The following is a 144179-nucleotide window of genomic DNA, read 5'->3' on the forward strand; positions in this document are numbered from 1 at the left end:
TAATACATAGATGATAGATAAATCAATAGATCAATTGATAGATGCCAAATAGATATGTCTTAAGATAGCAAATCCATGTTTTTAAAAATCCTAAATGTTTTTAATTGCAAGAAACACTTTAAGTGAAACATGTAAGAGAAAAGAAATTTGGTGGAATGTACACGTGCTAAGGGGTCTGTTAAGAAGAAAGGGGCCCTTCTGAGTGAATACGTGTCTCTCAGCCTTGTCCTCCCTGGGCGGAGGTCAGGAGGCTTCATTGTGCCACGTTGCTAATTTTCTTTCGCCCTGTGGTTACGTCTCTGTCCCAGACAGGCTCCACTCTTTCCATACGAATGCCACTGGGAAAGAGTTGTTAGCAAAACGCGCAGTGGGAGCAAGCAGGTTACTATGAGAGCGTCCCAAACACAGACTTACTCAGAGGAGTCTCCCCTGGAAGAGCAGTCAGTTCTGTGAGCTGCTGATAATGAGTTATGGTGGCAGCCCAAGCATCAGGTGGACAGGGCTGTGTCCCGGACCAGAGAGTCAGTGCTACTGCAAAAACAACCCTTGTTATCATAACCCTCGCTAACATCTACTGGGGAACTGCTATGTATACATCCTATTCATGTTATCTCATTTACCACAACCCTATGATGTCAGTATGGTAAGTGCCATCTCCGTTTTACAGATAAAGAAACAGACTCAGAGATATTAACTAAGTTGCCCAAGGTCACACAGCTCAGAAGTGTTGGCTACAGGCTTGACCCAAGGCAGCCAGTTCCCCAAGGCACAGTAATTAATCACGTGGCTACGTGGCTCCCTGGCACTGCCCTTGTTCCAGCTCTGCCATTAACCCAATAACATTGGTCAAGTCACTGTTCTTCTATAACAGTGGAGGGATGGGGGAGACTAGGTCATTTTTGTGGTCCCTTATGGCTCTGACATTCCAGAGTGTGATGAGTCGCTTTAGCTGCAGGCTGGAACAAACCACGCTGGCATTGGAGGAGAACCCAGCTGTGGCGGTGGCTACGGCCATGACTACTCACAGGCAAACAGCTCCTCTCTGCCAATAGACTAAGACCTGGCAAACTAGTGCTCTGGACTGTCAAGTTGTGATGGAGATGGGGGGGAAGAGAACATGGAGAAAGAACAGGGAAGTTTTAAGTCCAGGACTCCATTCCTGAAGCAGCAAAGGAGACCATTCCCTCACACTCATGCGGCCCCTGACTTTGCTTCCACATCAGTCAGCACTAACTTTTCCTCAAGTGTTCCTGGAAGTTTGAGACATTTTGTGGTTATGGAAGGTCTGAGGCTTAGGGTCCCCATTTGGCCAAAGGGGAACCTCGTTAGTCAGACTAGAGGGCGGAAGGGAGTGATGAATGGCAGATGGCTGGGCTCCCCCTTCCTGCCGCTTCTTCAGCTCAAAGCCCCAACTTCCATGGGGCCAGAGCTCAGTGTATGCAACCAGGGATCTTTCTAAATTAAAACCAAGACTGTTCTTTGTAGTGAAAATAAACAGGAACAACCTTTCAACTTCCAATAAAAATATAAAAGAATATACATGAGGGGGGTGGCAATAGGGGAATAAGGACACATATGTAATACCTTAATCAATTAAAAAAAGAAGACTATACAATATAGAAAACTATGAAAGTAGGGGGGAAATCTTCTCAATATATACCGGTACTTGCTTTAAAAATCGCAGGTTAGAAATCTTATTTGGAAAAAATACAATGGTTTGTAAAATACTAGAAATAGAATCTCTTGGTAATAAGACTATGTATAATTTTTATCTTCTTAATCTTTTTTTTAAACATATTCTACAAAGGAAGACTTACTTTTTATGATAGATAATACAAAGTCAAACAAATTAAATGATTGATTAGTAACAGAATTTTTCCTTTTAACATCTGCAAACACATTTGCTTATAATTCTCATAAATCGTAAGTCTTAAATTTGTTTGTCATCAATGAAGTAAACATAAGACCTCTGCCCAGTGGTTGTAGGCTGCCTTCAGCCACAGCCTTAGCCAATGCTTCAAGAGCAAAGTCTGTCCCCCGCTCACTCAGGTCATCCTGCCGTCCTCCGCGCTGGGCTTCCCCAATCATCTCATGCCTTTGAGCCCACGCAGGGTGCTCAGCAGAGCCAACGCACAATCAAGGCAGACCCTCTGTCCTTCCCCACCAGAGGGCTCCCACAGTCTGTGGGGACCTCTCAGAGCTGATAACAGTCTTGTTTTAGTAAAGCCGTGTACTAAAGACCTAGGTTATTGGGAGAGGGTAGAGTGATCACATGCAGTGAAAACCACTCCAGTCCAAGGAAAGAAAGACTCAGTCCAGTTCTCGTGGGCCTCAACCATGGCTCCTCTCAGATGGGCCTCCTCTCCTTGTGGCTCTGGGCCTGTGGCCCTGGCTGGGAGTCAGGGGTTGACTTAGTGGGAATATCTGTGTCCTGGTCTGGCAGCTTTAGTGGTAGCAAGCCCAGAGACCCTCATCCCAGGGCAGTGCCTGGTGACAGGCTGAAAGGGCCAGGGCACGTGCTGACAGCCAGGACAGCTGAGGGGCAAACAGGAGGGACTTCCTCTTTGGTCACTCAGGTGTAAACTCTAAGATGGCTGGGTGCTCCCCACTGAATCCCCAGCATGTAGCTCAGCATCTACTCTGTGATAGGAAACCCACAAATAACTATTGATGAATGAATAAAAGAAACTAGGGGTTAAGGAAGGTGACCAATAAATATTAGTATAGATTTTTAGACTTGATTCCTTCCCACCCTCTCCCCCCAAAAAAATATATTGACTTTATATGTTTGTCATCAGAAAAAAAATCTTAATTTGTAAAAATGGAAAAGATGATTTCCATTTCCTATCTCTCTCCTCTGTTACGTTCTTAAAATGTCAACTCCTTAGGACTGTTTCTGCTTGAGCCGTGTGAAACTAGTAAACTTGTATTCAACATTTATACAGGTGATCGCCAAGCACTTCGGTTTATTTGCTATGTTTCCCTTTTCCTCCGAAAATATTTTCCCCAAGTTAAATATAAGAGATCAATCTTTGAGTGCTGAGAAACTCTTGGAATTAGAGAAAGGGAACCTCAGCCAGACTTGTATGAGCACTCCAAAGAGGCAGAAAAAGAGACTCAGAATAAGTAAGGAGTATATTCAATTTCAGCTGACAACTGTCACTGCTTCTGGGCCCAGTTTTTCTAGGTGTGTGTGTGTGTTGAGGAGGAGGAGAAGTAGTAGGAGGAGGAGGAATATAGCAGTCTAACAGGGGCATGCTAAGAGAAATTCTACCTTTTTAAAAATTTCATTTAGAAAACAGCCTGTTGGGTTGCTTACAGTTTCAGTTTCTAGAATAAAGTCACTGATGACTGGGGCTCCACCTCTCTGTATTTGAGGGAAGATCTCCAACATGGGCTCCTTAGTTACCAAAGGAACAGAGATCATCATTGTCCTTGGAACACAACTTACATCTGAATGCAAATGATGCAGTCTAAAAATGTTCACTCTCTTTAAAAAGAGAGAGAGAGATAGAGAGGAAAGCTGCTGGTTGGTGAATAACTGGTTGATGAATTTCCAGTCAGGATAACCAACTCCGCTGTGGACCATTTCTTTGAGAAGCCCACTTGGGGTAGAAACTGAACCAAGAAAACTAGGTCTGTGGCCAACATGAAGGATGAGGGAATTAAGGTGGCAAGTAACTAATTGAAAAAGAAAGAGCACTGCCCAGTGGTTGAGCGTTGACCCTTGAACCAGGAGCTTTATGTGGGCATGACCCGGCAGCTCAGCGATGCCACCAAAGACCCGATCTGAGTCATCCTAATCCTGGCCTCCCTCAGGGTCACATTAGGGCTGCCCGTAGCTTCCAAGCCTCATACTTGGCCGGTAGCTTCCAAGCCTCATACTTGGCCGTCACACCCACCGCAGGGACAGCCTCTCCAGGTACGTTGCACTTACTTGGGAGCTAAGCAATGTCTTTCCTAGAGCCTCCTACCAACCTCTCTCTCATCTCATTGGCTAAAATTAGGCCACGCCCATTCTCGCACCAATGCTGAGTCCTCCTTTGAAGTAGGGGTGGAGGGCGGAGAGGTTTTGCTTGCTCCCTGGAGCAGAGCTGCCCGAGGAGGGATGGATACCTGAGTAATGTCAGTGCTCTCAGTAAAAAGGAAGAGGGATGAGTGCTGAAGGAGGGGGGTCTGGGAGAAGAGAAGATTGGGGGAGGGGGGAGCAGGGGGGGCAGGGGCGGGGGAGCTGGCAGGATGCTGGGCGCTGCTCCTGACCCTCAACCCACGCAGCCTCTCCCCCACTGATCTCCAGGAAAGACCACAGAAAGTGTTCAGGGCTTGATGTGGTTGAATTTCTTATAGAAACTGGTGAAGAGACTGAGTTTTGCTTCTTGGGTCGATGCAAGTGAAACCAAGATAGCGCAGGAGAAGTCAGGGGCCAAGACCAGAGGGATTCAGAAGCTGCTAAGCGTGGGGGGGGGGGGGGGCGGGAGGCAGCTGTGCTGGGGGCTTCCTGGCTGCGTGGCATCCTGTAATAGAGGCCAGGAACTCTGGAGAGGAAGGCGGCTGGAACTGCTACTCTCCCAACGCGCTGGTTAAGATGAAATAGTTTGCATATTGAGAGGAGTGTGTGGAGGCCTGGGGTTACCTTAATCTGGCTGCGCAGTGTGTGTGTGTGTGTGCGTGTGCGTGTGCGTGTGCGTGTGTGTGTGTGTGTGTGTGTGTGTTGGGGGGGGGGGAGCCAGGAAGGGTATTGGTGGGAGGGTCAGTTCTGTCCTCTTGAATCATGTGAGGGCTGGAGGCAGGCCTTGGGGAATGGCCAGGTGAGAACTGAAGGAGCAGGTTTGGGGCCGAGGGGACACTATGGGGACTCAGGGACTGCCTGCTTTCAGCAGCCACATGGCAGCACCCTCTGGGAATGGGCACTTGACTGACCTTCCAGGAATCTCTACCATGAATGACCACTTTGGGCTAAGCACAAGGCCCAGAGAATTGGGGGGACTCTGTAGAGAGGAATGCCCGCCTCCCCCCAGTTTGTGGGAAGGAGTCCAGCCCAGATGTTAAGCTGTTTAAAAATTATTTTAAAAATTAAAATATTATATATATATATATATATATATATATATATATATAGGGAGAGAGAGAGAGAGAGAGAGAGAGAGAGAGAGAGAGAGAGAGAGAGAAAAGCCAGAGGAAAAGCCAAGTGACTGGAATGACCAGTCACTATGACGTGCACTGTGGCAGCCAACCGGTCCAATTCGGGCCCCGATCAGCACCCCCAAACCTGCCAGCCAACCTCCCAGGTTCCCTCCCCCTAGCCAGCCCAGTCCCAATCAGCCCCCATCAGAGCAGGCAGCTGGACCCCACCCATGCACAAATTCATGCACTGGGTCTCTGGTAGTGCTATAATAAAGAAGAGGGGATCTAAATGGCATCAACATAGGGTTGGGCAAAAGTAGGTTTACAGTTGTTCATATGGAAAATAATACAATAATTAACAAATAATACAAGAATAAACTGTGTTTCACGTACTCACAACTGTAAACCTACTTTTGCCCCACACTGTACATGATGAGAAACAAAAGGAAAAAGGGTTGATAAAGCAACAAAATTGTGAAAGCTGCAAAGCAGATGGACACAAGAGGGAACTGGCCTGGTGGACCCAAGCAATCTGACCCTTTCATCAAGTGGGAGGTCCCAAGAAGCACACGGTTCACACCATAAAGGGCACTGGGACCTTCAAAAGTCCAAGTGAGGGGGAGCCAAGAACAAGAAGGCCAGACCCTCTCACCCTGTGCTGTGGGTGTTGGCCCCTCAACCTGACCCAACGAAGCTTATTCTGTTCTCAGGGACACAGGCACCGCTGAGGGCAGAGGTGCTGAACAAGAGCAGCACTCGGAGAACATTCTCGCCCTGGACGGTGAGACCCACAGCACCACCCACACTGTCTGCAGCCAGGCTGACACCCCCAGGCAGCACGGGCGGATTCCTGACCTACACACACGGACAGACAGACGGGGTTCACGTGGGTCGGCCCAGCAAAACCCCCTTCAGTGGAGCTCAGCAGGGACGTGCCTGCCCACACACACTCACACCGGGAGGGCTTCGCTAACCTTGAGCCTTTGACATAAAAGACAGATCAAAGCCAACGAGAGGAAGAAAAGGGATCTGGTGAAAACAGGCAAGCCTCAGGGGAAAAAATAAATTTTAAAAATTACGATTAAGTCCTGGCCAGGTGGCTCAGTTGGTTAGAGCATCGTCCCACACACTAAAAAGGTTGTGGGTTCAATTCCCAGTTGGGGCACATACCTGGGTTGCGGATTCAATCCCTGGTTGGGGTGCATACAGGAGGCAACTGATCAATATTTTTCTCTCACATCAATGTCTCTCTCTCTCTCTCTCTCTCTCTCTCTCTCTCTCTCTTTCTCTCTCTCAATAAAAAGCATAATCTTCAGGAGAGGATTTTTTTAAATTATGATTAATATCCTGGAAGAAATAATATATCACATCAATAATATGAGAACTGACTGCTATTTTTTAAAAACAAGACATAAAAAGGACAAAAGAGAGTTCTTGGAATTAAAAATATGGGAGTAGAAATGGAAATGTTAATAGTAATATCAAAGGATAGTGTCAAGGAAACTCCCAAGATAATAGAGAAAAAAGTTAAAAGCAGGAAAACAGAAGACATTAGAGGATCGGTGTAGAAGAGGCATGGGCGGCCAGTGCCCCTTTAAGGGTTCCCAGAAGTGAGACACAGGACTCTCCTGGCCCCACTGCCGACACGTTAATCTCGGTCAGCCTTGGGTTGTATTTATTTATTTGTTTATTTATTTATTTAAATGTATTTTATTAACTTTTAACAGAGAGGAAGAGAGAGATAGCTAGAAATGTCGATGAGAGAAACATTGGCCAGCTGCCTCCTGCACATCCCCCATTGGGGATGCGCCCGCAACCAATGCACATGCCCCCGACCGGAATCGAACCCGGGACCCTTCAGTCCGCAGACCGACGCTCTACCACTGAGCCAAACCAGCTTCGGCAGCCTTGGGTTGTATTTAGATGTCTTGGTAAAACAAGGGTTTTGGAGCTTCCTAGTGCATTTTGCTGATGTGAATAATCTTAAGTAAATTTTGATTGCAGCCGTTTTTGCTCCTGTGCTTTAATAAGTATATTAGAAGCATCGAATAAGTTTCTTAAAGTTAATTTACACCTCCTGCTAAGAAACCACGCTGCTTGGGGAAAGCGTGCTAATGGGAATATTGTTGCTCTTTCCTTTAAAAAATCTTTAGTAGGAAAACACTCTGAAGACTTACAGATGGGTTTGGAGCTGACACGGGGACCAGGCCCACAGGTCCAAGGGCACCATCTCCTTACTCTCAGAGCTTCATCCCTCAGCAGCCCAGAGGCCACCTCATCATCGTAACTCATAAAACTACACCTTCTGCACCACGTTAATTCTCACTTCCAGATACTGAGCCTCCAACCACATTGCAAGGCCTAGGGCCTCTGCAACACGGGGCTTCCCAACCCGAGGGGCACGGGCGGATCCCACAATACGAGGGGCACTCGCACTGAGTCTGGGCCCCCAAGCAGTACCCTGGTCACCACACACATCATTACCCGTGAAGTTCTGGAGGAGTGAGGAGAGTCTCCTGGGCATAAAGGTGTGTTAAAACCTGAAGGCAGGCTACCCAGTGTGCTTAGTGGATGGAGTGTTAGCCCGATTCCAGATCAGGGCACATGTCCAGGTTTCGGGCTCATTCCCCAGTGGTGGGGAGAAGGGGTTGCAGGAGGCAGCCTATCAGTGATTCTCTCTCATCATTGGTGTTTCTGTCTCTCTCTCTCTCTCTCCCTCTCCCTTCCTCTCTGAAATCAATAAAAGTGTGGGGTTTTTTTTTTTAAACCTGAAGGCACTGAGTGGAGAGCCATCTGAGCCTCAGCTCCTCCACTGGAATCCAGTACATAACGGTGACAAAGGAGTGGGGAGAGGGGTAGGGGGGAAACAGTCTGCTCTGGTGGACCCCTTACCCACTGCGTGTTGACAGAGCAGCCTTGGACAAGTTACCTAGCCTCTGTCTGGGCTCCTCAGAGTAAACATAATGACAGTTAACACACAGAACGGCTATGAAGATTCTAGAGACCGAGTAGGATCTCTTCTGTGATTTTTGTGATATTATCAGAGAAACTTCCATCCCCATCTTCTCAGCTCAGTCCCCAAACACATCATCTCTCTCCCATCACTCATTATATCACATCATACCATATAAAGGGAAGGCTCCTCCATATTGTCCAACATCAGAAACTTATAAGTAGTTTAAAATGTAGAGTTGTCATCCTCCTTTATTGTGATTTATAAGATTAAGGTATAAGTTTAAGGTATACAGCATGTTGCTTTGATCCATTTATGAACTGCAAAATGATTACCACTGTAGGCTTAGCTAAGGCCTCTGTCACATCACATAATTGTCATTTCCTTTGTGTGTGTGTATGCACATGTGTGGTAAGTAGTCTCTTAGCAACTTTGAAGTCACCTTTCTAATAGGCCAAGATTCTTTCCATTTTTATTCTAAAGTGGCCTCAAGTTGTAAATCACCCAATTAACACTCATCCAGAGTTATGTATTCCAGACACTGTGCTAGGCACACAACACAGAGCAATTAAATGATGGGAAACATGAATGTCTCTGCTACAGGGAGGAGAGGGGAAATGCATGTGTTGAGAGGGTGGGTGTCTCCTGGGGCCGGGCTGACACACAAAAGCTTAAGCTGTATGTCCAGAAGGAGGGCCCCAAGGAGGGAGTCTTCTCCACAATCTCTTTCTACCTGAAACATATTGAGAAAACGTTATGAGTGTGCTCACAGTGCTGACGAGAATAACTTGCAGGCACTGGTTAGTGAACACAAACCTCAAATGTTCTCTCGTGTACACAGAAGGCGTTAGGCCCCAGCTGTTCCTGTGGCTCAGCTGGATCAAGGCTTCCTCAATTTACCAAACAACTTTCTTTTTAAGGACAGGATTTAATTCACTTTCCAAACAGCTACCTCGGAAGCCCCCAGTTACAGTAGGGAGACTCCCTCCCTGCAGTCAATTCCCCGTCCCATTTGTTCACTTGCCAGTTTTGCACACTATGTATTTTAGAGAGGGGGGAAAAATCATATCCCCAACATAGTGACTGTAGAGTAGGGGTGTCAAACTCAATCAGAGAAGGGGCCAAAATCTAAAATCCAGCCTAAATCGCGGGCCGAATGGTTTACTGAACAGTCATAAACTGACAATGGCATAAACTGACAGCGGAGTGCAGTGATGACAGCACGGTGCGGGCCACATTGCAAGGCCTGGCGGGCTGGATTTGGCCCACGGGCCTTGTGTTTGACACATGTGCTGTAGAGGGTGCACTGGGAAGGCATATGGGCATTCCTTAAATTATTGTCAGCTGAAACCAAGGCGACAGGCAAAGCCATATTCTGGGAATAGGCTTTGCCAAAAAGGCAAGGGTGTGATCAGCACTGACTCTTACCTTTGCCCAGGTGTCAGGGAGTGTGACTTTGATATGTAAATCCAGTCAAGCACCAGGAATGGTCAGGGCCTACTCAAGAATGCAAATAATCTCCTTTGATCCTAAGTTTTTGGTGAAACCCCCTGGTACTTGGAATATAAATAAACATGCTGCCTCCACTCTGGGTCCCTGTCCCTCCTTCAGAAAGGACAGCGGTCCCACCCGGCTCCCAGCTTTTTCCTTCTATCTTCATGTCTGGTCTTTCTTTCTTTTATTTCTCAATCCCCAGCTCCCCTACTCAGGAACTGGACCCACTCTTTTTCCATGCTGGACACGGAGATAAACACCTGCAAGTGACACAAGGATCTTACTCTGACAAAAAGAACCATCTGAAATTAGGCTTGGGGGTCAACAAAACCTGCCCTACTGCATCAGGACACAATGGCCCTGCCTACCAAGTTAGCATTGCTGGAGCCTGAGAAGCTCCAACATGACGGGTAATGGTGGGAGATGGCGCCAGCTATTAGCTTGTTTTCACACTGGCCTTGGCCACTACGAGAAAGGTACTGGTTCTGTGGAGATTACAGGGTGATGGACTGGATTCCTTTTCTCCAAGAACCAAAGGAGGAACTGGGGTTGTCTCACTTGCTTGCAAGGCTTCCCGTTACTAATTAGAGTATTCAAATCTTGTGAGGATAAGGTGACCAAAGTCAGAGTTTGAAACGCATCAGTGACTAAGCTCCCTTAGAAAGAAGTAGGCAAAGATTTCAACTGTGTGTGACAGGACACGGAGCGGCATTGCAGTTTTATCGTCCGAGTGAGGGGAGACTGCGTGGAGGTGGGGTTTTGTGAGTCCCAAATTACCATGAACATTTACTACACAGGTTCTTAAATGTTCACCTTGAATCCCCCCAATGTCGGCCCCTGTTTTTCTTTCCTGGACCTGCTCCCAGCTCGCCGTTGAACTCGGGTGCCACATTGTTGGACAAACCCACGGGGGATGCTCTGCTCAGAGTCCTGGTCCCACCGGTGATGACATGCGAGCCCTGCCTGGGAAAGAGAGGGGTCCTCCCGAGGGGAGAGGGAAGGCTCACCCTGGGAAGGAAAGTGCCTCGCAGACCAAGCCTAGGTGCCCAACAGGAAAGCAAGTTCTCCCATGAAGCCGGCTCCGCCCGCTTCCAGGAGCTTCCTGACAAAAGCTCAGACCGTGCAGCCAAGGCCTTCATCCAGGTGCTGCTGGGAACCCTGAGAGCGTCCTCTTTCAGGCACCAATGAATTGCACCTTCACTCATCAGGGTTTCCTTAGTGTCACGGGGTACACTTCATCTCCCCAAGAAAGACATGTTGAACTCCTTACCCCCGGGACCTCAGAGCATGACCTTCTTTGACATGGAGGTCATCAGAGGAAAGTGAGGCCATTAGGGTGGGCTCTACAACAACATGACTGGTGTCCTTACAAAAAGGAGAAATTCAGACAGAGACAGACGTGCATAGAGGGAAGACGATGTAAAGACACAAACCAAGGAGAGAGGCCTGGGACAGGTCCTCCCTCAGAGCCCTCGGAGGGAACCAGCACTGCTGACACCTGCGCCTCAGACATCCAGCCTCCAGAGCTGTGAGACAGTGCATTTCCGTCGTGTAGGCCACCCAGCTGGTTAGAGCAGCCCTAGGAAACCCATGCACACGGCTTTCTCTCTCCGAGACCAAGCAGGTCAAGGCCAGGGGAGCCAGTCTCCGTTCGAGCCTGTCTGATTCTGGGTGGGATTCCTCAGGGGAGTGAGGGACATGGGCTCACCAAGGGCCACGCAGTGTTATTAGGATTATAGGGGATAAGTCCATTGACCCCAAATCTAAATGGAATAATGGGATGGACACAGCCTGTGTGTGTGTGTGTGTGTGTGTGTGTGTGTGTCTGTGTGTGTGTGTGTATGTGTGTGTGTCATGGTTACCCAGAAGTGAGGGCCCCAGGAGGAGCCCGCGGCCTTGTTCGGGGAGGTGTACAGGTAGTATCAGGACTTCCCTGTTTCTGCCCCACAGGACAGTTCCTATTTAGCTTGGACTCCCGTCAGAAAGTAAACCTTCCTGCCAAAAAGTCAAAATCCATATTTGCCCATAAAAATAAACTAATATAAAAAGATTCCCTGCCTTGCCGAAACCGGTTTGGCTCAGTGGATAGAGCGTCGGCCTGCGGACTGAAAGGTCCCAGGTTTGATTCTGGTCAGGGGCATGTACGTTGGTTGTGGGCACATCCCCAGTAAGGGGTGTGCAAGAGGCAGCTGGTCGATGTTTCTCTCTCATTGACGTTTCTAGCTCTCTATCTCTCTCCCTTCCTCTCTGTAAAAAATCAATAAAATAAAATAAAAAGATACCAAAAAAAAAAAGATTCCCCGCCTTTACTTCAAATGGATAAAAGAAGTCGCAAAACTGTTATTCTCGAGAGCATTTAAGATCTCACTCCCTTGGCACATGTCATCAGTTTTGCTCAAATAACTCATAAAAATTCAAAATATATTTACTAAGCTCCACGAAAGGAAAGGCTCCCCAGGTGTAAAGGGCAGCCGCGTTAGCCGACGGCCATGATTGACATGATCCATTGCTTCTTTTAACTCTATTAAGAAAACTGATGGGCCCTACCTGGTTTGGCTCAGGGGATAGAGTTTCAGCTTTCAAACTGAAGGGTCCCAGGTTAGATTCCAGTCAAGGGCACATGCCTGGGTTGCAGGCTCAATCCCCAGCAGGGGATGTGCAGGAGACAGCTGATCAATGATTCTCTCTCATCATTGATGTTTCTATCTCTCTCTCCCTCTCCCTTCTCTAAAAATCAATAAAAAAATATTTTTTAAAAAGAAAGAAAACTGATGGCTTAGTTGTACATGAGTTTAACTAAAACAAAACAGAGAGACGTTGGATTTTTTTTTGTTAACAGCTGGGTATTTATAAACGGAATTTAAAATAGGTAGATAGGAAGCCATCCAAAAGGCCCAACAGAACTGACTCTCTTATAATGAGAGCTTCCTCCTCACTCCATAGAGTATATCCATTCCTGGCTAGAGTTGCCAGGAAAAAAATACAGGACTCTCAAGTCCAATTTGAATTACAGATAAACAAGGAATATATTGATTTCCCAAACTATATTTTCATATTTATATTTGATGTAAATATTGCATGGGGCGCACTCATACACTAAAATATAATTTGTTGTCTATCTGAAATTCACATTTCCCTCCGCATCCTTTTGTATGTGCTGCGTCTGGCAGCCCTGTTGTGCCTGGGATAGTGGCCGGAGGGGCTTGGGAGGCTGGGTCCCAGCCGATCCCTCGGAGGGATGAACCCATTGAAATGGCAGGGCCGCCCCGAGGGCCGGGAAGAAGGCGCCAGTACTGGGCGAGGGCCAAGGGGGCCTGGTCAGACTCGGGGTCGGTGAATCAGCGGGTGCCCGGGCCGCCCTGGCTCTAAGTGTCTGGGCCCGGCGAGTGGCAGAGGAGGGGGAAGGCGCCCCAGCCACACCCGCCAGGCAGCCGCCTGTCCTGTTCCCCGAGGCCTGGTCCAGGCCCCCTGCCGCCCCCTGGTGGCCACAACTGGAGACGCAACTGGCTCATTCAGTTCCCGGTTAGAATCCAGACACCGGGCCTGAGGGCCAGGACTTGGAGGGGAGGATGGGGGAGGGAGAGGGGTCCTGGGGCAACTAGTACTCACCTAAGACACCTCATTCACTATCTTCATGGACAAGGGAATCACAGGGATACATAGATGATGATGATGATGATGATGATGATGATGATGATGATGATGATAGACGATAGATGATAGATAATAGATAGATGATAGATAGATAGATAGATAGATAGATGATAGATAGATAGATGATAGGTAGATAGGTATAGGTAGATGATACCCTGTTTCCCCAAAAATAAGACAGTGTCTTATATTAATTTTTTCTCCCAAAGTTGCATTAGGTCTTATTTTCAGGGGTTGTCTTATTTTCGGGGAAACACGGTAGATGTAAAGGATAGACAGATATAAGCTTAATAATCGGTGTATAACTATAGATACAGCCCATTGGTTCTGTTTCTCTGCAGAAACCTGAGTAACTCAGTAACCCTGGGGCCTGGGGCCCAACTCAGCCCAGACCCATCCTCCTCACTTACTCCAGAATCTGGCTCCATCAATACAACCTCTTGTCTTATCAGTCTTTCTTATCCAACAGATGATTTCCTTCCACATAAGACACATTGCTGTTTCCTCCCATCTTAAAAAGAATTATAAAATCTTTATTTCAATGCTCATCCAGCTACCGCTGGGGTTTCTGGTCCTCTTTGCAGCAACATTCCTCTGAAGAGTTACCTATGCGATCTGTCCCCCAGTTCTCTCCTCCCATTCTTTGTTTGCCTTTTTCTTGTGAAATGTAACACATATACAAAAAAAAAAAAAAAAAAAAAAAAAAAATATGGGAGGAGCGTAAAAATAGAAGCAGGCAGCTTAATGATTTATCTCAAAAATACCTGTGCTACAACCATCCAGGTCGAGAAACAGCAGGTTAGCAAGAGCACAGAACCTTCTCCATGCCCCTCCCACTGCCTGCCCCTGTCTGCTCCAAAGGTAACCACCACCTTTTACAAAAATCACCCTCTGCCTTTATTGTTTTACCATCTAGGCATGCATTTCTAAAAAACAACAAGAAAACAAACAAAAAAACAAAACAAAAAGCAAAAAACAAACACTGTAGTTTAACTTGTGTGGTTGTTGTTGTGTTTTTTTTTTTCAACTTAACTGTAATAACAAAAAACATCTTCTGTGGTTGGTTTATTTCACTGAATATTGTGTTGGTAAAATTCAACCATGTTGACATACATTAACTGCATTTCATTTATTTTCATTACTTTATAGAATCGCATCCCAGCACTTGTTATCTAATTGCTGTGTAACAAATTATCCCAAAAGTTAGCAACTTAAAAATTACATTTATTTATTTTAATATATTGTATATTTTTATTGATTTCAGAAAGGAAGGGAGGAGAGATAGAAACATCAATGATAAGAGAGAATCATTGATTGACTGCACACCCCACACTGGAAATCAAGCCCACAACCCCGGGCATGTGCCCTGACTGGGAATCGAACCTATTACCTCCTGGTTTATAGGTATATACTCAACTACTGAACCATGCCAGCTGGGCAACACTGACATTTATTATATCACCTATACTCTGACAGTCAGGTGTCATTTGTGGCTTAGCTGCGTGTTCTGGCTTAGGATCTCTCATTGTAGTTGCAGTCAAGCTGTTGCCTGAGGTTGTCATCTCTGAAGACCTATCTAGGGCTGTAGGATCTACTTCCAAATTCACTCACACAGCTGTTCACAAGAAACTCGTTCTTCACCACATGGGCCACTCCATAGGGCTGCTCATGTCATAAAGTCCCCAGAGCCAGTAGTCCAAGAGACAAAAAGAGAGAGCCCTCTCTCTTGTGACAGCGCTCCCCAGATGGAAAAGCTGCAATGTCTTTTGTATTTTACACTGTCACTTAATCTCAGAAGTGACACGCCATCCCTGGCTATCTGCGATTGATCACACAGACCTTCCTGGTCCGGTGTGGAAGGGAACCAGCCAAGGATGAGAGCACCAGGAGAAAGGGTTCATTGGGGACCATCTTACACCCTTTGCATAAACACAGAAGAAGGTATTGATCCATTGTCTTATCAGTCCACATTAGGTTGCTTCTAGTTTGGGGCTGTTATGAATACAACATCTGTGAACAGTATTGTACGTGTCTATTGGTACACATGTGCATGCATTTCTGTTGGATAAATACCTAGACGTGTCATTGCTAGGTCACTGACTATGCATTATGTAAACTTTTGTACCTAATGGCAAACTGTGTAACAAGTTGATATACAAATTGATAGCCCTCCCCGGAGTAGATGAAATTTCCAGTGGCTATGAATCCTCAGTACCATTTGGTATAGTCCAGCGTTTTTCAACCGCTGTTCCGCGGCACACTAGTGTGCCGCGAGATGTTGCCTGGTGTGCCGTAGGTGCAGACAAGACAAGAATTTTATAATTTTTCACTATTTTGTTTACTTAATATTTCATAATAAAGTAATTATAAAATATTTTCTTTGTGTTTATTTGATTCCTATTCAAGAGAATTACTTTATATATAGTCAATATAGGCACAGAGTTAATTTTTTTAACATTTTCTAATGGTGGTGTGCCTCGTGATTTTTTTCATGAAACAAGTGTGCCTTTGCCCAAAAAAGGTTGAAAAACAACTATAGTCAATCTTTTCAACTTCTGCCACTCTGGTGAGCATGCAGTGATAACTCACTGTGATTTTAATTTGCATGTCCCTGATGAAGAACAAGCTTGAACAGCTTTTCATTTTTATTTTTATTTTATTTTATTTTTTGCAGTGGGGGGCGGCTTGAGGTATGTTTTGTGAAGTAGTAGACCTGGAAACACAGCAGTCAGATCCTCCTTCAAAGAGGTGGTCAGCGACAGCCTTAGGCAGCAGCTCCTTAGGGTCGGCCAGAGAACCACCTTGTCCAAGGTCACGCTGTTCCTAGGAGCCCCTGTCCCTTGCTCATGTCAGCCTGACACAGAGCACGTAAACAGCAGTATCACTCCTGAGCCACAGACTGGCCCAGACTTTGCTAGGCCTACATCGAAGTTCAACTCCTTCCTGGCCCAATCCTGCTTCCTCCCCTCTTTGTTCAGAATAAACACCGTGCACCACAAACTCCTTCTCAGGGTCTGCTTCTGAATGACCCAGCCTATTGTTCATTTTCCTATCCAGTTGTCTTTTTTTTTTTCTTTCTTACCAATTTGTAGGTTATACTTAATATGGATTCAAGTGCTTTGTCAATTACATGTGTGGCAAATAGCTCCTGCTCTTGGGCTTGCCTTGCTCATTGCTTTATTGTGTCTCTGAAAACCAGAAGCCCTTCATTTGGATGTAATTTAATTAATCACATAATTTTTTTTCCTTTTGAGACATGCCCTTTGTATCCTACTCTAAGGTCATGAAGAGATTGTCCTGTATTATATTCTAACGGCTTTTGTTGTTTTGTCTTTTAAGCTTAGACTTACAAGCCACCTGGAATTAACTGTTGTGTAAGGCATAAGATGGGGGCCATATGTCATTTCCCCCAGACGGATACCCCATTGTCCCAGCACATTCCTCCCCCCACTGTTCTGTGTGCCAACGTGTCACATATATCAATATGTGCGTCTGTCCCCACGTGTGCGTTGGTTTCTGGGTTCCCATTGACCCCTTTGTCTGCTCTTGTCCCAACATCAGTCATAATTCCCATTCTCTTTCAAGCCCACCCAGAGTGGGAGTGGGGCTTTGTCTCCAGTTGTTCCACTGAAATTGCTCTTAGCAACACCTCCTCCTGGCAAATCCACTGGTCGATTCTCAGTTCTCAGCTCGCTTGCCTTCTCAGCTGCAGGTAACACTTACACTCACTTCACGCTGTCACAGCGTCTTTTGGAACACCATTGGTTTTCCTCTGTGGGTGCAACTGGGAGTGCAATTCACTTCAAATCAGTTCTACACACACACACACATACACACACACACACACACTTAACTTCCCACAACAATTCTACCCCATGGCGATGTCTTACAGACTAAAACCCAGGAATTTTGTTACTATCCCTACATTCAAGCTCTGCTGATACTAGGCTGCGGAGCAGGGAGGGAGGCAGGCGCTTGGTTCAATGGGATTGAAAGTACCTACTAGCAAAAGATTTCGTTCTCACTCTAAAAACTATTCTTTTCTTTCTTTTTCTTTTTTTTAAGCACACTAACACATTCACCACCTCGGTTTTGGTATGAGCAAACCGAAACACCATCTGAAATGCACTGCGCTCGCAATGTCACTCCTGACATTTCGTGAGATACCTTGTCATTAAAAGTCAACGCCCTAGAAGGATGTGGGGGTTCTCGTGTGTAAAGAGATGATGATCTGAATCCTAACACGACTGTCTCACTTCCAAGTCTCAAAAGCACTTCGCTGAAAAATCACATCAATCCTTATAATTTCCATGACAATAGGCCTAGATTAGTGTGCTGTGAGGAGGGCTGAGGGAGATGGGGCAAGGTCCTCGGATCCTGAGACGAGGAGGAAGTGCAGCATCTGAACCAAGAGTTGGGGGAGCTGCATCTCCACGACGCCAAGAAGGGTGTCTTGCCTCCCTTCAGCTCGGGGCCGCTCCAGATGCTCCCCATCTCGCTCTCTCTAATGTGTCAAGAAGAGGAGTTGTAGGCTTTGGGAGAATTTTGCAAAGTGAGGCACATCATAGCCAGTGGCTGGAGTCCCAAGGATGTGGCACAAAATAAATGAAGTTGGAGAAATTTGGGTGTGACTAGTAAAGGAAGCAGGCTACTTTTGCAAAGACACAGATGCAGACTGATGTAGAAATGAGAGAGGCTATTGTATTCCAGAAATATTAGTGAATATTACCTTGAGGATCTGCAATATGAATTAGAGGTCGTGATTTTTATTTTTTTTAAATATATTTTATTGATTTTTTTTTACAGAGACGAAGAGAGAGGGATAGTTAGAAATATCGATGAGAGAGAATCATCGATCAGCTGCCTCTTGCACACCCGCTACCGGGGATGTGCCCGCAACCAAGGTACATGCCCTTGACTGGAATCAAACCTGGGACCTTCAGTCCACAGGCCGACGCTCTGTCCACTGAGCCAAACCAATTTCGGCTCGAGGTCATGATTTTTAAAATCTCATTGAATTTTAGTCACATGCCTAATTGTTTATCAAAATATCGGCAAATTTGATTGCCTTCTCTATTCACCTGCATCATATCTAAGTAAATAAATTTACACAGCTAGAAACAAATTTCCCCTCAAAGGATGGTCAGTTGCCAGCAAGACTGTTCAGAAAAAATATTTCAGAGGGTCCTCAATTATTTCAACCACTGGGGGTTCCAAACACTCCCTGGCTTGGCAGAGTCTCAGGAAGGACTGCGACTCTCCGACCAGGACTCAGACTGACTCACTGGAGGCAGACAATCGGTTTGTTGGGAAGAGGGTGGAGGGTTGTTGTTTGGGGGAAGGACAGGCTTTGGGATTGAGGTTTTGGGGAGAGATGCAGAGCAATAACAACAATCTTTTATGGTTACAATATACAACAGTATTGACTTTTTAGACACCCTTTTTCCATTGTCATACTGGACCAGTTTCAACTTGGAAAGTTCTGGGTATTTTTCAGTTGGTGAAATATCTTCATTTGTAATATAAAACTGTATTGACAACAAGGTAAAACATTCATATGAGGCATTAGCTGGTCCTCATTTTCGCTAAAAAGAACTCACACCCTTTGAGAATAATAGCTTTATATTTCTTTGTAAATAGAGGTTCTATTTATTTTGAACACCAACTTTTGAGAGACAATTTCCCCTGGATAGTTTATGTTTCTGCACACAGCTTTGCTTGCAGATCCTTTAAAAGATTAGGTTTTTCTGAGCTCAAAATTCCTCAGCTGTGACACACACACACACACTGCATGTGCAGCACCCACCTGGACTAATCCACACACAACCCCCAATGGAACCTGGGACTAGAGGAGCGAATGGGGAATGAAGCTCCTCAGCCTTTGGTGCCTCTGACCTGAGAGTCCCGTCTTCTGCCAGTGTCGATGGCCCTGAGGTAGGTTAACTCATTAGCTTGCAGAGTAAAAATCTCAAACCTCTCATAGCTCTTAAAAACATCCAAAAATGTAAATTTGTAGGGAAAAAAAAAAGAATTTCTTTGTCCTACCTGACTTCCTACCTCTCTCAAGAAAACAATCTACTACAGTTCTGAGACAATGAATGAATATGGATAGTCTCCTGTGGTTTGTGCAAAGGGACTTAATGTTTCCAGCCAGAAAACCGGGAAGTGAACTGAATGTATTAAAGGACACAAATAGGAAATGGTTAGATAGGAATAACAGAGTTTAAAGGAAAAGGAAATAATCCCAGAATTCAGAAATATAAATTCACTAGATAGTATGTCTTAATTGTGGTTCTTAGTCCCCAAAGTGGAAAGTGCAGGCATATCGCCCTCTACTGGAACCACACTTAGAACAACAGGTGACAATTTGCAATTGCTTTGTGGACTCTGTGATCCTACATGGCATCCATTGCTGCCATCAACCAGATTTAACCTCGTGTAGCCAGACCTCAGAACCTCGGGCATTCAGAGGTGAGAGGAACATGGCTCCCTTGCAGACCTAGCTTGACAGGTTTTGCTGAACCACCTAGTGCTGAAGAGAGCGGATAGCCCTCACCACACTGACCTTTAATTTGTAGCAATCACTGACTGTGGGACCACTAACAGAGCTGCAGCCTTCGCTGGAAATCAACCCACCAGCCTTCTGCCCTCACCTACCCCACTTCCATCCCATGGGCCCCTCCCCTCTTCCAGTAACCCCATCACCAAACCGACTCAGTGCCATCTCCAGAAGCATCACTTCGCTCCTGGGGCTATTGTAGGGCTAGACACAGTGAATGCCAAACCTTCGACTTCAGCACACCTGCGAACTCAAATGGTGATTTGCCAAAGGTCTAAACCTTAATTTTAGCTTAAATGTCACCCTGTCAGTACTTCAAACACAGTGTTTCCAAATGTTTTTACCATGCATTGACATCAGAAGGAATATATAATACACCAATAAAATTTATTATTTATTTATAAATTATATAAGTGTACAATTGAACAATATATTGTGTACATTATAAAACACACAAAAATAGAAACTTTAAAGCATGAGATTAAATACAAATAGCCACTTGAATATTTCCCCAGTGGACTGACCATCCCATGCCCTGCAATATGCACCCCCACCTGAGACCACCGCCCTCCAGCCTGCCAATGACCGCTGCATTTGGATTTTTAGCTCAGGTTACAAAAATGTACAAGATCACAGCTTTTATTTTATTTTTTAATTTTTGCAAAATAGCCCTAGCATCAAGTTTCAATATGTGAAGATGCTTAATGCAAACTTTGTAAAATATATTTGGATTAATCACAACACAGCTGGCAAAATGTCACATTATGGTTCACTGTTAGGCTGTTTCACTTTAAGGCAGACTATAATAGGGGATTTCAAGGAGTTGAGTACGAATATTTGGGAAGAAAAATGCTTTAAAGAAACACACACAAAAAAAGGTCAAGGATTTTCTTTCTTTTTTAAGCCAATAAATAGCTAGCACCTAAAAATATAATCCCTCTGCCTACAGTGGAAAGACTGGGGGGGGGGGGGGGGGGGGGGAGACATTCCAAACAACAGATATTAGCTAATGCTAAAGGATTAAAGTAGATTGCCACACATCTGCTCCGATACTAGTGAGTACTTAGGAACACAAATTCTTGCTCTGACTAGTTAGAGCATTGTCCTACACACCAAGGTCGAGGGTTTGATCCCTGGTTACGGGATATACTGGAATCAACCAATGAATACATCAGTGGAATAACAAATCAATGTTTCTCTCTCTTTCTCTCTAAAATCAATCAATAAATAATGTTTTTTTTTAAAAAAAGAAAATATAAATTATCTTTTCATAGCCCCAGTATCCAATCACAGAACAAGGAACACAGACACTCAGTAAATAGAAAATGAATGACGATCAACAATCCTCAAAAACTATTTGAAGTGCTGAATTACATCTGAAAGAAAAATGGTTGCTAAAGAACATTCCAGTATCTGGTTTTGGGTGGCTAAAGCAAATAATTGGGAAAAGATTGTGGTCAAAAATAATATGCTCAGCCCCGACTGGGTGGCCGTACACCAAAAAGGTTGTGGGTTTGATGCCTGATCAGGGCATATTCTGAGGTTACCAGTTAAAACCCTGAAAGGGGTTTGTAAGGGAGCCAGCTGATTGATGTTTCTCTCTCAAATCAATGCACATATCCTGGGGTGAGGAATACGAATAATAATATGCTCAGAGCCTCATTACATTCAACACCTCCTTCCCTTCCCCTCACTCTTCCCACTCTGCTTCCTCCCAAGGCCTGAGCTTCCCACCACACTGACAGGCTGATCCTTCACCCCTCAGTGCAAGCAGGAGAAATATAACAGAATATTCGTTCTATACAACCTCATTCAATGTGCCTCTTCACTTTTAAAAATTGATCCAAAAATTTAAAGGACATGAACATCTGACTTGAGATTGAGTTATACACATAGGAGACAGCGTGGGGCCTCGAGTTTTATAATCCAAACATTTACAACTGCTAGACTTTTGTGGTTTCCTCTTGGGAGAGTTTAATAGGTACTTCACCAATTACAAAGATAAGAATATTATGCAACTTAATTTTGTAATGTTTCACTTTGTATACACACACTGAGTGCTTTCATCTGTAAGTTTATGTATCCTGATGACAAAAGGTCACTTTGACGGGAACTACACTCAATAAGGGTTTTCATTAGATTAAATGCAAACGAGGGTAAGTTTAAGTTGGTTCTTAAATCTCAGTCAAGAGAAAGAAAAATGGGACGCAGTTTCCAGACTTGCTGGGAAGATGAGAACCATAACCCGAAGGCTCAAGCCTTTCATTACTGTAGTATGGACTCATTAGAGGAAAATGTACTTATTTTATTGGGAAGTACAAATACAGGGTGGGGCAAAGGCAGGTTTATAGCCGTGAGAACATGGAACAGAGTTATTGTTGTATTATTTATTAATTATTGCATTATTTTCCACATGAACAACTGTAAGCCTACTTTTGCCCCACCAGAAGGGCAAAGGAATACCGAGTGGTGGGTTGAGGTGATGATGCTGTTTTGGTAAGCACTGTGGGGAGTTACTGGGTTGTGAAATCATCCTTACTAGAGTCAAACAGAAAGAAGCCAGTTATTTCAATAAACTGATAAAGCCTCTTTAAGAGAAAATAGCCACTAGAATAGAAATCCCTTTCTTGGAAAGAATTTTTCAAGAGAACCATGACATACGCATGTTACAGTTTGGTGTGCTCGCTTTACCTTCATGCCACAGGCCTTCTCTGGCCTCCCCTTTCATTGCTCACTCCCTCCCACCGCCACCAGCTGCCTCCCCTGACACGGGAGCTTCCCAGGAAAACCTGACTCAAAAAGAAACAAATCCTCAATGGCACTCCTGCCTGCCAAGGAAGGGTCTCACACCTTTAATAAGGATCTCACACCTTTTTCTTTAAAAAGAAAAACAGGTGATGGAAGTTCCAATGGAAAAGCTACTTTCACTGTATCTCAGTTTAGAACCCAAAATAACATTCATGTTTCTGGTAATTTTCAAGTTTTATTTCCAATTACTCAAGTAACAAAATACCAGTACTAATTCTGCATGAAAGTGGCAAACTTTTAAATACACAAGGTTGCAAATTAGTATCCTGATAGTACTTTGGCCTATGAAGATTTTTGATAGGAGAGTATTATTACAATCAGTCCTGTAATATCAGGAACTTAAGCTGCCTCCATACCTAGTCATAAAAATATTCATCTTCCTTCAACGATTCATCACATATATATTCCTACTCTTTATAAGCACTCTCCTTCTAGGATGCAGTGTGAGAGGAAAATTCCTCCCATTCATGGTGTTTTCTATGGTCTATAGAAAGAGCAGTCACTTCAGCAGTAATGTACAATATTAAATTTTTAGTTAGAAAATAAAAGAATTATCCTATCATATCCTTTCTCTGGGAGTAAAAAGACACACACCATTACAAACGTAAAACGAGTCAAACTTCTATTTTATTGACAGGAGTCCAAAATGAATACAAAAAATGCCTCCTTTGCATTTATATATTTTTTTCCTTAAAAGGCTTGTGATAGAATCAGGTAGATTAAAAGCTAAGAATGTGTTTCAGCTTTTATAATGAACCTTTTAAAAAAAGGTTTATTAACGTAAGTCACCACATCAGAGAACATATGGTCCCACATCATTTTTAGATCTATAGCTTACAAAAAGAACTAGATCCTGCATTGATCTGCTCAGAGGCTTAAAAATGTTTTAAGCCATTAAAAGCCATTTTTATAATCTGTCTATTAACTCTGGGAAATTAAGAAAGGAAAATCCCAAAATGTAGCCCTCTATTTAATGTGGAATGTGAGCGAATGCCAACTTATGATGACAGCTAAAAATAAAAAGTTTAAAGCTATAAATGGAACTGTGATAAATAATCTTGTATCACTGCAAAATGTCAATAAATGAATGATAGTGCTTACCAAGATTAAAATTTGAGCAGATGTTACTTAAAACATAGTTGTGATGTTTATCATACTTTAATGTTTGCTAAAACTAAAACTGAACAAAGAAGTTGCTCATTTATAGACTGTTTTTCATGTACTTTTTCTTTTACTGGGACCATAAATTGATCAGATAATACATAGCCCACACTTCTGGACGTTATAACAAAGGGTTTATTATCGTTTGCAGATGAAGTAAATGCACCCTCCCATACTTGAAAGGCTTCACAAGCCTTACGCATTTTTCAGACTGTACCAAGGCACCAGCACTGCCTAAGTTATATTATGCACCCATTTCTAGGAAAGAATACCTCCCTCAACATCAGTTCTGCACTGTTTCTGGTTTATTATACACTTCCAAAACAGCAAAAATTTGCAAACATGTGCAAATATGGTCCATTTGTAGTCCTGCTTAGTCATCATCTTCCTCTTCTTCTTCCTCTTCCTCAAAGCTATCTTCAAAGCCCTCGCTGTCCTCCTGGTCTTCATCCCCCTCTATTGCTGTATCCCACTGTGGGTGATTTTCTGGCACAGGCTTAGCCTCATGAACTTCCAACTATAAAGAAGAATTAAATGTAGTCAACAGAAATGTTGATAGGCATAACTGGTAAAAAGAAATCTTTGACCAAAGCATTTATAAATAACTAGAAGCCCAATGCATGAATTCATGCACCACTGGGGTCCCTCGGCCTAGCCTGAGAGATAGGGCCAAACCAAGCTATTCAACATCCCCCAAGGGGTCTCGGATTGCAAGAGGGTATAGGCCTGGCCAAGGGACCCCACTGATGCATGATCAGGGCTGGAGAGGGACACAAGAAGTTGGCCAAACAGGGAGGGACCAAGAGAGGACTCCAGGGCATGTCCAGCCCATCTCGCTCAATCCCAATCGACTGGACGCCAGCAGCAAGCTATCCTACCAGTCAAGAGCATCTGCCTCCTGGTGGTCAGTGTACATCATACTGACTGGTTGACCAGTCAACTATCTGCCCTCTGGTGGTCATAGATCATAGCCAGAGGTTGAGCAGCCTCAGCATATTATTAGCATATCACACTAAGATTGGTTGAATGGACCAATATATTTAACATATTAGGCTTTTATTATATAGGACTAGATTTTATGGTCATAGCTCTAAATTTGAAGTATTCATTTAGAACATTCATTCATCCCAAAAATAAGAAGGTAAGTCCACTAACATGTAAGTGTAGTTAAATTTCTAACTGTTTGATAGTTTAATTTTATAAAAGCTATACTATTTATTCTGTGGCATGAAAGATTAATAATTGTGATTCCTGAGCAAGAACAATGAGTGATGTCTTCATGTTTTCTGCTGAGAGGAAAAAACTCAAATGTGACTTTCAAAGATGTATTTTGTAGCCACCAGACTCATGAAGTTAAAGTCTACAGCCAATGGAAAGATATATGGTACCCTGTGGGAAAAGAAGCGTGCTTTTACTGGCTCCCTGTACTCTGGGACTCCAGTCCATATGAAATGATATGCAGCACAATCTTCCTAAGCCAACAGAATGCTTTCAAAAAAACCTGCAGTGAAATAGTAAAGACTAAGGGGGGTGTGGTTCAAATGACACTTACACAGAGTATACTCTCTAAAATGCTAAAGAATAAATTACTTTCAAAATTAATAAACACCATTTTTATATAGCAATAATGAATCATCAGAAAGGGAAACTAAGGAAACAATTCCATTTACAATTGCATAAAAAAACAAAAACAAAAAAAAACACCTAGGAATAAATTTAACCAAGGATGTAAAAGACCTGACTCAGAAAATTAATAAGAAACTAAAGATACAAATTAAGTGGAAGCATATACTATGTTCATAAATAGGAAGAATTAACATCATTAAAATGTCCATACAAAAAAAAAATCTATAGAATCAATGCAATTCCTATCAAGATATCAATGGCATATTTCACAGAACTAGAATATTCAAAAAATGGATATGGAACAGCTGTCCATGAGGAAACTCCTAGTGATGGAGTCTTTAAAGGGTAGCTTTTACTGTTCTGTTTATTCCTCACAATTGCTGTCACTTAGAAGTTGCCACTATGAGCTCTAAGTCTCTGTGCTAAATGTTTTACATACTTTATTTTGACAATGTTGAACTTTATCTGAGCAACCCAGTTGAGAAATTTCCCTTCTTTTGTGTTCTGGGAGATGGCTAAGTGTAAAGGATCTGCTGCCCTCTCAGAGCCAAGGTAGGACTATCTCCACCTCTCCTCATCACCTCCATAAAACTCAAGGATGACACCCTTGTGTATTGAGATCCCCTTCCTTTTGATAAAATGAACATTTTCCCTATTACAGTAACCTAAATAACCTTTAAAACAAAGAAAATTAATAAACAGGCCAAGAGAATCTGCGGGAAAACACATACCCTTTTTCTAAAGAAAACAGAACCCCTATAAAGTTACAGCACATTAAAAGGTATCACTTAAGTAATTTATAGTCAAGATTCTAAATTATTACAGTAAATAATATCTAACTTCTAAATCATTAACATCCCTTTAACTCATCAAATTCGGTTTATTACTGAAAAAATAGTCCATCAAATGTATCATATATAAAGTATGAGATGAACTCTTTTTCCATTACTCTAAATTTTAAAACTAGAAATGCTTCCCTAGTATATTAAGCACTTCTTCAAATAAACAACCACATTTACTGAAGAGTCACTATTCTTACCTTCAAAGGTTTTATCTGATCCAAACCCATATAGGAGTCTGATCTCAAAAACACTGTATACTGATAATTTCCAGGCTTGCCTGGTGCGGGAAACTTCAGTTCCACCTGGAAGAAAAATTAGCACTTAAAATCTGTATCTTGAGGAATGGAAAAAACACCACGGCACTCCTAAAATTCCTTCACCAGAGTATTTAATAGCTAGGTGTGTACTCACATGACAGCCTAAAAAATGCTACAAAAGTTCTAATAGCAAATATATATATGATACTTATGTCATACATTATATATACACTATATAAAAGGAAATAAAATTAGACAGATAGGGTTAATTTGTATCGCCATAATTTAAGAAAGTATATTTAAAGCAACAAAGTTCTTTGTTGACCATCACACCCTGACAACTTGAAGAAATGAAGTAGGTAGGATATAAAAGTAAAATTAATGAAATGCTGAAATAAAGACTTCACCAGAAAGGTAATAATTCTTGCCAAATTTACTTATTTCTAAGATAAATGTTGTAAAATAATAGGATATATAAATATGTTGGTCCCTGCTGTTGGTTCCTAGCACAGAGCTCCTCAAATCCCTATAATTTACTAAGTGACAAGCATAGTAGGAACATCTTTTGTTCTAATATTTGCTCTCTGACCCTGGATCGTAAATCCCTTGGAATTTCCTGGGTGATCACAATGTTTTGTTCTAATGAGGTGACTTCTGGCGGACTCCTAGGTAAGAACTGGTCACCAGAAAGACAAGCCATGATTAGAGAAGCTTGAAACTTTCAGTCCTCCACCCCATTCTCCAGAGAAGGGCTGGAAATTGAGTTAATGATCAATCAAACATACATGATATGAAGCCTACATAAAAATTCCCAAACAAGAAGTTCAGAGACCTTCCGAGATTGTCAACACATGGAGGTGCTGGAAGAATGTATACTCAGAAAGAGCATGAAAGCTCCTTTCTTCCCACAAACCTTTCTTATGTAACTCTTGCATATGGACGTTCATTTATATTCTTTATCATATTTTTTTTATAACAAAATGGTCCACGTGTTTCCTTGAGTTCTGTGAGCCATTCTGGAAAATTACTGAACCTAGGGAGGGAGTAATGGGACCCTGATTTTTAGCCATTTGGTGAGAAGTACAGGTGACAACTTGGGACTTATGAGTGGCACCTGAAGTGGGAAAGTGGGGGGCAGCAGTCTTGTGGGACTGAGCTGAGCCTGTGAGATCTGACACTATCCAGCTAGATAGTGTCAGAATTTAGTTAAACTATAGGACACTTAGCAGCTATGACAAAGAATTGCTTGGTGTTGGGGGCAAACCAACACATCTGTGTCAGAAGTGTTGTGAGGTTGTTAGTAAAGTGAGTGAGTAAAGTAGAAACACAGAAGTTGTGTTTTTCCTTTACAAATGCTCAATGCCTTAAAAGGTCAAGAAGATATTTTATTTCCTATCAAATCATAAACTTCAAATACAGAGTTACAAAGTCTTAGAAGTTTCAATTCTATTTGGACAAAGGAAGTATATTTAAGATAACATTTGGAATTTCTGGCTATCTGCCTCCAATCTCCAAAATTCAGATTTTGTAGGCAAGATTATATATGAAATGTGCCATTAAGCCCCAACTGGGTAGCTCAGTTGGTTAGAACATCATGAGGATACATCAAGGTTGTGGGTTCGATCTCCTGTTAGTGCACATACAAGAATCGACCAATGAATGCTTAAATAAATGAAACAACAAACTGATGTCTATGTCTCCCTTTCCCTCTCTCTCTCTCTAAAAATCTACTTAAAAAATATTTTTAAAATCTTTAACAATATGCCATTAATACAAACTAGAAAAATATGATGGGAGAATCTTTTATTTTTATTTTTTTATTGACCTCACAGTTAGGTCTTCCTAGCAACTAAAATACAAAAACCTAAAAATCATAAAAAGAAAAATTATTCAATCCCATTAATTAAAAATTCCAAATAAAAAAATGGGTAAGCAAATATGTACAATTTTGCTTGGTAAAAACAATCGTAAAAGTAAAACAAACTGGGGAGAAACATTTGCAATACATATAAAAAGAGCTGTTTTCATAACATTAAAAAAAAAAATCTAAAACCAATTAAAAGTCTAATAACCTGACAAAAAAGAATAGTCACAAACAGATACAAAATGAAATACAATTCAAACACCCTGATTTTCAATCTTCAGATTCACTCGTTAAAACTACACTGATACAACCAGCATAGTAAAAATTGATGCATGCAAGAATCATCAATGTATGTTGAAGAACAGGATAGTAACATGGTACCCAAGTATCACGCCCCCAGGTTAAAGAAAGGAAAAAAAATAGCTTTCACAAGAGAGAAAAACCTTAACTAAATGATCAACCATAATATCAGCAATATGGGAAGAACTGATACATTTGTGCCCCTAATGTGATGCACTAAGATTACAGCATCTGAGTACTAGTATTTTGGCCAAAAATATTTAAAATGAATATAACCATGAGTAATTAATGAGACAAATTCAACGAAGGGATAGTATACAAAATGCCTTGTCTAAACTCTTCAAAAATATCAATGGCATAAAAAAATTGAAAAAGAAAAAGGCCAAGGAAGTGTTCTAAAGAAGAATGACAACCAAACATAATACATGATCCTTGACTATATCCTGAATTGAAAAACAAAACTAGCCCTAGCCCACGTGGTTCAGTGGTTAGAACTCCAGCCCCCATACCATAGGGCCTCAGGCTCAATTCCCAGTCAAGGGCATATACCCGAGTTGCAGGTTCCATTCCAGATCCCAGTTCAGGTGTGTGCAGGAGGCAACCAATCAATGTGTCTTTCTCACATCGATGTTACTCTTTACTCTCTCTATTCCCTCTACTCTCTAAAAAGCAATGGAAAAATATTCTCACTCCATGGGTGAGGAGTAGGGGAGAAAAATGAAGAATAAAAAAGAAAAGCGTTCCCAAGAGGTAAAATAGGTTCATCACAACAGTGGCCAATACCACATAATCAAAAATTCCACGCTAAAAATCTAATCACCCATTCTTACATTTGTTTTTAGGAAAGGTATATATCTTAGCACTAATCCAATGAGAATAAAAAAATCATACATTTTTGTACAATACAATGAAATCTAGAGAGAAGGAAAAGTATACATTCTTAGACACAGTGAAAACTTCCAAAAATAAGTTGAAAACAAGTTTTTTCAAAGACTGACCAAGTTGTCTACCTTAGCCATTCAAACTTTATAAATTTTAAATGACCTTCCCCCAGTAGACATCAGAGAATAGTTTAAAATATCTTAAAATGCAATAAGCCAAATATGATAAACTGTTTTCTAAAAACAAGTTTTATGAAGCAGCATGATGATGAGATGCTGTACATTTGTAAAAACTAAAATACTATTGTTGGATTGTTACCTCTTCTGTATCTTTTAGTGTACACACATGATATGGCATAGATATTAATGTCTGCTCCTTCCTATCTGCAATATAAAGCCACCACCATTCTTGTTTTTCCTGCAGAACAAAAAAAAAAAAAGAATATAAATAATCAGAAAGAACTAGAGTTTTGCCTTGTTTCAATTAAGAGGCATTATCCTTATTTTATTCATTGCTGTACTGTACAAAATAGATGTATAACAAATATTTACTGAACAAAAAATTTTTTTATTATTCATTTGTAGATCTACTCTCCAAAAGAATTATGTATCAAAGTTTGGGATTTCCAATGGCCCCTTACGCCCTATCAATGGGCCTCTGTATTAAAAACCCCTGATTAATCTTAAGAAAACTAAAAAAAGAAAATATTCTAAAAAAGGAAACAGTATAAACTATTACAAAAGCATCTAGCAAATAATCTTAGAAATCTCAGCTAATAATAAGCAAAAGTCAGAAAGTAGGAGTGAAAGAGACTTGGGCAACCAAATGAGAAATCAATAAATTGAAATACGTTACTCATAAGGGACCACCTTGAAATCTAAGAGTCTACTTATACCTTTCACTGCACATGACTTTCATATTAATAAGTTCAGCATTTTTAGGTGTACTTCATAAAAGATTAGGAACAGAAAAGGAACGGGGGGGAGGGTGGGGGGGGAACACGACCACACCTGGCACCAGAAAGCAGAGCAGGGACATCAGAGAGAACCAACAGAGACAGAAAAACTTAAAAAAAAAAAAAACACAAAAAAAAACGATGACAAAGTAGCCTGGAAGTACTGAACTCCAGTCTGCTCAGTTACCATCACTATATTACAGTACATCAGTGATAGTTTAGTCATCTGCTTAGGAAAGATATCTTTATAAAATAGCTTTAAACATTTTGGAGCCAACAATAAAATAAACTGTAGAATATTCTAAATATATAACCAAAACAACAACAGACTATTCTAAATTCTCAATCATCCAAAGGAAGGCTAAAAAAATAACTTTTGACTAGTACTGAAGTATCATAGGAAAAATGTTTGTGTTTAAGCCAAAATCACTTGCACTTTCCATTTTATTTTAACCATGAGGCATTAAAATTAAAAGCTCTTGTTTAAATGACTTTAACAACAAAGTAATTCAACATTAATAAGCAGAATAAATAAATCACAAGTACATGATTAACCCATCCTCAGCTTAACCTGAGGGTTAGGATGACCACAACAGGTAGATGTGTATGTATATCAGTTTGTCTGTGTGTTCTGCACACACAAAGTGGGTAAAAACATAATTGCCTGAAAGTGGAGTGTTAATTGCTGGGCTTTGTGGGCCATAGAGTCTGTTTTAACTACTCAACTCTTCCATTGTAGCAGGACAAGAACGAACGTGGCTGTGTTCCAGTAAAACATTTAAAATAAAATTTCATTCACAAGAGTGGGAGGGAAGTAGATCTGTCTGCACACTGCAGTTTGCCAATCATATTTTAAAGCCACACAGACTGAATTATTTCTTCTCTAACCATTGCCTTTCTCTTCTGTTAAATGAGTGCCTACCTCAGACTGTGTAGTCAAGATGAACTGAGATCATACAAGTAAAATATGTTAGAATGTCTAGCATTAAGACTGCAATAAATAAGTTATGACTATTAATGAAGTGAGGTAAAGGCCTCTGTTATTTAGGTAGTTGTGACATTTCACTGTCAGAACATGCATGTGACATAAGAAGCACAGAGATATGTTCAAGAACATGCATTTCTTCTTTACTTGGAGAATGCCTTCCACTTGGAGAATGCCTATCCAAGGCTACTTATTAAAACGAGACTCATTCCAGAATATTTATTAAGAAGTAAGGGAATGTCAATCTGTGGCATGGCACCTGTGCCTAAACTCTGATGCACAAGGTGAAAGTGGAAAAGATGCTCTACTCAGAGTTATTTGCATCTTAAACAAAATTGTTGTATGTGATTTCCAACCATTCTTAACATATTAAATATAGGAAATGAGTTTCAATAACATGTAAGTCAATTACTAATATAAATCTTTCAGTGGGTAGTGTGGTAGTTAGGGTAGTTGGGTAGATACTTGGGAAGTAGACAGGTAAACATTAGAAAAGTCCTAAATAAATTTTATTTGATAAATGGTACTTTGAGATGCTTAACATGCAGATGCAAATTAAATTGGGAAAAGGTATTTTTACTGCTAAAATGTTCTAAGAAAGTGAATGAATATTTTGCCTGTTAACTAAGCGTGGTCTAAAATGAAACTGTTACAAGGATAAAAATTATGCAGCTTATAGAATCCCAAGGCACTTTTAAAACTGAATCACTGAGTGAATTTATTCGCTTGATTTCAGGAGCTCTGTGGTTGGCAGACCAGTGCAATGGGAAAAATGCCCTAACAGATGGGCTACAGTTCAGGACATGCCATGGATCAGCGCGCCCATTAAAATGGAATCCTGGGCTGACGTCTCACCAAGCCATAATAAAAGTCTGTCCGAGCGACTCATTTATTACTTAGGAATTTGCTTTCAGCAGCCCCCAGCAACTCTGCATTGACATTCTAGAGCAGAAAGCAAAGTTAACATGCTTCTGCTGTTAATCACCTGCCAAACATGGTTGGTAAATCGAAGGCTCTGTGGCAAAGCTGTGAGGCAGTCTGTGGAACAACCTCCATGACTGAGGCAACTAGTTCTTGACCTCAAGCCACAGACAGAATCATCCACAGCAGTGAAATGTCAAGCACATTTGAAAGGCAAATATAGCCTATTAAGGAGATCAAAAGTTGAGCAAGCCTCAAGCACAAAGTAAACAAGAACAAGGGAACAAGCTGCACTGCAATGACCTGTCCAGAGCCAGGGGCTCAGCCACGCTCACAATTACTGACCTTTAGCTGGTCCCACAACTGCCAAAGACTGAGGCAATTACTGGGACCACAGCAAATCTAGTAGCTCCAGGCGGCCAGTATAGGACTGACAGAGAAAGCCCATGGGAAAACTTTAAGAACCTTCATCCTACTTAAAACTTGATAGAAGTGAAAGATTCACAATAGCCACATAGTTAGAGCCAAAATTTGAATTTGTATTAGTAGCTGCCTGAACTGTTAATGAGAAATCATCATAAAGCACAACCTTAGTAATCTGCACACATGCACAGTAAACCACAAAAATTCTTAAAAAGTTAAAAATCCTGTTTTTAAATACAGAATTCATATAGAGATATATCCTTCATAGTTCAATACCCTGTCAGGGCATATGCCTGGGGTCCAGGTTTGATCCCCAATAGGAGGTGTGCAGGAGGCGGCCGATCGATGATTCTCTCATCACTGATGTTTCTCTCTCTCTCTCCTTCTCCCTTCCTCTCTCTGTAATCAATAAAAACATACCTTAAAAAAAGAAATACATGCCTCAGAAATGAGGCCTATCAAGAATAGACTGCATTTAGCACATCTGACCATTACCCACCACAAAAGGATAAATGGCAACTGAGAAATATATGAAGAGTAAGTGAATGGAGTAAGGAGCATTAGACCATGTGTAACTCACCTCAGGAAAGTAAAGACTATAAACAGGATGTGTTATCTTTGATTTGGTTTCCAGTAGAGCTCTCTCCTTTCGCTGTATACTTTGTTGTAATTCTTGCCACTCCTAGTAAAATAAAAATTAAATAAAATCAAGTATGTTTTCAATCATTTTGAGGAGTTTCCATCTTATTCTAAACTAGAGGCCCGGTGCATAAATTCATGCACGAGTGGTGTCTGGACATCTGCCCCAATCAGGGCCAAGATCGGGCCGGGCTGGCCGAGGAAAGGGCCACAGGGGGTTGGCTAGCCAGCTTCACCCCCTGGTTGAACTCCTGGTTGAGGGGACAATTTGCATGTTAGCCTTTTATTATATAGGATTATTCCTGAAAACACTAACTACTGCTAAGTTCAATCAGACCAATCTGATCATTTCCTTGCTCAAAACTTACAACACTATTTTTCATGCAACAAATCTAACCCATTTAGCATGACCACAGTTCTGTTCACGATCTGACCTGGCCCATCTCTACAGTCTCCTATCACTGCCTTCCCCCTGGCACTCTTTATTACAGTCATTTCAAACTACCTAGACTTCTCTGAACTCACAAAGCTATTTCATGTCTCCTATACCGTTTCCATTTTTGTTTTCCCCTTTCTCTACCTGGCAAATCCCTACTCATTATTCTTTCAGGAGCATCTAAAGCCTGAAGTATGAGTGCCTGAATTTCACAAATTTCTCTCTGTTCTCTCCTTGCTGCTATAACTGCACCCTGCTCTAAATGTGCATAATCTCTTTTGCACTCTAATGTTTGTTTACCTACCTTGCCCACTACCCTACTCTCATTCAAGGGCAGAAACTTTCACATTTGACTTTGCCCTCCTGTCATCTAATGTAGTGCTTGGAATATGACAGATAATGAATAATTATTTATTTGTATCATTTTTGTCAAGTAAATGAATGTATTTTTGGTCATGTGAAGAGACTCGAATCCTAAGAATTAACTCTTCTAACCTTTATAGCACATGTGTCAAACACAAGGCCCGCGGGCCAAATCCAGCCCGCCAGGCCTTGCAATGTGGCCCGCACCGCGCTGTCATCACTGCACTCCGCTGTCAGTTTATGACATTGTCAGTTTATGACTGTTCAGTAAACCATTCGGCCCGTGATTTAGGCTGGATTTTAGATTTTGGCCCCTTCTCTGATTGAGTTCGACACCCCTACTTTATAGACTCAGAAAGGAATATAAACTCTTTCTCAAAGCAAAGCTAGGGATAATTTCTTTGCTAGGTTTTAATTTTCTGACCATCAGCTTAATTCCCTAAGTATGGCCCGTCCTGTGTTGTTCAGTGATTGAGTGTCGACCTGTGAACTAGGGGGTCACAGTTTGATTCCCTATCAGGGCACATGTTTGAGTTGCAGGCTCCGTCACCAGTGGGGGGCGTGCAGGAGGCAGCCCATCCTCTCTGATATCAATAAAAATATGTGTTTTTTAAAAAACAAAAAACAATCATCCTTATTTTTTTCCACCATTCCCAAGAGCAAATACATTATTTCCTTTACTTTTACCTTTGCCCTTTAGTTTTGCCTTCAGGGAATCTCTTTTTCTCTCCTAAACCACTTATTTTAAATAAATGGCCAGATAAAAAAGAACAACACAAAAATAAAAAAAAAAACAGCTGATCAGTTAGAGATCATTTAAAGGCAACTTGTAATGACCATTATGTGTCCACCAAATATTCTTTCCTATTGTCCTCCCATAAATTATGTGGAACTTAATGCCATGCCATGAGATTTTGTTTTCTGTTCTCTATAACTTCACAATCTTAATAAATTGCTTAGAAACTCCCCTTTCCTTAATGTCTAATATACCTCTTCAAATAAAGTGGCTTTCTATAAATGTTAGCATTTCCGTTAAACAACCTCTTGACTTTAGAGTTCACAGTAATGTTTCTTTACCCTAAACATTACATTGAACTTCTGAGAGACTCTTCCAAGTAAGCTGCTACCTATTTCATAACCCACTTTTCTTTACTCACACTTGCAGTCATCTCCAGCACTGAAAATTGCTTTAAGAGAAAGAACTAAAGTCACTTCAGACCCAATCCTAATCTACTTAGCAATCTAAGCTTTAAGAAAATTAGCCAGTTGGTATGGCTCAGCTGGTTGAGCATCATGCCACAGAAGGTCGCTGGTTCTATTCCTGGTAAGGGCACATGACTGGGTTGCAAACTCAATCCCCAGTAGGGGGTGTGCAGGAGGCAGCCGAGGTGTTTCTAACTATCCCTCTCCCTTTCTCTTTGATATCTTTATAATTCTGACCACTATTACTCAAATATATTCCAACAAGACAATACAGGATTACAAAATATACTGGAAGCAAACTGACAAGTAAAGAAGCAAGCAAATAAACAATAACAAAAACCAAAATTATCATCTGAATTATAATTCCAATTATTTAAACCCCTAAGTCTTACTGCTTCATCATCTTTGTTTTGTTTTTCATCTTGCTCTCTATCAGAGTCTCTGTCACTACCATCCTCTTTTTCACTCTGGGAGTCTCTATTTTCTTCTTCTTCAGAATCACTGCCTTTGTCAGAAATTTCTTCTTCATCTTCCTTTACTGCAGCTTCCTAAAAGGAAAAAGCAAACACAAAAATCCTGAGTGTCTCAATGTCACTTATTTAAATTAGCTCAAATCACAATTTCACTACTTATAAAATTTTAGAGAATTATAAACATTCTTATTTATAAGTATGTGGGAGTCAGACTGAAAGGCTTTAACATTTGGCTTATCTATTGTTAGACATTTTATTCATTCTTCATACTTAGTAAAATAAAAATATTTTATTCCTATTTGCAAAGCATACCACCACAATGGCTAAGATGGCTCATACTTCAAAAACATATATTATGCAATATATCTATTTGAAGAGGGGAAATAGGAAGTTTATAGAAAAATACTGTTTTAGTAGTTCAATATTATCTTCTATAACTGATAAAGTATCATGTGGTAAGAAAAGCTAATGTCCCAAACAAAATACTTACTAGTCTATTTCAAGAAGCAAAAGAAAGAACAGCAAAATTAAATGCAAAAAAGTAGAAATAAAACAGATTAGAAATCAATTAAAGAGGAAGCAGATATACAGAAGGGGAACCCAAACAAAACCAAGTTAGTTCTTTGAAAATATTAATAAAATTGATAGGTGGGAAGAGGGGGTGTGCTTAGAAGGGGGCAACAGGAAACTACGGGGGATATATGTAATACTTTCAATAATAAAAAATTTTTTTTAAAAAGAAAAGACTTACAAAAAAATTTTTCCTTGGATAATTCGTAACATGAATAAGTCAAATACAGATAAACAAGAGTTGGCAATATATCACAGTGATAATTTTTTATTTTTCAAAAAGAAAGGAAAGTTCTCTTAAAAATAATAGTAAATAAATAAAATTGATAGGTATTATTAGGCAAGACTGACCAGAGGGAAAAAAAGATAAAGAATACAAATTACCAATATTAGGAACAAGAGACATAACTACAGATCAAAAAGACATTAAAAATAAAGGATATTATTAGCTTTATGTCAATAAAGTTGATAACTCAAGAAGAAATGGACAAATTCCTTGAAAAAACAATATTTTTCCATAAAAACAGATTTAGGAATCCTAAACAAATATTATCAAATCCAGATAAATATTTTAAAAAGATACTATGTTTTGACAAATGAGATTTGTTCCAGTAATGCAATGATGGCTTAAATTTTTTTAATACATCAATATAATTCACCATATTAACAGGAAGGAGAAAAATCATAAAATTGCCTCATTAGATGGAGTTTAAAAAGCATTGAATAAAGTTCAGTATCTGTTTATAAAAATTCTCAGCATGGGAAGAGAGGGGAACACTCTCTTACACTGATAAAGAATTATCCACAAAAACCCAAGAGCTCACATCACACTTAATAGTGAAATAATGTTTGCTTCCTCCCCGAGATTGTGAGACATGGACGACCAGCCATCTTCACATCTAATGAACATCACACCGAAAGTGCTAGCCAGAATATTAAGAGAAAAAGGAAGAGCATACAGATTTAAAAAGAAAAAAGAAGCTAAACTATTTTTATTTCCAGGTGGCATAATTGTGTACATAGAAAATCTTTTTAAAAACATCTACAAATGGTGAGAATTGTCGTCAATTCATCAAGACTCCTTAATATAAGGTCAATATTTAGAAAGCAACTATATTTCTATACATCAACAATTAAACATTGCAGAATAACTTTTTTAATGTTATGTGAAGCAATAGAACTAGAAAGCCTCAGATGCATCGGAGTAAATCTAATGAAAAATGTGCTATATCTCTGACACTGGCAGTTACTAAAAAACTGCTGAGAAAAATTAAGGAAGATCCAAATTAATAAAGTTAAACTTAATAAAGTCTGATTATGAATAAAAAGACTCAATATTGTTAACAAGTGAATTCTCCACATATTAAATCATAGGTTCAACGCAGTCTAAATCCCAGCAGCTTTGTGTGTGTGTGTGTGTGTGTGTGTGTGTGTGAAAATTGTTTCAGCTTAAAATGCAAAGGATCTAATAGTCAAAAACATTTTGAAGAAGTGAAGAGTTTGAGGACTTACAATACCATATTTCAAGACTTAACATAAAGCCACCATAATTAATTAATTGATAGTGTGGCATTGGCACAAGAATAGACAAATAACTAATGAAATTATTTGAGAGTCCATAAATAGATCTGCACATAACTGTTACAACCCTTTGTTCTACAACAAATCACCATTGCAATTCAGACAAGAAAGGATGATCTTTTTAACAGATGGTGCTAGAATAACTGGTCCATAATCCCTATCTCACTCTACTCACAAAAAATTAAGATGTATCACAGTGCTAAATATAACAAGTAAAATAATAATACTTTTAAAAGAGAACAAAGATGTTTCCATATTCTTTAGATAGGCAGAAATGTCTTAAATAGGACACAGAAGAACTAACCCTAAAAGACTGATGAAAATAGACTTCATTAGTTCTTAAGCTACCATGAAGAGTAAAAAATGACTAATATCTATAGAAAGGAATTCTATAAATCCATAAGAAGACAAACAACCCACTAGAAAAAGGATATCCAAAATGACCAGTAAGCATATGAACAGGTGTTCATTATCATTAATCAAATAAATACAAATAAAAACCGCACACAGGGATACTACAACAGATCTACCACAGGTGGTTAAATTTTTTAAAAAGACTGGTAAAGCCAAATACTGATGAGGATGTGAAAGAACTGGACTCATGATTTGCTGGCAGTAGCATAAAATGGTACAGCTTTGGAAGACAGGTTCTTTCAACGAGTTAAAACACACACCAATTTTATGGTCCAATAATTCCACCACTAGGTACATATCTAAGAAAAATGAATGTCCACAAAATGAAATGTATAAGAATAAGCATACCACCTTTATTCATAATAAGCAAATACAGAAACAATCCATATGTCTACCAACTACAGAAGAGATAAATTGTAGTATATCCATGCAATGGAATAACACACAGATACATACATGAACGAACTACTGCTACACACAATACAAATGAGTATCACAAATATGATGTTAAATCAAAGCAACCAAACATAAGTCCACTTACATGAAGTTTAAGTATAGGCAAAACTGATCTATAGTAATAGAATAGGGGAGAGAGTACAGAGGTGGGGGGAAGGGTCATTGATTGAAAATGGGCACAGGGAGCTTTCTAGGATAGTCGTTAAGGTTTTATATCTTGATGTGGGTACCAGGAATACATACATATGTAAAATTTCAGGAGTTGCACATATAAGATTTGAACATTTTAGTGTATATTATACCTCAATAATTATATAATAACAATAATAAACTTACATTTCCAATGACTCCATTCGCTTGCTTTTGTTTCTGTTGCTTTGATTGTGATAAGGGAGGAATAGGTATAGGTTTTTTTTTTACAGTTTTCTTTTTTTTTGATTTAGTGGTTTTCTTGGGTCCTTTACTCTTCTGTTGCCATCCTCCTTTTGTCTTGTTCTTGTTAGGATCGCCTTGCTGTAAATCACATACACACTCAGAAATTATAGCAATAGCTTCATTTGGGAGTCATGATAATTTTTAAATGGGAATGGCTAAAGTTTTTGTAAACTGAATGATTCTTCCACAGAAATGTAAATCAGTCAGAAAACTAAATAAAACCATTTCTATCAACAGGATAAAAAAACCTCAAGTTTTTACCACATCTTCTGCTGGCTGTTCCTCTGCAGCACAGATGGACTGCTCCTTTTCAAATACTTCCTAGAGGTAGAGAGAAGAAAAATATAATATGTCAACCTGCATTCATCTTTCAGATAAGCAAAACAATCTTTCAAAATATATTACCAGTAAGTTTTTAAACTGGTGACACTGGAGCAGAGGGGAGAACAGGAAAATTAGCAATCACTAAATAATACTTCAGATATTACCTTCTGAAATATCTCACACATCAGACTCGAATATTTTTTTTAAAGTACACTGTACTGAAATTTATAAATGCAATGACTTAAGATATGTAAACTCATTATAAACTCAAAAATATTTTAGTTTAAATTTTCATTTTTATTCTAATAGTAATCAGACATGACTATTTTAATGTTATGAAAATTTTAATATATTACATTATTTTCCAACATGAAAACTTTATGAGACTACTAGTGATATTAGTTTATTCTTTATTGTCAGTGATACTGCTCATTGGGTCCATAACCAAGAAAATCCACATACCCTAAAGACATCCATCCACCATACAATCCATTTAAAATCAGTACATTTAACATTTAAATTCCAGTAAGAATCTACATGAGATGACAAGTGATGTGGGTTGTATTTAATAAAGTCCTTGAAATTATTAAAGCTAACAATTAAAAACAATGACAATTGTTAGGCTCAAACTGTTTGCCTTATTTAGGGGTCTGCTTTTTAAACAAAGTTTATTGGAACACAATCAATGCCCATTTGTGAGTTCAGTAGTTGCTACAGAGACTACATAGGCTAGATCGCCAAAAATATTTACCAACGGGACCTTTATAGAAAGATTTGCCAACTTCTTATCTAATTCTATCACCTCTGGTTAATTTCATTTCTTCACTTACTACTGGGTTCTAATAATTACTCTGAGGTACAGTTCACACAAAAACTGAACAATAAATACTTGAGACTCCTTCCAAGGCAGACTTGTTTTTTCTTCTACCAATTATTCCAGGTTATCAACAACCCAAGGCCAATATTTTGTTTATTCTCAAGCTTGGAATTCCAAAGTATGTAGATAGTATAAATTTGGATTCTAAAACCAATCCTGACCACTGGCTTAGTTTCCTGTTCTCCCAGAAGGCACCTCTTATCGAGAATATATAACACAAATACTTCCTTACCACTTGCTACTATAAAATCCACATATTTTGATTTGATATATCCTACTACAAAAGATGATTCTCCTACCGGAGGTTTTAAACAGAGTTTAAATGCAGCAAATGTTTTCTACAGATGCTCATAGACCCCAGAGCAAAACAGGCTAAAATCTACTACTAGTTGAATAAACTGAGTTGAAATACTATAGTCTATTAAAAACAAATTACAACTAAAGTTATAACTTGGGTAGTAACATAAATGTAATAGAAAATGAGAAAAACAAGATGCAGGAAACATAATATGATCAGATTTAATAAAAAAGAATGAGAAAAAATACCAGTGTATTTTTTGAAATACGCACGCTCGCACTGTAAAAGTCCAAATAGTAAATACAAATACAACCAATAAAGAAGCATATGAAAGGATAGGCACAAGACTGAATTCTGGTCACTGGAGACGAACAAGGGGTTTCCTGAGAAAAGTGAGTGAGAGAAGGGATCTGTGATAAAATGTCACTTAAGCCCTGGCCAGTGTTTCTCAAAGGTTAGAACATCAGCCTGCACACCAAGGGGTAGCAGGTTAAATTCCCAGGCAAAGGCATGTACCTGGGTTGCAGGTTTAATCTCTGGCCCCGATCAGGGTGCCTGTAGGAGGCAACCAATAGATGTGTCTCTCTCACATTGTTGTTTCTCTCTCTCTCTCTCTCTCTCTCTCTCTCTCTCTCTCTTTCTCTCTCTCTCTCTCTCAAAATCAATGGGAAAAATATCCTCGGGTGAGGATTATAAAAAGTACTTTAACTTTATGGATACTCATGCATTAGGATACCTAAAGGGGTGAGCTTCAAACCCGATACTATCAGATGGGTAGCATTTTAGGTAATATTCACTTCTTCCTATACTTTTTGCAGTGCCTGAACTTTTTCTCAGACAGCATGACTTTTTCACATGTAAAATCGAGTATTTTCATTATAATTTTTAAAAATTTTTATTTAAAAAAATTTAAAGGGAATAAATTCTCTAAAGCAGCAGTCACCAACTGGTGGTCCGTGGACTACTGGTGGTCTGTGAGTTCCAAAAGATTGGCGACTGCTGGTTTAAGAAAACCTTTGGAGCAGCGGTCGCCAACCAGTAGTTGGCGGACCAGTAGTGGTCCAAAAGGTTGGCGACCACTGCTCTAAAGAATGGGCTGAAAAAGAATAGGTGACTAAATTCTCAACAATAATCAATAGTAAACTCTGTATAGCACTGAAAAATTCAAGAATTATACCCATATTACCGTTATTATGTTTTATAAGGAATTAAACCATCACATGAATAATTAATTTATTTTCCAAAGTTTTCTTGTGTGAAAACTAATATGAAAAACCAAGAGTTAATTTAATATTTCAAAATAGCTAACATAATTTGCAAAGTTAGATTTTGCTACTCAATAGATTTGATTTGAGAATATATAACTTAAAGAGAGAAATTAAATGGAAAAACATTAACACATAACTTTTTTTTCTTTTTATTATATTTATTAGGGTGATATAACATAACTTAAAGCATAAAAATACAAATAGATTACTTACTGCCATTGTTTGTCTTGTCAATTTAACCAACACTGTAACTAGGGATCCTACTGTGATGTTGTTGCTGTCTTCATCATCCAATACTGTAAGATGAAAGGAAAAATTTGAGTAAAAAATGAAAATTAAGCTTTATGTCAATATAAACAACAGAACTTAAATACCTACCCAAATGAAGTTGATACTTTAGTATTTCAAATGTGTTATATTTTAAACTTACTCAAAAAGAAATTTGACTGTCTACTTTGTATAAGGCTCCCCAATAGATGCCTTCAACAATGTGCTCATTTAAATCCTTGAACTAGCTCTATGATGGATTATTGTTACTTCTACTTTAAAGAAACTGAGGTTCAGAAATAAAGTAAAATGCTTAAGGTCACATAATGCCTAAACTGGTACTGCTACATTTCAAAGCCAGGTTTTTAAAAACAAAGTATAACGAGAGGACTATCATACCATAGCTTTCTCTCACAGTAATATTAAAAATAGTTATGTTACTCTATTGAATTGTGCAAACCTTGTAGTCACAAGATTTTACCAGTATGATCAGTGCCTGCCTATCAGGATAAATTAAAACTAGTATTATAAACCACATAAAAAGGATTAATTTTTAAGGGAAGAACTTCAAGATATTTAAAAATACATTTTGCAATTAATTTCTTTTATTTTTTTATTTCAGAGAAGAAGGGAGAGGAAGGGAGGGAGGGACGGATAGAAACATCAATGATGAGAGAGAAACATCCATCAGCTCCCTCCTGCCCAACCCATACTAGGGATCGAGCCCACAACCCGGCATGTACCCTAACTGGAATCACAGCATAATGTTTTGCAGTGAGAGAGAATAATCGTACCTTACACATCTAATAAAGAGTCTCTCCCATTGGCCCATGAACAGAGAGCCACGGGTTTGATTCCTGGTTGAGGGCATGTACCTCAGCTGCAGGCTCGATCCCCAGCCTGGGTTAGGGTGGATGTGGGAGGCAACCAATCAATGTGTCTCTGTCACATCAATGTTTCTCTCTCTCCCATTCCTCCCTCCCTTTCACTCTCTCTAAAAATCAATGGAAAAATATCCTTGAGTGAAGATGAAAAAAAAATATCTCTCCAACATTCATTTTTTTTAAAGCAGCATGTACTTTTTATAACACTTGATTATTATCAAAGAGTATCTCTTCAGTCTCAAACTAGATTAATAGCTTCTGATTAAATTATTATGGTCCTGAATGAAGCTTTATATTTTTAATGTTTGAAAACTCATGGGCCCACAAGGAAATCTTAACACCCCCTCCCAATCAAAGCAGCACCAGTCTTCACTATATGTATCCTATACGCCAGCCAAATTGAAACCAAATTGCAATTTTGCTTCCTTTCTCAAACACCCAATCTTTGAGAGCCTTCTACCTCAATTCCAATTAGAATGTAAACTCAGTAAGGCAGAGGCTTTGTATTACCACTGCTTCCCCAGCACCCAGTAGTAGTGTTATTCAATATTTGTTGAGAGAATAAATATACTAAGTCTGTGCCATTCACTTAATACTTACCCCATGATTCCTTATATTAGCCCATGATTCCTTATTTTAATCCTATGTTTATGACGTATTTCCCCCAATCCTATATAATAAAAGCATAGTATGCAAACTATCCCCTTGACCAGGAGTTTGTCCCAGGACTGGCCAAGGGAAGGGAGGGAGGGGGTACCTGGCTGGCAGCCAGCAGCCGCTAGAGATTCTACCAATGCACCAATTTTGTGCACTTAGACTAAAAGCCCTTTAAAGGCAGAAACCATTCCTAATGCATGTTTGTATTCTTGGCCCCAAAAGAATGTTACCACAACAGTAGCTTATTAAATGTCAAAGCTCAGAACAATGCCATAATGAAGGAATGGAGCAGATAATCTCTAATTCGGTAATTCCACTATATTATTCAGCTATTGAAATGGGAACAAACAGGGCAATTAGGTAGGTGAAATAAACAATCTCTATTTTTTTCACTCCAAGCAAACACAGAGTTTAAGTCAGGAAAAACACGTGCAATGTGGCACAGAATATGGTAATTTTCAAGGCTTCATGAACATAAATAAGTTGGGGTTTTTAAATTAATTTTTGAACTAAGCAGCTATGTTTTTCACACTAATGGATACATTTTAAGTTTCTTTCATTACATCTGGAACTCTTTCATTTCCATTACAAGGATAAAACCAGGACTCTATTAGTGTTCTCAAAACTATTAAGTGTACATCATTTTCCATCATAGTAAATCTGACAGGTAAAAAGGAAATTAGACTCGCTTAGTCTAATTACAAGTTACATTATTAAATGAAGTATTTGCAGAATCCTGAGTCAAGCAAACAAGAGCCATTCTAACAAAAGGAAAGCAATATTCCACAAAGAAACCTCCCACTTACCCTGTGATTTTATATCCATAGTTATATGTGGAAAACTCCCAAGGACAGCCATAACCTCCTCATATTTTTCATCTTCTAGGAAGTGCAATAGATAGTGACGATCTGTTTCTTTTAAACTCACCAAATCCTGAATAGTCTTAATTTTGTACTGAATTTAAAAAAAAAGAAAATCCTAAAGTCATAAAACTTTTCATAAAAGAAAACTATTAGCATGTTAACTAAAACACAATCCAAGAACTTGTAGAAAAATGTTAAGATTATATATACTTCAAAGCAGCAAATAACAGCTTTATAGCATTTCATGGCCTTTTGCTCCAAGGAAATTTAAATTTAGGAGTTATTTATTACAGAGTTAATACAGGGTTATATTTTTTAATTAGAAAAAATAAAGTTATAGGGGAAAATTAGTATTCATATAGAATCTTGACCCACAAGAACTACTGTCATTTCATGTGCTGTTTTTTTTACCTTTATTCAATTTTAATGCTAAGAATATGACTTCATCTCCAAGCACAGCTGTATCCTATGGAATATTCTCATTTTTTGTTATTGCCTAAATATAGTTATCTGTTATTATAGCAATATCTATCTTATCTAAATGAATACATAGGAGAGTGTTCTTTAATTTTCAAGTATTTGGTGTTAGTTACTAATTTTTATTTTCACAGACATGGATTAGATCACGAGGTATGTGAAATGCCTGCTTTTGGATTCTGAAATCTTCAATTGAAACCTAAAATGTGATCGAGTTTATAAGCATAATAACACAATTACTTGAAAGGAGAACTCTAATGCAAATTTCTAATATATATTAGTTTTACCTTACTATACTATCAATCTAATATCCATCTTCTGCCTACTATGTCTAATGCAAAGTAATGTTTAAAATGTACAAAATTAAGATTTTGTTCAGTATTTTCTTGTGTTTCCTCAAGTTTTTCATTTATCTTAAGATTCATTATCATGTCTTTACTATAAACCATGTTTTCTAAATAAGAATTATCTTGCTCAGCTAGTGTGTCTCAATGATTTAGCATTGACTTATGAACCAGGAGTTCATGGTCAGGGCACATGCCCAGGTTTCGGGCTCAATCCCCAGTAGGGGGTGTGCAGTAGGCAGCCAATCAATGCCTCTCTCTCATCACTGATGTTTCTATCTCTCTCTCTCCCTATTTCTTACTCTCTGAAATCAATAAAGAAATATATTTAAAATACATACATATGTACATGTTTTTAAAGCATTATCTTCATTTGATCTACTTATTTTTTAATATTTACTCTGTTCATACTAAACTAATAAACCACTGTCAACATTTAACCCACAAATAAAATTATTGGGAAGTATACAGTGCACTTTTACTTAGTGCATTTATTTTTAGTAATGTAATATAAAGAACAATGTGTTAACTGCTAAAAATGCACCATCCCTTACTAAAATCACTTACAGTAGTAAGATATTAAACAGCTGGGGGAATAAGAACACATTTAACACCTTAATCAATAAAGAATTTTTTTTAAAAAGATATTAAACAGCTACCTAACAGAACCACTTGAGGGAGTTTTAGAATGTTTAAGATATTTTAAATCTAAGAAATTCATAGTAACAATTTCTAGAAAACTTTCATTCATGTTATCTTTAAGTGATATGACGAACTGCTTAAAACTGGTGTTTTAAAGTACCAAAGAATTACCTTTTTATGATTAGAAACCCTTCTAAGATTGTCCTCTTCAATGTGAGGGAGCTGCAGAAGGGGAGACTTAAACTGCTGAAGGCCTTGCACAGCCATCTGAGAAAGCTTCATGCAGTTTTCTAGGGATGCCAAAGTTGGAGCACGAAACTCCCTTTCTTAGAAAGAATAGGAGGAAAAGAAAAGACAGAGCTGGACTTTTTACATGTTCAGGAGTATACAATTTATGACAAACACAAGATTCTCATGACTATCTCTAACCCCTCAAATTTTAGAATCAGTATTGATTTTCCTTTAAAAGTTATTGGATAAAATACTACACACACACACACACACACACACAAGTCAAATGCATATTATCTAGCAACAACCATTGATTTAATAGAAAAATCCAAATAAAGCAAATTAATCAGTATCAAAAACATACTAACACCATGCCAATAACTGACATCCATAATAACAAATAATAACCACTACTTCCTTTTTTAAGGCTTCTCTCTCTCTCCCTTCCCATTTCTGACCACAAACTCCCTCATTCTTTTTCCCTTCATGCAAAAAAAGCAGTACATATCAGATAAATCATCATTACATCACTTAAAGAATTATTTTAAACTCATTGTTAAAATACCGAATAACCTAACTTTAACAAAATCAGAAGGATATTTTAAAACTTTGCAAACAATAAATAACAATAAAACATAAAAAAATTTCAAATTAAAACAAAGTTGTGATAAACACTTTACATAGTGGAAAATATAAGGGAAAAAAATAAGAAAAACCTAAATAAATGTGGGAAAGTTAATTTAATTTATAGACAGAATTACGGTAAGTACCCATAAAATCTTAAAACTATGAAGAGTAATCTGCATATGCTTGCAAGAAAAAGTACGGCATAATTAATTATATCTCCTCCTCACCTTCACGGCTCCGGGCCATTATTATTAGTTGGCAGATTACATTAACCATTTCTTGAAGTAGAGCAGGGCATTTTTTCAGCATAAATTGTTGATCTGCAAAACAATAAAAAACCTGAAAAATCATTCTATCTTTATAATTAAAACATCTTTATCACCTATAGTCCAAGACTAATACAAATTTAAGGTATTCTACGAATATTTCCCATAACTTCAGAATTTTACAGGTTGAACCCAATAGTACCTACTCAATATATTATCACCATCAGTCAGAAAACCCTAACTCAGATTAGAGGTTTCAAAGGCCAAATTTTAATATTATGGTATTAGTCTTTATCAATCAACTCCCTACCCAGTTAATCTTTAGCTTAATCTTACTATATTTAAGAACTTTAAGAATTTTGTTCTTGTGCATTAAAGTTTCTAGATATATGTAGTATTATGGATAAATCCAAAGGCTAAGATTGAGAATAAATGCAGAGAGAAAGAGGAGGAATGAGGGGGGGACACTTTCATTTATCCTATATAAACCTAATATGCAAACAGACTGAACAGTGGAATGACCAGTGGCTATGATATGCACTGACCATCAGGGAGCAGATGCTCAACACAGGAGCTACCCCCAGCCCAGAGGCCTCTACCTGCAACAGCTGCAGGGGGTGGGGCCAGTAAGTGGGTGGGGCCAGGCCAGCCAAGGCCGGTGCTAGCAGGGGCCCTCCCAATCACCCAGCCAGTCACCCTGCAGAAGATGATTGGCAGCATCAGTGGGGGGCGGAGCCAATGAGCTGGCAGCATCAGGGCAGCCAAGGTGTGTCCCCTCCCCCCATCATCCCACTGGTCACCCCACAGATTGGCCCTAATCACTGGCCAGGCCTAGGGATCCTATCCATGCATGACTATCGTGCACTAGACTTCTAGTACTGCATATAAGAGTTAACCATTAAGATCATCCATTGGATTAATACTCAACATAAAAAACTTTTGTTCCCTACTTCTTAGGTATTTTGTAAAAATGAAGATGGTTTCATATCTGTACAAAACATTAGAAACATAATTATTATTTAAATTGCAACTCTAATAACAATGCTTAAATAGTGCTCCATCATTCCATCATAAGCAAACTATCCTATCACCAATCACTGAACATCAACTGGCTTTGTTTTCAGAGGCATTTGATTGCATTACTGGCTTAAAAGAGTCATTCAGAAAGAACATATATTCCCTGAGAATAACTTTTTTTTAAAACTTCAACTGAAATGATACAAGTAAAAAAGAAATGACACTCTACACAAGGCCCGCGGGCCAAATCCAGCCCGCCAGGCCTTGCAATGTGGCCCGCACCGCGCTGTCATCACTGCACTCCCCTGTCAGTTTATGACATTGTCAGTTTATGACTGTTCAGTAAACCATTCGGCCCGCGATTTAGGCTGGATTTTAGATTTTGGCCCCTTCTCTGATTGAGTTCGACACCCCTACGTCTAGTCCATGACAGCCCTGGAAACACAAGTGTTTCAATCTATTGCTTTTCTTTTAAATAGAATAGATGGCTTCAAGTACTTATAAAGTTTTAACTAGAGATTAAACATTTTTTTGGTAACCATGCCTAAAGAGTGGTGGGTGGAGTATGGAGTTGAGATATTTGTTGTGAAATCGATGTTTTTCTCACCCCCTCCCTGCAAAACCTTACAAAATCTTTTTTTTTTTAAGTCATTAGGAATTATTACATAGTCTGCAACTGACTAAACATTTCTCATAAGAGTATTCTCTCACTTTCACATTTTAACATTTGCTATAACATCTGACTTACTTAAACCTTCAAAGTATTTATAGTTATTATGCAGCATATAGATTTCTTTTTAAAAAGCCCTTGAACAACTATTTGAGCAAAAAATTAACAGTGACTAAAACAGTGCACCATGAAGTCTAATTAAATCCACATATCACTAAAACCCTGCAGAGAGTAGAATCACAAATACCTTCTTCAAGGGTCTCAGGAATTTTCATTCTAGCAAGATGACATAGTAAAAGAACTCTCGCCTTCAGGCTATATGGACATGTAAGTGGAGGTTCATTCTTCTTTAAATTAATGCTGCCAATTTCTCTGATTAGCTAGAGTAAATAAAATAATTATTCAAAAATACACATCTAAAAAAATCATTAACTTTAATATTTAAATAATTGCCTATCGGGGGATGTTGGCGATAGGACTAACCTGAGGTATTAGAATATTATCTGTTGGTCTGCTTGTGGCATCTTTATTATACTGAGGATCAAATTCAGAGGCTCCAGCCAAAACCATGATAAGACCTAAGGGAACAAAAGAAATATGAAGGTAAGTACACATATTTGCTCACCTATTAATTTTCCTGCTATGATACCTCATTAATCCTAGGGTGAGGCAATTTTCCAACCACACACAATGCTTAAAAGCCATGTGAACTCCACTACTAACAAGTATTAATTTATTCCATAAAATAGCCTCACTTTTTAAAAAATGCACAATGTTACCTATAGCAAGTGAATAAAAATATAAATCAAGGGCCCCAAAGCAACTAGATGCATTAAAATCACTTCAAATAATACCTGTTTCTATACCTAAACATGTGTTCCACAGAAATTTTCTATAGAGCATTAAATATTTCATGTGATATTAATGAACATTATGTGAAAAAAGGGGGCTCTACGGTTAAATAAAATATGGCTGAGAAACAATGAGTTAAAAAAAGTTATAGGTTTCTTTGCTTTATAACTTCTCAGAGTTTTCAATAAACTAAAACATACTGTCATTTACAGAAACTTCTATTATAGAACTCTGGAGGGTTTGGGGTAATAGTGTTCCTTGAAATACACATGATTTGCAACCTCATACAGGGTGGGGCAAAAGTAGGTTTACTGTTGTGAGTAGGTGGAACACAGAGTTTATTTATTCTTTTATTATTATTAATTATTGTATTTTCCATGCAAACAACTATAAACCTACTTTTGCCCTATCCGTATATTAGCATTATTCTTGTTAGCATTATATACAAGCTCTTTCATGACTGGCACTAGAGTTATCAATCTCACCTTACAGCAGAAAACACATGCAACGTGTACATAAAAAGCAGTACAACACAGAGGTTAAGCATAAAACCCTAGAGTTTCCACTTCTTAGCTAAATGACCTAAATAATAGTCTTCACCTCTATGGACCCTAGCTTCTTTACATGAGGCTGACCCAAAAATAAACACAGTAATATGTGAACTATTAACCTTACTACCTCCAAATGTTTTCATGAAATTGTTCCTAAGATGGCCATATAAACGGTGCCAATGATAAAGTCACAAAAGATATATAACCAAACCCACCAGCTAAATAATGCTTTTTTTTTTTTTTAATATATTTTATTGATATTTCACGGAGAGGAGGAAGGGAGAGAGATAGAGAGTCAGAAACGTCAATGAGAGAGAAACATCGACCAGCGGCCTCTTGCACACCCCCTACCGGGGATGTGCCCGCAACCAATGTACATGCCCTTGACAGGAATCGAACCCGGGACCTTTCAGTCCGCAGACCAACGCTCTACCACTGAGCCAAACAGGCTTCGGCTAAATAATGCTTTTTAACAGAACTAATTGTATAAGTTTAAATACCACACTCAGAAATGAAACAGAAATAAGATCACTGATGCAAAAACAAATTAAAACAGATAAAACATGAAACATTGACATAAGGAAATAGTTCTATATTAATATTTCAAGCCAGCATAAGGAAGAGTGGCATGTGTGCATAACAGAGAGTAATGTTCACCTGCTCCTCAGAAATAAAAGATCTGCTCTGTGATTAGATTCAGGAATATAATCACACAGTCACATGAGGAGTCTCTTTCTGATTATCAAGAAAAGACAGTAAAATGGCAAACCCAAAATACAGAAAAGTCCACTTAGGTTTGAAACAAACTAACAAACAAAAAATGCATTTTCCAGTGAGGCACAATCTAAAACTTTTATCTCCTTTTTCCTTTTTAAGAAGGGGAAAGCAGGATGCCTATGACTTCTGCATAGCAGTGATTGTGAAAGACACCACTACATATTGCAGGGATAAAATTTACAATGTTAATTTTATGAGATCACAGAAAATATTTAGAATAGTATTTCTTTTCTTTTTTTTTAATATAAGAAACTAGAGGCCAGGTGCATGAAATTCATGCACTCAAGCGGGGGAGGGGTCCCCTCAGCCCGGCCTACGTCCTCTTGCAGTGCAGGAAATGTCCCATGGGAAGCAGGCTAAGCCATAAGTCGGACATCCTTAGTGCTGCTATGGAGGTGGAAGAAGTTCCCACCACTGCTGATGCTGCACTCACCAGCCATTAGCCCAGCTTCTGGCTGAGCAGAACTCCCCCTATGCACTGATGACCAAACGGCAGCTCCTGCATTGAGCATCTACCCCCCGGTGGACAGTGCACATCACGGCAACCGGTTGTTCTGCAGTTCAGTCAATTTGCATATTAGCCTTTTATTATATAGGATTATTATATAGGACTAGAGGCCCAGTGCACAAAATTCGTGCATTGGGGGGTGTCCCTCAGCCCAGCCTGCACCCTCTTCAACCTGGGACCCCTTAGGGGATGTCTAACTGCTGGTTTAGGCCCGATCCCTAAACCGGCAGTTGGGCATTCCTATCACAATCCGGGACTACTGGCTCCCAACCGCTCACCGGCCTGCCAGCCTGATCACCCCCTAACCACTCCCCTGCCAGGCTGATCGACGCCTAAATGCTCCCCTACCAATCTGATTGCCCCTGACTGCCTTCCCCTGCCGGCCAAGGAACCCCCAACTGCCCTTCCCTGCCAGCCAGGTCGCCCCCAACTGCTGTCCTCTGCTGACCCAGTCGCCTCCAACTGTCCTCCCCTGCCAGCCTGGTCACCCCTAACTGTCCTCCCCTACAGGCCCAGTTGCCCCCAATTGCCCTCCCCTGCTGATCTGGTTGCCCCTAACTGCCCTCTCCTGCTGGCCTCGTCACCCCCAAATGCCCTCCTCTGCCAACCTGGTCACTCCCAACTGCCCTTCCCTGCAGGCCTGGTTGCCCCCAACTGCCCTCCCTTGCTGGCCTGGTCACTCCTAACTGCCCTCCCCTGCCAACCATCTTGTGTGACCATCTTTAACCATGTGGGGGTGGCCGCGTAGGGGGTGGGGGTCAATTTGCATATTACCTCTTTTTTATATAGGATTTTAAAGTAAGACTCTGAGAATGAACTATCCTGACAGTTTTCTTTCAACACACCCAAGATCTCTACTTATTTTATTATAATTAATACAGGATAATGTACTGGTTTATGGCTCAGAAACAAGACTGCCTGGGTTCGATGCTGACTCTGTCACCTACTGTTCATCCTTGGGTTCAGTTTCCTCGTCTATAAAATGTGCTTAGAAACAGCACACACTTACAGAGGCACAGCAAATACTAAGAGTTAATACATGCCTGGCACTTAACAAATACTCAAAAAAATGTTAGCTGGTATTATTACAAAATTAGTCCACAAGAAGCTTTAACATAAAATTTCTGAGAAAAAAAAATACATATATAGCAGAATAGATGGAAATAATAGCAATAGATCAAGAAATGTGGTAAGATATTAACATTTCCTCCAGCTTTAGGTACACGAACTAAATATCTATGAACATAAAATAGAATTTCTCCAGTAGAATGTATATCAACTCCACATAAGTGACTCAGAAAATAATCTACTGTCATGGTTACTTAAATTTACTTACGTTTCATATCCATATTTCGGGTTTTATAAACAAAATATGTATAAATCTGTGTGGTGCGTATTAGAATCTGGTCTCCACTATAGCGTATTGAGCGATACCACCAAGATCCCTAAAACACACATAAAATTAAATAAGAAATAAAGCATAAAAATTATAATGAATGCTAGTTTAATAAGGAATATGTTTGTGGTCAAATTTCCTAAATGCTCATAAATCAATAAAAACTCCTCAGCTTTAGAATACCCTCAATACATATTTTAAATTAGTTATTTTGCAAATATTTATACTGCCTGATGACTACCTCACTACAATTATACCATTAAGACATTTAATTTTTAGCTCAGAATTGTTTGAAGACAAAATAGAAATAAACCAACCCACTACTATAAAATATAAGCTGGTTCCTGATACATAGCATGTCTTTAATAAATATTTAATAAATAAATGAAGAAGCAATTTTACTATTTTAATTCACATTATTCTACACTATTTGATCTCACACAAAAATCCTATGAAGAAGGCACACAGGATAATTATTAGCCTCACATAGGACTCAAGAACTATAAGAGCAAATAGAACACCAGTCATAAAAGTAATAAACAGTAAAATCATAAACTTTATGGTATCTACATATTGAAGTACCATATGTAGCCGTTTTAAAAATGAGATCGCTCTAAATCTCATGCCCCTAATATTTAAAGCAAAAATGTCATAGAACAATACATATAAGGTATTTTGTAATGTGTGTACAGAAAAATACAGGCTGGGGCAAAAGTAGATTTACAGATGTTTGTATGGAAAATAATACAATTAATAAATAATAAAACAAGAATAAATTATGTTTCATGTACTGTAAACCTACTTTTGCCTGACACTGTATTTAAAAGGGAAGTCACCAAACTTAAGTAGCGATTATCTCTAACAGAAATGGAGGGAGGTAGTGAAGGAAGACTCATTTTAAACTCTATACAACTGTAGTATTATCAGTTGTGTCTAACTTTTGAATTGGGAGAAAATATACTTTAGCATACTAAAGTGATGTCACCTTCAGAAGAACTTTAAAATATAGTTGAATATAAGATTCTTAGAATTCAAGGATCAATGGATTATATTCTAATACAAATTACAATCTAATAAGGAGACTCCAAAACATACCAACAATTCCCTTTCCAAAAATATGTTCATAAAAAAAGCTAGAACTTACCACAACAACTGGAAGGATGACCATGAATGCCAATCCATATACAAGTAAAACCTAGAATTAAAGAGAAAAAATTTATGGTCTTTATCAGGCAAATTATAACAATATCCATGAATACTTATTTTGAGGAGGCAAAATAAGTGCCTTACATGGAGGAGGCACTATTAAAAGCACTTCTCGTGAATTATTTTGTTTAATTCTTATTTTCAAGTCCTCTGAGGAAGGTACCATATTATTTTCCTTTTGCAGATAACCTGCAGCATATATATGTTTCATAGCTTGTCCTAGGTCACACAGCTAGTAAGTAGGTGGGAACCAGGATTGGCATTCCACCTACAGAAACTGTTCTTTGCCACTACAATAAATTACCTTTTCATTTGTCTATAGAAAACACCAGCAAAACAGAAATTATATTTCCCTTCCAGTCAAGTACTTATATATCCACAACTTGACAACAGATTAATGCCTTGGAAATAAATAATAATAGAACCCTGTTTGGTTCTTTTGTCTATATATTGAGGAGTAACTTCATAATGTTCTGTTTGAAGTCTATTGGCCTCAGATTTTTCTCCTACTGCTTGATCCCTAATCTCGTAGCTAACTATGTTTCTCTTCTTTAGTATTCCCAGAATAAGCCTAGGCATGATAAACATACTTACATACAGCAATTATATATCATTGAAAAAAACAAATGTTAATCTGCCATAAAATAACATTAAATAGCCATTTCAAAACAAATTACAGACTACATGGATTTTGGTTTTTATTACTTCAAAGATAGCTCCTAGATAATTATTTTCAAGAAAGCAGGGAATCATCTGTTTCTAAACAATAGTAGTTCCTGACATTTTAGAGTTCAGCATCTATGGGATTGAAGTCTGATATCCTACTACCTCCTGAAGTACCATATGGAATATATACCACTAATGTAGCATATATTATAATTAATTTAACCTGGGTAAATGTGAAATGAAGGGTAATTTAACATTGAGTACAACTTGGGATAAATACAGAGACCATAAAAAAAAAGAGTAGTTCCAGGACTTCAGTTAAGACAGCGGCATAGATAAAGGCAGTATTTGAATCCTCCAACTAAACTACAGAATAACCATCATTCAGAACCACCTAAACTCTAGCTGAATCGAAGTCCAAAAACTAGGGACTTAAAGAAGCTACATAGAGACTGGTTAGAGGGGCAGAAACTTGGAATGGGCTAGTCCCACACCCACGTGTGCTAGACAAAAATCGGGACTATCTCAGCTATGGTGGTCTCCCTAAGGAGCAAGGAATCTCAGCCCCATACCAGGTCCCCCAGCCCAGGTTTCCAGTGCCAGGAGGATAAGTCCCCCATAAGTTCTGTCTGTAAAAAATAGTGGGGATTGTGGTTGAGTGATAATGAGTCAACTGGAGTCCCATGCAGTTCCTCTTAAAGGGCCTGCACATGGATTTATGTGGACTCACTCCCTCAGAGCTCCAGCAGCCCAAAAGGCACCAGGGACATACAGGGAGGAACTGAATTACCTGGCATCAGAGCAAGAACTGGAGGAACAGAGAAATGTGCTGGCCAAAGCCACTGTTCTTTTTCTGAGACCCCCTCCAACCTCAAAGAGCCAGCAAGTGGGTGTCATATCTGAATCTCCATCACCTGGCTCACACTGTTCACCATACTCTGATAATTGCCTGAGACCCCATTCCACCCAACTTGAGGGCCCACCCAAGCCATTTCCAGTGGTTTTTTCCACACAAACTGTCTTTCTTGGCACCTGCTACAGACTTTCCTAAAATCTCTCAAACAAGCAGCATCTGGTCTTAGCATCTCCCTAGCACTAGTGGCAGCTGGCCTTGGTTTGCAGCATGGCCTCTCCTGGGCACCTCCAAACCCAGCACAAGTAGGACCATTTCTTCCTTCTTTTCAGTTGGGTCAAGTTTCTAAGCTTTCTCAATCTGTTTTCTGGCTAATGAAAAGAAAACAGGATTCCACTGAGTCTCCTACCTACCTACTCCAGGACTTCTGTGAGGATCAAATGAGATAAGGCCTGAAAAAATGCTTCACAGACATTTGGTTAAAGTACAAAATGTTTCCACCTGGCTATAAAGCAAGTCATGTTCCTAGGCTGAAAAAACTCCAAGGGGGCTAGTCACTAGGGAGAGGAAGCCAGATGTTGCTACGTGACATTATTACCCAGCGCCGATAGCCACCGATTCCGGGCCGGGCTGGGCTATGAGTCGCATTTTGCACCATGGGGTCTCAGAAGTGTCAACTGCAATTTGGTGGGGTGTAACTCCAGCGTGGTGGCAAGGCCCGTGTCACACTTGGTAGAAGCCAAGTGTTGCTTTGTGGGCACTAGGTCCAAGGTGTCAAATTTCTGTAAATGGCCAGTGCATATCACGACAGCTCCTGCATTGAGCAGCTGCCTCCTGGTAGTCAGTGCACATCATAGCGACTGGTCAGAGGGACATTTAGTATATTAGCCTTTTATATAAAGAGATATTAAAGGGTCTTCTTTAAGGAGGGATAAAAAAGATGAAAAATATGAACAATAAATTGGCAATTAATGCATACCTATCAACAACTGGATATAAAAAAAAAAATAAGCGAACAAGCAGAACAGAAATAGACTCACAGATGCAGAGAATATTTTGACGGCTGCCAGATAGGAAGGATTGACGGAATGGGTGAAAAAGGTGAAGGGATTAAGAAGTACAAATGGGTTGTTACAGAATAATCATGGGGATGTAAAGTACAGCATAGGGAATATAGTCAATAGTATCCTAATAACTCTAATGTCAGATGGGTATGAGATTTACCTGGATGAGATCTAAGTTATATGTCTAATCACTGGGTGTACACTTGAAACTAGTATAATATTGTATGTCAACTGAATTGGAATATAAAAAAATGATCAATGGTAAATAAAACTTAAAAAGCAGTAGTTCCTCAGACCAAAGGTACGACTTGATCTGAAACTACCTCCAAAAGAAAATCACAACTTTGTTTTAAGACTACATTTAGAACACACTACCCCAAACCAGCAACCTAACCATGGGAAAGAATTCTTTTCTAGATCACGTAAAAAGTTTCATAATACAGTTAAATTAAAAATAGCATACCAGTATTTTCATTGTAATAGCTCTCTTTCTGTCAAACATATTATAATGTGATTTAAATAGACTCACCAAAATTGAATTTTTCTGGTCAACTATCCAAGCTGGCAGGGCTATTCCGAAGCTTGTGGCTAAAATAGAAAGAACATTTCTGTATTTCCAGAATTTATATCCCAAAATTCTGACTCTCATCCCCATCCCCCCTTCCAAAAAAAAAAAAAAAAAAAAAAAATCATCTTATTACAATATATGTGTTCTCATAACACAAATTAATGGAAATAGTCTATATCTGAAACTAAATCTTTCCAGAAAGGAAAAAAAATTGCAAAGTACATGAATTTCTTCTTTAAAAAAATCTAAATCCTTTTATATTTCCTGAGTTTATGTAAACACTGTGAATATGTGAGAAAATAAAGTCAGAAAAGAAAATGTTTTTGTCATTCAATTTTTATAAACTACTAACTGGAAATATGAATAACAGTGACTACTCTTCTCATCAAATCAATCTAAGTTTTATCTTCCAAACTATTCTCTAGAAAGAAAAATAAAGTTAAAAATGAATTAAAGGGAACTCATTTTACCTATCTATTTAACTCCCTGTGGATGTGATTTTTCTACTAGTAAACTAAGATAATCAAAATATTTTTCTAATTAATATTTTACTAATATATACCATACCCCAGTATTTTTTAATAATTATTTACCCCACCTTGAGGTCCATCTGGATTTCCAAACTCTTCCCAATTTTTCCGGGACTCTTCATCAGTTAAACTAGCATCAAAAGAACAAAGTTTAATAGTTAGAAAGCCCCACCTGAAAAAAGTACTCATATATACTATAGAGAGCATCTGGGAAGGCACATGAGCATTTCTTTAATTATTGTCAGCTGAATCCAGTGGTGTTGGCAGAGCCACGTCCTGGAAACATGCTTTGCCAAAAGGCAGGAGTGTTGTCAGCTTGACCATCAGCCCAGGTGCCAGGGGGGTAGGTTTTGTTATTTAAATCCAGCCAAGCACCAGGAATGAATAAGACTCAGGCCCACCCAAGAATGCACATAATCTCCTTTGTCTTGACTTTTAGTAAAAGTTCCTGTTTCTTTGCTGTGTAAAATAAACACACTGTATAGACTCTGTCCCTTTCGCTGTCAAAGGACAGTGATCCCACCTGGCCCCAGCTTTTTCCTTCTATCTCTGTGTCGGTCTTTCTTTCATTTTCTCAATCCCCAGCAGACCCTCCTCAGGAACCAGACCACTCTCTAGCTGGTTGGAGGCGGAAAAGAGAAATATCCACATATACAAATTCCATTAACCAACCAATTAATTTTTTAAAGATATTAATTTCAGAGATTCAAGAAAGCCTCTTTAAATCAGAAAAACAGGAAAGCAGGAAATTCTGGATTAACAGAAAATGTCAACTATTGAGCCTTGATACTAATTCCTGGTTCCCCATGGGTCTTCAAGTTTAGCTACTTTAAGCCAGGAAGTGAAACTTTAAAAGGGAAAACATTTTCTGTGAGAAGGCAGGGAGGATTATAGGTGCCTTTTTTTTCTTATATGCTCATACACTTCCAAAATTTCTTCAATGACCATGCTCACACTTCAATAATAATATAACCTATTTTCTAAATATAAAATTAATTCATAATAATCCTCAAAACTGGTACCATATTCTCAACAACAACAAAAAAAAAAAAAAAAGAAAAGAAAAACACCTATAAAACTCCATTGCTGTGAAAAAGGTCATTTGCACTGTGCTGAGATCACAATTTTCTTCCTAAACCAGGCAATATGAAGTGACAGTGGATATATTTTTTAACACCTAAATATAAATATTACCTATGACCTGGGCAATAACTAAAGGCACAGAGTGAGAGTGGTTTTATTCCAGGTCCCAGCATAGATGGTAAGAAAACATTAAAATAAAAATTTATTTCCTTCAAACACTTCACAATGTTGTTAAGGGGAGAAGGCAGAAATGCACCAAAAAATAACAATTATTATTATTAATAATAAAATAAGAAAGGCTTTCTTGTAGATTAGTTGGCAAAAGATTGTTTATGTCCAAATCCAATTTTGGTCATATTTCTATTTCCCAGAATATATGTACTTAAGATACAATGTAAGTTCTATTCAACCACGTTCCAAGTTGAAAGAGAGAATGCAAAAGTACCTTTATAAAATGGCAAAAATTTCAACCATTTGAAAAATATTTTAAAACTTATCAATTTGATAATTTATAAAAATAAGTATCTTGACTTCTCTAATCCTTATTTAACTGTATCTCTACTTTACACTATTTGAACTAAGGTCACAGTAAAATACAGGAGCCAATGGAAAGCATAATTAGCGAGATTTCAAGTTAACGAGAAAATGTATGCTAAGATTCTTTTCTGTTGAGGGATGTTTCTCAGGAGTTTGCACTATTTTCCTTGTACAACTGTACACCTCACCCAAAGCTTCAACTATTATTTCTCTCAATATTCTGACTTCTAACTAGATTCTTTTCCACAAAATAATTCTCTCTGTCCCTTCTGCCTTTCTGTTGATGGCAGCACAATAAACTGCTCTGTTCTCTATACGATGCCCTCAGATTTTGCAAAATAAAGCACAACTCACAACATAGAAGCACTTGATTTTTAACCTGCAACCATACCTGATTGTAATTCTATTAACTCATTCACTAAATCAACTTGTACAACCACTGTGTGACAGGCGCCAAGCTGGATACTCAAATGAAAGGATTCACCAACTTTTCAAAAACTCAAGATTTCTTTGCCACTTACTAGTGCTTTAGTATACCATTCCTAAGACTTAAAGTACTTAAAATCTAGGTGATTTATTAATTCATATATAAGTTTAAACAAGCCCAATAATCCTATACAATAGAGGTAATACACAAATTGACCATCACAACCTCGCATCACAAGATGGCCACCCCCACATCATCAAAAGATGGGCACCCCCATGTCGTCACAAGATGGCTTCCCCCACAGCAACATAATATGGCCACCAGAAGATGGCCACCCCCACACTGTCACAAGATGGCTGGCAGGAGAGGGCAGTTGGGAGTGACCAGGCCTGCAGAGGAGGGCAATTGGGGACAATAGGGCCAGGAAGAGAGCAGCTCCAGGCCAGAGCGAAAAGGCAGCTCTGGCCGGAGCAAAGGCAGTTCCGGCAGCCAGGGGAAGAAAGGACCATTCTTGCAGAATCTTTGTGCATTGGGCCTCGTGTGTGTGTGTGTGTGTGTGTGTGTGTGTGTGTGTGTGTGATTCTGTATACAATTGCAAGGACCCCAGATTATAAACCTGATCTAGAGGATGCTTTCACTAAATTATATATTCGTGACCCTGACTTGGCTATGTAAATCTAAGTTACATACTCATGTGTACAAACACATGAAAAAATATTTTTAAAAACTGAAATAGCTTGAAGGTTACATCTCTGCTGCCCACTTGTTAGAAAGTAGCTTGAGCCTAGGTTTTATACCTGAAAGTCAAACCTCAACTGTATCAGAAGAACCAGAAAATTGAATAGTTGCTGAAACCGGTTTGGCTCAGTGGATAGAGCGTCAGCCTGCAGACCGAAAGGTCCCAGGTTCGATTCCGGTCAAGGGCATGTACATTGGTTGCGGGCACATCCCCAGTGAGGGGTGTGCAGGAGGCAGCTGGTCGATGTATCTCTCTCATCGATGTTTCTAGCTCTCTATCTCTCTCCCTTCCTCTCTGTGAAAAATCAATAAAATATATATTTTTTAAAAAAGAAAATTGAATAGTTGATCTAACTCCTCAAAAATAACCAGACCTCCTTTTTTCCTCTAAGTTAAAAATCTGATATGAAGAAATAGGAATGACCCAACCAGTTTATTATAATGGGCAGAAAAGGAAGAGAAAATATCCTGAATAACCAAAGCAAATTCTAAAAAGCTTTAGAGGTCAAAAGCTGTTTGAGTTACATTTAGGCTGCTAGAGTTACACATAAGATGGGAGCTTCAATTAAATCATTCAGAACTTATATTTAGTAAAATGTGCAATTTTATCAAATCTAGTTATACTAGTACAAGTTACAGATCTCAAAGTCTGGGTCCCATAATCATTTACTTCTCAATTTGTGTGATATAGACCATCAACTAAGACATCTTACATACAAAACATTCTATATCTCGATCATGTAACTGAGTTAAAATGAAAGGCTACATTTTATTCTTCTGTACTTTTTAGAAAAGTGATACATCCTAAAGAGTCAGATTTCCAATAACCTCAGAACAAACTTGTAAATTTAAGCATGTTACAATACCTGAAGACTAGGACAGAAAAAAAATAACTGGACTAAAATTAGAACTAGCAATTAAGTAACATTGTCTATCTGATTTCCTCTGAAATCTTCAGTTCTTCTTAAATTACCTGAAAACAGCAACTAAAGCACTGCAATACTTGTACAATTAGAGTAAATTCTTAGAGACACATTAAAAAAGTGGGGGAAAGAAGACACCATTAGAAAGACAGTAATTTGAAAGGCATCAGCTATACAGAAAAAAAAAAAAGTGGTATGGATTTCAGATGCTCCTGAATTACAAAATCATATTCATTTAGATAATAAGCAATCCACAGGAAAGGGAGAAGAGGAGACACAGTCACTGTATTTTTATTAAAAACATAATAAGATAGTTATTTCCCCAACTTTTGTCATTCAGTTTGTTATTATATCTAAGTATCCTATTATTTACTTATATTTTTAAATTAACTCACAAATTTATCATTAAATCCTCAAATAACAAACATCTTGTTTGTTTTATTCTTTAACTCAACATAAGAGCGATGTAGAGATATACCTATCACAAATCCTAAAGAATCCAGCTAGCTTTTATTTCTTGTAATAGTAATGCTCAAGGAATAACTACTTCTAATTGTATATACTCTATCCTGTTTCCCCAATATTAAACTGGTCTTGTAAAGAATTTAAATGAGACAAGCTACACTGCCAAAACAAGAGAAATGGATCTTGCCTAATTAGAAGGAAAAAAAATTAGAAATGAAAATGGTAATAAGTATATCCTCTTCTAATTAGGATGCTTAGAAAAAGCTCAATTAACATCACTAAATCTAACCAACTTCATATGGCAAATACTCTACCCTAAGTTACTTAAATTAAGGTTTTAGTTAGATGACCATTTTAGCTCTGCCAGGCAGTTCTAGAAATGACAGACTCTGCATGTGAGGTCAACATTTAATAAAAGTGTATGACAACTATTTTATTTCCTATTTTATTCAAATAGAAAACTATCTTTACCAGTCTTAAAAATATGTAATGAGTCCTATGATACTTACGCTGCATAAGCTTTTGCTATCCTCATGAACATAACTTCATCACCCCCTTTATCTGGATGATATTTAAGTGACAGCAAACGATATTGTTTCTTAATTTCTGTTACTGTTGCTCCCTAAAAGGAAAAGGTTTATTTTAGTAAAAATAAGCACAATGCTCTAACAAAACCCATCCCATTTTGAACTCAATATTTTCAGAAAGAGAAAATGAATCTTTATCCTATATATTTTGTGCCATAAATTCCACCCCATGTACTTTTTAAATAAAAATATACTTATTTTGTCCAATATATTTATTTTATTGAGCACCTAGGCACTGATGATATGAGAAAGAAACCATGAACCTCACAGGTTTGAACTGCACAAGTCCATTTATTTATACATGGATTTTTTATTTTTTTTATATTCACAGATTTCGAATCATGGAATCAATTAACCACAGACTGAAAATCCTGTGATGTGAAGGACTAGAGTCCAAAGCTATACTAGAGCAGCACCTCAACCCCCTGCTGTCAGGCATCAACTGTAATGATGTATTTAAATAAAATAAAAGAATAGTCACATTTAAATATCAAAGAATTGCCCTGACTGGTTTGGCTCAGTGGATAGAGCATTGGCTTGCAGACTGAAGGGTCCCAGATTTGATCCCAGTCAAGGGCATGTACCGATGTTTCTAACTCTACCCCTCTCCCTTTCTCTCTTTAAAAAATCAATAATATATTCAAAAATAAATAAATATCAAAGAATGATCACTATAAATTAAGTCTGGCTGAAACAGACCTCCAATCAAAGCTTAACTTACTTTCTAAGAAATAATCTAAAGAATATCTAGTTTTTATCTGTTTGTCAATATTTTAAAATTAAGTAATTACTTAATAAGCTTACTTTAGTCATTTCCTGTTAGACCACTTTCTATTAATAAGTTTTTCAAGACTCTCATGGCATCAAATTGCCCCCAAACCTTTTAATTTTTAAAACTTCTTGATGACCATGATCATTACAATGAAAGAAAAACAAATTCTAGGAATATTTTGCTTCTAACAAAGCAGAAAACCAGAAGATAAACACATTCCTTACTTTGTATTATATGATTCTCAGAGTTAAGTCATCTACTGAGCAGAGACTTGAAATAAAAGAATTGGTTTGGGGGAAACATTGGAAAGAGCACTAGATTTAGCTAGACTACTAAGAAGTTATGGGGCCCTGGCTGGTTTTGGCTCAGTGAATGGAGCGTGGTCTGCAGACAGAAAGGTCTCAGATTTGATTCTGGCCAGGGGCACATGCCTGGGTTGCAGGCTCAGTCCCCAGTGGGGGGCATTCGGGAGGCACTGATTGGTGATTCTCTATCATTGATGTTTCTCTCTCTCTCCCTTCCTCTCTGAAATTAATAAAAATATATTTTAAAAAAGAAGTTATGGGATCCAGGACAAGATACAAATTTTCCAGGTCTCATTTTCACCATCAGGAAAAAAGACTAGCTGACCTCTAGCATTGATTTCAGTTCTAACTTTCCACTGGTATACCTAAAAGACTAATTTTCTGGGTCACCCAAGGTTAATGTGAATTTCTATGACAATGATACCAGTTCTTTAAAATATATAACGTTAACACTCTATCTTAGTGTCAACTAACACAGGGACATAAGATTTTAATCATCCAACCAACATATATAAATTTCCTGGTTTTAACTTTGCATTAAACCCATCTTATACATGTCTTTTAAAAATATATCCACTCACTAACTTTCCATTTGATATTCAAATATTCTTACATTTTAGTAATTATAAATCAATTCTTAATAGGGTGGCAATCATCTGTAGCTTAAAAAACATATGTACATTAGAATAATAAATGGATTAAATAGGTCATTTTAATAAAAATTTTAACTGATCGGTTTTATTTTTAGGCACAGTCCAATTTCTTTTAGAACGTGGACTTACAGTGTTTTCATGGGATCATTAAACTAATGTGCATTATATAAAAACTAGAGGCCCAGTGCATGAAATTCATGCATGGAGGGGGGTGTCCCTCAGTGCTCCCTCTCCAATCTGCTGGCTCCCAACTGCTTGCCTGCCTGATCACCCCCTAACCACTCCCCTGCCAGCCTAACTGACGCCTAACTGCTCCCCTGCCAACCCGATTGCACCTAACTGCCCTCCCCTCCCCTCACAACTGCTCTTCTCTGCAGGCCTGGGTCCCCGACAACTACCTTTCCCTGCAGGCCTAGTCACCCCAACTTCCCTCCTCTGCCAGCCTGGTAACCCCTAACTGCCCTCCCCTGCCAGCTTGATCGTCCCCAACTGCCCTCCTTTGCAGGCCTGGTCCCTCCCAACTATTCTTCCCTGATGGCCATCTTGTGGCAGCCATCTTGTGTGTTGAAGTGACAGTCAATTTTCATATTACTCTTTTATTAGATAGCATACTACTTACAGGATCCAAATTTAATACTTCATAAGGATTGTATTCCTGATATTCTCGGTCAGTTTTGGAAACTTTGTACGCAAGGAATAAAAATAATGCCCATCCTGCAAGCAGAATTATTTTCCTGTTTAGAAAAAAGATAAGTGAAGTATAAATAAATACACCTATATGGTTTTCCTTTAAGAGTCATTATGGCAAGATCAAGGCATAAAACAATCTGAAGCGGTCTCATATCACTATGCCACTGACTCAAATTCTAAACTCCTGTTATAGCAGTGTCTTTTTCACCTTTGAATTCTCTAGAATATTGTATAATGCCTGGCATTTCATATTCTAAATTACTACTTGCAAAACTATAGTAATTCTTCAATTCAACTTATTAGTTTATTGGACTATTACATTCAATGAAAATATATTAATATTCAAGAATTCAGTAAACCATTTAATGTAAAAGAGAATTGTTTTGACCTTACAATAACACTTTTAGAAAGGCAAACTACAGAAATTAATGGGCCAATTGTGCAAAGATGAATAAATAGCCATGTTTATAATAGTAAAACTCTGGAAACAATTTAAGTGTCCTTTTATAGGAAACTAATTGAATAAACAAAGATAGAACTACACAAATGGAACATTTTTTAACCAATAAAGATATAAAAAAGATGTACATATTAATTTTTAAAAAGATATAAAGTAATATTTAATTTGGGAAAAACTAATTTATTCTCTCCAATATGTTCTGTTTAGTGAAAGTATTTTAAAATTACCAGTGTTGGAGAGACTAAAGAAAAAAGGAACTCTCACACACTCTATACTCTGAAGGAATATCTAGCAATAAGGTATCAAAAGACCTAAAGAAGTATATAGTACACTTTTAACTATCCATCTACTTTACTTCAAGAAACTTAAAAGGAAATAAACTAGAATTAAATATATAAAGTATAAAAGGGTGGCTACAGATATAAATAACAGCAGAAAACATATAAGCACATAAATGCCTATCAACAGAGTACTACACAAATAAATTAACAGTATATCCATACAGTGAAACACTACCTGGCCACTAAAAATTTGTGCATTTTAAGATTATCTACCTTGTGTTATTAAATTTAAAAAACCAACAACACAAAGCTGTATGTACATGTAATATAATCCTATTTTTGTAAATAAGTTTATTGCAAATGAAAATATAGAAAGGTAAATAATCTTAATAGTGGTTGTCTTTAAGTGATGAAATTGAAAGATTTATGAAATATCACTATCTGTTACACTGAATAGAAATTTTTAAACCAAAACAAAAAGAATCATAGGAAGTTTAATCAAAAAAAATTGGGGCGGCCTGTCTTCAAAGACAGAAAGAAAATGTTCCATTTCTATTGTTAGGAACCTAGCTTTGGAATGAGACTCTAGAATCTAGTTCCAACCCACCTGCTTACCTCTATCACGCTGATTTTTCAAACAAAGTCCCGTAAGCTTGTCCCACCATTATGCTTTTGCTCTCTTGGGTCTTTTTGCCTAGAATTCCCATTTCACGTCTCAGCCTATCCAAACTCTATTTCATCCTTCAAAGCTCAGCCAAAGGGAGGAGAGCAAAGGCTCAAGACAGAACCCCCCAGGCTGATGAAAAAAATTACTACAACCAATAAAACCATGGTCTAATTTCCCGAGAGCCAAAGCAAAGGTGGAAATAATAAATTTTGCATCGTGCTCTATGACCAATTTTTTTTTTTTTAGAAACATGTTTGGTTCCTCTAAAAAGATAAGCATTTTCACTAAACATAGAGTCAGTAAGTTAACTTGTGAAGTCTTATATTTTTCTTAAGCACACTTTAAAAGTTATTTTGGAAGCAACTTTCAGAAATTAAAGTATTACACAATGACTGCTTAATTTTTAAAGAATATTTCAGGGTTAAGTAGCCAAAGGTTTTGTTTCTAACCTTATCTAAATTGTTACCAGTATCAATGTAACCCTTCCTTACTTGGATATCCTTTAATCTATACTGCCAGTTAAGTAAATCAGTTTATTATTCACTGAAGAGAACTTCAGAGTTAGTCTACTGGTTTGTTTGTTTGTGTGTGTGTGTGTGTGTGTGTGTGTGTGTGTGTGTGTTTTAATTGATTTTTCACAGAGAGGAAGAGAGAGGGATAGAGAGTTAGAAACATCGAGAGAGAATCATCAATCAGCTGCCTCTTGCACACCCCCTACTGGGGATGTGCCCGCAACCAATGAACATGCCCTTGACCGGAATCGAACCCAGGACCCTTCAGTCCGCAGGCCGACACTCTATCCACTGAGCCAAACCGGTCCCGGCAGTCTACCGGTTTTTTTCTTGAAAACTAAGGTTCAAATACCTACAAAGTGTTGACCAAAGTCCAGAAAAGAGATTGGTAGGTTAAAAATATTTGCCTTTTAGTTTCACATCATTGAAGAATTCAACACCAAAGCCAAGATTTCTGTCCCTCTACAAAGGAACTAAACCAGGCAAAGTTTTAAAAAACAAAATTTATTTAAACCTCCTAAAGTTACACAAGTAAAAACTATCATCATCATTTTAAACAAGATTAAAACCTGGCCAGCATGGCTCAGTGGGTGAGTGTAGACCTACGAACCAGGTCAAGGTTCAATTCCCAGTCAGGAAACTTGCCCAGTTTGCAGGCTCCATCCCCAGCATGAGGGGTGCAGGAGGCAGCTGATCAAGGATTCTCATCATTAATGTTTCTCTCTCTCTCTCTCTCTCTCTCTCTCTCTCTCTCTCTCTCTCTCTCTCTCTCTCTCTCTCTCTCTTTCTCTCATTCCCTCCCTTCCTCTCCCTTCCTCTATGAAATCAATAAAAACATATTTATTTAAAAAGAAATAACTGATTCGACTTTTACTTATTTTCTCTTAGGTTTTCCCCTCCTATCTACTGGATAGATAAATGTAGGCAATTTACAAGATACAGTCTCCAACAATGGCAACTCTTTCACCTCCTATCAGTTTCATGTATTATTACCTCTAAATTAATGACTTAGGGTGAAGATCCAAAGCCTGTGCTCTAAACCAGCATACGCCATAGCCTCACAAAATCAAATAAACCAACTCTAATTAAACATAGTAATGGCCTGTTTAAGCAGATGGGCCTGCCAAAACAAAAGGTAACTAAGTCTCCAATCCACCTCTTCTAGCTGTATGATCTCATTCAAGTTACCTCATTTTCTTAGTCTTAGTTTCATCTGAGAAAAAGCAAAAACATCTACCTTGAAGTTAATATAAAACTAATGAGATAACTTATAAAGCTTTACACAGTACCTGATATACAGTATGTGCTCAATAAACTTTATCACATGAAATTCAAACTTGATCATGTCACCTCCCTGCTTTTTTTTTTTTTTACAATCTTTTAAAGATTTCTCTGTCTTTAAGACAAAAATTCAAATACTGAAAAAATGCACAAGGTTTTTGTTTAAGATCTGACTTCTTTCTCCCCTTCTCCTTTGAGTGAGAAGCACACTCTCTCCTTTGAATTTGTAAAACACTGTTCAGACAGCTCTCAACTTTACTATTCACAGCTTAACCATCCTAAGATCATAATTTCTTTACAGATAAATGTTTTATTCATTATTATACACCTATTTTACATGATACCTAGCAAAAAAATAAACACTAAATTTTTTTTATTAAAACCAATTACTTACTTTATTGTAGGAATAATATTTGGCTGGGGCTTTAATAATCGTAAACGATACCACATACATCTTCCATATACTTTTCTGATATTCTTTAATCGAATTTGCTCTGTCAAAAAAATAATAAGTTAAACTATTTTTCACAGTAAAGGCAAAACCAGAATTAATAACATACTAACCTTCATTACCATGCTAATACTTTATTGGCAAATGAAAGTACAGCCTACTAAAATAACATTTAAAAAAAATTCACAAGATAAGGTAAATTTTTGCAACTTGAACAAATGATCTATTTGGGAAATTTTATTCAACTACCAGGGAATCATTTTGCATATGAGACTTAAACACTTCTAACTGAAATATGTAAAAACTAACTTGAACCCAAATACTTAGTCATATAATCAGTAACTTCTAAGACATTCTCTCCTCCTTTCCTTCTACTATAAAAACAATAAAAAGTATAAAGTAGTTGAAGTATGTGGTTTATTAAAGAAGCTAAGCACAAATTATATTCTTCAAACATGAAAATAATTGTATTAAATTAGAAAAGCCACTCAAATCCATAAAATGTTAAAATGAGTTCATGCATATAAGTACAACCAATGGACATAAAACTCTGGGGAGGGAGGGTATGTATGGGAGGGAGGGAGGGGGGCAAAAAAAATCAATAAAATATATTTAAAAAATAATAAAAAATAATAAAATGAGTTCATATAAGTTATGACAAAAGGCATTATTTTAGTCCCCAGGAAAAAAAAATCAATTGAAAAGAAATTAAACCAAGGCCAAAATATCATATAGAGTTTTACTATAATCCTATATATAAAAGCCTAATGTGCTAAGTGTCCGATCGTCTGTTTAACCAATCAAAGCATAAAATGCTAATGACATGCTAAGGCCACTCAACTGCTCGCTATGACATGCACCGACCACCAGAGGACAGACAGTCAACTGATTGGCCAGTTGCTATGACATGCACTGACTACCAGGGGGCAGACACTCAGACTGGTAGATTAGCTTGCTGCTGGGGTGCAGCCAATCAGGACTGAGCGAGATGGGCCCAACATGCCCTGAAGCCCTCCCCAGCCCCGATCGTGCACTGGTGGGGTCCCTCAGCCTGGCCTGCACCCTCTTGTAATCCAGGACCCTTTGGGGAATGTTAGAGAGCTGGTTTCAGTCTGATCCCGCTCAAAGCAGGAGCTGCAACCTGGTGGTCAGTGCATTCCCACAAGGGGAGTGCCTCTCAGCCAGAAGCCGGGCTCACAGCTGGCAAGCACAGCAGTGGTAGTGGGAGCCTCTCCTGCCTCCACGGCAGCACTAAGGATGTCCAACTGCCCTGGGGGGAGTGAGCCTAAGCCATCAGTCAAACATCCACCAAGGCTCCCGGACTGAGAGAGAGAGCAGGCCAGGCTAAGGGACCCTCCCCGAGTGCATGAATTTCATGCACCAGGCCTCTAGTAAAACTATAATCACTTTGAATAATGCTCCCAACTTAAAAAAAAAAAAAAAAGTTTTAAATTTTAAATTTTAAAATAAAATACCCTTTCACAAAGATGGCAAGCAGAAAGCAAAGAAAGAAGCCAAGGCCAAGAAGGCAGGTGCTAGAAGGCATCCACAGCCACACACAAAAAAATGATCCACATGTTATTCACCTTCTGGTAGCTAGCCCAAGACATTCTAAAGGCAGCCCAAATATCCTCAAAAGAGCAACAAGCTTGACCACTATGTCATCATTGAGTTCCCCCTTAGTACTGAAGTCAACTATGAAAATAGAAGACAAAAATACACTTGGGTTCATTGCCAATGCCAAGGCCAACAAGCACCAGACCAAACAGACTGTGAAGAAGCTCTATGACAGCCCTGGCTGGGTGGCTCATAAAGTTAGTTAGTTGGAGCATCATCTCACACATCAAAAGGTTGCAGGTTCGATTGCCGATCAGGGCACATATAAGAGTCAACCAGTAGATGTTTCTCTCTCACACTGATATTTCTCCCTCTCTCTGCCTTCCTCTCTCTCTAAAATCAATAAAAACATATCCTCGAGGATTTAAAAAAAATTTTTTTAAAAGCTCTATGACAATGACATGGCTAATGTCACATACTACTCAGGTCTATTAGAGAGAAGACATATGTTCAACTGGGTCCTGACTATTTATGATGCTTTGGATGTTGCCAATAAAACCAAGGTCATTTAAACTAAGTCCAATTGGCTAATGCTAAATATAAATATTTTTCATAATACTAGGAAAGTACAAAACCACAGCCCTTAAATGAGATGTCAAATAAGTAAAAGAACAATAGATAATAGAACGCTTCAACGCCACCATGTAAGAAGTCCAACTATCCTGTTAGCACCATGCTTTTTTTTTTTTTTAAATATATATTTTATTGATTTTTTTTACAGAGAGGAAGAGAGAGGGATAGAGAGTTAGAAACATAGATGAGATAGAATCATCGATCAGCTGCCTCTTTGCACACCCCCTACTGGGGATGTGCCCGCAACAAAGGTATGTGCCTTTGACCGGAATCAAACTTGGGACCTTTCAGTTTACAGGCCGACGCTCTATCCCCTGAGCCAAACCAGTTTTGGCTGCACCATGCTTTGAGAAAAGTATCCGCAAGGCAGCTATATGGCAGGAGCTACCAGAACCAGAAACGGTAAAGAAGGATCCATGTAGGGGAAAGGGAGGTGGCAGAAAGGGAAATATGCAGGGAGACTGATCAAATAATACAGGGTTAAGCAAAAGTAGGTTTACAGCTGCTAGTATACAAAACAGTTTATCCTTGTACTAGAGGCCCCGTACATGAAATTTGTGCACGGAGGTGTTTGTCCCTCAGCCCAGCCTGCACCCTCTCACAATCCAGGACTCCTGGCTCCCAACTGCTCACCTGCCTGCCTTCCTGATTGCCCCTAACTGCTTCTGCCTGCCAGCCTGATCACCTCCTAACCACTCCCCTGCCAGCCTGATTGATGCCTAATGCTCCCCTGTCACCCTGTTTACCCCTAACTGCCCTCCCCTCCAGGCGTGGTCACTTCTAATTGCCCTCCCCTGCAGGCCTGGTCCCCCACAACTGCTCTCCTCTGCACGCCTGGTCCCCCACAACTGCTCTCCCCTGCAAGCCTGGGTCCCCTGCAACTACCCTTTCCTGCAGACCCAGTCACCCCCAACTTCCCTCCTCTGCCAGCTGGTCACCCCTTACTGCACCAGGCCTCTAGTAAAACTATAATCACTTTGTTTGAATAATGTTCCCAACTTAATCACAGACATCAAGACATTACACCTGTAAATCATTGTAAAAACTGTAGGTGCGCAGATTCATACACCAGTGGGATCCCTCAGTCTAGCCTGCAGGAATCAGTGGACCTCCGTGCTGGCGCAGCCCAGCCTTACCCACCAGTTCATTGGGCTCCAGCCCACTGTCCACGTTGATTCCACACAGCACAAAGTAGTATGCACCTCAGTGACAGGTGACTGGGGAGGAGCCCAAGCCCAGGCTGGCCACTGGTCCTGCTCATCCTGGCCCGCTGTGCCTGCCTCCACTACTGCTCAGGCACACAGGGACAGTGTCTGCGGGAGACGCTAGCAACTCCCCAGCTGCACTCACCAGCCATCTGCCCAGGTTAGCCCAGCGGCTAGCACCCATCTGAGTGGCAGTCCCAGTGGGAGAGCACTGACCACCAGGGGGCAGACGCTCAATGCAGGAGTTGCCCCCTAGTGATCAGCTACCAGCTGGTCATCTGGTCACTTAGACTTTTATATATAAAGATATACTGTGTAACCTAATTGGCAAAAGCAGTTTTATAGGAATAAAACTACTTTAAAGTACTATATCTGATCGAATGTAATTTTTAAATATGCAACTAAAATTTATAAGTTAAATGTTTCAAGTAGATAGGACTTCGTTCTTAAAACGATTTATGTTCAAGCTGGCCAAAGAATGTTTTCATCTCATTAAGAAATAGAGTAGTAAGTCAGACCTTGTCACTTCTCTGCTTATAAACCTTCAATAGTTTCCTATTGCATCTAAAATAAAATCCAACCCTCTTACCCTGGCTTACAGATATGATGCTTCCCAGCTCCCTCTCTGACTTTATCCCAGATTATTCTTCTCACCTGCCACATTCCTGCTACTTTGGTCTCCTTTGTTCCTGGAATATGTACTGTTTTTTTCTTTACTAGTAAAAGTTTTGTCCAGCCTGAAATAAGCTTTTCCCATCCAATTCATGTCTTTAAATGGCTGACTCTCCTTTGTCACTCAGCTTGAAGACATGTTCTCAGGAAGATTCTCTGAAAACTCTACTTTTCTACATATTATTTATCACTATTTGATATTTTTTATTATTTATATGTAATATGTCTCCCCCACATTAAGATGTAAGCTTCAAGAGAACAGGAATCTCATCTATATTGTTCATCCCATATTCCAGTGCCTAACACAAAATCTGGCAAATAGGAGGTGCTAATTTGTTAAACGTATGAATTTTCTCATTTAGAACACTCCCCTATCATGTAGAGTTCCAGAAGTAGATTAGGTTTAAATTTTAAAATATTTTTATAGCTTACTAAAAAAAAAAGAACTATACATTCTGTTATGCTCTGAATATAATAATTTGTGTACTTGGCTAATTATAATCCTACCACTCCACCCAGATTACAGACTTATCAAAACAGGACTATATTGCATTCATCTCTGTAGGTGTCTGCTGCTCCTAGTACAGGCAAACAGTGAAATGTTCAACCAATAACTTCTAGATTTAACTAAACAGGCAAAAATCTAAAGTCAAATGATCTGAAATCTATATGAGGAAATTCTTCCATCCATATTGACACAAACACAATTCCACAATGTTAAGAGAATGAACATCACTTTTCAAAAAAGCAATGTGATGGTGAAATGGCAACATTTCTTATCAATAGTCTGTTAACAGGGAACATTTTAAAAAGGAAGTCCAAGTACAGTAAGGATATATTTGTTATTGCCTTTATGTCTGAATAAAAAGTATGATTAAGAGAACATCTGCGAAAACAAAAATAAGCCTATCTTTGTTTTTTAGATTCTCCAAGATCAAGCAAGTATGCAATATGACCTTTAAATATATTTTATTGATTTTATTACAGAGAGGAAGGGAGAGAGATAGTTAGAAACATCGATGGGAGAGAAACATCGACCAGCTGCCTCCTGCAAAGCCCCCTACTGGGGATGTGCCCACAGCCAAGGTACATGCCCTTGACCGGAATTGAACCTGGGACCTTTCAGTCCGCAGACCGACGCTCTATCCACTGAGCCAAACCGGTTTTGACGCAATATGACCTTTAAATAAAAACAATTTTATACAATGCATTTACGAATCCAATGTTTGTCACCACATCTATAAAGCCTAAATGCTGTAATGTAATTCATACTGCCACGTACCCAGCTGGTTTCCTCTACTGTGTAGGACTTAAGTGTGTCTATGCTACCAGTCTAATACATACTCATTTCTATCAAGATGGAACACAGTGGGAATGACTTTATTTTGGAACAACTCAAACTTCTCAGATCTCTAATATCCTTTTGAGATCTAAAGTCTTAGGAAAACTATATCCTCTAAATCAGTGGTCGCCAACTGGTGGTCCATGGACCACTGGTGGTCTGTGAGGTCCGAAAGGTTGGCAACTGCTGCTCTAAATTAAATATACACACTCATAAAATATATTCCTTTGAACATAAAGCTGATACTAGCCAGTTTTTTCCCTTTGTTTGCAAAGTCCCATTTTCCTTAATCCAGTCCTGAGAGAGGTGCAGCTCGAGATTCAGCAGAGCTAGAAACAAAACTAGTGTCCAATTTCCAGTCCATGGTAGTGCTGGGTCAGGTTAGTTACATTCCATCAGTCCATGGTGGAGGGGTACACATGGCAGTGGACCATGTGGGCAAATACAGGAGCATGAGAGCTCCACAAACCAGGAGAGGAGCAAGCAGGAGAGAGAACTCCGCTGTCTAGGAGCTTAAGTATCTTAAATCACCCCAAACTTTCAGGAGCCACACCTACTCTGGCCAATGAGCTGTTCCTAGGTGTGACTAACAGACAAGTACCTTCCCTATTTCACCCAGACTGTATTGGGCATGCCTATAATATTTGGCCTTCCCTTTGCTCCTTCCCAGTTATTAATAACAGGGTTCATTACAATATTGTCACCTTCAACTAGTAAAAGAGGTACTAATTATAAGCCCACTTAACCCAAAATATTAGACAAAACATCAAGGCAAAAGGATTCTACTGATAATGTTTTGGATAACAGACTAATTTCAATTAACATGCCAATTATGTCAATGACTAAGCTATTTCTATTTCTCAAACCCTAGATTTTACAATCTGTGAAATGGTGCCATATTTTCTGAGAACCCAATAATTCCAAATGACCTACACTAAAATAACTATTAACCATGAAACTGAGAGCCCCAAATATGTCATCTTTTAAAAAATAAATAAATAAACAAAGATTACTTAAACTAAACTTTATGGTTGTATAATTGCTGGCAAATCTTTTCATGCTTTCATACAGAGGATATCCCTGAAAAGTCAAGACTGACATAAGAACTCTGAAACTCTACTCTAAAGATACACACCAATTTTAATGATGATTAGAATAGCATTTAAGTATCCACCTTAATTTTTATAATGCAATTTGAGGCAAAACCAAACAAACACATCAACATATGCACACTTACTGGCTAAGGCAAATCTGAAGCAGAGAGCCAGGTGTGAAGAAGGGGCAGATAAACACCTAACTTTGTATCTAGCAATATGAAAGTAACAGAGGGATTGGAAGCTAAACTGACTTGACTCCACCACACCACATAGGAAAGTTACTTAAGCTCTCTAAATTCCAGTTCCTTCATGGACAAATAAAGGTGATAATAATAGTACCTACTTCTTTGTATATTTTTGAGGATTAAATAAAGTAACATTTGAAGTATGTATTGACCACTTCCAAAGACCAAACTATATGAAGGGGCTCAAGTGTGACCTGCCTATGATACGTTATCAGGCAAATTTTATCACATGAAACCCATCATGAAAATATAACTTTCAAGCCCTAGCTAGTTTGGCTCAGTATCAGCCTGGGGACTGAAGGGCACCAGGTTCGATTCCAGTCAAGGACACATGCGAGGCAGCCAATCAATGATTTTCTCTCTCATCATTGATGTTTATATCTCTCTCTTCCTTCCTCTGAAATCAATAAAAATATATTTTAAAAATAACAATTTTAATATATGTAACTTTCAAATTTCAAAAATTCAGTGTAGACTAAAATGACTAATTTCTGAAATCAAGGCAGCTTCTTGCAACACTCAAACCAAACCTACCTAATCTCCCAATACCCTTTTGTCTTCCACACAACCAACTATACATACAAATGGATGATAAAAATAAACTCTATATGAAAAATGTACTCTTTCTAACTGAAACAAAATTACCAAAATGGCCTAGGATTTGCAGATAAAGGGAAGCAATAGACTTTATCACTTATACACAACTACTATCCAAAGAACCCAGACAATTTAAATAAACTTAGGAAAGAAAAAAGCACAAAAGATCAAAATCCAATTTTCATAAACTACCCACTGTATGAGAAAACTGGTAACTCTGATCACTATTCTGCACCTAATGGGTATTTTAACTCTGCTAAATGTGAAGGAAAAAAAAAATGGAATCCTTTATTTATCCTATATTCAATTTTAGCTTATATAACTCTCCCTCTTCCTTTGATCTTGCAAAGCAATAATCAGTTTTAAAGCATGAAGTTCTGAACATATTCAAATGTTTGTGTTAACATTTACCCCAAAGTACAGTATAGAACCTGGACAACCTAGACCTCCCACACCCAACTTACGAGTAAATTTAATCAAAAAGGCAAAGCTGCCGAAACCGATTTGGCTCAGTAGATAGAGCATCGTCTGCGGACTGAAAGGTCCCAGGTTCAATTCTGGTCAAGGGCATGTACCTTGGTTGTGGGCACATCCCCAGTAGGGGGTGTGCAGGAGGCAGCTGATGGATGATTCTCTCTCATGGATGTTTCTAACTCTCTATCCCTCTCCTTTCCTCTCTGTAAAAAAGTCAATAAAATATATATTTTTTTAAAAGGGAAAAGCTCTTGTGAAGTAGAAACTTCCCCTAAATGTTAATTCTCAAAACCTACTAGTCACTGTTAACGCCTCCACAAATAACCTATTAGGGCCTTATAGTTCCATCTGCAGGAACAACAGCACCTGCCATATGTCCTAGGAAGAGTGCAACAAATGGAATCCAAGCATTACCCACGCATGAAATCCCTTGACAAGAATCTATATTCTGTGTTCTAGCCCACTGTTATTTCATGTGGAAAGATTTGGGACTAACAGCAAATGAACCAGCTACCTCATCACTACCTCCTCCAAGATGAACTACCTTCAAGACTTAATCCTTCGCACTCGCACTTTTTCCGTCATAAACAGGATACGCCAAAGAAAAGGAAATAGAGAAAAAGAAAAAAAGAAAAATGCCTATTTTTGCTAAGGGGAATGAATAACCACAAGTACGAGTTAACAAATGGAAAAGCGAGGGGGGGCAAGGGCCGACTGGTGAGCTCAGTTGGAATCCTAAACACGCCACCCAGCTCCGACGGCACCTAAAACATCTGTAACGACAGCTGCCACTGGGAACCGGGGGCGGGAGGGGAGGAATATGGCTTAGGGACTGAGAGTTGTGCCTGCACCTTCCGCTGCCTCCTCCTCGCCAACTCTCCTCTCACTCCCAATCCCCACCCTCTCATCCCACCCTGCTCCCTCCGTAAAGCCAGAGGCAGAGGAGACAAAGAGACAGGGGGAGGCTGCAGAGTGCCCAGAACAATGGGGAGAGAGGGGGTGAGAAGCCACACTCCCCATGGCAGGAGGAGACAATGAAGGCTGGAGGAGAGGAGCCCAGAGCCGCACCGAGATGAGCACCGCCGCGCCCGGGGCCCGCCGCCGGCGGACGCCTGGACGCAAGACCGGGCCGCGCGGCGGAATCACCGGGACGCAGGAAGCCGGGCCGGGCCCGATCGTGGCGGGAGCGGGAGCGGCGGGGCCCGGCCCGGCCCGGAGGGGCCCCGGGGGGGAAGCCAGAGCAGGTCCGCCGGCAGCTGCAAGCGGAACTTACCGGCATTCTGGTCTCGGGGCCAGAGGTAGTAGGTGGCCGGGATCACGATGAGCCCCACGAAGGAGGTGAGGAAGTAGAAGAAGGTGTTCCCGCTGTCATCGTACTGGAACTGCTGCCCCGCCATGGCCCACCTTCCTCTGCCTCCCTCTTCTCCCCGCCGCCCCCCACGATCCTGCTCGGCGCTCGGACTCCCAGCGCTCCGGCCCGGTGTGGCGTAGCTCGGACGCCGCCGCCGCCGCCGCTCCTCCCCGCCCCCACGCTACTTTCACGGACACGCCGCCGCCGCTGCCGCCGCTGCCGCCGCTGCCGCCGCCGCTGCCGTCACCTACTCTCGCGAGAAGAGATAGTTCCCGCCCCGCTCGGCTTTCCCCGCCCCCTGGCTCGGCTTCTCACGCTCGCTAAGGGAGACGTGGCGCGCGCAGCCGTGGAATTCCGCGAGGCCCCGCCCCCGAAACTACAAGCCCCGCCCCTCGAGCTCCCGAAGGCCCGCCCCTAGGCCCCGGCTGACTCCCGGTCCTAGAGTCCCTCTTTCAGGCTACTCCGTGGCCTCCTGTCCCGGTGACCCACTCCCGGCCCAGGGGGCTCGGTGAGCCGAGCCCCGGGGAAGGCTTCCGCGCCGAGCAATGGGTGCGGGCTGTTCCCGTGGCTGGGATTGGGGGCACGAAACTTTCTTGCCTCTCCCTCTCTCCTATCCCTACCCCACCTGTTCTGCCTTCTCGCTTTTCAATTTCCGTGGCTGATGGTAATGTCCTTTAGGTTCTGGATCCGCTCCTCCAAGCCCCAACATTTTGGAAACAAAGGTCACCCAGAACAGGGTGACACAAGGTTGTGTTTGCAGCGCAATGTTTGTTACTAAGAGGCTGATGAGGTCTACGGTGCGCCCGTTTGACAGCTGGACAGTCCCCAAGCCGGTGGAGAGGGTGACCTTCCCATCCCAGTGCCAATGGGCGCAGCCGCCGCGCCAACAGCGTCTGCTTCCACCCAGGCAGTGGGCTAATACCGCAATTGCTTTATGTCATGTTACATATTACACTGCATTTTTATTTTTTTAATATATTTTATTGATTTTTTTACAGAGAGGAAGGGAGGATAGAGAGCTAGAAATGTGCCTGCAACCAAGGTACATACCCTTGACCGGAATCAAACCTGGGACCTTTCACTCCGCAGGCCAACGCTCTATCCATTGAGCCAAACTAGTTTCAGCTTACACTGCATTTTTAGAAAGACATTTTAAGACTTTATATTCTATTTACTAAGCTCCTTTCAATATATTTTCCGTTGTTGGAAGAGAAATCTACTCATAGGTCATCTTTTATATCATGTCCTCAAAACTAGTATTATCATCAGTCATGCTTTCCTTTGTAATAAACTATGTTCACACGCATTCTGGCTTCCCTTTGAAATGCCCTATTTTGAAAGGAAATGTCAGAAAATCAGTTTCTCTGTGTTTCCCTCCTCACTTTTTTCTGTATAAAGTGATCAAAGACTCTATTAGATGGGGGCAGGTGAGGGGGGGTTGAGGGGTGGAGAGAGAAACAAACACACGAGGAAGAGGACTGGACTATGAAGTCAGAACAGTATTGTGATCACCAAGTGCTGAGATGCTCAGGACTATTTGCCTTGCTTCAGAAACAAAAGTTGGTTCAGCTGATATAGGTAGGATCCCAGTTTCTTTTGATTATGTTGAATTTGTTATTAAGTCTTCCCATATATTAATAATGCTGAACTGGTTATTTTTTATCACTCTGATTACATGTTTTACTCAGCATTTACATAAAGCTAACACATCAGTTTTATAATCTCGTGGCAACATAAATTGTTGATAAATATTTCACTTCTGACTTTTTTTCTTTAGTAGTAATCTTTTCATTGCGGCTTTGGGGTCATGTATAAGCGTGGCTTGAATAAAACTGAACCATGAAACAACATTTTGAACAAATCACATTTATTTACTAACATCCAGACCAGTCTAAAATATGATTTTTATTACCAAAGCAGATTAAAGATTTGAAAATGTATTCTATTTCCAAAAGTATAAACACTTTTCACCCTAACACTTAACCTTATTGAACTTAAATAAACTCAAATCATCCAAATATTCTCCAAAGAAAATCTGAGTTATACCTTTAATTAGTCATAATTTCTGATTCATTGTGATGCTTTTAAGCCAACACAATAGTTTCTTTCAAGAGATCATTTTAATGAAATGTTTAAAAGTAAATGAGTATGGTAGAACCAGAGCTACAACCACATTTTCTTCTCATTCTAATGGAACATGTTAAAAGGCATTTTTGCGTTGTCTCTATACGTGTCTATAAATGAATATTTAATTGCTAGGTAGATACTTCCTCTCAAGTGTAGAAAGCCTAACTATTTTTAGGTTCCTTTTAATAATTTGCTTTTTCTTTAGACTGACTCTTCGTTGCAAGTCATCCTTGTACTACTGGTATTGACTTACATTTATACCTACCAAAATACATTTGTGTAGCCATAATCAACATTATTTAATTTTCTGCTTAATGGAATTAGCCTCAAAAAGACTGGAAAGATTGGAATTACTAAGTAGATACATACAGTATTTCCAGCCCTTTCCCCCTTCCCCAACCTTACAATAACCTTCACTGCCAAAGCCTAGCAAATCACCCCTATTATTTTGTTTCAGAGTCAGGATTTTTTCCCATTAAAAGCTAAATCTGCCCAGCTGGTATTGCTCAGTGGTTGAGCATCCACCCATGAACCAAGAGGTTATGGGTCAGGGCACACACCACCCAGTTGCAAGCTTGGTCCCCAGTAGGAGGTGTGCAGGAAGTAGCCTTTCAATGTCATTGATGTTTCTATCTCTCTATCCCTCTCCTTTCCTCTCACTCTAAAATTAATTAAAAAACAATAATTTATAAAAGAGCTAAATTTCTTCATATATAAATTAACCAACCTCTTTTATTTGTCTCTAATAAAAATGAAAAGTAACCTCCATCATGACAATAGTAACATCAACAAAGTAACATTTCTATAACACTTATGATTGACAGAAAGCTTCCACAATGCTATTTCAGTTGAAATTTCAAATTGTAGCCTACATGTGGAAACTTTGACTAGGTAAAAGCTACTAAATTGTAGTTCTTTCATTCCCTATCCCCTAAGGCCCTTAGGACCCAATGAAATCCCAATCTCAGACTTGGAGAGAATGTGAAGGGAGGTGTGAGTTAGAAAGACATTAGAACTTGTTTATGCTCTACTCTAAAACCATGAAAACAACCTTAAAAGAGGAGTTGAGGTCTATGTGTTTCCTTTAGTATTGGGAGCAGATTTGTACAATATTTTGGCTCCTCAGTTTTCATTAGTACATTGGGCTTGTCAATAATTTTGTGATTACAAAGCTGAAAATTTATTGTAAAGCAAGTTGTCAATGAAGTATCAACAAACTCAGGTCATTTCTTTATGAATTAACTTTATGCATCACCAACACAGCTAAAATGCATGGTGAAAAAAGTAATGATTGGCATTGCAAAGTAAGCCATAAAATAGCACTTAGTAAAATTTCCCATCCAGATTGAATTATATCCTGGAAGAATGCTATAACTCAACAGAAGAGTTCACTCAGGTCAATTTCAAAGATATAGATATTTGAATAAAAAGAAAAAAGTACTCAATAGAAATTAGAACTTCGGGAAAAACATAAATCATCTTGTTTAAAAGCAAATATTTCTGGGTCCTGAAGCTTATAAAATTGAGGTTGTCTAAGAAAAATATAAAATTGAGTACGAAAGTTAATATTTACGATGGACTTCGGGTGATAATGATGTGTAATGTGGGTTCATCAGTTGTAACACATGTACCACTCTGGTGAGGGATGGTGATGTGGGGGCAGAAAATATGAGAAACCTCTGTCCTTTCTACTTGATTTTTCAGTGACCCTCAATCTGCTCTAAAAAATAAAGGTTTACTGAAAAAGTTAATATCTATATTATAAAAGCCCAAGTGACCATTAAGGTGAAACAACCAGAACGACTGGTTGCTATGATGTGCACTGACCATCAGGGGGCAGACACTCAATGCAGGAACTGCCCCCTGACGGTCAGTATGCTCCCACAGGGGGAGCGCCATTCAGCCAGATGCCTGGCTCATATCTGGCAAGTGCAGCAGTGGTGTTGGGAGCCTCTGCCACCTCCAGGGCAGCACTAAGGAGCAGAGAGGTGAGTGGTAAGGAACAGTGAGCAGGCAGGTGGTAAGGAGTAAGGGGTCCCAGACTGTGAGAGGGCTCAGGCCAGGCTGAGGGACCACCCCCCACCCCAAGTGCATGAATTTCGTGCACCAGGCCTCTAACTTATAATAATTGTAATTGCTGTAAGTTTGTATTCTACAAACAGAAAAATTCTGGTAAGTTCTATTTTGCATGATTCCCATCAGAATTTTTTTTTAAATATGATGCATTTATAATTGTATGCACTGCATATTGAGCACATTCCTACTAAAATAGATTTTCCTTTTTGACAAAGCTCAATGACAATCAAATCCTTTTCTTAACAAATTTAACATCTAATGAATAGAAGAATTTTCCACAGGATAGTTTCTGACTCCATACATTTTAAGCAATGCTTCTCCTCCACTACCTAAAAACTTAAGGTGCTACTCTGCCGAAACTAATCAGTGGATAGAGCGTTGGCCTGCGGACTGAAAGGTCCCAGGTTCGATTCCAGTCAAAGGCATGTACCTTGGTTGTGGGCACATCCCCAGTGTGTGGGGGGTGTGGGTGGGGGGGGTGTGCAGGAGGAAGCTGATCAGTGATTCTCTCTCATCGATGTTTCTGACTCTCTGTCCCTCTCTCTTCCTCTCTGTAAAAATCAATTTAAAAAAAAAAAAAAGATGTATCACTCTTGTCCTAGCCAGTTTGGCTCAGTGGTTAGAGTGTCAGCCTGAGGACTGAAGAGTGTCAGGTTTGATTCCGGTCAAGGGCACATACCTTGGTTGCAGGCTTGATATCCAACCCCTGTTGGGGCATGTGTGGGAGGCAACCAATTGATATCTCTCTCTCTCTCTCTCTCTCTCTGTCTCTGTTTCTCTCTCTCTCTCTCTCTCTTTCTCTCTCTCTCTCTCTCTCTCTCTCTCTCTCATTGCTCTCACCCTCCCTCGCTCACTCCCTCTCCCTTTCATTCTCTGAAAAATCAATGGGGAAAAATATATATATATATATATCTCCTCTGGTGAGAATTAACAACAAAAATATCTATCTTTCATGTTTAAAGCTGGGTGAGTTTGTTGCAGGGGGTGGAGGTGGAAGGGACATTCCTGGAAGTGGTAGCAACTATACATGAAGTAACTATAAACCACATAAAAACATCATCAACTCCAGAATGAATGAACCTCCCAACCTCCAAATATACAGATTATTATAAATTCAGTCACTCAACATTTAACATTCTCAGAACTCACACACACGATTAGCCAGTGTGGGGAGTACAAGAATGTTTAAGACAGGGTCTCTGACCTCCAGAAACTCACAATCTAATAAGGAGAATAAAATATTTCAGTAAGTGGAAAAAAAACAAAAAAGAAATTGTAAATGTTATAAGAGATATACAAATAAATCATTTATAAGTTCATAGGAAAGGGTCATTTCTTTTTTTTGGCAGAGAGAATCAGAAGGCCTCAAAGAAGAGAGAAGGCAATCGAGCTAGGTCTTGGAACTTAACTAGAAATGAAAGAAAAAAATCCAGGTGGAATTATCTCAGAGCACATTTGGAAAATAGTATGAAGTCCAGTCTGGCTGTGAACAGGAGTAACAGGTGGGAAAATACTTTTAAGTCCAGCTTCAAGGTTACAGTATACACATTAGCAATACTTCCTTTAAAATGAACTTCATTGAAGGAGTTCATGAGTGAGAAACATTGCAATCTCCTTTGGGTGCCAAGAGAGAGAAAGAGAGAGAGAGAGGTGGTTTTTAACTAGTATGGTTTTTAACTAGTATGGTTCCTGCAGTAAACAAGAGGGTGAACTAGGTCACCATTTCTACCATTTCCTTCTTTCCTCTACTCAGAATATAGTTTTCACTCTTGGATATCAGCCAAACCTTTTAAAGATCTACCGTGTTTTCCTGAAAATAAGACATCCTCCGAAAATAAGACCTAGCGCATGGAAAGATAAGACATCCCCTGAAAATAAGACCTAGCGCAACTTTGGGAGTAAAAATTAATATAAGACACTGTCTTATTTTTCGGGGAAATGGTAGTACATGCTCAGTGATTAAACATTGGCCTATGAACCTGGAGGTCACGGTTTGATTCCCCGTCAGGGCATATGTCCAGGTTGCAGCTCGATCCCCAGTGTGGGTCAATAACTCTCTCTCATTAATAATGTTTCTATTTCTCTCTTCCTCTCCCTTCTTCTCTGAAATCAAGAAAAATATATTTTAAAAAATAATAAAATAAAAAGGCCACGTATGATTGGATTCCAACTATATTACATTCTGGAAAAGGCAAAACTATGGAGAGTGTAAAGTCAGGATTTAGGGAGGGATGAACAGAACACGAAGGATTTTTAGGGCAGTGAAACTATTCTTTATTGTAGATACACATCATTATACATTTGTCAAAGCCCATAGAATATACAACATCAAGAGTTAACCACAATGTAAATTATGGACTTTGAGTGATTATGATGCACCCATATAGATTCATCAACTGCAGCAAATATTTCACTCTGGTGCCAGATGTTGATAGTGGGGGAAGCTGTGCATGTGTGGAGGCATGTGTGGAGGTTCAATTTTGCTGTGAACCTAAAACTGCTCTAAAAAATAAAGTCTACTTTTAAAAAAAAGTGAGCAACTGGCCCTGCAGAGTGATGCTTAGGAGCTGTGCAACCATCCTCCCAGGAAACAACTGCCCACGGAATGTTTCTGAGAAGCCTGTTCTCTGGAACTGTGGCATGATGCTCTGATATCATCATGGGCATTAGAATACCGTTCTCTCTGAGGTTGCAAGAATAGCCAGGGAGTTGCTATCTTCCTGGGAATTTTTATTTTCTAGTATGGAGAACCACCAGCAGATGGCAATCAAAGAATACAAAACCCGGGTTAATCCTATTCAAAAAGATTCTGATAAACAAATTTAAGAATAATAAGGTGATAAATTTAAGGTAAGAGGAATTGTGGTTCTTCACAGAGCCATAATTTCTCATGCTCAAAACAGGCAATTCTTCCACCGGTGACTGAAATAAATGTCTAGCCTCAAAAAGGCACCAGGGACAAATTCTTTGATTTTTTTCCCCCTCAAATGATAACTTTAGCTACTGTATGTGAAAATATATGAGAAGAGCTTGTTGTTTTTATGTAGACATTGTATGCCTTTTAGATTTTCTGTTTATATCATAAATGTTCTTTGGTATATAAAAATGAACAGTTGTGCGAAACCAGTTTGGCTCAGTGGTAGAGCGTCAATCTGCGGACTGAGGGGTCCGGGGTTCGATTCCGGTCAAGGGCATATACGTTGGTTGTGGGCACATCCCCCATGGGGGGTGTGCAGGAGGCGGCTGGTCGATGTTTCTCTCTCATCGACGTTTCTGGCTCTCTATCTCTCTCCCTTCCACTCTATAAAAAAATCAATAAAATATATATATATTTTTAAAATGACCAGTTGTGTTAGTGATTTTCCAAGGGCAGACAACATGCAACTGTTGTAGAATAGGGCTGCAAAATCACCAGAGGCAAGGAATGTGCCCAAAACAACCAAGTGTGTGTGCATGGGGGAGGAGAGGGGGAGGGGTTTCCACAGAGGGAGCTACAGGGTAGTAGAGCCTGCAAAATATGAATATTGCTATTTTGTTGAGACAAAGAAATTCCAGCATATTTGACGAAATAACAAAACTCCTTTACACATGGATGGTGGAGCCTTGTAGAAAATGATTCACCTGTTTTGTTTTTTTTAATGACAACATTTTTATGGGGTTCAGGGGGGTGGGGAAAGCCTCACAAGGCATTTTTAAGAAAACAACATTGGAGCTGGAAAGTTTTGGAAATACTCAATGTTCCAAAAGGAGCTAGGGCCAGTAAGTAGTTTTTGGACCCCCTACTAAGCCCTGGGCAATATTACCTCAAATCAGGTGAATTATTTAGCCCCACAGTTACATATGAAGGCATCCAGTTCAGAGGGATTCATAATTTGTCAAGGTTACATAACTAGTAAGTTATTGGGCTGGGATTTGAACCCAGGCCTATTTGGGTAAATATAAGCACGGCGCTGTTATTGTTGGTCTTATTCTAACCGGTGATGTTAAACAACTGAAACCTCCGAAATTTTAACCACATCACCTGGGGAAGAAGTTGTGAAAGATTCCTAGTTCCAGGTCACACTCCTAGAGATTCTGATAAGAAGATTGGGGGTGGGGGGAGCCCCAGAATCTGAGTGTTGAACAAGCTCCCCCAGTGGTTCTGCTGGAGGGCATCGTCCCTCAAACACTTGGAGAAAGCAGGCCCAACCCAGTGGACCTTAACCTTTCCTGAGCAAAGAAGCCTTTGAAGACCTGATGAAAGCTCTGGACCTTTTCTTACTTTTTGTTAAAAAAAAAAAAAATGCGTATTTTACACCCCAAATTTTGCATACACCTTAGGGGTTTCACGGGCACTCTGAAGCCACGGACACTGGTCTCGGGCATGTCGCACTTAAAAGTGACCTACTTAGAAGGCCCTTCCATCTCTCCACCGAGAGATGTCACGTTTCAGCTCCAAACAGCCTCCCACAAGACCAGTTATTTTTTTCTTTCCCATCAAACACAAAGCGGAGAGTTTTCCAGGAAGACGAGTTCACTGTTTGGAAAGGAGTTCCCCCTTGTAAATGGAGCCCACTCTGGCATGGGGCTTCAAAACGTGAAGCCGAAGCCGAACAATCGTGTAATCTACCCTCACGACGAGAGTCCCTCTGGAAATAAAGGTGCTGTGACTCAAACCGACTGTGGGGACCACAGGTTCACTGGGCACAGCCAGGGCAAAGGAGCATGAAATTGCCTTCCCCCAACCCCGTCTCCAACTTCCATTTCAATCCCTAGGCTTTCTCTTAGGTCTCCACTAGAAAGCCAGCACTTGCATTGTTAACTCAAGACTCCTGCAGCACATTGTTTGAAACATGAACAGACAGAAATAACGTGGACACAGAGTCCTCCAACACATCCCTTTAATAAGTTCTGGATTCTGCAAGCAGGAAAGGCGTAAGAGAACATGCAGTTCTCTCTGCAGATCTTGGGTCAGGATAACCAGGTGGTGAGGAGTCAGGGGAGGAGAGCCGCGCACACCGCTGTTATGCATAAATGTCATATGTTCATGTCGTTTTTTTCTCAGAAAAGAGTCCAAGGCTCTCATCAAATTCTTAAAGGAATCCTTGGCTAGAATTTAAAAAGTAATTATTTAGAGGAAGAATCCTGTCTCACATGGGCTGACTAGACAGACAAGGTGAGCAGGGCCCAGCCAGCGTGGCTCAGTGGTTTAGCATCTACCTATGAACCAGGAGGTCACGGTTCGATTCTGGTCAGGGCACATGCCCGGGTTGCAGGCTCGATCCCCAGTGTGGGGCGTGCAGGCGGCAGCCGATCAATGATTCTCTCTTCTCATTGATGTTTCTATCTCTCCCTCTCCCTTCCTCTCCGAAATCAATAATAAAAATATATTTTAAAAAAGAAAAGAAGAAACAGGGTGAGCAGGATTGTGTGGGGCAGGCAGGCTTGGGGCGCCTTCCTCAGACATAAAATGGGAGGCAACACTGTGTATGTTGTGTATGTGTTGTGTGGATACAGCATTGTCAGCCTTGGGTTTAGATCTGGAGCACTGTGCCAGAAGGTCCACTCCCCCTACATGTCTTTCCTGGTGGGAGAAGAGAAGCACATTAGGGGATCTGCAAGACCTCTGTCAGTGAGAGGGCCAATTATACACACTGCTCCGACTCCTAAAGTGTTTGTAAGTTAAGAATAATCTCACCTATCTCATCAGGTTTAGGGTGGGGGAGAACAGGGGCATGGGCATGAAATAACAACTGTGAAGCTCCAAGCACAGGGCCTGGCACAGAGTGGGCACTCAGGTTTGTTGTTGTCCCTCTTTCTCACCACCACACTGAGATTCCCCCTCTCCGCCCGGGGCAGCGATGCTGACCACTAACTGCTGCTCAGCTGGGCTGCCCCTGCCAGACTGCCTGGAGTCTGGGCTGGGCAACCTGAAGGAAAACAGGTTTCCTTTAGGAATTCTCACTTTCCAGTCCTCCTTCCATCTCTGTTGCAAAGGTGAGCAAGGACCTCAGGTACAGAACATGCTTGAGGATCTCAGGGAGTCAGTCCCAAGGGATGAAAAGACACAGTCCCTTGTCCTTGGCGTTGCTGGACCCTAACAGGGCAGATGATACCAAAACTCAATTAGCAGGAGACACTGGCTCTGAGGCACTAACATATTATATAAGCCCAGACATCCTGCATACCGGAAAACAGGTTATAATTCAAAGGACAAAGCCACACGAAACTGATTTAGGAAACAGTTACTTACCTTTACAGTTGTGAGTATGCAAAACAGTTTATTCTTGTATCATTATTTCTTCATTGTTGTACTATTTTCCATATGAACAACTGTAAGCCTACTTTTGCCCTAGCCTGTATTTCTACGGGGAAGAGATATGACTTGGGAGAGAGAGGAAGGAGTGAGCCAGGAAAGGAGAGCGACGCCCCAGGTACTGGCTCAGGAGGGAGGCGGGTGGACAGGGCGCAGGTTTTCAGGGCAGCAGGGGAAGCCGTGTTTGAGGGCCTGTGAGAAGATGACAGCCGTTAGATGTGGGGGGAGGGAGGCAGCTAATTGGTAGAGACCCTTGAAACCCATGATTAACAGTTTTAATTTAATTCAAGAGGCAATTGGAACCCTTGTAGGCTTCTAAGAAGGGCAGTGATATGATCAAAGTGCTTGAGGACAGTGGCTCCTGCTGCTGTGAGCAGGGTGCATTGTGTGAAGGCAGGGAGGCTGGTCTGAGGCTATGTCATGATCCAGGGTGACAGGGCCATGGCCTGGCCCAGGGCTCTGGGGCTGGGATGGAGGAGCAGAACTGGAATAGTCATTCGTTTGATCTTTTTAGAACCAGACACTGGGTTAGGTGCTGGAACTCCATGGGGAACAGGCACGGAGGTTGGGGCAGAGACAATTCAGCATTTATAATGTGGTGAAATAAGTGCTGTGACCGTTGAATCCGAGAAATAGGCAAGTGCAGAGCAGGAGCAGCGCCCAACCAAGTCATGGGACGGGACACAGGGAAACCTTCCCTGAGGACCTGGTGCTGAAACTGGGAATTTGACGAAGAATCAGAAACTGAGTGAAAAAAAATCATCTGGCGATACATTCTAGGCAGGAAGCTCCCAGGTGAAAGGGCGGGAGTGGAGCCGTGAGGGAAAGAGAAGAATAGTTTCCGGAGAGGCTCAAGGGAGCTAGCAGGGTGGGACCAGACCAAGAGGGGTCTTGAGCCTCAAGATGGACTTTATCGTAAGGGCAGTGGAAGGCTGGAAGAGAGGCATGGTTTACTGTTCATTTCAGAAAAATCTCTCTGGCTATGTTGTGGGAGAAAGGCATTGGGTGTGGCAGTTTTTAGGGTGGGAGACTTGCCATAGTCCAGGGGAGAGCTGACTGGGAGGTAGAGATGGAGACATGCAGTTAGTAGGATATACAATAGAACTCAGGGGATGAGAAAGGGATTGAAAGGAAGAGTATTAGCAGGGACGTCACTCGCCCACAGAGGGAGAGGTATTCTCCCGGATCACACAGCCAGCTTGTGGAAGCATCAATACTAGGATCCAAGTCTCTGGCTCTTTATAAAATAAAGAACTTTCATATCTCTCAACGTCCTCACAATTTACAATATGTGTTTTAAGTTCTTCGTCTGCTAATTCCATCACCTCTGTCATTTCTGGATCTGTCTCTACTGGTTGATTTTTCTCCTGGGTGTGGGTCATCTTTTCCTGCTTCTTCGTATGCCTGGTAATTTTTCCTAGATGACAGACATTGTGAATTTTACATTGCTGGACACTGGATTTGTTATATTCTAACATGCAGCTAAGTTACTTGAGTTTGATCCTCCCAATGCTTTCGTTTAAGCTTTTGTAGAGCAGATTTGAGGAGCCTTTAGGATTTTTGCCTTCAGCCATGATGGAGTAAGAGGGACTTGATTTACCTCCGACCTGCAACAGCAACATGACCAGATTAAATGTGTGAGACAGCGGTGATCAGGCAATGGAGGACAGCGGTCTCTGAGAGACAGGAAACAAATGAGGTGAGTCCTATGATCTCCTTAGCTTTCTGTCTTGAGTGGTTTATAGGCTACAGCAAAATGGAACTCTGGTGGAACTCTGGTGCCTCTGGTTGGACTCCCTGAATGGAGGAGACGGTGCTGAGAGCCTGGGGAGACCAAGGCAGGTAAAGTTCTCAGGACAGAGTGTCAGAGAAGAGAGAACTGCACACAGGGAGAAGCCTAGAAACTGTAGAAAACCATCTTCAAATAGTCTATAGAATATTTATCAGCATGAATATGGGGATGGGGAGGGGAGTAACCCAAAGCTGGAAAGATAACTATCTAAATGGGTCAGAGAGAGTAATGCCTGGTACTTGCACAGACCTAAGAATAGTGTCTGTTTCCACCAGCCAGACCAGAAAATCCCAGATTCATGGAGGGTTGGTAGTCCTCAGAAGGGTCTTGCCTCAATAATGGGGAATGGTTATTAGCCCTAGACTAAACACTGCTATAGTTTACTCTAAAATATCTTAAACAAAAGGCCCAAAAGGATCAAGTGATTCTCAAGTACCTAAACTTCATTTCAGAAAAATGTTGAAGAATAGTTATAAAAATTGGAAAATATAAATTATCCAACAAAGTACAATGTCTGCCATCAAATCAAAGATTACCAGATATTCAAAGAAGCAAGAAAATATGCCTATTATGAGTGTGTGTGAGAGAGAGGGGAGGGGAGCAAAAAGGGGGAAGGGGCGAGATTTGGAAGTCTTGAAGGAGGAAGAGGAGTTCACCTTGTAGACAAATGGCCATACGTTGGCAACCCAGTAGGAGGGATTGTTATGAGCAAAGATTTGGGCAAGAGAAAGAATGTGAGTATGGAACATTGAGGAGGTAGGTGTGAGTAGTGGCCCACCTTTGTCCAGGTGACTGCCATCTCTCTGATGGATTGCTACAATAGCCTCTGAACAGGTCTCCCTATCTCTGACCTTATCCAGCCCTCCCTAGGTTTCTACTCACCACAGTAGCCAGAGTAACGTTTTAAAAACTGAAGTTAGATTAAAACTCTCCTCTGCTGAAACATTTTAAACTCCCCATATCGCTCACAGTAAAATCCAGTCCTTATAATGCCCACAAAGTCCAACACAACTCCCCGCTCCCACCTCTCACCCTAACTCTGTCCCAAACACACTGACTTGCTCCTTCCTATCACAGGACCTCCTTCCACTGCTGTTCCCTCCAGCTGGTGAGCTCTTCCCCCAGGTTTCCCCTGCTTCTCTCCCTCACTCCCCAGGCCCTGCTCAAAGTCACCTTCACACAGAAGCCAGTCCTTCCTGCTCAACCCAGGATGCGCTGGCCTTTCCTTTCTTTTTCTTTTTTAAAAATATATTTTATTTATTTCAAAGAAGAAGGGAGAGGGAGAGAGTGATAGAAACATCAATGATGAGAGAGAATCATGGATTGGCCACCTCTTGTATGCTCCCCATTGCGTGACCAGGAATTGAATCTTGACCTCCTGGTTCATAGGTCAATGTTCCACCCTTTGAGCCATGCTGGCAGGGCCTTCCCTTTCTTCACTCCAGATCCCCCTTGCTGTTTTTTTTGTTTTGTTTTGTTTTTTCCTCCCATAGCACTTATATACTTACTTATTTATGTATTGTTTGTCTCCCTGCCCCCTATCCCCCACTAGAATATCAGTTCCACGAGCACAGGATTTTGGATTGTCTTGTTCACTGCTGACGTCCCCGCTCCCATCACAGTACCTGGCACACAGTCCGTGCTCTGTAAACATGTAGGGAATGAATGAGTACCTGTGGGAGAGTTTTAAGCAGAGGAGTCCCACAGTCATATTTTTGTCTTTGAGATATTCCTCTCAGGGGGATTGAGGCTGAAACAGGAAGATGGGCAAGAGGTATTAAAGGTCTTGGCACAGAGGAGGACTAGATTCTAGAGATAGTTATAAAAAGCACAGAGGTCAAAAGACTGTTTACAGACTGACTGACTGAGATGAGAGATACCACTGAAAGGTAAATGCCATTTGACCTAATGAATATTTAGTATTTGCTGTGGGCAAAAGGGATCGTGGGAGGGAGGATGAGAGCATAAATGGGACAGATTGTGCCCCAAGGTGAGGCAAGGGCACAAGAGAAGTTTAGTGCAAGTGCTGGGACAGTAGGAGAGGAACATACTTGATTTCCATCAGAGGAGGAAATGAGAGAAGATTCGGGAAGTATGTAAGCTGGGTCTTGAAAAATGGGTGGGCCAGAACAAGTGAATAGGGACAATAAGATTTTAAGAAAACAGGAACAAAAATCAATTCTTTGTTGATATGCATCACAGAAGGAACAAGAAAAATTCCTCCAAGTGAGTAACTCTGCTGATTCTTGGACTTTGACGTGGGAGAACAATTTTCTGCTGGTGGAGTGTTGTTTCACAGGCCGTGTTAAGATCCTTGCTAAGCAGGATTCCTGCCTAAAGCTGACAGTCATGCTGGCTTGCAAAGCTTGCCTACATTTTTAATAAAACTGTCAGATTAAGCAATGCCTGGCTACAGTATACTATTAATAAAAGTTCTTAACTGTCAATTAGTTAACTGGGTGGTAAAAAGAACTGGTTTGTACGTAAGATTGCTGCTAATGAATACAATGTTTTGTTCTCCAGGAAACCATCTGCTTTGGATATGATTTAGAAAAAGTACCTTCTCTCCACTCCCCACAGGGAGAACATGTGCAGCTGAAAAAAAAAAAAGGAGCTTATTATATTATACCTGTGAGGGGTCAAGGCCTGTGGATCCGTGGCTTATGGTATTATGACAGATTACGAAATTATTCCATTATGTTAGTCAGCCTGTTCCCAAGCACCTCGCCAAGAGCTAGCTGGGCACTGGCGGCTCCAAAACAAGAGTCCCATTGGTTTTCATCCTCAGGGCTTGTGACAGGTCAGCTGTTGTTGACGACAAGCTCACTCAGCTCACTCATACAAGAGCTTATCTCTCTGACCTCTAGGAGTCCACAGGAAATCAATTATGAATCAACCGGATTGAAATCTAAGAAATATTGTACTTACTAGCAAACTGTGGGCAAATCAAAGGTGTTTAGCAGAATGTTGAGGAAACCGGTTTTGCTCATTTTTGTTTTCCTTCTTATACTAGTAATTTTTGCTTTTATAATTGTAAAAGGGATAAAAACAGTAAGAGGAGTCAGTCAAAGCAGAAGAAATAGACTGAGAGAACAGAGGGATGGAAAGAGAATGGTGAGCGATAACAGAGCGTATCAAAGAGCCCCAGTCTAGGAGTCAGGGGACCTGCACACAGCGCTGGCTCTGCCTGTTTGGATAAACCTCTTTGACTCATAATTTCTACACCTGAGAAATAAGGAGGCCTGGAATAAAGGATGATTGAGTTCTAACAGCCTATCATTCTAGCACATCCTGTTTCTAGTAGGAAAATGAAGGAAGCTGGGGAGTAGGGTGCATCATTCTTGGATTCACAGCTGTCAAGAGAGTGACCTCAGATTTCTCAAGAGGCCCAGCTCCAATGGCAGCTACTCCAACACTCCCGAAGCAGCATAGATCATCCCATGGGCAACTGAGGTCTGACTTTTCTCTGGAGGAGTTAAAACATGGTCAGTGGTGATTGGGCTAGAGATGAGGGCAGACCCAAGACAGGGCTTCTTGTTTGTAATTTATAAAATAAGTTATCTAATCCCCTACACCAGTGGTGGGCAAACTCATTAGTCAACAGAGCAAAATATCAACAGTACAACGATTAAAATTTGTTCTGAGAGCCAAATTTTTCAAACTTAACTTCTTCTAACACCACTTCTTCAAAATAGACTCGCCCAGGCCGTGATATTTTGTGGAAGAGCCATACCCAAGGGGCCAAAGAGCCGCATGTGGCTCGAGAGCCGCAGTTTGTTGACCACGGCCCTAGGCAGAGAGAGCAGAGCCAACTTAACCTTCCTCTTCCCTCCCCACCCTCTTCCTGCCCTAGGAGGAACCCTTATCCACACTAAATCCCATCCAGAGGAGCATAGCTGGAACCCATCCAACCTAGCGAGGGCAGCCTGCCCAGCAGAGACCTGAGCAAACCAGTTTCACACAGGAAATGCAATAGCCTGTTATTATCACTGCCAGGGAGGCCGGGGAGGAGCAGTTCCACCTATCAGGGCAGTGATTTTAGCAGGAGAGGTGAGGCTGGGGGAAAGTGGTGAATAAACGTTGAAGGGAAGTGTGTGAGAAGAAAGTTTTCTTCTAGCTCTTTTCAACTGTTTTCCCCATTTCAACCAAAATGGTCAGCAAGGATTTTCTCAGTTCTTAGAGTTCTGCAAAATTAGATTTGGCACATAGTAGGTGCTTAATATGCACTGAATGATTAAACCAATGAATGGATGGGCAAATCTGTTGGTCACCATGATAACTCCCTTTCACAAACAAAATGGAATCTGATCCACAGAAGATAAGGTGTAATAAGGTTTAGGAGCTCCCTGCAGGCTGCTGTCCCCACTGCAGACTATCTAGGCAGAGTCCTAAAGGGTCAAAATCACACAGAGGGTATGTCCTTCAGTCAGGTGCTATTACTGGGCCCTTCTTATGGGCCCAGAATCATGTAGATGTTAGTCCCCGACTTCTGAGAGCTTGCAGTCTAACTGAAGAGACTAGTGGTAGCCCATACAGAACAACAATATGATTCAGATAAATCAATAATCAGTCTTAATGGAGGGAGAACTATAATTGCAACTAGAGGAGAGAGAGAGAGAGAGAGAGAGAGAGAGAGAGAGAGAGAGAGAGAGAGAGAGAGAGAGATGTGTGGGGCTGGAACAGTCTAAAAGCTCCACTGAAGTGGGATTTGACCTTGATGCAGAGAACAGGTGAATGAAAGTTTGTTCATTTGGGGGGAACTTGGATTGATTTTCTGTACTTTGATCCCCTCTGAGTCATCACAAGGCCATTTTCCAGATGCACAGCCAACCCCCTCCCGATTTTCCTTGCACAGTCTGCGTGGCAGGCGAGCTTCATCACCATTAGAGCAGAGGGGGCTCACCAAGAGCAGTGCAGTTGAGTGCTGATGAAGCCAGCAGGTTTGATTCGGAATGTTGTCATTGCTGCCAGGCTGTAACCTACACTTAGAAATTTGCTGCTTCAAATGTTCCATCAGGAGAATCGGCTGGGGAGCCCTAATCCTAAGTGAAAGGTCTTGATTACAAAGGAAGAAACGACAACACTGTGTTAACTGCTGAACCTTGCAATGGAACACAAAGCGGCATTAAAGTTCCCTGCCTGTGATGCCACGGTTTGAGCAGTTACATTTTATTTTAGCTGAAATGGCTTGTTCATTATAGCAAATAAATAGGTAATGTGTGTGATTACTGGAAGATTAAACCAGTTATGGGCATTCTGTTAATATATATATATTTTTTAACTGTCTGATTTAGCTTGGTATTTTTCAACAGTCAGATCTAATATTCACTCATGTAGCAGAGATTAAGCAGTTGGGATTCTTGCCCAGGAAAGGTATTATATATGATTCGAGATGCTGGTTTTAAGGGCAGCAATCATGATATTCAGCACCGGCCTCGCTGGATTCTTCGGTGCCTCAGCTAGAGGGTTTCTGAATGGTAAAACAGCACTTCTCTCTTTTCACTAATTAGTGATGCTCTCACCATTTATACTTTTCGTGGGCAGCTGAAGAACCTTAATTCAAGGTTGCAAACATCCCTCTACAATGGCAGCTATGAAGACACCGTCCAACACAATGTGTGGTTCAGGAGTGTATTTCATCTCATGTACACGTTTTCTCCAAACAAGTATTGATCTTGCCTCCAAAAACCATTCATTGAATTAGGGATACAAGAGGAAAAGGAGATGTAGTCCCTGACATGGAGAAGACTGCAATCTGGTCAGAAGAGGAGGGATAATCATCACAAACATAGGAACCTGGAAGGCAGTTGGGAGGTGAACTGCCGAACTGCACGGGACAGTTTGTGCAGCCCCTGAGGAAGACGGCTACTTCTCATGGAGCAGCTCAGTATGGGCCATGACACTGCAGGCTCTTCGTATCATTTAATTTGCACAATAATCCCGAGAGGCTGGTGTTATTACCTTCGATGTCACAGGTGGAAAAGGGAAAGCTCCAGTAAATTGCTTGTCCAAGTAAAGGGACAAGGGGGAGTGTAAACCCAGGTCTGACTCCAAAGCCCTGGCTTTGTCCTTTATAGTAAGTTGCTTCTTTAAAAAATGTGAAGAGTCAAAAGCAGAAGAAAGTCATTTTAAAAATGTCATGAAAGAATTGGAATTGGATCTGAGGGAGAATGTTCCTTCAATCCAATTTAAAAATAACCAAAGTCTTTAGCAGTACCCATTTGACAGTCAATTCAACTTCCAGGAACAGCACAAAAGAACCTTTTTTTTCCAGACAGTGCGACGATCTTAAAACATTTTAACTCCAAGAATCTCCTCTTGACTTTCATGCCATTGTTGTGTGTTTTCATTTTCTCTACACACAATGTTTTAAACCCCATGGTGCATTATTGTTATATGCTGTCAATATTTATTTAGATTTGTCCACAGATTTTACCCTTCTCATCCATCTTTTTTTCTTGCCCCTCTGATTTTCCATCTCAGTTCATTTTACTTCTGCTTGAACACCTGTCTTATCTCCATTAATGCAGGCCTGTTTGTGATAATTGCCTTGATGTCCAGAGATGCTTTTATTGCTCTTTTAATTTTGAAGAACATCTTTTGTTGTTGTTTTGTTGGCATAGATTTCTAGATTGTTTATACTTTCTTTTAGCACTGTGAAAATTTCCCATTTGCCTTTTGGCGTTCATTCTTTCTTTTGAGAAACCAGCAATAAGTTTGACTATTGTTCTTTGGAAGATAATGTCTTTTTTCTTTATGTTTTGTAAGGGTGTTTTTGTTTGTTTGTTTGTTTGTTTTTTGAAGGTTTTTATTTTTTATTTATTTATTTTTTAAATAAATTTTTATTGTTCATATTATTACAAGTGTTCCTTTCCCCCCCCCTTCCCACCCCACCCTCTGCCCTTTCCCCACTCCCCATTGTCCTCATCCATAGGTGCACAGTTTATGTTCAGTCTCTTCCCACATTCCCCTCTCCCCTGTTCCCCAAGAATCATCAGTTCACTCCCCTTCCATACCTCTGATTCTATTATATTCAACAGTTAATATTGTTCATCAGATTTTTTTTTTTAAATTTCCTTGGTTTTTAGATTCACTTGTTGATAGTTACGTATTTGTTGTTCATAATTTTTATCTTTATTTACTTTCTCTTCTGAAAGAACCCCCTTCAGCAATTCATATAATTCTGGTTTGGTGGTGATGAACTCCTTTAGCTTTTTTTTATTAGTGAAGCTCTTTATCTGACCTTCGATTCTGAGTGATAGCTTTGCTGGGTAGAGTATTTTTGGCTGTAGGTTTTTGCTATTCATCACCTTGAATATTTCTTGCCATTCCCTTCTGGCCTGCATGGTTTCTGTTGAGAAATCAGCTGACAATCGTATAGGTGTTCCTTTATAGGTAACCACCTGCTTAGCTCTTGCTGCTTTTAATATTCTCTCTTTGTCCTTTGCTCTTGGAATCTTAATTATGATTTGTCTTGGTGTGGTCCTCTTTGGATTCCTCTTATTTGGAGTTCTGTGTGCTTCCTGGACTTGTAAGTCCAATTCTTTCCCCAGGTGGGGGAAGTTTTCTGTCACTATTTCTTTCAGTATGTTTTCGATATCTTGCTCTCTCTCATCTTCTGGGACCCCCATGATTCTGATGTTGGATCGTTTGAAGTTGTCCCAGAGGTTTCTTACATTATCTTCAATTTTCTGGATTCTCTTGCCTTCTAGCTTCTGCAGAGGAGTGTCTTCTGGCTCTTTATGTTCCAAATCTTTGACTTGATTCTTGCGATCTTCTATTCTGTTTTTAGGACTCTGTAGAATATTTTTTATTTCAGACAATGTATTCTTTATTTCTTGTTGATCCCTTATCATTTCTTGTTGATCCCTTTTCATATCCTCATAGGTCTCATTTATTTTATCGGCCTTTTCTAGGAGTCTCTTGAAAAACCTTATAAGTGTGGTTTTGAACTCTATATCCAGTCGCTTTTTGTCCTCCATTTCTTTCGTTTGTGATCTATTTGGTTTAGGCATTTTCGCAGGCAGCTTTCCTGATGGGGCAGGGTTTCAGGGTGGAGCCTACAGCCTTGGCTTCCGTCAGCCCCGCCCTATGTGACTCCTGAGACTCAGGGTCCTTCAGTACTTGTTGCAAGCACCTCTGAGAGAAAGGTGCCCTCGATTTTCGCCTGCTACCAAACAGTGTAAGCTCTCCCGCAATGGGCCCGAAACTGGGGTTCAGTTCAGTTGGAAGTGGAGTTGGAGATGGCGTTCAGAGCAGTCTGGAGCCCCTGTCTCCTTCCGGCCAGGGCAGTCCCGCGGCACAGCCGGCCGTCCCTTCTCTGCGGGCAGTGTGCGCGCCTCTGGGACCTCCTTTCGCTGCTTCCCCGGGTTCCGCCTTACAGCCCAGCTCCCTCTGGATGAGCCTGGGTCCCCGGGGTCTGGCCTAGAACAAGGGTTCAGAGCAGATGGGGGCCCAGCACAGTCAGAGTGTTTATCTCCTTCCCACTAGGGAACGCCAGCCAGGCACTCGGCCTCCCTCCTCTCCAGCTCCGTCCTCTCCGCGCGCGCCGCGTGTCTCTGTACCTTGGGCTTTTACAGCTCCTCCGCGCTTCCTTCTGGTTTTCTCCTTGCTTCTCGTTGTAGAATTTCCAGTCAGTTGACTTTCCTGTAGTTCTGGGTAATGTCCATTTTATATTTTAGTTGTATTTTATTGAAATTGTTGCGTGCGGCTGCGGCTAGGTGCCTACCCGAGCAGCCATCTTGGATTCTCTTGTAAGGGTGTTTTTTTTCTTTGCTGTTCATTTACTGTGAATGTGACTACGTTTTTTCGGGATTGTTGTTTTTAAATACATATTTTACTGATTTTTTACAGAGAGGAAGAGAGAGGGATAGAGAATTAGAAACATTGATGAGAGAGAAACATTGATCAGCTGCCTCTTGCACACCTCTTATCGGGGATGTGCCTGCAACCAAGGTACATGCCCTTGACCTGAATTGAACCTGGGACTCTTCAGTCTGCAGGGCGACGCTCTATCCACGGAGCCAAACCGGTTAGGACATGGGGGTTGTTTTAAGTTTGGCTTAGGCTTCATAATTTGTGACTTTATTACCAGTTTCTGAAAGTTGTCAGCTATTAGCTTTTTAAAAAATTGCTTCTGTCCCATTTTTCTCTCTTCTTTGCTTCAGGGATTCTAAATACATTTAAACCATCTTACTGCATTCTCTATTTCTCTTACACTACATCTGTACTTTAAAATTATTTTCCTAAGTGTATCCCTCTAGAGATATTCTAATATGGTCTTAATTATCTCTATGTCTTATTTGCTACAAAACCCATTGAGTTCATTTCACTACCCCCTTCCCCTTGGGGACTTGGATCGTTTTTTACGTTTTCCAAAGTTATCAATCTCATGGTGCTGTTGTTGTTTTTTGTTGTTTTCTCTCTCAACATTTAGAAGAATGGCACAAAATCTTCCGGTCCCCTGGTGCCAGGAGGTTGGCTGTGTTGGTGGAGGGAACAGAAGTTACCGCACTGGTGACCAGGATTCCTGCACTGACACTGTGAGGGGAACAGGAAACTCACACTCACTCAGGACCCCCATTATAATGCAGTCTGACTGCCGCAAGGAGAGGCAGGCCCACACTTAGTTTAACCCATTGTATGCCATAAGCGTCTGTAGATGCAAGTGGCGGACCTTTCCCCGCACGCCATGTTTTCCCTAAGTGGCAGCTCTGACCAACTTTAAAATCATTTTTCGTGAGAATTTTCAGCTGAAAATATTCAAGAACACCCAAATTGTAATAGATTTATTTTTATAATATTCATTGTAAATTAATTTTTTAAATTCAAAATATCATGGCTTGTGGAGATGGTTTCCATTTTGGATATGTAGCAGTTAACTAGTTAAGAGCACAGGGCCTGCATGAGACTTGCACAAAGAAACAGGCAACAGCTCTCTACAGCTAGGAGCTCAGTAGGATAAGTGAGCGTTCCTTCTTTTTTATAACAGCATAGTATTCCATCTACACAATGGAATACTTACAGCAGCATGGATGGACCTGGAGAGCATTATACCAAGTGAAATAAGCCAGTCGGAGAAAGATAAATACCACATGATCTTACTCATTTGTGGGATATAATGAACAACATAAACTGATGAACAAAAATAGATCCAGACACAGAGAAGCATTGAACTAACTGTCAAACCTCAGAGGGAAGGCAGGGAGGGAGGGGGTAGGGTTAAGATATCAACCAAAGGACTTGTATGCATGCATATAAGCATTACCAATGTACACAGACACTAGCAGGGTGTGGGCATGTGCTGGGCGTGGGAGTGGCCAGGGAGAAGTCAATGCGGGGGGAAAATAATATTAATAGCTATGCACGGGAGGCGGGGAGGGCAGGGGTACTTGAAATATCAGGAAGACCACTCTGTAAAGTGTATGATTGTCTAACCACCATGTTGTACACCTGAAACTAATAAAGAATAATAAGGAATGTGAAAAAATAATAAACAAACAAAATGCTACAAAGGTTACTAGTACTATGTTTCTGCATTCACAATTCATTGCTGGTAATGCCTATTATATGCCTGTAGTTAGTCAGAAATGCAACCCAACTGCACTGTTGCTTTGGGAAAAATTTCATTTTATAAGGAGTATATTGCAGTAAAAAGTAGAGCTCATCCATGAAACATCACAAAATACTGGTCCCACCTGGCCAGTGTTGCTCAGTGGTTGAGCATCAATTCATGTACCAGGAGGTCCCAGTTCTCCCAATCAAGGCACATGCCTGGATTTCAGCCTCAATCCCCAGCAAGAGGGGTGCAGGAGGCAGCCGATTGATTTTGATGTTTCTCAGTAATGGTTCTCTCTCCCCTCCCTCTTCCTTCCTTTCTCTCTAAAATCATTAAAAACATATTTTTTAAAACAATCAAAATACTGGTCCCATTGGAAGTAATATTTACCAACTATGCCCTGGTGTTATTTCTTGATTTAGAGTTATACTTTAAGGTAGTGGGTGCTATTCCTACTTCCCAATCCAACAAAAACAAGTAAATCCAAAAGTACATTTTTATTTGTAGCAAAATTATAAGACAGGTGGTACTTTAAAGTAGATATTTAAACTCAATACCTAAAAAACTGAAATGTGATGTTTAATTACAGCTCAAAATTTAAAAAGGAATTTAAAAAAATCAAATATGGCACTGCAATTTCCTTAAGCTACTTTCTTTATTTCAAAGTGTCAAAAAACCTAAAGATGTTCTTGTACACACATATGCTGTGTCTAAGAATTCAAACTATGCAAAGAATTTTTCAATGACTAAAAAAATGAAATATTTACACCCTTTAGTATAGTACTTAATACATCTCTTTCTGATGCTACTTCTAAAGAGCAATGACTCAATCAGAAAAATAGTAAAGGCTGCCTTTTCTTTTATAAAGTGCTTATTAGCAAACATTTCCAAAAGCGATGGTTTTTAGAAATACATAATATTCAAAAGTGCTCAGAGTCACTACTTATAGAATCGAATCTGCCATTCTGTACCTTTGCACATGTAAACCGGCTTTATCTGCATTGATGAAAGATTGCTTTCAATGACCCTCAACTGTATGCTTCAAATCATAACAGTGCTATTAGTATCAGCAGCGGGAACAGTAACAACAGAACAAACCCAGCACATTCTTCATGGATCACAGCAGACCAGAAAAACTGTTCAGCTTGTGGATATGTTACATATCCGAGGATGAGCCTTTTTTCACTCTGCCTACATGGTAAACATTTAAAAACAAAAACACCTTCTGTCTCTCTATATAGAGTATTTTACAGTACACGAAGATATTCAAATTCTTGTAACATTTAACCAAACTCATTTTAATACAAAGCCTGTTTCCACCAAGAAAGTAAGTAGGAATTAAATGAAATACCTAACACTAAAAACCTGAGGGGGAAAATTGTAAACAATTCAGAAATGAAGCTTTTTAAAAAAGACAGAAACATTCCAAATAGAATGTTTTGAGAGTGAAATATGTGACTTCATATCAATCATATCATTTTTATCTGATTTACATAATTTAGAAAAAATAAGCATCATCTTAACTGCTTTCTATATCATTCTGATTCATGTCCCTAGTATACTAGTAAGCCATTTAGTGGTCTTACTGTGAGCATCCCCTCAGCTCCCTGTCCATTGTCTGAATCCTTAGCTTCTTTTCACTCCTTCTGTATCTCCCTTCCAAAAATCCCCATATATCATTAATAAAATCTCCATTAAAAAGTCACAATTTAAATACAGTGTTATAATCCTACATTTGACTTAAAGTAGAAATAAATTATAAATTGCCAAATAACTTAATGTAATTCACAATGCAAAATCCCTGGTATAAAAAGAATTCATCTTGCCCTGGATATAATAAAGCAGTCCAATGATTTCAAATTACTTATGAAATAAAGGCAAAAAATAAGGTGTAAAATAGTATTTATAAAAGTCAAGTAAGAAACCAGTTACCATAAATCTTTTTACAAAGATAAATGTAATGGGTCTTCCCACTTTTAAAAATTATTAGGGAGGTCTATAATTAGTGGTTTCAAAAATGACTTGAAGAAAACTAGAGAATGAATTACTTATTATTTATAACGTATGACATATTTTATATGTAACAATAATACTGCCATGGTAATGTAAATTAATCTTTGGATCTGCTACTTTTTGGCAAGTATATTTTCTTTTTCAAAGTCTTTGCTATAACTGATTAATTTTTAAATGTTGGTTTTCAAAAACTTTGCTACTTGAGATATTGTTAATAAGATACCAGAAGTCTCAAATAATAATATGCCTACAAAATAAAACAAAGATTGTCCTTGCATCTTTTGTTATTATAATAAATACACTTTAAAATAGACAACATTGCTATGCCTGTAAATTAAAAATACCCAAAACCTTAAAAAGGGGATGAAAAAGGAAAGAAAAATTGAAAATTCTTATTTTTAAAAATAAATCGGAAGTCCTTGAATTTCTTAAGAACTTTATCTTCTTTTGGACCAAGCTGTATCTTTCATCATTCATCCATGGGATATGATGTTAAATCTCCATTTTGTAAGTTTCAGTTTAAATTTTCTTGAAAGTTTGCAAAGCTGGTACTGGACTTGAGACGTTTGGCTATATAAATAAAAAATATTAAATTTAACTTAAACTTAATTCTCTAAACATGATTATTCATTGTTTTAATGAATAAACTATAGTATTTAATGAGTAAACTATAGTATTTTAAAATATATAGTACTCATCTATTAATTTATATTTGAATCAGAATAGGTTCAATCTTCTAAGAATTAAAACCTATGTCTATTTTTTTCTATCAAACTCAAAAAACATAACTTTGTTAGAAGCAGTACCAAGTAAAACAGACATAATTTATATCATATTGAGCATCACAATCTTAAATATGTAATACAGGTGAAAGTACTCACAAATGGAAGTGCTATAAAGTATAATAAAATTACATATTCAAAAGTCTAAGTTAGAAATCCAAATATAAATTTCTCTTAAAAGAATTCAGTTCAGCCCTGGCCAGTTTGGCTCAGTAGTTGAGAGAGTCAGCCCAAAGGGTCAAGGATTAGATTTTTCGGTCAAGGACACGTACCTCAGTTGCAGGTTTGATCCCCAGCCCTGGTGGGAGAGCTTTCGGGAGGCAACCAATTGATGTCTCTCACCTCCATGCTTTTCTTTCTCTTCCTTCCCTCCCCACACCCTCTCTCTCTCCTTTCCTCCTTCCCTCCCTCCCTCCCTCACTCCATTCCACGCTCTCTAAATATTAATGGAAAAAAATACCCTCAAGTGAGGATTTAAAAAGTAATAATTCAGACAATAGTATGGAGATTACCAGAGGGAAAGGGAGGATAGGGGGTAGTAGAATAGTGTAAGGGGGGGAGAGGGGAGGAAGGCCTAACTTTTTTCTCTAAAAAACATTTTCTTTTTATAAACTAAAATTACTAAAAGAGAAGCTCTTACTTTCATTCTGATAATAAATAAGCATCTCAAGAGACTTAGAGGCACTTTCTTCAGCTAAAATGGGATTTTCTAGCTAGTGCCTTTTCTGCTCTGCCCTATTTGATGGGAACAAAGGAAAGGTTTTATTTGTATTGAGCACATGTTATATGTCAAGTAATGTTCTTGCAACTGCAATTTCAATTTGTTCAAAAACGAACTGTGTGTAAGCTATCGTTTATCCTATCCAGGTGCTTCTGCCACGGCTCCCGTGGGCCTAAGAGCTGTCTGTCTCCCCACTGTGGCCATTTAGGTCTTCAACATCTTAGCTGCTCATTCCTCCACTGTTGCCAACCTTATTCCAGGGATTCTAGCTTTTTCAATTAAAGCATCTGAAAGATACTGTATGTTGACTTTTGATCATCTGCATTTACAAATTTCTTAATACATCTCTTTCATTAGTAAGCATAATTGTGAAATTGGAAGTAAAGAATTGTCTAAGGCTAGTAAACTTTTGAGTTCTCAGAGTATGTATCATTTTTAAAACAGGCCTAAATTTTTATTTTTTTTATTTATTTTATTTTTAAAAAAATATATTTTATTGATTTTTTACAGAAAGGAGGAGAGAGGGATAGAGAGCTAGAAATGTTGATGAGAGAGAAACATCGACCAGCTGCCTCTTGCACACCCCCTACTGGGGATGTGCCCGCAACCAATGTACATGCCCTTGACAGGAATCAGTCCACAGACCGAGGCTCTACCACTGAGCCAAACCGGTTTCGGCTAAATTTTTATTTTTAAAATATATTTTTATTGACTTCAGAAAGAAAAGGAGAGGGAAAGAGAGATATAACAAGGATGAGAGAGAATAATTTATTGGCTGCCTCCTGCATGCCCCCTACTGGGGATCAAGCACACAACCTGGGTATGTGTCCTGATTGGGAATCAAGGTGTGACCACTTGGTTCATAGGTCAATGCTCAACCACTGAGCTGTGTGGGCCAAGCCAGGACTAAATTTTTTTAAGTACAGGTTTTTAACTAAATAAATAAAAAGATACTTACGTAGAATGAGTTTTCGTTTCTTTTGTTCTGAATGAAGAAAGCTACTAAGGTAGAAGACCACAGGTAGAAAAAGGATGAACACAGAAACAGCAATTACAGGCACAGTATCACTGCAAGGGACCGAACAATTGAAAGTTCGACTCCAAAGTTTTCGAGTAATATTCATCTGGAAAAATAACAAATAATATAACTCTATTTTATATTTGGTTTGTCTTCAATTTCATATAATTATTTTGAATTATTTTGTTAATAACTAAACCAACACTTAGAATTTAAACTAAATATACATGGTAAAAAAAAAAATCTATGGATCGTTGAGTATAGTATCTTTTGCCAGGAAATAAGGTGGTTCACAATTAGTCATTGTACAAATTTATATCCATACAAAAATTTCATATTCTAAGTTCAAAATAATGTCCTGATGTCCAAATAATGTTGACCTTTCACAGAGTTGAAACAGAGAACTTGTATCAATAAGAATATCAAAAAAGATTTAAAAGGGTAACTAAATAATGTGATAGATGTGTTAATTAACTTGACTATGGGAATCCTTTCACAGTTTATACATGTCAAATCATAACGTTATACACTTTAATTATATTATAATTTTGTCAATTATACCTCAATAAAATTTGGGGAGTGGAGCAGGAAAATTTTTTTTTCCTGTTAACATATGTAATCTCTAATCTAGTTGCAATATTTTTAGATGAACATAAAAATATCAACTTTATAGGGCTTCTCTGTTTATGAAATGCTTAATATTTTTTCTGAGATATATAAAAGATTCATACTCATGGCAAATATAATATATTTAAGTACATAATACCCAATGAGTCATGGAAACTTTCTTAGACAATAATAATATCTTATTTAGTAGCATGCAATAGATACAAGTTAGGGGCAGCAATATCTTACTTTCACTAAGCTCTAGATTTCTGTCAGTCTGATAATATAAGGAAACTATCAAATTTAATGTAGAAAACTGTTGTCTGGATTTTGTTTACTTGAGGTACAGTTTACAAATAATACATTATATGTTTACTGTAAGTTTTGCTTATTACAAGAAGGATGTTCTTAAATAGGTGGTCATGTTGATTTCTTGTATAATTTCATTTATGTCACAGAACCAATATTCATTTTTCTTCTTTATTTAAAAAAAAATGAAATAGACTATTGTTTTAAAAACACACATTTATTACTTATTGAGAGGCTACAAGAAACCAGGCACTGCCCTAGCCACTTTAGGCATAGAGCATTTTCTGTGGGACTAAAGGGTCCTGGGTTAGATTTTGGCCAAGAGCACATGCCTCAGTTGCAGGCTCGATCCCCAGTAGGGAGCATGCAGGAGGTAGCCAATCAATGATTCTCTCTCATCACTGATGTTTCTATTTCTCTTTCCCTCTCCCTTCCTCTCTGAAATCAATAAAAATATATATTAAAGAAAGAAAGAAAGAAACCAGATACTATTCCAGACATTGGTAATAAAGCAGTAAAAAACAAAAAACAAAAACAAAAACAAAAAAAAATCCACAGGGTACATCTACTTGAAATACTTTTTGCCATCCTGAATATTACTGATCCACTATACTAACTCTGAGCTGCTATGGTAATTCTTATCATTCTCAACCATTAAGTTTATCAATTTTGACCCTGAGTTCTCTACATTTAGCCAGTAATTACTCACTTTCCTCTAATTCCTTAATGCTCAAGACATCATATTCCCATAAAAAGGCAGGCTATACAATGGAGAAAAAGCTTTTTTGTTGACTATTCATTCCATCGATACATATTACTCAGGGCCTGTTATATGCTAGACCCTGTTCTAAATACTAAACAGAAAACAAAAAGGGCATGAGGTCCTTTTATCCTCAAGTGGCTTGTATTTTAGTGGAGGGAAGACAGACTATAAATAAGAAAATTTTCAGATAGTAATAAATATAAAGAAATAAAGCAATGGGATAGGAAGTAATTGAGGAATGGCTTCAGAAACACATAATAGCAAAAGTTCTTATCAGCAACACATGAATAAGAAACTGAAATGTAAACACATAACAAAGTCTACACAACTCAGAAAATGATACACATTATCAAACTTAAAAATCAAAATGTATCAAAGTATCAACTCAGTTCTGAAGACCTGATTGATTTCCATTTTAGTTTGACAGATAAGAATATTCTAAAACTTTACTACTTTATAATTAGTTATTTCTGGTTGAAGACAGAATATGAAGATTCCAATATACCTCTGAAAGGGGTAATACTACTGAAGGCATATTCAACAACACTGTAAAATATGTATCTTATTAAAAGCAAAGTACTTACTGCATCTTCCACATCAATGCATAAATGTGTTCCAGGTTCAGCCTTATTCTCATGTTCGTTCCTTTTTTGCATTTCACTGTACATACTACTCAGAGTTTTGTATGCATTGAGACAGTTTTTGCATACTTCTGAATAATTTTTTAACTGGAGAAGACTGTGCATGCTCTCCTAAAATGTCAAAGGCACATGTAATATTGTACATACAATAAACATTACATCTCTTTAATGTGAGCTATTTGTCCTCCTAGAAAACAGGAAATAACAGAGTATGTTAAGTGTTGAGCTATGGTGTTGAGCGGGTCACTAAATCACTCTGAGCCTCCGTTTTATCATCTTCAATGGAGGACTACACTACCTGGTCCCAATTATTAGAAACCTGGCATATAAAGCACATGGCAAAATATTTTGGCACTTTCCAGTTACCTCTAAATTCTGAAAACCACTGCACTACCTTCTGTTAACTGAGGACAACAAAACTTTCCTATATTATCTTAATCATTTTACATTTGCTCTTATGTATCCTACTTTCACCACATAAATAAAACATGAGCTTGCCTGTGCTGACTTCAACAGAGAGGACTTCATTAATGGGAAAGAAAAAGTCACTAAAACTACATCCCACATGATCCTCTTACCCCAAGGTTTATAATCCAGGCCCTTCTACTCAACAAAAAGAGACTAACACCAAAGAATTCTTTAACCTAAAATGAAGGTAATGGATATAACATACAAGGTAGTATGTTAGTGAATCTCAGTCTTTTCTACTTAGGACTAATGCTGTGTTTTCTAAAGAGTCGGTTCACTTTATTCTTCACCTTGTGGCCTAGAGAAATGCTATGTTAACTGAATATCAGAATGAAAGAGAAAGAAATAATAGAATCTAACACAATACAGTCCCCATAACGCTAGCCTTACCATCTGTTTGACAGAGAAACTTAGACTCTAGTTCTGTCACAAGAAATGGCCCACTGCCTCTTTTTCACAGAACTGTGCATTTAGCTAAAAGTGTTCAATCAAAAACTGAGCACAGACCCTTGACGGGAGAGTGTAATTTAGGCATTTATATTAAAATTTTAAATGCACATATATTTTAACAGCAATAAAAACCACGAAGGTACTAAAGGAAATCATAAAAGAATTTTAAAAAATAATCTCAAAGTGGGAAAAGATCTTCTAGTGTGACACAAAATCTGCAAACCATTAAAAAATTTTTTATAAATCTAACATTAAAATTTATTTATAACAAAAAGCACAATAAAAAGACAAAAAACAGGGGACCCTTTTCCCCTCCCCATGTGAGAGTCTGTTCTGTGAGACTCTTTTCCTCCCCCAACGTGAGAGTCTGAATACTTGTTCTTCAATAAATCTCCATCTTTGCTAAAAAAAAAAAAAAAAAAAAAAAAAAAAAAAATCCTAGGAAAAATATTTGCAACTAACATTCCAGGAGAAATGCTAATTTCCCTAAAATGCATTCATCAGAATACTAATCTCTTAAAACAAAGAGTTTCTGGGTAAATAGGATTGATATACAAAATTTACGGTTTCGAGTTTTACAACACACATTACTCCACTATAATTGTGAAGTCCTGTAGTAAAGCTTCTCCCAATCGTATTAGTAAAAAAGCATCTACTAACATCTTTCAGAACACAGTTTTTATTATTGTCAGGAAAATTCATAATTCTGTGTTATCATTAGGAAATCATACATATCTATATCCTAAATATGTTTACATCTACTTGTGGGGATTATTTACTTGTTAAGGGAGTTTCAAAACTATAATTTTATCAGAGTTCCGATCTCATCCTCCCTCACCACCACCAAGGAGGTTCCAACACCAACATTCAGGGATCAGAGTAGGACAAACTGAAAACCACTAGGGCAGGCTTCTTGAAGGCTACCTTTTATATTATTAATTCAATACTCAAAGTTACCAACTAAACAGTGCCTTTTTAAGAAGGTAAAATATATGTGAACACAGACACACAGAATCGTATGCATTGCAAAATACCATACTGCACAAAGTCAAAGTCAATTACTGTCCGATAGAACGTTACATTTAAGTTAAACAATCAGACGCCTCAGTTAATGTGTTTATGTTCATTATTTCACTGGGTCCTCACTACAGAACACTTGAAGGTAGGCTGGGTAGATCTTGCTATCCCCGAGGTACAAAAAAGAAACCTAAAGTTTCTGTGATTTGCCTAAGGGCTAGTAATGGAAGAACTTAGCAAACATCCAGGTCCACTAACTTCTCTATATTGTGTTTATAGACTAATGCCATAAGAATTGGAATTATTTTTTATTCATTTTAATTTCAAGTATCAGATATAAAATACCTGAAGGTTATTCTCAAAGCAGGTCAAGGTGTTATTGAATTGATTGAGGAAGTTTAACGTGCTAATTGATAATTCTTCACTTTTGTTCGTTAAACAATCTGTCAAAAAAATGCAAAAAAGTATATTAATATATCTCAAGAGACAATTATATATTGCCATTTCTCTCCCTCAAGCTATCATCTTGTTTCACACCACAGCAATTCTTTATTTAAACAAGCTTAAAGTGTTCCACATAAGGAAATTTCCAATATACATAAAGTTTACCCCTTTCAGTTTCCAAAAGTTATTTTTTATATAATAACCATTTTAATGAAAATCTCAAAATAATCCCATATATTTTCTTTATAAAAAACATTATACCAATCAGTTTTTGTCAGCTCAACGTCTTAATCATGAGCATCCGTTGTCAAATGCTGCCTTAGTAGGAGGATTTAGTGCTGTTTAGGCATAAGACTGTTTATCCTGCATTAATTTTACCTAAATTCATCTCCTTTTTTATCCTTTTCTGTATCTAATTTAGTAGGTCTGTCTCTCATGGTCACTAGTGGGTCATTTGTTGCATCTAACATGGTAACATTTTTTCATATACCTTTTGGGAGAACAGAAACAAGCTGGTGGGAATTTTGCCTGAAATACTGATAAAGAGTCTTCAAGTAAAACATGGGGGAGAAAAAATATAACTGTTTACAGGTTTTAAAAAATCTCACACAAATGATATTCCTCTGCAACTGGCTTCTCTTGCTTAGCATTTCTCAAGTTTATTCCTTTTAATTGTCTTCTATGTTGAATGTTGAATGTAGCCCAATTTACCTATTCTCCCTTCTTCAATAAGCCTATTCTTTTACCTCTCCGTGTTCTCAGTTTACCCTCTCGTCTGGTCGGTTCAAGTGCCTAGCTTTACATCCTAGAACTCATGGTCAGCAGTTTCAATTTCACCCTCCTAGAACCCTGATCCACATACAAACATTTTCAACCTTGGTCAGACTCCATCCCTTTTAATTGTTTTCTTAACTCCAATTCTAGTTGTAGAATATTATTTTGGAAAATTCTGAAGTTACAGTAAACTTCTAATTCACAATTCAAATTCTAATTCACAAAACAATCCTTACAGACGCCCTGCCAATTACTCTACAAAGGATGTTCCCACTGTTTTCCATTCTGTAGCAACCAACCCCACTCTTGTTCCCCTCAATTTTAACTGGTAGCTGTACTATATACCCCCACAGGGCCACCTAATATGATAGCTTTCAACTGGGAATGGAGAGACAGGATAGGAGACTATTGCAATTATCCAAGAGAAAGGTGGCAATGCAAATGAAAGAATTCAATGGATAATAGAGACTGAGTAGGCAGCAAAGGGGACCAGACTATGCCACCTCAAAATAAGCCTCGATAGCATATAGATTATTTTGAGCTAAAGGCCATTGATAACCAGCAGACTCAAGAAAACTCTAAAAGCAGGGCACAAGTTCTTATTTTGTAAATACTTACAAAGGAAATTTCCATTTGCAAAGATGTTTGCCTATCGTGTAAAAGGAAGAAGAGGACTCAACAACTCTTACCAGTGGAGAGGCACCAACTTCAATCTCTGTAAGGAGCCTTACTATACAACCCTTGTTTACCATACCTTTCCTGGTCACCCTCCCTAACTTGTCTCCTCCACCCAGAAGCCCCAAGTCCCTTTTCTTTCATTAGTGTAAGATGGCATATAAACCCAAACTGTAACCATCCCTTTGAGTTACTCGTCATTGGGGGCTCCCAAGTATACAAGTGCCATACATATGTTAAAAACCTGTTTGTTTTTCTCTTGTTAACCTGTCTTTGGCCAGTCTAATTTACAGAGTCTCAACCAGAAAACCTAAAACAGAGGAAAAAGATGTTTTTCTTCCCTACAGCAGACACTAGGATATGGCACACTATGAGATACGCATGTAGCATGATAAACAACAACCATTAAAATGAAAGCTAACATTAACTGAGTACTTGTGCTATGCTTGTTCTTTAAACACTTTTCCTCCCATTTCATTCTTACAACAATCCCATGAGGCAAGAACTATCTCCATTTTCTAAATAAGGACCTGGGGCTTAGAGGAATGAAGGAAGTTGCTCAAAGTCACAAAACTGTTAAGTGAAAACTTGAAATTTCTACTCAGTCTGATTCCTGAGCCTGCACCTTCAAACACTAAAAAATAATTAAATATTTACATATAAGTTCTAACCATTAAAGTTTAATACTTGGAGTCAAAAAATACCTGCCACCACTCCTCCCTCCCCTGCCCATAGATGTATTATTACACGATGCAGAGATTCAGTCACTACCAAATGATCAGTGTTGGTGCCTGAGATACAAACCTAAACCTGGTGAATGGGGCAGCAATAGCAATTAAGACTTCTTTATGCAAATTTTAAAGACTTCCCCTGTGGGTAAACTAACTACCAAATACACACACACACACACACACACACACACACACTCCTGCTTCCAGAGGCTGAGCTGGGCCCCGTTCACACCTCATACAATCCCTCAGGTGCACGGGTTGGTCTGCACCTTGTATACATAAGGCCCTGCTAGTGAACCTATTTCTACAATCTTTCCTTCTCTCAACTCACTTTATCTATATTCCCTGCAGCTTTTTCTTCTCAAGAATGTGATTCCTTTCTAACTGTTCACATTATCATTTAAAAATCTGAGGGATCACTTCATAAATTAGCAAATAGCCACACAGGGGAATCATACATCAAATTAGTAAGGCATTGAAATATAAAATATACCCTCCAGTCCCTCAATTAAGTATCTCCTTAATTATTCCACATTTTCTTTACTATTTAAAAATTTTACTCCACCCATCAGCTTTCAGAAAGTTCACATACTGAATTCTTTAAAATATAACATAAGCACCCCCCCACTTAATCCTGATTTAATGTCATCACAAAGTTGCCTTGAATCATTTTAAGCATGAGGCAGAATACATATAAATAAAAAGAAACACAATAACAAATATGCAGAATATTAGTATATTGGGCAAACCAGACTGAATAGGTTTTCCTGTACAGGGAATACAATTGCATCCATGGTAATTATACATCTGCGTTATAATGAGCCATGTCATGGCAACTGACATACATAATATAGGGACAGATGAATGTGTGTCCATCCCTGTGTAGCCTATAAAATTAGTACATGAATAATTGAGAGCAATGCTAATTTCTTCCATACAAAGTATATAAATTTCTTTATAAAAAAGTAATTTGTAGAATTAAAAAAGGCAAACAAAAAAAAAGTGATTTACAAAGGAAGCTCTCTGAACAAAGAAGTTAATCTCTTCTATTTCACTGACAGCCATTCCTCTTCCCTTAAAATAACTGGAACATTAAATTAAAAGCTAGTCATGTAGACTGAACATCTTGTTATATACTGTATTAATGCAGTATCATCAAATTTTTCAGTAATCATTAAACAGTGGCATTATACAGCATAAAGAAATTCATTTATATAATGAGGCTAAAAATGTCTTCATTATTAAAGAGCTTTGACTTTCTGATTTAAAATAAAGAAACGCCAGTAAAATTCCTTTTATCGTTTTATAGGAACTGGGAATATGAAGTTATAAACAGTGAGAGGCTATATATTTTAATTATTAAGTTAAGGAATATTAATGATAATAAAGCTTCCTCTAAGCACTAAATGAAGTGGTCATTATAAATTTTCCTCATCTCAGATAATCAATGCAGCATCATCAAGGTCACATTAGCATAGCTTCTTTCTCAGTGAGGGCTGAAGCATCAGCTCAAAAGGCATTCTTAAGGGTGTTAACAATTCAAGTGAAGACCTTCGTGGAAACCTACTGATATAATAGTAGGAATTACACATTTTTCCGTAAAGTATTTGGCATCTAATAGGAATTTGTATAAAGATATCTGCTTTTTTTCAAAACTAGTTTTATAGAAAACAATAGAGACAATCACCAATTTCTGAAAAATAGGGCAAGCTTCAGAAAATATAGTATAAACTAAGAAAACTTTGTACCTGGACAACATAAGTTTGATAAGTATGAAAACTAAGACATTTTAAATTATAAGATACAAATGAGTGAGTCTAGTGCTTAGTATATTATCATATAGTTAAAATATGGGAAAAAGAGGTCCTGATTAATTGACCTTTGGGTTAACCATTAAGTTTTATTATTGATTTTTAAAGAATCAAGATATAATAAGTGAAGGGTATCAGAATATACCTTTCTAAAATATACCTCTTTGCCATAAGAATTATTCTGAGCTGAAGGCACTTGAAACAGCAGATGCAGAGAGAAGCTTTTTGTGATTCCTCTTATATGCCTAAAGACAGATCCTCCAAAAGAAACTCAGTTGTCATAAATCCCTTCCCTGAGAGTTTGATCACCTTGGGGAAGATTGACACTTATCACCAGAAAGGAAATCAATGGAAGAGAATCAAGAGTCCAGGAATAAACCCTGACATACAGTCAACTGTGAGCTGAACACATAAAAACAGAGAGAAGAATGGTGATTGCCAGGGTTGGGGGTAGGAGAAATGGGAGATGTTGGTCAAAGGATACAGGCTTCCAGTTATGAAAAAGTTTTGGGAATCTCATGTAATAATTATAGTTAACAATACTGAATTAAGTACTTGAAAGTTGCTAAGAGATTAAATCTTAAATGTTCTCACCACAAAAAAGAAATGGTAATTATGTCATGTGATGGAGGTGTTACCTAACATAAAACTATAGTGGTAACCATTTGCAAAATATAAGTGTATCAAATCAACACATTATATACCTTAAACTTATACAATGTTATATGTCAATTATATCTCAATAAAGTTGAAAGAGAAAAAAAACAAAGAACGAAAACACTTAACCATGAAACAATCCATAGTCTCATCAAATCTGGTCATTTTGCTAGTTATTCAACTGTCACATGCATAAGACAACCAAAAAGCACCTCAACAACAAATTTATCCTTAGGTCCGCAATGCACTTCTGATAACAGCTTCAAAGTTCTGCACAGGAGAATTAGTATATATATTTTCTTTACTTCTTAGCAGTCATGCTCCACAAGAACTAGATTTCATATTATTTGTAATGTGAATTGAAAGAGTTGAGCTCTTCCTGGAATATATAGAAACACTCTCACAAATTAAGATTTTATAAATACAAATTTCCCTGACAAAACCTTCTACTATTTTCGGAGCTTCTCCTGTTTCTGCTGTTTCTCAAAATAATTAGCTCAAAATAATCCTTATGCCAAAGAGGCATATTTTGGGGTGGCATGACCTGGTCTCTTATAGTCATATTTTGGGGTAGTATATTTTGGTCTCCTACAATACAAAATGACAACATCCTAGAAAAACTTCTGATTGGGCACAATTTGTTTAAAATTAGTGTGATCTGACTGCCTTCTTCCATTTTATTAAAAGAGTAAATATCCCTTGTATTCTTTTTTTTCCTATTTTTTATTATTTAAAGTATTACACATATGTTTCCTTATTTTTTTTCCCAATTGACCTTCCCCCAGTCTCCCCTACCCCCGGCTCATGCCCTCACCCCCCTCCCAGTGTCTTAAGTCCATTGGTTATGCTTATATGCATGCATACAAGTCCTTTAGCTGATCTCTTACCCCTGCCTTCAAACCCCCCATGTATTCTTTTACGTATTTCTTTTTCAAACACTTTTCAATTATAGTTGACATACATTATACTTTCAGGTGTTCGCCCTAATGATTAGACATTATATAACTTTCTAAGTGATTGATCAACCTAATAAATCTCATACCCATCTAACACCATATATAGTTACTATTAGAATATTATTGACTATATTCCCTACTCTGTACTTCATATCCCAATGACTATTCTGTATCAACCAATTTGTTCATCTTAATCCCTTCACCTTTTCACCTATCTCCTCCAACCCCCTTGTTATCTGGTAGCTGTTAAAATGTTCTCTGTATCTGCCGAAACCGGTTTGGCTCTGCGGTAGAGCGTCGGTCTGCGGACTGAAAGGTCCCAGGTTCGATTCCGGTCAAGGACATGTACATTGGTTGCGGGCACATCCCCAGTAGGGGGTGTGCAAGAGGCAGCTGGTCAATGTTTCTCTCTCATCGACGTTTCTAGCTCTCTATCCCTCTCCCTTCCTCTCTGTAAGAAAAATCAATAAAATATATATTAAAAAAAAAAAAAATGTTCCCTGTATCTATGAGTCTGTTTCTGTACTGCTTCTTCATTTATTTTGTTTTTTTTAGATTTGTTTGTTAATAAATATGTATTTATTGCCATTTTATTGTTCATATTTTTATTTTTTCTTCTTCTTCTTAAATAATACCCTTTAACATTTTATGTAATAATGATTTTATGGTAATGAACTCCAGCTTTTCCTTGTTGGGTTATTCTTTTACATATTTCTATAGGCAAATGATTTCATAAACAATGGCTAGCTATGTAAAAATGGGTTTTCTTTTATGTGCAAAGGTAAAGAGAAGACTTTAGCATCTTTCCGTAATATCATAATTATTACTAAACAGTTAACATTTCTTGAACATTAACTGTGTGTCAGGTACTGAGTTAGGTAAGTACTTTACATAAATTATCTCATTTAATCCTCAAGACAATGATATAATGTAGGTTCCATTATTACCATCAACTTAAAGATAAGGAAACTAAAATCCCAAGAGGAAAAGTTACATGCCCAAGGTCTGGCAGCTATTACGCGTTATGGCTAATAAGTGCCAAAATTTCAAATCAAATCCAGATCTCTCTGACTGCAAAGCTCATGCTGGTAACTGCTACTTTTCTGCCTTTCAGTAAGTGCCCAAGTGGTTCCCACTAATAAACCCCGATGCCAGGCACAGTTCATTAAACATAGTAATAAAAAGTATTCCATAGATTCAAAGATTTCAAGGTTCATTAAAATTTGAATTGAACCGTGACTGCAACATGAACATGAAATAATTACTTACTTGCACAATTTGCCTTCTGCCATGTGGAATTAAAGAACTCAGACAGAATCACAACTATTTGCATTCTATCTTCCATTAAGAGACTTCGGGCACAACTATGACTCTCTGAAGTATTCTGTAACAAAAAAAGAAAAGAAAAAATACAACGTGAGTATTTTTAAGAGCTTCCAAACAATTTGTGCACATTAAAAGAGGATTAATTAGAGGAAATAATTTAATATTGCTATTTGCCCTTTCTCTAGAAGTGTCAGAGATGAAAGAAAATTAGTAAAATGTATATGAAAACCTTCCTCCTTTCAGAGTCTGGGGCGCACCACGGGACCCAGAGTCAAGTCTCTGCCCACCCACATGGGTCTCAAAATCGCATGAGACCCAGTCCTGGTCGCCCCCCCCCCCCCCCCCCGACCCCAATTGGGCTAGATCCAGACCCAGCCAGTCCCACCCTTGTCAGGCCCCACCGGGCAGGGGGCATAGCCTCAGGTCCGGGGGGGGAGGGGGGGGGCAATGGCCTGAGGTCCCCCAGCCCAGACCAGGGTGGGGATGAGAAGGGCAGGGGGAGGGAGGGGGCGAGGGGGCATGCCTGGAGGTCCTCCATCAAGCCCTGGATGGTGGGGCATAGTCTCAGGTCCCCCAGCTCAGCACCAGGAAGGAGGTGTGGCCTGAGGTCTCCTGTCAAGCCCCACCTGATGGGCGGGGGGGTGGGGGAGCCTGGCCTGAGGACCCCTGGCCTGTCACCTGGTCAGGGGGAGCAGCCTGAGGTCCCCTAGCCCAGAACCAGGATGGGAAGCACACCTTGAGGTCCCCCACCAAGCCCCACTGGGTGGGGAGTGCAGCCTGAGGTCCCCCAGCCTGATACCAGGGCAAGGGGTGTGGCCTAAGGTCCCCTGTCAAGCCCCATGAGGGTGGGGGAGGATGTAGCCTTAGGTCCCTGCTGATTGCTCCTTAAGGCTCCTTATGGAAACTAGACTCAACTGCAGGTGCAGCCATCTTTGCGATGGAGTGATGGTCAATTAGCATATTCCCTCTTTATTAGATAGGATCACAGTGAGATGTATATATCTCCTCCTTGCCATGCCCAGTAGAAGTATGCCTGAAAAATATTGCATGTAAACCTAAATTTATTTAAAACTACTTTGAAAACTAGCTCTTTACAGAAAGATTGACCACAGGGTTTATTTAATGCAATAAGTCCCCTCTTTATATGTATAAAAAAATAGATTTATGTTAAGTGATATCAGGTTGATTTAAAACAAGATGTAACTACATACAAGTCTGTATTTTGCCAAACCAATTATGATTTATGAAATAATTCCAAGCACATTTTCATGAGACTACTTGTGCTGTCAATGCCAGAGAAACTTCCCCACTCCACAATGCCAGTTATTCATGCTTTCCCTTTACAAGACGTATCCGGCCCACACCTCGTGACTCCCACCAGCCCTGCCACTGTAATCCTTTCCTATTCTAGACCCTATAAGGTTCCTAGGAACAGGAAGGTATCTTCTGTGCCTTTTTGTTATTATTAATCCTCACGCGAGGAAATTTCCCCCATTGATTCTTAGAGAGAGTGGAAGGGAGGGAGGAGCGGTTGAGAGATAAGAGACATGGATGGGTTGCCTCCTCTCAGGGCGGGATCGGGCCTGCAACTCAGGTACATGCCCTTGACAGGGAATCGAACCCGGATCCTTCGGTCAGCGGGCCAAGGCTCTACCAACCGCTCTAACCATCGAGCAAACAAGCCAGGGCTTTCTTTTTCTTTGTTCAAGTCCTTTATAGCCCCTACCCACATGACCAGAAAAGCTCTGAGGGTACCAAGAATGGGAGGTAAATTTTACTGTTTTCTGAAATGTTCGCTCCCATTTACTAAGAACAATTACTAGGTGCCGATATTCTAAGCGTCATTTTTATCCCCATCTTACAGATGAGAAAACAGGCACAAAGAATGCAACTTGCGGGGAGGATAGAGCTAATAAGAGGAAGAAACTAAGACTCCAAAGTAATACTAGGACAAACTTCTATAAAGTGGGGGGAGTCTGAACATTTTCTGGCTACAAACTTCAAGGTCCTAACCACTACAGCTTCCCAGTCCACTTAGGATTTCAGGGGAGGCGGGGTCCTTCCTGGGGCCTCCAGGTGCAAATGGGAAGCTGTGGCGGAGTTTGGTGAAGGGAGTAGAGGAGGAGAAGGAAAGGGAAAAGCTAGGGTGAGTTGTGGACGGGCCTCAAGAGAACCAGTCATACCTATCTGTACACAGTATGTACCAAGAGGATGCCCAACAGCAGCTACGAAGGCAAAAAAAAAAAAAAAGAAAAAGAAAAAAAAATCAAGCCCAAGCCCCCAAATCAAGTCCAAGCCCAAGCCCCATCCACTTTCTTGATGCTCAAACTCCACAAGTCCTAGTCCAACCCCTTTTTCTTACAGATGGGAAGACTGAGTCCCGCCCCCCAACCCCAGAGGCAGCCTCCTCTCGCCCTCCTTTCCCAGCCCTCACGCCAGGGGTTCCGGGTGTGCTCCTCCGCGTACCCCCACGGCTCGGCTGATGTTGTCCATCTTGCTGGCGACCTGTTGGAAGAGGGGGTAGCAGGTCTGGCAGAGGCGCACCGGCCGGGCGCCGCGCACCAGGCACCCGGTCAGCTCCGCGCTGCTGTTGGCGAAGTCCAGCAGCAGGTCCCTGCACTCGGGATCCAGGTCCGGCAGGTCCGGGGGCAGGGACTGTGGCCCCAGTCTTCCTCCCCGCAGCAGGGCCAGGGACAAGTCCTCCACGTCCAGCCACTGCTGCTCTGACAGCAGGTCGACCAGGACCCTGCGGGGGCTGCCGTCCACGGCGAGCGTGCCCAGCGCTAGCCCCGGCCACAGCAGCGGCGCCAGCAGCAGCCCCGGCAGCAGCAGCCACGAACTCCGCGGCGGAGGCGTCGCGCCGGGATCCATCGCGGGGTTCCCACACCCCAGGGCGCTCGCCGCCGCAGACTCTCCACTACTCCAAGCCAGCGCCGCCGACCGCCACTGCTTCCGGTTTCCCGGGGCGCAGGCCGCGAGTTGGGGTCACGAGGTGCGCGCGTCATAGCCCCGCCCCCGGCGCGCGGCGCCCCGCCCCATTGGCTGCCCGGAACCTCTCGCGGCCCGCAGGCCGGCGCGCGAGCTGCGCTGCGCACGCTCCGGAGGCCTGGCGCCCCCTGCAGGCGTCGCGCGGCTGACGGAGGGGTGTGCAAGGCCCGGGAGCCGAACTCTGCTGCCCTGAGAAGGCGGGTTTCCACCGCTTTGAACAATTAAATCTCGGGGAGGGGGGAGGGGGGGGACGGGGGAAAGGAGGGTCGTGGCCCTGGATCGCCCACTGCATTGGGCGTTCCCTGCCCTCCAGAGCTCACACCGCAGAAAGACGGACGCGGGGGAATTACGAATTATCCTAAGGCTGCTGGCAGGTGCCTATGCAGATTTGTTTACTTGGTGTTTCTTGACATGATCTTACCCGTCATCCTGTTCGGAAAGAGTGAAAACGCCTGGTGAGTATTTTTGGTAGTGGAGCCTCGTGGCTTCCAAGCTTTAAAAACAAAAACAAAAAACAACAACAAAAACAAAAAAACCGCGGACCCGCCAGAGCCGCCACTACCAGCGAGGATATGTGCAAAGTAAGTCAGAGGTCCATGGGGCCGGCCAGCCTGAGTCTGCTCACCTCCAAAGTCTATTCATCACAGAAGGACTCGCCTCACAAAACTCCATGAAGGCTAATGAGCTGGCACTCCACTCGGTTCCCGAGAGTCAACTAAATAGGTGGAGGAGCCAAAGACCCAACTTGAAGAAAGTGTCTCATATCTCCAGCATATATAAAAGTTGGTGTCGGGAACTGTACTCCCACACTGAACTCAAGATGCGAAGTTGGGTTCAGTGGGGTTTACACAGCTATGAATATCTCCAAAATGCACCGCCTGCATTTGTTCCAAGACTTGGTATTGCTGGTTTTGCTGGCGTTGTTGGACTCCTTTTGGCTAGTTCAAAAACACAGATGCTGGTATATCTGTCCACCTGCTTTAATGGAATTAGTTGCCTCTCTTTAATATCCATGACAAGCTATCATATTTGTCCAGGTCAGTGGGGGCAGGAACTTTGATCACATGGGGGCAGCCATATTGTGTATTAGAGTGATGGTCAATCTGCATATTACTCTTTTATTAGATAGGATAGAGGCCTGGTGCATTTCAGGTGATTCATGCCTAGGACTTGAAAGGTTTCATATAGGATGGCCTGAAAATTGAGAATTGGTATTTTAAAATCCTATTCTACCCATCTTATTTTTTTAAAATACTATATTTTTATTGATTTCAGAGAGGAAGGAAGAAGGAGAAAGAGAAACATCAATAATGAAAGAGAATCATTGATCGGCTGCCTCCTGCATGTCCCCTATTGAGGATAGAGCCTGCAACGCCAGCATGTGCCCTTGATCAGAATGAAACCTGGGACCCTTCAGTCCACAGGCCGACGCTCTGTCCACTGAGCCAAACTGGTTAGGGCATGAACCGCCTGAAATCCAGTTGGGAGCAAAACCACTCCTCTTCCTATAGACATGTCAATAGGTCATGTCAGCAGCCTTGAACTCTCTCACCTGAAACTTTTCAGAGACAGGAGAAGGGCCAGGAATGTGCCCTAATGGTTGCTTGCATCTGGGAACTTGCATAGCCAGATTGGAGATTCGTGCAGAGGGTAGTAGCGCCTAGTATGAGATTTTAGCAGGAAGCCATGAGACATTTAATAATGGCGGTGCATCAGAGGAAAAGGATCGATGCTCCAGAATGGCCCCAGGAATGTTCTAGGGACAACATGCAACATCCAGAAGCAAGGGGCTCTTAGAAGCAAGGTGGCTGGAGTTCCCACAAAGAAATGCAAATTCTGACCGTTATTGGGATGCACTTATTACGACCTGTTTGAAACATGTTTTTCTGGACCATACTAATCCTTCTAACTCATTTCTACATTGTAGCTCCCCCGTACTTCTCATTCAGATGATCCTTCTCTGCTTAGAAGAGCTAATATTGGCCCTAGTATGAATATACATTTCCACTCTACCCTCAACCCAGGCATGATTCTGTGTCCCAGCTATGTATGAATTTTGGGAGGGGCTGATAGTTTCTATTCTGATATGAATAGCCTGCTGAGGCCTGCAAGACTCAGAGTCAGACCCCAATCTTATGAATACCCCTGTCACCTGAAGAGGGAGGTCATTTGGGGGATTGGTCATTTGAGTGAGTGATAAAGTTCAGACGTCTAACTAGAACGTGGGTCAGAATCTAAGGAGGGAGACTCAGCCTCTCTCTTTCAGTTTAGATTCCTGGGGCTTTAAGCAGTATTAAGTGCATGCTTAGCTGATGGAGATGAAGGTCAAAATGGCATCCACAATGTGGAGAAAGAATAACTATGCAAAATATTTATCTATGGGGTTCTCTGACTAATGGTATTCTTGCCCAAACAATAAAAAAATAAAACCTAAATTTATTAAAATCATTAGATCTAGACTTCAGGAAGTACTGTAAGAGAAAGAAAAACAATTTAAATCTCTGCTTCATTGACACATGAAATCTTTGCTGAATGATACCATGAGGAAACAAGCAGGCATGTTCAGAATGTGAAATATTCCTCAGGAAAAAAAAATGATCTGATTTCTGAAAAAAAGTCAATGTCATGTGACATTAGCGTAGAGACTATAGCAAATAAACATTTCTGAAGACTTAAAAGGTATAACAGCAACATTCAAAAATATTTTTAAAAATTTTAAGAACTTATACAACCAAATATAAGTGTACCTTGTTTTGGATCCTGATTTGAACAAACCAATTGCAAAAATAAATGTTTCTTAGACAATTAGGGAAACTTTAAAATCATACTAAAGAATATTATTTTTCATTAGATGTGATATTGCCATGTGACTATGAAATGTCATTTTGTTCTATGTATAATGAAGTATTTAGGAGTGAAATGATATGTAATATTTGGGATAAACTTTAAAAAATCCATAGCCAAACCAAGAAGATAGGAGCCAAGAAAGCAAAAATTGGTACTTATTGGAGTTGGGTGATGGGTGCATCAGAGATTATTACCCTACTTTTGTGTATGGTGGAAATTTTTCACAAAAAAAAAAAAAACTATTTTAAAAGTATGATATGATATATAATGTGACATATAATTCAGGTTTAATATTTTTCACTAAATATCAATTGGTATTCATTTTTTTTCTTTTTATCTAGATACACTGTAAGCAGATTTTTAATTTTTCACCAAAGGAATTATGGAATTAAAAAAAAAAAAAAAAAGCAGTCAAAATACAAAGTTCTTCCTCAAGCACCCTGAGAATGTCCAAGAAGCTTCTTCTAAGAAACAAGCTCATGTCTACAGAACACAAAGCAAGGCAAAATCATGCAATCACCTGGTGACAGAGAGTGGGGTACACAATTCAGATATTTCCATCTTTAAGAGTACATTCTGACCTGAATTGTGCAGTTTGGCTGCCTTGAATCTTAAAGTGCTTTAATAGTTACATATTCCTCTCTGCCTTATACTGTTTAGACTCAGTGTGAGTTGGAAAAAGAAAATCGTTTTTTAAATTGGCCAGAGCAGCCATGAGACATTCTGGCTGGAACAGTGGTTACAGTATGAGGATGAGCTGAGTGTGTCGTGATGCTCTGCTGAACAGGAGAGAGTGAAGAGATGCAGCTGCTGAGAGTTCATGAGAGCTTTAAAGACGACATGGAGTGATCTGAGGAAAGGGCCCTGTGCCAACTGGGGTCACCACAGCCCTGCCTCAAGGGTGGACACAGGAATTAGGATTCATTTGCCAGAGCTCCCTTTATTGACTTCATCCCTCATCTCATGCCTAGGTCACCATTTAGGTCAGAGGTCAAGGCTCTACTGGAGCTGATGATGGCTCTACCAGGAGGCAAAGTGGAGAAACTCCAAAAGGGGCATATACTGTCACTGACACAACTCTGTGGGCATAAGACATAACACTGTCTACTCTCACCGGAACATGGATTCACCTCAATAATATTTACTGCAGCCCGTATCTTGGATAAATATGAGCTATAACTACTTCACCAATTTTTTTTTTAACTTCATTGATTTCTATTGAGAGAAGCTATTTGTTCTCTATCCAGGACACCAATCTGATCCTCCTGACCTGCTTCACTCAAAACAGATTTCAGAACTCCAGTGCTCTCTGAGTGTCTGCCCACCCTTCCTCTTCCTCTCCCCGTCTTTGACACTTGCATTGGAGAGCCACAGCACAGCATATGGGTTTTCTTTCTTAACCTACACTCAAATACAACCTCCTGTAACAGCAATAGTTGTTCTTAGTTGCCAAGGAGTGGCAATACCAGATTCATACCAGATTCCAGAAAGACCAGCCCAGAATTACCCTGCTCACAGTCCTGGCTTGTACGCCCAAACTCTGAATCTCAGAGATAGTCAACAATTCAACAAATATTTCCTGAGAACTGACACCAGGCAGAGTTCTGGATAAATGGGTAATGAGGGAGGGGTGGGCTTCTGGGAAAAGAAAATGCTCCTGGTGTGTCATAGGCACAGGAGAAACGGGTGTGTAAATAAACCCCTGTATAATATCAGGACACATAGAAGAATATGAAGATAAGGTAGGAAGATGAGGAGGGAGCAACACGGAAGCACATCTTGATAGTGGGTTAAAAAAAATAAAGCTTTAAAAAGAGCTGAAGCACATAAATGCCACCCTTTGCTCTCCCTTGATTAACCTGAAGTGCTCACTCCCTGTAAACAGTGGCTCGCTCATCAGTGAGATCTTTATCTTTGATGTCACCTTTTCTTTCTTTTATTCTTAACTATTTGGCCCTGGACACCAGTAGAAGCTTCAGTAAAGTGGTTCTCCCATCACTGATTTCCTCTAGTGCCTGAGATACCGCCATCCCTTAGACTAGGGGTGTCGAACTCAATCAGAGAAGGGGCCAAAATCTAAAATCCAGCCTAAATCGCTGGCCGAATGGTTTACTGAACAGTCATAAACTGACAATGTCATAAACTGACAGCGGAGTGCAGTGATGACAGCGCGGTGCGGGCCACATTGCAAGGCCTGGCGGGCTGGATTTGGCCCGCGGGCCTTGTGTTTGACACATGTGCCTTAGACACACAAACTCATGCCCCAGATGGTCCCCATTAAAATTTAACAATTAGATAACAGCCCTAGCTGGTTTGGTTCAGTAGATAGAGCGGCAGCCTGCAGACTGAAGGGTTCCAGGTTTGATTCAAGTCAAGGGCACATGCCTGGGTTCTGGGCTTAATCCCAGGGGGCAGGGGAGATTTGCAGGAGGCAGCCAATCAATGCTTCTCTTTCATCATTGATGTTACTATCTCTTTCTCCCTTTCGCCCTTCCTCTCTGAAATCAATACAAATATATTTTTATAAAGCAATCCTATATAATAAAAAACTAATATGCAAATGGTCATCATGTCCTCATGGGTGGAGCTGGGGACCTGAGGCTGTGCCAGGGAACCTGAACCACCCCCCCACCCCGCCACCTGCCGGGACTTGATGGGGGACCTGAGGCTGCAGGGCTTGATGGGAGTGGGGCCGGCTGGGTTTGGGTCTTGCTGAATTTTGAGGCGTGGGTGGGCAGGGATTTGACTCTGGGTCCTGCAGTATGCCCCAAACTCTGACAGGAGGTAGATTTTCATATACATTTTATTAATTTTTCTTTTATCTTTGACACTTCTATTATAGAGAAAGGGCAAATAGCAATATTAAAATATTTCCTCTAATTAATTCCCTTTTAATGTGCACGAATTTTGTGCACTGGGCCACTAAACAATAGAGAGGAATGGGGCTTGCATTCTCAGCCTATGTTTTCCCTTGAAAGGTTGGATTTTTGCCTTACCATCACCTAGCTAAGACTGAGAGGTCAGGATGGTGGGAGGCAGAAGTTTGTTTAGAGAAAAGCAGAGTTTTCTGGAATCTGGATGTTTTCTGGGTCAGGCAGCCAGTGTCTAGCAGAAGCCCCCAGCTGCCCTCATATAACTTCCAGGCCTTCCCTGGGTAGAAAGAAAAGAAATCAGATGGCCCCACCTGACCTTTGATACTGGCCACACACAGTTGATGCATACTTGGTCCCAGCGCCCCCAAAAATGAGCTCTTCGAGTTTCATTCTGTCCAGCTTTGTCCACCTGAGTTCCACCTGCTGCTACGTAATCTCCTGTTTTCTGCCGCTTTTAATTTTCCTTTCCATTATTTATCCATTTCAGCACTCTCTGTCTTCCTTCTGCCATCCTTCTCTGTACAGACTTTTGGGCCTGCGGCTCCCCCAAACCTTCCTCATCTTCTTAAACTTACATTTTCTTCCACCAGGGGTCGGCTTTGTTTCTTTTTTTCAGAGGCTGATGCAGATAGGCACCGAGCAAGAGATCTTAGTCCAGACACAGCCTTTTTTGGGATTGTGGTGAGGCCACAGGCCAGATGCGCAGTGGTGGAAGTTACAGGAGTGAAGAAGGTCGCCAAGGGCGAGCCCTCTCCACTCCCCCCCACTCCTCTCCCGCCCCCCCCCCCCCCCCCCCCCGCCACACACACACACAAAAAAACACAAAACTGTCCGTTCCTCGCCCCATTTGAGGCATTTGAGTTGGATCAAGTTTACGGGTTGGGGATACCGTCAAGTGCTGGGGGATGGGTGCAGTCAGGACCCCAGACTGCAATGCAAATACCTGGGCTGTGCGTCAGGCCGCCACGTTGGTGGGTCAGAATTCTGTCAGAAAAAAAGGGCCTCGGGTCGCCGCCCATTTCCCTTTGGGCCTGGGGAGTGGAGAGACTGAGCTCCGTGAGCGACCCAGCCCGGGAGGCGGGTGGGGTGGAGGGTGCTGGGGCTGGACGCCTGGACCCTGCCAAGCTCCGCCAGGCTGGTGCGGGCCAGACCTTCGAGGCCTCCCAGCCGGCTGGATGGTAGAAAGCCCAATTCTCTTAGAACCCGGAATGAGACATTCATCTCCAAAAAAACGTTTTCTTCTTGTTTTTCCTCCTGTTTCTTCCTTCCCATGTGTATCCCTCTGGCTGTAAACCAACAGAGGCGCCCAAACATTACGCCTCAAGTTGAATTGAAATCGTGTGGCTTGTGCGCTCCCGGCCTCTCCTCCTCAAATTGTGTTTCAAAACAACACGGTGACTCTGGGACAAGACTTTCCTATTTCACCCGCACCACAATGGAGACGCGATGAAAGCGGCTGCGAGATGTTTGGCTGTGTCAGATCCAGTCCCAAACGGGCTGGTTTGGGCCAGCAGTGAGGCCCCGCTTTGTGTTATGTTCACGGAGAAGATATTAATTAAAAGAAATACATGATTAAAAAGTAATGAGTTGAATAAAAATTATCGCAGCTCATTTTCTGATTATGTTAATTGTTAAAAACCCTTCAATCACGTCGTTGCAGTCAATGGGCTTTAATGTGAAATTAGTGGGCTCTTGATAACTTACAGTCCAGAATAATCCTGGCGGTTTAGTCATCATTCCTAATAACAAGGATGCTGCTAAGAACAGAAATTTTACATGATTTGGATACATTCAGCCCTTCCCCCCAAGTGTCATTTAAAAAAAAAAAAAAAAAGGCTTATCCTGCCCGCAGTTTCCAACTTCTCCTTCCCCGGATCCACCGCGGCCTGGGCGGACCCAAGTTTGTATTCGTGTCCCTTTCGCTCCCCGCGAGCCGCCTCCCGCGGAGACCTCCGCCCGTTGCGGGTTTCTGGGCGCGGTGCGCCCTGGAGAGACTGGGCGCGCAACCTACTCCCCCTCCCCGCCCGCCCCCGAGGGCCCGAAGCGCGGCCGGGAGCCCAGGGCCGCCAGGGAGGGACGGGACGTGCAGAATTCGCAGTTACTGGAGCTGGAGGGGCTGCACGCCCCCCCCCCCCCCCAAGGCGCAAGGCTTCTGGGCAGCGGGGGGCCGCCCATCCGAGTGTTTGCTGAGCCGGGAGGGCCGAGCTGCGGCGACAGTGTGTGCGCCCCGACCGCAGGTGCGTTTTCGGAGCTTTGGAAGCCGCTGTCCAAAGAGCCTGGGCCGCGCCCCTGGCTGGTGCAGAGTAGGCTCCCCATAGGTGGCACTGGCTCTAACGAAAATAGCAAATCAGTGCGTGATTATGATGGATGACGACGGCCAAGGTCCCCAGAAAACGCCCACACTGCCCGCGGCCGAACTCCGAGCCAAGACTGGGGATAGGGGAGTGTTACGCTGGTCCAGGGCGGGGAGAGAGATTCCTCTCACACCATGAACACTTCCCTCTGAAGGAGCCGAGAAAAGAAGAGCTCTGCTCCCTCTGTTTGGGCTTTTGGGGAAGCAGACGGTGCTTAGCAGACTGAGCTTGTGAGGGAGGTGTAAGAGTCCTGCGTCCTGGACCTTGGACGGGTGTAGGAGGTGGGTCGCCCGAGGCGGGTGGGACAGGGTGCCGGACATCTAAAAACCCAAAAACTTATCATTCGAGGTGCTTTGACGTCTTGGCCAATCATCACCCAACATCCAGCGAGAGCTGAAGGTACCACCTGCAGACTGGAAGGGAATCAGTCCCCATTTTTCTTCCTAGAGAACCAAGTGGAGGAAATCGCATTTCAGGCGTTCAAACTGTCTGAAATTACACATATACACACAGATACAAATGTCTACAGATAGTGATATGCAAACGTCTGTGAGCTGGGGGCAGGGTCAGTGAGGTAGGTGGAGCGTGCCTTTGTGTCTTAAGGATTTGATTCATTTCCAGGTCTAGAGGCTTTGTGTCTCAAAGTGCTTTTTCAAAGCTTCTACCCGGAAAGCAACCTGGATGGGATGAGAAAGCTGGTGTTTGTGTGTGTGTGTGTGTGTGTGTGTGTGTGTGTGTGTGTTTCTTTTGTGCCTCAAAAAGAGCAATTTTCTTTTTAAAAGGTGTATGCTTTCACCTTCTCAAGCCAAAACACCCAGGCTCTTCCCTGGGGAGTGGAAGCCAAAGGTGCCAGGGACTGCCTGGGACGAATCCCAAGGCTAGTTAGTTCCTGTCTGCCTCCTCTGAGCATCTGCTGTCAGGCTAAGTATCATTCCAATAAATAACAATGAACCGGGATGGCGTCTAGAGAGGGCTTGTCGGCAACATTTAAAAACCAATAGAGTTTATACTTCTGCGCTATCACTTCTTATTGATTAGAGTAATCAAGATAAAAAGCTAGCCGGGCTCGGAGAACTTCAGCGGCATATCATTAAAGATAAGAGTCAGTTAATTCTGGAGCTGGGGTAATGTGGCTGAAATGAAGGGTTCATTTGCATGAGATGCTGAGCCCAGTAACAAGGGGACAAAAATCACTAATTAGGATTGCAGAATGCCTCGGTCTCTGCAAGCACCCTTCCCAGTGCTCAGAGGAAGAGGGGACCGGCGTTTATGTAAATCTGGGCAGCCTCTCTTTGTAGAAGGTGAGGATCACCCAGCTCTCTGAGCCATCCTTCCTGGGTGGGAAACGGGTCAGTAAGGTCGAATCCACTCCTTCCCTGCCTAGTCCAATCCCAACCCCATGGCCACAGGGAAGCTCTCCCCCACCTTAAGTACGATCTTGGGGGTGGCAGTGAGTTCCTCTGGCCAGTCTCAGCCGCCAATGGCTCTGGCCTGATCGAGTCACCGCCTGGGGAGTGGGGGTTCAGGGGTGTGAGCACAGTAGGGCTCAGCACACTGGCCCCTCAGGGGAACTCAGGGATCCCCAACGGAGGTCCAGGTCTCAGGGCCAAAGTCCCTGACTCCCATCCTGCTGACTGCCCCCTCTTCATTCCGCACAGACAGTGCCCATGCGGTGTGCCTGGGTGTGCAGGAATGTGTGCCCCATGGCCATGTGCACGTGGTGAGCCCGGGCTTGTGTGAATGAATGTGTTTGGTAAGCTTGTTACTGAGGGGCCGTTTTTTCTGCATGCGTGTTCACAGTGTGAGGACCTTCGTGTGGGTGGCATGCAGTGTGTGCCCTGCGCACACTTGTGATATCTATCATCTGTAGAGTGGGTGCGTGTATGTGGCGTGAGGGGCGAGAAGAGGAGGGGGTCACAGCCTGGAGAGGGTCCCGGAGGGAGAAGCGCTCTAGACTTCACGGGTTTTGGGGGCCGAGGGGTGATGGCAGCAGCTGCAGTGCGAGGCCCAGGAAAGCGCGGGAGCTCAGGCTGAACCTCTGAGGCCTGGGGGAGGCGGGGGAGGCGGCGGAGGGGGGGGGCGGGAGCCTTCTTGCCCAGCGTGGCCCCTACCCTCCGTCCCGCGAGCACGCTATTGAAACTGAAAGTATCCAAACGGCACCCACGACCAGCTTTGCGACTCAGTGAGACACCAGAACGCAGAACGGCCACTGGACCAGCCAAGACTGCGCGTCCCTGCCCCGGCCGGCTGGTCCTCTCTCTGCCCGAGGGAGTGTGGGGTCCAGGTCCCCCGCGACCCTCCCAGGCCCTGTGCTGGGAGAACCGCTGCTGGAGCAGCTGGAAACCCCTGTCCCTCCCGGAGGGAGGGCGCGAGGGGCGCGGCTGCCGGGCAATCCCTCCCGGGACGCTCCCCACTTCCCGCGGCTTCTTTGGAACTAACGTGGCCTCTCCCTTGGCTGCGGCATAACGGGATCCAGACCCCTGTGCGGCCAGTGGAGGTGTTAGCAGTGTTAGCAACCCTCTCACGCCCCACCCGCTGCCCCCAGCGCGGGGCCGGGCCTGCCTGCGGGGCTCCGGGACTTGGGGAGCCGCGCACCCTGCCGGCGTGCAGGCCTAGCCGCCCAGGCCCAGCGCCCAGCAGGGTAGAGAGGGCGGAGGGCACAGGGGCCGCCCCGCGCTCCCGCTGGACCTAGATGGGTTCCGGTCCGGGAGGGGCGCGTTTCTTTGGTCTGGATACCCATTCCTCTCTCCCCGGGGATTATTTTTGTGTCCAGGCCCAGCCAGGCCTCCCCCCCCCCAACCCCCCAGGCCTGGTCCTCCCTCCCCACCCGGCCCCTGGCCTCCCTCCCCATCTGGCCCCGGGCCTCCCCCAAACCTAGCCCCGGGCCTCCCTCCCCAGGCCCGGACCTCCTCCCTCCCAGGCCCGGGTCTCCCCCCACCCCCCACCCCCAGCCCTGGGCCTCCCTCCCCACCCGGCCCCGGGCCTCCCTCCCCATCCAGCCCCGGGCCTCCCGGTACAGAATAAAGTCAGCCTGTATTTAATGGTCCTGGCGGATGTGAGGGGATTTGGCAGAGGTGGGAGCGAGGCCCCCCGGCTCTCAGAGGGCTCTCCTGACGTCGTGCGAGCCTACCCACCCGCCACGACCCCATATTCTTGTGCGGGTGTCTGACTCGCATGACAAGCGGGCCGATTTTCTCAGTACATCGCTGGGAAATGTAGTGAGTGATAATAGAGATTTCTCTTTCATTTTTTACGCTTGACTTGGTTATTGTTGCCTTTCTTTTCCCGTGATTCCTTCTGAGGATTAGCTCTGACTTCCCCGCTATTGGCGGTCAAAGTGGCCCCGACTCGGGATGACAATTGACGGGGATCAAGGGACTGCCCATTCTGCGCCTGTAAGGACGGATTCGCGCCAGAGAAACTCATCAAGTGGAGGCGGGGAAGAAAGGCCGTTCGGGGGCCCATGTATTCATGGAGAAGGGTTCTCCCAAATTGCCTCTAAGTTTTCTTAATGGAAAGTAACGATCGCGGCCATCAGCGGCTTTTTGGCGGATTACAAACCTGGGAGGAGCTGCGGCCCGGCATTGAGAGGCGCCCCCGCCTTCGAGCGGGGCAGCCGGTTCACAGGAGTTGGGGGCTGGGGGGGGGGGGGTCGGGGATGGGGGTCCCGTCGCCAGACAAAGGCGGGAGGGGGCGAGCCCAAGAGGCGCCTCCTAGCGCAGGGCGAGCCCCTGGAACTGGCGAAGTGTTGCCCACCAGGGAGCTCCCCACGGAGGACGGCGAGGGCGGGGGGCAGGGAAGGGTGCCCAGAGAGATCAACCCCACCTCCGTCACCGAGTAAATTCCCAGCAGCTGGATGGAGCGGGGAAGTTGCGAGAGGGCCGGAGCAGCTGACCGTGGAGGAACGGAAGGTGCGACCCAGGCCCACTTCCACCCGGGACCTGCGCTGGTTAGCTTCTAGTTTTAGGAAAGTCTTATTGTGCAAACTGGAACCAAAGTATAGATACGCACACATACACACACACACACACTCCCGGGAAGCGTCTCCAGGTGTTACTGGCTGGAGGAGGAGGGAAGGCCGGGTCCATGGGCTTCGGCCGGGCGCGCACTGTCCCCTCTGTCACCCTGAAACCCAGCGCGCGCCTTCGGGAATCCAGGTCCATCGTGTCCAGGCGCCGCGCCCCCAGCCCCGGGGGGGGGGGGGGTCGCCTTAGGAAATGCGCCCAGGGGGACCCGAGGGCAGAGACGCAGCGCTATTCCCACAGAGGCTGAGCTCAGAGGCGGCGGAGGCCTAAGGCAGCCGCATTCAGCCTGACTTTTTTTTTTAATACATTTTTTTTAAATAGTGGATCTTAGCAGGGGGGTGGGAGGTATGCTTCTTCGCGCCGACTTCTTGAAAGCTCTCTGAAGTAAATAAGGGGGAGCAGAGAGACAAGGGTGGAGATGAGGAGAAGAAAAAGAAAGACTCTCCCCTCTCCTCCCGCCACCCCCCCCCCCCCCCTCAAGTTTAAAAAGAATAAATCCAGCAGGCAAGTCTGCAGCCCTGGAGGTTTAACTTTTTTTCTTTGCAGCTTGTCAATGCGACCATTGCTTTGATGGGAGGCTCCTCAAGGTGACACATTTCTGAACTTCACCCCTTTTCAAGCTAACTCCCTACCTCCTTGTTAGTGGCCAGCTCTGAACTTCGGCAGCGTGTTTTTGTGTGAGTCAAGGCTCATTCACAGGCGCCTTTGTGGGCCTCTCCTCCTTTCAGGCCTCAGCGTGTTACACCAATTAAAGGGCGACGTGCTGTAAATGTAATGGGCCGGGCGGCGATTGTTTCTGACAAGCAACAAAACACATAGATCCACCCCTTAGATTAGGCCGTTGAAGGGGAGGTTGAGGCCGGTCAGTGTACTGAATAGTTTGTGAACTGTAATTCTGAGGACTCATGTGGAAAAAAAAAGTCTCTTCCCACCTCCCTCGCCTTGCTCCCCCTCTCCATGAGCGAAAGAAAGAAAGAAAGAAAGAAAGAAAGAAAGAAAGAAAGAAAGAAAGAAAGAAAGAAAGAAAGAAAGAAAGAAAGAAAGAAAGAAAGAAAGAAAGAAAGAAGAGAAAGAAAGAAAGAAAGAAAGAAAGAAAGAAAGAAAGAAAGAAAGAAAGAAAGAAAGAAAGAAAGAAAGAAAGAAAAGAGAGAAAGAAAAGAGACGGGTGGGGGGGAGTGACATCCACGGGGCAGAATAGGGTCACTAGAGATAAAACCTGGGTTAGGGGCTTGTCCAGTCATTTGCACGGTCCGAAAAGCCCCTTCAGTTCTTTCTCCCCTTCCCTTAGCCTTTGAAGTTGGCCCTCAGTTTGACTGGCCACCGTGGCCTTCTCCTCCGATGGTGGGCCTGGTTCCCCCCACATTAGACTTGAGATCAGGGGAGAAGTGAGGAAAAGTCAGGTTGTCTTACAAAATTCCTTTGGAGTCTGATCTGTCCCCCTGGGGCACAGATGCGTCCAGGATGGCAGCTCCCCCCACCCCCCTCCTCCCCTGCTTGCCCTCAGGCCTCTGATGCCAGCACTCTGCCTGGTCTCTCTCTATGCTTCTGGGATTTCCTCCTCTTTTCCAGGGTCTTGCATCCATCCTGGCTTCTGTGACTCTCTGTCATCACCTGAACTTTAAAGAGCCCATGTCAGCTGGAAAGGAGAGGTTTCTAGGTTTAGAGGCTCCATCTTCCTCACAAGTTATGAAGCCCAGACAAGAGAAATGAGTTGTCCAATGTCACAAAGCAAATAGCTGAGTTTCAGTGTCCCACCCCACCCCATAAACACCCACCCTCCCACAAATCACTGCTTCATCTCCCCAAACTGCCTCCTAAATGGCTTCTCTGATACCATACCTCCCCTCCTCCACCCACCACCACTCCATGCTCAGCTGAGGCTTTGCTTCTGTGGTCCTGCCCTCGCCCTCCTGCTCTCCCATTCTGCACTGTGCATCCCCAGCCTGGCTCCATTCAACAGATAGTTATTGAACACCAGGTACATACAAAGAATGAATGTTTTGCCTTTTCTGGGAAACTTCCCAGCCACTCTTTATTTATTTTCTTTTTGAGGTTTTTTTCCTCCCAGTCACTCTTATTTACTTAGTCCCCTCCCCACTCAAACTCTTCTACCTGGAATTCCACCTTCTCCCCCATCACTTTCTCCTGGGAAATCTCCTATGCATACTTCAAGACCCTGCTCAAATGACCCTTCTGTGAAGACATCCCAGGGTGTAAAGACCCAGGGAAGGAAGGAGGTTCAGCCTTATTGAGGGCTTCAGCAAAGCCCAGTGTGGGGGAGCAGAGGAAGGTAGGAGAGAGGTCTGATCTCCTACAGCCTTGTGAGTCACTTCAAGAATTTTGGATTTCACCCCAGAAGCAATAGGAAGCCCCTGAACAGTTTTAAGCAGTGAAAGTCCCTTGCCTTGAGAATAGAACGTGTGTCCTTGTCATCTTTGTGTCTACTCCTAGCCCAGTGTCTGGCACATAATGCTCAAGAACCAATTGCTGAGTGCATACCCCAAAATTCATGAAATGCATACCATCTAAGCCTTCCTCTCCTGATAATCTGGCTAACCAGGTTATAAGTGCCAGGATGTCAGGAATGGATGTCAGGGTGTTTTCTCAACAGGCTAGGAATATAGTACACACTTGTCCATTGACGAAAGGTATGCAAGAAAGAGAACTTCAGGAACCCCAAGACTTCATGTCTTTGCAAGTACTAATAGGCTTACCTTAGGAAACAATTTGTAAACCACTCTGAATCCATGGTTTCTTCATCAATAAAATGGAGGTAATGCCACTTAATACCTGGGTTATAGGGACTAAGCAATCATGCCCTGGAGCCTCAGCAATGGTGAGGGGTCACTTTAAGCAAACAGGATCCTGGGAGATCTCCTCAGACTCCCAGCAGCCTTCCCCTCTCTTGCTGTTGGCTCTGAGCCCAGCTAGTCCCACATCTTCCCCCAGGGCGTGTCACCGCTGCTGACACCCTTCACACTTGGCTCCCTGTGCTCATGCTCTAAGAAGCCTGTTTCAAAGAAGCCCGCATTCTCTTGTTACACGTTAGAAGACTGCACTTGGAGCCGGGACAACTAGATTCTGGGTCGCCATGGCAGAAATTACACCGACTCTGATTCCTACTAAACCAGGCTAAAGAAGCCCTCATGGCAAGAGCAGCTGGGGCCCACCAGCCCCCTGGCTGCTCACCAAACTCTACTGCCCAGTGACTGGGGGTTTTGTCCCGGAGGCCCATACTTCCTTGGGGATAAAACGTGAGTACTAGAGCAGGGACTGCTGACTTTTGGGGGATGCTCATGCTTGTATGTGTGTGTGAATGTGTGTTTTCCAAACCACCTTAGCTAACCACTGGCAAACAGTGGGGAAAGAATCCCCCCAGAGGAGAGGGGAGATGCTTTTATTTAAGTTTCTGCATCCAAATCAAACTCCACTTTGTTTGTTTGTTAATCCTCACCCAAGTATATTTTCCCACTGATTTTTAGAAAGAGTGGAATGGAGGATGAGAGACACAAAAAGAGAAACATCAACGTGGGCCAGGGATTAAGCCTGCAACCAAGATATAGGCCCTTGCCCTGCATCAAATCCTTGACTCTTCAGTCCGCTGGCTGAGGTTCTATCCACTGAGCCAAACCAGTCAGGGCCAAACTCCTTTTTAAAAAACATTCAAGAACAGAGAGGAGAGAGACATGGGCTATGTTTCCCTCCCCTGCCTTCATCTGAACAGTGTTTATCCTCAAGGAGCAGGCATGGAAGCTAATGTTTGTCAAACTCTGAAGCCAAGTCAGCCAGCCAACCTGCCAGGGAGAACTCCTGAAGCAGGAGGGGGCCTTCAGGTCTTCCCTGTGGCAATGGCTTTCGTGTGTGGGCCAAGTGGATGGCGAGCCAGAGGCCTGCCCTGTGGAGGCCAACTTGGGAGCGAATGCTTCCTTAGGGACCTTCCCTCCACCCTGGCGTATGTGCTGCTAAACCCTCACCGAGCGCTGACACAGCAAGAGTTACCTCTCCAGGTTCTTATGCCTCAAGATTCCTTTAGCCACAGGAACCTAAGTTGCTTCAGCTCAGTGACGTTTTAAGTGACGTTTTAAGTGACTACACCCTTCTTCATATTTTCTTGCACCAGATTCCTTCCCAATAATGTTTTTTAGATGATCACCTCCCCAGCTGAGGGAGTGGAGAGCCACTTTGTGGACTGGGGGTGCAGAGCATGGTGAGTGGCCTTGAGGAGCAGTACCAGCAGGAACAAAGGTCGGGGGAAACTTCCCTGATACGAAGCAGCTGAGGATGGACCGAGCCTCCTCTCCCTGGAGGAGAGACTAGCAAACAGGGTGCACAGTGCCACTGGAGGGAAGGTGGGGGAGGCAGGAACCTAAGCAAGTGAATTCAATCACGTCTGAGAAAGAATAGGCTAAATTAGGATTCCAACCTTGGGCCTGTTCCAGGAAATATTTGTGAAATCTTGGTTGAAAGAATGCCACCATCCAAACCCTGATTTTGCTATTCTAGAAAAGCCCTGTGTTCTTTGCGGTTTCTGATTAGAAAATGCTTTCCTGATTTTGTTTTTGCTATTGGTGTGTGACCTCTTAATTTAATTTCGTGTAATTTTTGTTTGTTTGTTGTTGTTTTTTGCTTATACAAATCGATTGCCCTGGGAACTTTTTGCTGTCATGGTGTCGCAAAGACAGGAGAAATGTAGAGCATTAGTAATTAGATATTGTGCACCTAATTCATTTAATTAGTAGTTATCAAGCATCCTTAATGGTTCATGGTCACAAACTAGGTTTACATCTGAGGACATCAGCCTGCTTCAGGGATCACTCATGTGTGTCGCAGTGATGCAGGAAGATGGAGCGTGTTCTTAGTGGAAGGAAGTTAAAATCCACCAGCAAACTTCCCTGCTGCCTCCTGCCTCTGCCTTGGCCCCAGCGGAGCCACTGAGGTTGGTGCCTAGTCAGTGATGCACTGTCCAATTTATCCATGTAGCCAGTTGATGGGAGTGAAAATTGAAAATTTAATGTTTCAAACAATTAATGTTTGGCTTTTCAGTCCCTTGCCTTAGCTGGTACAGAAAATGCTCCTAGGTTTCTTCAGTGTCTCTTTTCAAGGCATGCAGTTAACTCTCTGAGAGAATTCGCAGAGTTTGGAAAATGTTATACATGTGGGAACAGAAACTAAATTTGGTGCACTTTTTGGTCATAGACCATTTTATGGTGGATGGAATTCAGTGCTGTTGTGTACCGTTGCACAGGTCGAACTCTGTGCAATGAGGGAGGGATGCATTCAGTCAGACTGTGGATGGAATCAGGTCTCAAGCTTACCGGGGTCGGGGTGAGGACAGAGGGGCCCTGCCCATGCTAGTAAACTTTATTTCACCAACTCAAAACTGCCATAGATGTTTTAAATAATGTATTGATATTTCTTTTGGATGACATGACAAAATTTTAAGCTCTGGACCCAGACACCTTGGGTCTAAACTCTGTCTCTGTCAATTACCAGCTGAGTCACCTTGGGTAAATTGCTTAACCTCTGTATCTCAACTTCTCATCTATGAAATAATAGAGGAATAATATTAAATAATTAGAAGCCACTTCCTAGGTTTGTGAGGATTAAAAGAATACATTTAAAGATCTTAAAATTGTGTCTGGTACATAGTAATCGCAATTAGCTATTGTTATCATTATTTTTCGATATATTGAAAAATATGTGCACTTCTCTCTCTCATTGTGGAAAGGAATAGAAATTCAAGGTTTCCACTGTTCTGTTTAGAAAAGAGTAAAGGGCCTGCATGGGTTGGCAGAGCGTAGGCACTCAAGTAGGATGAAACAGGTTTGGTTCTCTTGCAACCACTTATTGTGACCTTGACCATGTCGCAGTGTTTCCCAAACTTTTGACATATGTGTACCCCTTCTATAATTTTCTATAACGCTAAGTACTCCTCATACTCATGAAAACATAGAATTAGGCGCAGCTAAGCACGGTGCAGTGCATACCCCCACCAAACTCCGGTGCAATGTGTACCCCCACCAAACTCTTCCCGTACCCCTGGGGGTACGTGTACCAGACTTTGGGAAACACTGTTCTACAGCTACAGTCCCCTCATAAGCAAACTGAGGATGGGATTAAACACAAAACATGGAAAGTGTCCAGCACAGTGCCTGACCTTTAATAAGCTCTCAAAAAGTATTGGCTATTGTCAGATTTAAGTTAAGGCAAGACATGGCATTTGAAACCATAATACTCAAAGTCACTGACGGTGTCTCACCATTGGTGGAAAAAACTCTCCCCTACCGCCATAGAGGTGATCTAAAAACCTCTATGTGTGTCTGGGAGGGTGGGGGGGGCACTTTCATGTGGGGTTATGTTCAGGCCCCAGCCCTCTTCTGGACTACTAGATACTAGATCTTGGTGTTTGTCTTGCTTCTCCCACCTCCTCCGAGGCTCTGGTGAGAGAGACACTTGCAGAGACTAAGGAAACCGGTCAAGGAAGATGAAGCTTCTCCCCACACCTTTTGGATGTGTGAGGGAGTTTGAGTACCAGCTCCTTGTCAGCTCCCTAAGGTCAAAGATCATGTCTGTTTCTGTTCAATCATACTGTATATCCCCAGTGTCCTTGGTGAAAATTTGTTGAGTAAGTTTAAAAAATGAATGTGTTACTAATGCCTTTCTTGTATGATAGCAGCTCAGATAAACCTGAACTCAATGAATGAAACCCTCAATTTACCCAATTCTTCCCCTATATCACACTTTGTAAAAGTAGCTAGCAGAACTAGCTCTTATGAGGAATTTAGTATCAAAAATACTAACCTTGATATAATAGTTAATGAGATTAGGATTTGCACAGATTCAGCCCAACTTCCTATATCTTATGCATGGAGATCTTTAGCACCATAGAAGACATTCGACATTTATGGAGCAAGTCCTATATGCCAAAGACTGAAATAACTTACGCTTTAAATTTACTAATTCATTTCACACATAAATTTAAAGTAATTATATATATATATATATATATATATATATATATATATATATATGCCTAAGTGACCATTATGACTGAATGACCAGAATGACCAGTCACCAGTCACTATGATGTGTACTGACCACCATGGGGAAGATGCTCAACACAGGAGCTACCCTCTAGTGGTCAGTGCACTCCCACAGCCAACCTCCCGTGGCCCCTCTCCCTGGCCGGCCAGCCCCCATCAGTCTCTGGTGCTAAACCGTTAATAGACATAGACAACCTGCTTCTGATTTGGGGTTTTGTACATAGCAGAGCGGCTCCCTCACTGCGATCTATTGATAGGCAGTTCTTGACACAAGGGGTTGTCTCCTTCCCATCCTCTCCCTTCCCCAGGGGGCCGTCCGCCTGCTGTGGTATTGAAGCAGCAGCAAGGGAAGGAGCGGGGGGAGGCAGGAAATCTCAAGGTGGTGGGGCGCCAATATTGACATCGGTGTCTGTTCCTTCTGCACCCGTCACCTCCTCTCCTGGCTCCGCTGGTGCCTTCAGGCCCTGGGCTGGAGTGTGGAACTGGGCATGGGTGGCAGTGGATGTGGCCCCTTTCCCAAGGTGACCAAGGGCCAGCTCCCTCCCCGGGGCCAGAAGCCAACTTCCCGTGGTCTCTCCCCCCGGTTGGCAGGCCCCAATTGCTCAATCAGACCTGCCGGCCAACCTCCCACCGTCCCTCCCTCCCTCCACATGAATTCATGCACCAGGCTTCTAGTCTACTAGTATATACCGGTACATATAAAAGCTTAATATGCTAATTGTCTTTCCAAACATTTGACTGTTCCACCAGTCACTATGACGCACACTGACCACCAGTAGGTTAGCTTGTTTCTGGGGTTCAGCCCATTGGGACTGAGCAAGATGGGCAGGACTCACCCTGGAGCCCTCCTATGGTCCCTCCCTGACCCTAATCATGCAGTGGTGGGGTCCCATGGCCTGGTCTGCACCCTCTCGCAATCTGGGACCCCTCGGAAGATGTCGAAGCGCTGGTTTTGGCCCAATCCCCACAAACCAGGCCAAGGAACCCTAGTTTTGGGTGTTTTTTAATATATATTTTAAATTGATTTCAGAGAGGAAGGGAGAGATAGAAACATCAATGATGAGAGAGAATCATTGATCGGCTGCCTTCTGCATGCCCTCTCCTGAGGGTCAAGCCCACAACCAGAGCATGTGCCCTTGACAGGAATCAAACCTGGGACCCTTTAGTCCACAGGCCAATGCTCTATCAACTGAGCCAAACCAGCCAGGGTGGGACTTTATTTTTTAATAAAAGCATTTTCTGATTAACACAAAGATTTTATCAGAAAATGAGTCAATGTAATTCACTCCTCAGTATATCCATTAATCTAAATTTAAATCTGGTTATGTAGGATTTAAAATAGAGGGGGAAAAAACAACAAGGTATTTTTTGATATTTCTATGGTCTGAATAGAAAATTTCAGCGTTCCTTTTCTTAGTAGATGTTTGATAACATACCCCCCCTCCCAGGCCCATCCTACCTTGTGGTGGCAGAGAGATGGGCAGACCTGCCCAGCAAAACTAGCACAGGGCCTCAGAGAAAGAGAGAGAGGGTAGGGAATACCTGTAGTTTTCCAAGAAGTCCAGCTATATTTCCAGCCCTCCCCTAATATATAAGTTTGAATGGGTTTTGTACCCTTACAATCAAATTTGCGTTGATTAGGACAATGATGACAAAGGTCACCCTCAAGATGAAGTGGATGAGAAACCGTGGAGAGTCTGAATGACCAGATGTCCTGGGGAAAACTGCAATGCCTGCTAAGTCTGTTTTGCATTCTTCAATCTCCCCACCTTCCCCATCTTCTTAACTGCTCCCCCTACATACCCCACTCCTGTCCTACACCCCCACTGACCTTTGCTCCTGAAAGGTCCTAACTGCTGCACTCGTCTTAGGCCTGTCCTTTTTGGCTTCCTGATGGCTGTCTTCTCTCTTTGTTCTCACACGAGGAACAGAGAACTCATGTCTTTCCCTCTTCTTATAAAGGTACCAGCCCTATTAGATTAAAGCCTTACTCTTATGACTTCTTTTAACCTATATCACCTCCTCATGGGCCCTGTCTCAGCATATAGTCACATAAGGGGTTAGGGCTTCAAAATATGAATTTGTGGTAGGGAGGACACACACATTCAGTCTACAACGCTCCCTCAAAATCCATGTTCTTCTCACAGACAAATACTTGTACTCCATTTCAATGGTCCCAAAAGTCTTAACTCATTGTTCCACCAAACCAGTATCTAAAATCTCATCTAAATATCATCTAAATCAGATAGGAGTGAGACTCTAGGGAAGGTGAAATTCCTCTCCTGCTTCAAACCTGTGAAAGCAGACAAGTTAGGTGGCACCATACATTATTATCACATCGCTCCTCCTGCATTTTACTGTAAGCAGTAAGGAAGACTAAAGGTTCCAGACCAAATAAAGATTTTATTTTAAACTTTGATGACAAAGAGAGCTATGGCTATGTTTCATAATTTGTGTACTTTTAATTTTATGTACTTTTAATAATTTAGCTGATTTTTTAAAATATAATTTTATTTATTTTTTTTACAGAGAGAAGGGATAGGGATAGAGAGTTAGAAACATTGATGAGAGAGAGACATCGATCAGCTGCCTCCTGCATATCCCGTACTGGGGATGTGCCTGCAACCAAGGTACATGCCCTTGACTGGAATCAAACCTGGGACTCTTGGGTCCACAGGCCGACACTCTAGCCACTGAGCCAAACTGGATAGGGCTGATTTTTAAAAAATATTTACCACCTTTTCTTCTGGGATATCAGGGGCACATCACTCTAATTTCCTCCGGGTGGGCACACCCAGGAAAGGAGGAATGAGGACTCCACTGAAGGAGCTGCTGGCAGAGCCTGTGTGGCAGCTGCTGTCCCAGAGCCCTGATCTGGGCCTGGAGTTCGGCCTGCTGTGGGGAGGAGGGAGGGGAGGCTGGATGACAAGAGAAACTCCTCTCCACCCTGGCAGAGGAAGGAACCAGAGCCTGGGTGTGGGGTGGAGTCACCAGGTATGGTTATATATTGAGAATATTAGTTCTGGTCCTTCCATCAGTGATGTTAACAGCTGAGCGTGAGGCACAGCAACTCTTACCCACTCTGCCACGGGGTGAGCGAGGCAAACCAAAATGGCAATGTCCTGTCTGAGTGAGCTTTTGTACAGTGTCTGCTCAGTCCAGCGAGAGACAGAAGTACCTAGAAATGCCTTACATGGCAAAGAAGGGCAAATTATATTGGACCAGATTTTGCCATGAAGTTGTGCAAAAACTCCCATCTCCTTAAAAGATACTGATTGCTTGAAGAGCATTTACTGTTAACATGAAAAACCATGGAGCCAACCCTGAAATGTTTTATAAATAAGTCCCACAATGCAGAGTTTCAGTTTGGGAAGACGGATGGTGGTGATGGTTGTACAACATTGGGAATGTACTTAATGCCACTGTACATTTCAAAATGATTTTTTTTTAAATCCCACATTAAAAAATAAGGCATTTCATATTCAGAATGAATGCCTTCTTTAAACATATCATACCAAAATTAATAGCCCGAAGGCTTAAGTAACCGTCTAAATCAGAAATTCTAGGTTCAAATACAACCTCCCCAAATACCCAGACTTGCTATTAGCAGGGTTGTTCTCAAGATGGCAAAGAGCTAATCAGACAAATGTTCCCTTAGTTGAGTGGGTGTTTTAGTGGCAGAGCAGGGAGAGGGGAGGGAGACAGGAGAAATCTTCCTCAAAGCAATGAAAAAAGGCTGGGCTGCCCACCAGAGCCCGTCAGACCCCCACCGGCCACAGTCAACAGCCTTTGTGCAGAGTGAATGCAGGACAGGGCCAGGGGCTCAGAGCTCCAAGTCACCTCCCCAAGAAATGCTGTCCATCCAGCGCCCAGGCGGTCCTCAGGGCAGCAGACGCTGAGCTGCAGGGGAGACCGTCTGGCCCTCAGCGGTCCACCTCGGGGCCTCGCCACTAACTCCCAGGGCCTCCTGAGATTGCGAGGCTGGAGCAGCAGCCTCCCTCCCGCTCCCCGGCCTCCAGGTTCAATAGGATTACCTCATGGAGCAAGTATGCGGGGCAGCCTGAGAATCAAAGCCGTCACAATCAGCGGCTGGTTAACTGTAATGTTGCTGAAACACATCCTTCCCACCCCCTCTCCCTCCCCCTCTGCCCACCCCAGCCTCTGCTTTTCGTGCCATTAAGGGTAGCATTATTGGGGAGAGGAAAATCTGATCAAAACTGTCGACCGCCAATGGCAGATTTTTCTATGGATTCTATAAAGGCCACCTTAACGATTTCCCTAATTAATGGATGACATCTTTGGCTGAAGGAGAGGCGATGGATTCGACTCTGTCTTCGTCTTTGTTAACCTTCTAATTAACTTTCCTAGGTCACCCAGGTCTCCCAAACCTAAAAAGTGAAGAGGCCCATTGTGTGAGGCGCAGTAAACTTACTTTCTCTGCTCAGGCACTTAAAAGCGAGAACGATTATAGGCCGAGAAAAATAACTTCATTTAAAAGCTTTGTAGCCCATGAGAATGCATAGGTCCCTCCCTTAGAAAATAATTGAAACACCTTTTATACCAATATTTCTATGCATAATACAAACAAATTAGCAAAATGCGTCTAAATTCAGCAGCACTTTCAAATTACCTTTTTTTTGGAATGTAAGCCTCTGCAAGTCAACAAAAGGAGTGGGGTTTAGAGAGAACATTGCAACTGCCACAGCCAGCAGCCTTTATGCAGCGTGAGTGCAGGCCAGGGCCAGGGACTTGGATAGCTCCACGTCACCTCCCCCAAACAAGCTTCAAGCATGCTGCCCTGGCCCAGGCCGGGATGAGCTGCCTGGCAAGCCCAAGACTATTAGCAAATGAACAGGCCTTTTTCTGGATAGTTATCTTTGAGGAGTTCAGAAACATTTTAATGGTCTTAATGAAAACAGAAACCATAATTATAGAAAAGTCAGAAAGTACGATTAAACCTGCTGTGATTGGTGAAA

General features: G+C 41.1%; 2 protein-coding genes and 1 pseudogene across 4 annotated transcripts; 1 reads left to right on the plus strand and 2 right to left on the minus strand.

Moving 5' to 3' along the window:
• Positions 1-23197: 23197 nt before the first annotated feature.
• Positions 23198-78321, minus strand: SEC63 (SEC63 homolog, protein translocation regulator). Of its 2 annotated transcripts, XM_084890535.1 has the most exons (21): positions 77986-78321; positions 68834-68933; positions 65168-65282; positions 62741-62853; positions 58127-58188; positions 57490-57548; positions 54316-54366; positions 53112-53220; positions 49571-49665; positions 49335-49467; positions 47362-47454; positions 46448-46602; positions 44757-44904; positions 42356-42438; positions 39637-39696; positions 39277-39453; positions 35839-35994; positions 33386-33487; positions 29840-29938; positions 26416-26520; positions 23198-24267 (listed from the first exon to the last, which is right to left on the minus strand). In XM_084890535.1, the coding sequence occupies exons 1-21, from the start codon at positions 78107-78109 to the stop codon at positions 24124-24126; spliced, it is 2283 nt and encodes a 760-aa protein (XP_084746661.1). In that variant the 5' UTR covers positions 78110-78321; the 3' UTR covers positions 23198-24123. The 2 variants fall into 2 exon arrangements, with proteins under 2 accessions (XP_084746661.1, XP_084746662.1); XM_084890536.1 differs by lacking the exons at positions 62741-62853; positions 65168-65282; positions 68834-68933 and having other exon boundaries at positions 77986-78276.
• A 23072-nt stretch (positions 78322-101393) lies between these two features.
• On the minus strand, positions 101394-120083 carry OSTM1 (osteoclastogenesis associated transmembrane protein 1). Its single transcript, XM_084890461.1, has 6 exons — positions 119540-120083; positions 117017-117131; positions 110045-110142; positions 107708-107875; positions 105386-105551; positions 101394-103494 (listed from the first exon to the last, which is right to left on the minus strand). The coding sequence occupies exons 1-6, from the start codon at positions 119942-119944 to the stop codon at positions 103439-103441; spliced, it is 1008 nt and encodes a 335-aa protein (XP_084746587.1). The 5' UTR covers positions 119945-120083; the 3' UTR covers positions 101394-103438.
• A 279-nt stretch (positions 120084-120362) lies between these two features.
• On the plus strand, positions 120363-129263 carry LOC311626027 (MICOS complex subunit MIC26-like; annotated as a pseudogene). Its single transcript has 2 exons — positions 120363-121152; positions 129174-129263. The product of its transcript is annotated as an MICOS complex subunit MIC26-like (transcript).
• Positions 129264-144179: the final 14916 nt, after the last annotated feature.

This window comes from Pipistrellus hanaki (genome assembly GCF_964339955.1).
Source record: "Pipistrellus hanaki genome assembly, chromosome: 7".
Classification (NCBI taxonomy): Eukaryota; Metazoa; Chordata; class Mammalia; order Chiroptera; family Vespertilionidae; genus Pipistrellus; species Pipistrellus hanaki.

Coding starts and splice junctions, on each gene's coding strand:
- SEC63 (XM_084890535.1), bottom strand. CDS start 78,109: ATGGCGGGGCAGCAGTTCCAGTACGATGACAGCGGGAACACCTTCTTC. Junction 54,367..57,489: donor ACCAGAAAAATTCAATTTTG/GTGAGTCTATTT, acceptor CTTTAATTCTAG/GTTTTACTTGTATATGGATT. Junction 42,439..44,756: donor TATGGATATAAAATCACAGG/GTAAGTGGGAGG, acceptor TTCATCTTACAG/TATTGGATGATGAAGACAGC.
- OSTM1 (XM_084890461.1), bottom strand. CDS start 119,944: ATGGATCCCGGCGCGACGCCTCCGCCGCGGAGTTCGTGGCTGCTGCTG. Junction 110,143..117,016: donor GCAGAAGGCAAATTGTGCAA/GTAAGTAATTAT, acceptor TTTTTTTGACAG/ATTGTTTAACGAACAAAAGT. Junction 105,552..107,707: donor GCATTGATGTGGAAGATGCA/GTAAGTACTTTG, acceptor TTATTTTTCCAG/ATGAATATTACTCGAAAACT.